Here is a 109,878-nt window from a genome sequence, read left to right on the forward strand (position 1 = left end):
GTGGTGGATCCAGGCTTTCAGACGAGGTACGTAAGCCCAGAAGCGGCCTAGCCAGGAACAGGCAGCTTACAAACAGAAAGCTCTCTCTTCTCTCATGCAAATCTTTCAGCTCCTCTATTTGGGGAAAAAAACGAGGCAAGAGATTTGGCAGTGTTGGAGGTAAATTAATCACCTTCTTCCTTCACCCAGCACCCCTTAACCAGGACTTGCTCCACCTGGGGCTGGAACACCCCATGAACTGAAGCTGGGGCCGGCAGACTGTGAGGCCATGCAGCTGCCAGTTCCTAAGTGAGCTTCCATCTCAGAAAGGCAGATGAGCCTTCAGCTTCTTTTCCAGCACTATGGATGCAGATCTGCATGTTCACAGATAATCAGCTCGGCTGATTTAAATATGCATTTGGTATGCTGTAACTTTCATAACTCCAAAGATGCACTTCACTTTTAACCTATAAACAAATGAGATGCACGTCACAGTTAAGGATATCAAACCAGCAGGGGAAAAATAATTGTGGGCAAGGGTCCAAATACATACTTAAAGTAGTATTCAGCTGCTTGTAGTGCCTGACAAGAAAGATTTAAGCCTGAAAAGGTAATCACGTGCTACAGACACATACAAACAAATTCTACTTGGGCCAGTTATATTTGCACAAGTATTTTTCCTAAAGAAAATTTTAACTTCCTTCACAGAAAACTTTACTTTTTTTAATGGTTAAAATTGACAACAAGCCACCTTATCTCTAAGCCACAGAGTACAAAGGTTCCTTTATGCTGTTTCTGCTCCCTAATGAAATGTTGACCATACAGTTTCTAGAACTTATACTGCTTAAAACAAATAGACCTCTTTTTCTGTTCAGCAATGTGACAGGACAACAAATTCAACCAATACAGAACAGTACAGTAAGATATATCATTATCTGCCCAGGACAGTCAAAGAAGACACCTTTCCTCCTTGGACTGACCACTAAGAAGAGTCTGAGGTCTACCTATAAGGAAGATAAGACTTCTTGCAAAGCCTTGGTAGCAAAATATACAAGCCCATTTCAAGAAGACCTCTCCCAAAATGTTTTTTTTCAGTTTGCTTGTGCTAAGAAATCGTTTCTCTGTTCTTCTAGAGCAGAACAGAGAGAAGACTATTCTGGACTTAAACCCAGGAATTTTCTGTTCTCTGAACTGCTTTATTATGCTTCTATTAGGATGCATACCAAACACTTTACAGGTACTCCACTGTTTTCCTTACATTGTTGTTATCTGAGACCTCAATTTGTTCCTTTTCACAGTCATGTGTCTTCTCAGGTGTAAAACATTCAATGCACTGCATGCATAACAACCACAAAATTAATTAATCCCTTTTGTCAGGAGTGTCTGTACTGGGAATTCCAGAGTATTCCAGGGATTTTAGTTAATATGTATCACCATTATTTGTAGTACAGGAACATCTGTGACTCACACAGCCCAGAGACACTCTCTGCCAGAATGCAATAATTAGAGAGAGTATCAACCCTTGAACAGTCCTTGGCAGGCTAAGAATTCAGGTTTGGAACATGTTTTTCTTCACAACTAGGTGCCCTTCTCTGTTGCATTAGCTCAGAGGGGCTTACCCAAAATTCTGAAGAACTGGGAACTTGCCTCCTGATAACCTTGTCTTGGTAACAAGGGAGGTGTTACCTCTTGGATGGACCAAATTCCTTAAATATCTTAAAACAGAGGGAGGTGTGGTCACAGTCAAGACTGAAGAAGGGGAAGGCAGGACTGCGTCAAGTAAAGCAGTAATAACAGATAACACAAAAGCATGTCACAGCAGCCATTGCTAAAAGAAGGCAATAATAGTATATCCTAGCCTTCAATTCCATGGGGCAAAGGCAGATGTTTAAAGTCACATAATGCATCTAATGAAAGAAGTTTCATTCTTTCAATCCAAGTAACACAATAGCACATCCATCCATCCATCCAAGTCCATTTAATTAACATTTTAGAATACAAGTCAAACTACCTATCCTTAACTTCAGAAAAAAAAATTAAAAGGTATGAAATTATGCATCAGACAATAAACATATCTATCCTCTGGTGCATCTCTTTCAAACTCATGGTAATATCCTCCACGATAGGGAATATCTCAGGTTTCAGCCTCAAAAGCTTTGTAACATATCTCTGCTAGAGACAGCAGCAATAGATAGAATTCAAGTCCTCCAGCTTTTCTTATGACCTTAGTACAGTGAAGAGGAGGAGCTGCACTCTTGCTACAGTGATAGGACCCAGCATGGTCTGGTGGCTTCCTGGCATCCAGGAGCCATGGGGGCTTCCCATGGGAGCAGCAAGGCTGGGCCAGGGTCCCACTGCCCCATCCAGGAGCAGGGCAGCTGCGGTAGGCAGTGGGCAGCTGGGAGCAGCCCCATCCATGGGGATTGGGAACCTGGTGGGGACCAGGATGGGCCAAGGCCAAGCTGGGAAATCAGTCCCAGGACCAGCAGGGCTGAGGGGAGCTGGAGACTGGCTTGCTGTGGCATCCCTGAGGCAGCGGCTGACAGCCCATGAGGTTGACATGGCAGGGTGGAGGTGGCCCTGGGGGAGGCTGGGCAGGGCTGGTAAGCCATGTCAGTGCCATCAGGGCCCTGACAGACAGTTCCAGGTGGTTGCAGGTACTGTGACCTCAGCTACGAACCTCATGAGACCAGGGTATCACCTGTTCACTAACAAGGTGACAGGCCAAAGGGGAAAGCAGGGGTAATGTCTGTAGGCACCTGAGTGGGCTGATACTATTCCTTTAGGAAGAGGTATAGTCTAATATGCTGATCCAGAGCTGACTGACAGCTACAGCACTACTGTATTGTCAAGATCAGATACAAGGATCTTCACCTGGCCTCATAGCCGGTGGATGAAGGGATACCCTGGAGAGTCAAAAATGGGGGAAGAGCTCTCCCAACAGATTAAAGCTACTTTTATTTAAAAGTATGCATGCTTCCACATCAAGATAGCTAATTAGAGTCTTTATTCAGTCTGTAGGATGACTGTTCAAAGTAGTGAAGTGGTGACATACTATTGACCGTGTTAGGAGAAACTATGCATGCTCTTGTCCTGCAGAACAGAGAGCACAGAAGGGTGGCCCTTTGCAATTGTCAGGAAAGCATGTTGAGCCACAGCCTTAGGCAGCTGTCCTCAGCAACAATTTGAGGCCGTCTGGAGTGAGCTAGAAGCACAAGAAAACTGGCATGCCTTCTATGCCTCAAGTTCTTACCAGTGGCACCAGCACTGCGGTAGTTCTCGTTAGCCAGGTTTGCCACAGGTACACAAAGGAAAAGCTGTTCTGAGACCGTTACCTGTGAAATAACATAACTGTCAAGGCTATCTTCCCACAGGTCTCTCACTTTTCCCCTTTTTTTCCAAACCCACAGTAATCCATTTCTAGGCTTTGTAATCCTACCTTGCACCATTCTGTCTTTGGACTTGTAACTAATTCCTTGTCTACTTAAGCTGTCTGTCTACCTTACTCCTTGGTTTTAGGGTAGAGCCTTTTGTATGTTCCTGTATGAAAAACTTTCTCCTGGTCTTGGTTAATCCTGTCAGTAGTTTCCTTGCTGTGACTCACTTGTTTTTTCTCTCTCCAGGAAAGGATATCAGATTTCTAAGGAATGATCCTCCTTTTGTGAGTGCACACTAATTGTCCTTACAAAGAACAGCATCCTTGTTCTTCTCTGTCCAAAAGTAAAGCACTCCCACCTTTTGTTTCTGATCAGCATGATCTGCAGGTTTTCTCTATAACATGCTCCATTTCCTCTGGAATGTACTTGTCTTCCAATGTGTCTTATCTTTTGTTAGCTGTCTAAAGATCATTACCTTTTACCTCTTCAGCTGTAACTGAGTTGACATGATTCAAAAGACAGGAATTGAGTAAAAGGTAGTTCTCCACTGAACATCTGAAGAAAGCCAAAGGCAAGTAAAAGTACAATCAGTTATAGGCAGGCAGGTACTATTGCCCTTGTAGTGAGTATGAACATCCCCCACAACAGATGTGACATGTTTAGTTAAGACAGAAGAAGAGGGAAAGGGACCAACTCATGCTGGCTTGAGAGGGACAGGGGGTCAATTACACATATCTACATACTGCACAGGAAATTTTTATTCATTTGGCTACTGTCGTCTCTAACCCTGTCAGATGTCCTCAGAAAGCTGGGCAGCAATGTGTTGTTACAGTGACATGCAGCACCTTCAGAAAGAACCTTCATGTCTCGTGTGACATACATAATTCCCATCAACCCACATACAGTCCTGTAGTTTGCAGGCTTTATGTAGTCTAGTTTACACTAGGTGAGGACATGACTGAAGTTATCAATAAGGCAGTCTGTTTTACCAGACAAATTACTTCATGATGTCATACCAACAGAAAGAAAAGTGAATATCCTAGGTATTTGGCAAATATCCAGGTACCATCAATTAAACAATACAGCAAGTTTTATATTTGTGTTAACATGATCCTGAGAAAATGGTGTGAGGATTTTGTTATGGTAGATACAACACAAACACAGGACAAAAATATCCAGGCCATATTCTAGAACTAAGGAATAGATCTACTACTGCTAGGAAATAAAAGACAGCAAATTACAAGAATTTAAACTATGGCAATATCATAGTTAATGCAACTGAGAGCAGAGACATGTAACCATAAGCCACCAAGTGAGGTGTCTGTGGGGGCATATATGAAGTAGTAATTTACAGCTGCAACAGATTGTTCCAACCAAAGGCTGGAGAACTTTGTTCTTAAGCACTTCTGACAAGGACATGCCTCCTTCACATGCAGCACACATGCTTAGAAGAGGGCATAGAGCAAGGGAATTATGGTTAGTACTGCTAAATCTGTGCAACTGAAAAAATCCAAGCTGTCAATTTTCAAACTGCTTTGAACTTTTCTTAAGAAATTGTCATCACAAAAATGTTTCTGTGTATTTATATAAAGTTATAGCTTATTCCTATTCAAGAATATAATGCTTTTCCATCAATGTGAAACAAAAAAGGCCCAAACAATAGGCCTCAAACCAAAGTTGACTTCTGAGTGAATTCCCGACCAGCAATCAGCATCTTATCAGCAGAATGAAGCAACCATCATCTTATCAGCGTGAAATGCAACCCTGGGAACAATCCCTAGGAACTATAAGTAAACAATAGGAAGTAACTAAAAATCCCAAATGTAAAGAAAAACAGAAACTCCTCAGATGTGCCTGGATCCTGGCCAGATCCAGACACGCCAGAGTGAGGCATGTCAATCTACCAGCTATCTCCCGTGCATTTTGTATAGACTTGTTTGTTAAACTGTATAAAAGCCAGGCCCTCTCACAGCACAGACGGAGACCTCACCTATGAGCGGACGCCCTGCGTAGGACTTCCCAGTTGCCGGGAAAGGCTCTCTGACCCTTTGCTGTGACAGGGCTCCCCAGCTGATGCACGGGTCAGGGTGATGGTAAAGTAGGAGGGCAATTGGTGATGGATCTTTCTTAATCACTATAGCTAGCTTTATGTAGTAATGACTAGGTGCATTACCTTGCTTGTTCTTTCTGCTGCTTTAAACTAAAGTAAAATAAGCCCATTTCTTTAGCTTGGTGTCTGTGTCCTTTGTGTTAACCCCGTCAATTGGCAAAACAAAATGTTAGTGCTGTAGCAGTTTATAGTTATCATCAGTGGTAACAGTGGGCAGATAAGAATTCTTAACATGATGCATACAAAGAGTCCCTTCAAGACAGTCTTTTCAGTATTAGGCTGATGAGTTTCATACAATTTAATTTTCAGGGAATTTAGTCAGGATTTTAAAGTTCATAGCAGTAGATCTAAACCAGACTCCTTCCTAGATGATAAAATTGTGATATATTTACTAAGCTGCATAGAATAATAGTTACCATTTGCATTTGACTGATGCCATAGGAACACCGGGTACAATACATTACATGGATTGTGCTGATGACATTATCAGTCCATTAAGCTACTACAATACCTCCATTCATTTTTATTTCACAATGCCTTTGTTTTACTCTATATGCTATGTCCATGAATACCATAGTTGCCTGTACGTAAGGTGATCTTCTCAGTCAGAATTTATAATATAACCAGAAAAACACTCTTGGTTGTTTTCAAGACATTCTAATGTGGATGTTATTTTTAGGAGTGCACTGCCATTTCAATAGACATCTGTGAGTTTGGGAAGGATAAGGGGTTGAAGAATAAGTTAATATTGGCAATTACTCTGCTAGAGATGTGTTCTCATATTAAAGATTAGTACATTCTGGACAACAGACAGATAAGAAGAATCTGTTTCGGTATGGTGGTTTAATTGTCAGCTGGTGGTGTGGCAGAAAAATGGTATAATAGTGGAACACAAATAACATGCACAACCATGTTGTCTCAAGAAGTTGCACAAGCCCCTTCATGTTGGTGAAGTTTATATTATCTAAAAGCAACACTGAGAAATTTTAATAAATCAGAACAATAATTTATTAAGTGTGGTTGCTGGTCTATTGAATTTCATTTTGGTATTGGTAGGAATTACTTTGGTGCAGAACTAGGATATCTCTGAAGGCAATGGGTTTAAGTTGCAGGGATCAAAAGGAGTCAGACTGCTCTTTAAGATAAAAAAAGCCATGAGTTAAGGGTGACCCCAGCATAGGCAGCACCCTCCATGACACAGTACAGTCCCACAGGGTCTGTCTGAAGAGGCTACCCAAGCAGGGTCAGGACCAGGTTGGTGATAATATCAGGTCCCATCAAGTCTAGTAGTCATCCGATAAGGCAAAGTAATGGCTCAGGTTCTAGGTGAAGTCAGGAAATCCAAACAATTCAGGATCAAAAGAAGACAGGAATGGAGAAAGGTGCGCATACAGCACAACTCAGGCCAGGATGGGATACTCAGACCTGGATTTAAATGGGACTTCTGGGCCATGGGCAGAGGGTGCATGTGTGATGGTCCCTGGTGAGACCAATTAAAACAATTAAAGCTTATAAGTGCGTTCATGGCCCTGACATAAAGTTGCAATTTGTGCCCTTAAGAAGTCCTGTGGTTGCAGAGTTTTGTATGTTTTCCTCCACACACTTTCTAGGTGATCTTAATGACTCAAGATCAGCTGACGAGATGACATTTATCCTAGAAAGAGAAGGCTAGAAGACATATTAATAGATGATTATTTCACTCCCCTGTCTGTCAAAAATCTCTTCGACCTCTTTTTAAGACCCTCTGACAATGAAAGTTTCACATCACATAGAGGCAATCTATGTCCTACCATTTATAAGGTTTCCCTAATGTTTATGCTGAGTCTTTCCCAATGCATTTTAAACACATTGGTGGCTCTTCTGTCTTCTGCAAAGATAGAAACCAAGTATTCCTCTTCTTTCAGTTGAAGAACTTAGTTCATCCAGCTATATTTGTTAGCCTGATGATACTCATTCTCATCAATTATCTCAGCTATTTCTCAAGTAGAAGCGCTGTGCTCAAACTGAACCCTCCTGGTCAATCCATATTACCAGGGTCTCACTACAATATTGGCCTCTTTCCCAGTATTAAAGCAATCACGACCACATAGAGCTAGCCTGCAAACTGTTATAATTCCATCTTCCCTGAAGAACACCTGCCTGAAAATTGATCATTGTCCAATGCCTGGGTAGATATTTTAATATCAGACAACACCCTGAATTCAACTTCAGTAAATTTCATCCCATCTTTTTATTTAGACCATATCTTCAGTACCTCTAATATGCCAAGTTCATTTTGAAATCTGATGCTTTCCTTCATGTTTCAAGTTATTTATAGTGGAGTATATTTTCTTGTTTCAAGAGGAGGACTGCCAATGTAACATAATACTTCAGACAGAGTAACATTCTGATGTCCTTCATAACTGTGCAATGAGTTACTGGGGTTTTCCATAAAACCTGTTACTATTAATTATGTAACTCCTGACATTTGCAACATGATAAGGTGTGATTGAGATTACTCATTACATTATCTACTCTATTTCTTAAAAGAAAATAAAACTTTATTCTTGTTCAGTAGCTTTGCAAGTACCTAACTATTCTCTAGGATCACAGTGCTTAACAAGCTGCAAAGCTATGTAACGCATATACAGTTAGGCAGGATGCAGGAATGAAAGAGGTTGATGTTATTGTTTATGAGTAAAAAGTAAAAGTGACATATTTGAAGTCATACAGCAGATCACTGGCTATGCTGGAAGGAGAACTGAATTTCACCAAAGCCCACATTGCTTCACCAGGCAGTAAAACATTTAATAGTGTTGACCTGACAAGTAGTACCCAAGCCTTCACTATGGAAACATTTCCATAGTTTGAAGTCATACCAACAAGTCAGCTATCCTGAAATTCAAAAATAATACAAGAGTCTTTTTTTCTGTGCCTTCTGTGCCACCTTCTGCACCTTCTGCAACCTCCTCAAGTTCAACAGAAGACAGAACACATTCAAGGAGAATCTTTCACCAATTTAGCCCTCTCTACTGCCTTTAGAAATTTATATTACATGCTAATAGAAATTTTCACTTTCAGAGAGCATTTCAGATCACTTTTATAAAGAAGAAATACTAAACTTGACCACAAAAAATATAGTCTATATGAGTGCTGCATATTTACTTAGCTTTCTATAGTACATTTATACCATGCAGCACGTAGGAATACTGCATAAATAAGCTTCTCACAGGAAATTCCCAAAAAGTTAAATCAATGTCTCTGGCTGTAGCATAGGAGACCTTAGCCTTTTAATTTGATTTTCCTTATTTATTAGCATTGTATAGCCTGTTTTTCAAGTTATGATGAAAAGCTTTTATTATAGTGAGATACAAGTCCCATTATTGCTATGCTGAATCCTGACTCTGGATTCCAAAGTAAACAATGAAGCAAGACTGGGTATTCTGGCTTGATATTGACATAGATGGGATTTGGCCACTTCTGTCACATTCACTTGCAAGCCCCATGCATGTGTAAAGGAAAAACCTGTAAGGAATGATGGGTTGATTGTTGGCTGATACCAACAGTACTTTCTTTTAACAGTTTTTTGGTTTTCCTCAATAATGAAGAATACTATCTATCCTGTTTTGAATAATATTGCCAGGAGTCTCTAATACATAAAGAATTAAATCCTAAATAAAACATTAACTGGCCAAAGGTGATAATTTTAAGAAAAGGCTTAAACAATTTCTCAAGATCCTAGGATAAAGGTGTTCCACAGAAACCCAATCAGCCCCTCTTCTGCAAAGATAAAGGTAGCTCATTTACCAGAGCATTCCTGTCATTGTAGTTTATCCCCAGACAGCAACTAAGCACTACACAGCTGCTTGCTTACTCCCCTGCCTCCCAGTGGGATGGGGAGGAGAACTGAAAAAAAAGTAAAACTTGTGTGTTGATATAACTAAACTAAACTAAACTAATAACAATAATAGTAAAACAAGCTATTAGGTGCTTGCTGAACTGCACTGTGCAGAGTGGGCATAAAATGCCAGAATTATTCCATGTGTACACAGAATGATGTATTCTGGTCAGTGATGCAGGGGAGTAAGAATCAGCAGGTCAAGGTTTGAAATCCACTGGTAAAGCAGAGGGCCTCCCCTAGATTTCGTATTGGTTAAACAGAAAACTAGTGATCCAGACGTTTTTTAGCCCTACATTAGCATGCCATTCCTCTCAAACTCATCAGCTCCATTGAGAAGTGGAGCACTGAGAAGCCAAGCTTAGGCATCCCGTTTCATTAACAGTGTTAAATGGCTTCCAGGCTGCAGATGCTTGTCTCTCGGTCGGACCAGAGCATCAGGCCATGGAACTGGAGTCTATCTGAGTTGATCTACCTTAAGTTACAGAATTTGGAACTCATGGCTTTGTCTCTCATATCTTTAAAAATGTTTCACAGGGATGCTGTGAGGTTTAATTGTTTGTTTACTTCTGAATGCTTTTCTCATATTCAGAAATAGATGCCCTTGCCCACAGTGCTCAAAACCAGCAGTAAAGTCAACATAATAAACCAGTAATGCTAATCTAACTGTTTTAGACTAATATCCTACTGTGCTTTATTGTGTAGTGTTGTCCTTTTCTAAATTGGAAAGTCTAGGCAGGTACCTAACATGACTTTGCACAAAGACAAACTTTTCCTTAGCTCTAAATGAAGTTCCTGGATACTCAACACATCTGAAAGGTGTGCTCAAGTCAGACATTCAGTATCAATCTGCCTGAGAAGCTGAGTTCTAGCTCTTAGTGCTTTAATTTTCCCAACTGTAAAATAAAAATGTTGAGTTCACTTCGTTATTAATAAATAAATATGAGATGCACTCAGTGACCTTCAGTCTCTAAGGAAGTTTTGATCTACAGTTCTGCATAGATATGTCTGTCCAACAAATTCATAGCAGAGGCTCAGGAACATCAAGAAGCCAAAGAAGAAAAGACTTTATAAACTAGATTCTTGTCTTTGATAGCATCTCAGATGGAACAGGAGTGACTGAAGAGTGGAGTAAAGAGACAACCGAGAGCCAACAGGATTGAACCTTAGGTTTACTGACCACAGGCAACTCATCAATGAGTTCTCCTGACTGGAGAAACAGGATTCATCTAAAAGTGATGCACATTTATTGTAAACTGATCTGTTTAAGCACTATGAGGCTCATTCATGTTGATTCCATTTTCTCCCATGGTATTTCCTGGCTATGTGCATTAGAATTAATAGGTTTGCATAAAGAACAGAGCACACAGACTGCCAAGGGATGTAACAGTGCAGCTGGAATACAAATTTAGGGCTGCCTGAAATATGTGTCACAGGAATACTGGACCTCCTGTAATCTGCATTTAAAAATGTTTTCTCAAGTCATCTGGTTTGTTAAGAGATAGTAAACAACAGCTGTTTTGGCAATGATTTTAAATTCCACTTCAATATATTAATCCAGGATTTAATAGTCCCCAAGTCCTAAATTTCTCTTTGAAGTCTTGCCCACAGAATACAATCCAAACATCTGCTGTGCTCTTGTGGGGTTGAGAAGGGCTAGTGAATTGCAAAAGAGATGCTTTGGAATGGCTGTTTCATCTCTGAGCTTGAATAAAGTATTATTCAACTTTTAAGTACTTCAGAATGCTTGTGAATGATGCTGTCATGGTCATTCTATCAAACACAAAGCTTCCATGTGCAAAGACATCCTGGATAGCCTTCAGAGAGACTTAACAGTATCTGTATGTGCTCTGAAATATTGATATTCTGGGCATTAGAACCATACTCATTCTGAGAAAAGGACTTCTTTATTAGTGAGTGGTCAGTTACAGCGCTTTGCACATAAAATATATTTTTGACCTATTGGTCACTCCTGAGTTTACATTTTTTTTCTTAACATTTCACAAGAGTCCTTATTTCATCTATAGCAAGCATCTGAATAACTCCATGCTTAGGAGTTGAATCAATGGCTACTGAAATCGATGGAAACGCTTCTAGTAGTTTAGAGGCATCTGTATCTAATCTAGCACTCTTACAGCTTTGTCTTTGCTACAGGATGGGGAAAGGTTTTCTTAATCTGAGCAAGGAAGTATTCTTCCTCTGAACTAGCTAAATAAAAGTAAATCCTAATGAAGGAAAAGTGTTTGTAGGTTCCATATCAGTAGGAGAGTGTGGAAAGCCTGATGCTTAATTTGTTAGTTTATGTGAAACCTCTACTTTCACTGATTGTGCATTCAGTAGGCTAATTTAAGGATACTTTTTCTATTTTTTTTTTATTATTCTTTAAGAGAAAGCTAAGAGACTTTAGCCAGCGTCTTCTCTTCCAGATCCACCTTTGCAAGCGGAAGAGGTTATCTGCCCAAGCTGTTTGTCTTCCTTTTGCTGTATGAATTTGCTTTTTCCTTAGATTTATTGGCAAAGGACTTCCTGTGAGCAAAATCAGCTAAACTCGTTTAGACAGGTTCAAGGCAGACAACAAACAATTTGCGTTAGGCTGTGGAAGGATCTTTCTCAATGTTCTATTCCCTGAAGTTCGAGAATAGCTAGTAAAATGGACAGAAACTGAAGGTTGTTTCTTGCCAGCTCATGTTTCCACTTAAAGCAACAGGAGTACAGGCATCAGCAAGTCCATAACAGTCCAAGACTGTAAATGCAACTGAAATGGAGTCCAGAAGGAGAAAAAAATGCACTTACAACAGAATAAAAAATAGTATCTCCATAAGCTGAATTTCTGAAAGTGGAAGAAGTTCAGCTCTCATGCTATATTTTGTTATGTGCATTTTGAAGGTGTAAAGAAATTGGTCTTCTTTCCCACATGCCTTGCTATTATTCCATCATCTAGGCAGTCTATACCACCACAGCAGGATTCCATCGGTCATGAACCTTCACAGTTTTTTTTGTATAGTTCAGTAATTATCCATCTGAATGTATCCACTTGTATCAAGTTCACATATAATTAATGGATCAACTGTCTTAATCCCCCATTTGTTATGGAAGGGAGCAACCACATTTGTTTCAGGATACATAGACCCAGTGTTCTGAAACCTGTGCAAAATTCCCTGAAGAGGAGCTGAAAGGCAGTTTAGTCAATGAAACCACCAAGTTCATGTTTCTCTGATGCCCTGCAAACAGATTAAATACAAAGACAAAATGATACAAAGAAATGCAGAAGAAATTGCCACCCTAGTCTGTTCCCAGCTATCTACTGTTCTGTGCCACGTCAGATGTCAATGCCCTCTCACATCTGCCAAATGAGCCAATTGTGTAATACTCCCCAACCCACACCTGTGAAAATAAACTTGACTATTTCAGATAACTTAAATAACATTGTTAACTCATCTCACATTGCCTCACGTGGGTTAATGAATGAATAATTCACACAAGCAGCTCAGCTGCTAGATCTGAAACCAATCTGTTCCATCAGCATTGGTGAAACAAAAAGAAGTTGTGTCTCCCTTCTAAAACACTGTAATCATGCAGTAAGATCATCACAGAACAAAACTAGGTAGAATTACATTCTCACCAAAGTAAAATTTTCTATGTGAGTAGTCTTTCCTAGGATTTCACTTTGAAACAGTTTGAATGCAGACTTGGCATGGTACCCTGATATTCTATTTGTAAAGCCCTGTTCTGTAACCAAATGAACAATAGATGCTAAGCCTATGAAAAACTCTACAGTAAGCCAGTGAAACTGTGCTCGTAAGAGGCTTCAGGTCAAAGGTAAAACCAGCTTGAATTACATGTACAGAACAAGAACAAAGCTTATTTGTTGTAACTGTGGATTCCAGTCATACAATGGATCATGTAAGGAACAGAGCATCTTGACTACAAAAGGGAAAGATGGAATGCTCAAGGCCATCAGTCTCTTTCAGGGAGTGTATCATCTCTAGCTGAAGCTGCAATGGGATTTTGTTTGTAGATTTTCTTCAGATATACTCCTGGAAGGCATATTGCATCATGTCTACTGTTACAGACTGATGCAGAAGTCTCGGACACAACATGCACGATCAATGTGATCAAGTTAATGCCACTTTATTAAAGGATACACAGCAATTTATACACTAGCACAAAGCGCACACGTTACATTTTGGTTGTTAATAGGTTAAAGCTGCTTGTTCACACGTCTTGCTCTGCTGTACCTACATTCTGTTTCTCCCTCTTGTTTCTTACATTCCATTCTCCTTACCTCTCTGCAACATAGACAGTTTCTCAAAAACCCAATTTCATTATCTCTTTCGACTTTGAATATGTTCATCACAACAGCTGCAGTTGTGAGGCCGTTCGGTCTGGATTGATCACAACATGCCTATTTTCTTCCAGCCACTCCACAAATCCCCCTTTCTGTTTTTGAGCGATCCAGACCCCGTTTTGTGTTTGTGCTAAGAATGTTGCACTGATAGTCCTCTGCAGGGCCCTTTGCAGGAGACTGATGAGACATTGCAATATTAAAAACACAACTATGCCAATCAAGAAAACCACCTTTACAGTTTTGACGACTGAGATTAACCATCCTGATAGTCCCCATCCTTTAAATATTTTCGTCAACCAATCCAGGTTATAACTTTCTGTCAGATGTTTAACTCCATCCTTTAACTGTTGAGTGCTTCTAAAAATGGACTCCAAATGATCAGATAGGTTCATACAACACATCCCTTCAAACTCATCACAACCATGTCCTTGTGCTAAAAGCAAAAATCAATAGCATCTCTATTCTGCAATATAGCATGCCTAACACTATCAACATCAGTTAAAAGACCACTTAAAGCTAAAGAATCAGCATTAGTTTGCTTACTAACCCAGCATCCTAATTTATTTAAAGTAGCTAAAGCATTTGCAATGCCAACTCCTGGTGCCAACATGGAGGCTGCAAAGATTTCACCTGTATTCCAAAATTCAATGTTTTCTAATAACATGAGGTGTCCGAGGCTACACGGACCTCCCTTCAATTTGGATGGAATGCCTCCCCAGGCATGATCTCCGCAGATTAAAAACACACCAGGAGGTAGCGCAAGAGGAACAACAGAGGTTCGTGAAAAATTATGTGCGGTATAATTACCCCATGCAGTAGCATTGCGATGAATGACACTAATTGCATTAACACTGTGGCCTTGGCGAGCAGTATTGTTATAAGAGTGATTAAAAAATACACAAGCATAATCCCTTCCTCAGGTTAATAACTCATTAGTTTTCTGCATCATCCTTCCTGACTTCCCTTTTCCAGGGCCGCACCCATCGACTTGGAACCCATCTGATGCTGGTATCTGTAACAACACAAGCATATCCTCGACCGGTCATTTTTAGTTCCGCAGGTCCTTTCCATTCCCTTGTAGCGGCATCTCTGTATTGAAAAAAAACATTGTTTCCACACTGATTTATACCAGATTTCATACCCAAACTATGTATTACTACTGGTGTTTCATTCCTATCACCTGTGAGTTGAAAGTAATTTAACACATATACCACTTTTGCAAGTCGCTCTGCAGTAGCCAAGACCTCTCCCCCTTTCTGTTTTTGCAAAAGTGCTTTCAAGGTCTGGTGTGCTCTCTCCACTATGGCTGGTCCTGTGGGGGAATGTGGTATACCTGTAATGTGATTTATACCCCAGAGTTGGCAAAAATGGGTAAATTTTTTAGAGATATAGGCTGGACCATGATCAGTTCTAATTTGTGCGGGCACTCCCAGTGCTGTAATTGCAGCATGCATGTGTTTAATTATATGTCGCGCTGTTTCTCCAGATTGTGCCGTTGCCCAGAGTGTGAGAGAAAAGGTATAAATTGAGACATGTACATATTTAAGCCTCCCAAATTCTGGGATATGCATTACATCCATCTGCCAAAGTTGTAGAAGCTGGAGTCCTCAAGGGTTCACCCCCAAACCCAGGCCAATCCTTACCTTTTGGCAGTCAGGACAGGATTGTACAATTCCTCTAGCATCAGCTACAGAAATGTGAAATTGCTTAGACAACACTTTTGCTGACTGGTGGAAAAACTCATGTGACAACCTGGCTTGCTCAAAGGTTTTCATGTCAGGGCCTGTCCAGGCTGGAGTGACAAGCTGATCAGCCCGAGCATTTCCCAACGCAAGACCTCCACATTGTTGCTGACTGCGAATATGCACAATAAAATATTTGTCCTGACGTTGGTTCTAAAGTGTCAGCAATTGTAACAACAGAGTATGTAATACAGGATTTCGTACAGGTTTCACCATGCTGTGTTCTAAACATTGAACTGTACCCACAACATACAATGAATCTGATACTACATTAACAGGTTCTTGATACCAGTGTTGAAATACCCAGACAACAGCTCAGAGTTCTAAAATTTGTAAGGAATCTCCAGATAACCTGGGGAGTATCTTGTGTTCCCAGGCATCCCCTGCTTTCCATGTGACTGCAGCTTTCTGAGATTTGCGTCCTGCATCAGTGAAGACAGTTATCCCTTTAACAGGAACCTTTGATATCATAGGCATATTTTCAAAGTGTTGATGGGATAGTAATGATAATAGCTTGTCTGAAGGATAACTGTTGGTGATAGTTCCCATGAAATCAGTAACTGCTATTTGAAACTCTGCTGAAGCAGTTAATAGCCAGTCCAAATATAACTGAGATACAGGTGCATATATGATTGGAGGTTCAAGGCCTGAGATGTCTAAAATTCACTGTCTCCCTTTAATGATAAGCTGTGAAAACAGTTCAGGACATGTAACAACTGTTTTTCTGGGCTGGAATGGGAGAAATATCCATTCTAAAATACCTAAGTTTGTTTTTTTTTCACTCAACTGGATAATAAGTCCTAGTGGGTGTTCACACTCATCCCCAGAAGGGAAAGGGCCTTATCATCCAGTCGCCCATGAACATGAGATGTTACTATTTTATTGGTGATCACTTGTAACACCTGTTGCTGATCCTCATCCAATTGACGGCACTCCTGAGCTTTTACAGACGTTCCCAGGTGTGGTAGGATTTTTTAGGGATCAGGGTCATGCACTGATCCTACAGGGTTTGGACAATCCAGACTGGGTCTCTGAGCAGAAAACTGCCATGTGATAATCCTGCCCTTGAGGTCACCTGGAAGGGCAAGAATGAGGAAGTCAAGCTGGTGCTTCCTTCCTGTATGAATGCCTGGATACACTAACCACAAAGTAGACTTAGTTTATACACGTGTACTAATGATGCAGACCTATCACAGCACTTCCGGGGGCGTGATAAGTGCCTTTAGCCAATAGATTGTAAAGCATAGAGCATGTGACCATCTGGCTCTGTATATCTTGGGGCTATTTGGGTAAATAAATTGAGTACAACTTCCATTGCATCGGTGTGAGGTCTAACTCTGGTCTTGCCCTCTGTACGAGGTCCCTCCTACACCCTGGAGCAGCATCAATGGCTTCAGATCATCATTCGTAATTCCACAGATATTATGAACCCACCGAATGTCACCCATTAATTTTTGCACATCAGACAGTGTTTCTATTACTGTGTTAATTTTTACTTTCGCTTGCCAATCAGGGTTGGCAAATGGACCTGACCCCAGCAACATCTGGGACTGTACCCCATATAAGGGATCTCCTTGCTGAAGGGGCATAGCCGCCGCAGCTTCACAGGCCACTTGCCAACGTTGCAAAAATTGTAATTGCTGAGATGCTGTTAACATCATCTGTGTAATCATGCGCACGTCATATGGAGTTAGTAAGTTTGCTGTAAAGATATGCTGTATCTCAGAATTAGTATACGGTGACTTCAAACCATACTGGGTAACTGCTAATTTTGCTTCCTTTATCATTTTCCAGTCTAAGGCCTCCCATGCATTGCCCTGTGGAGTTGCTACCACCGGGAATGCCATTGGCCCAAGGTGATTAAATTGCCCCTCAATTATTGCATCCCGAATGACTCCCCGCCATCGATGTGCTGGATTGCTATTACCAGCCGCGCCTCCCACTGCCCCCCCTGGCAGCAGTGGCCCGATCTCTAATGTTTCTGCTTGACCACCCCACCACACACTGCCTCCGAAAAAGGGATTAGCAGGGAGAGGAGGAGGCGGTGGCACTGTAGGAACAGGCTGAGCCAGTTCCTGCATTTTCAGTTCAAGCTGTGTCAATTTTTTCATTAATTTTCTCAGCTGTGGGTCTCCCAAGCCATGACAGTGTTCTTCATGCAGCAATCGGGGTGACAGTGGCGAAGACATGGGTAGAGGCATATTGATTTGTTCTGGCAACTGGTTCCCTGGACTTGGTATCAAGGACTCGGGTGGTGGTGAATTCGTTGGGGGCTTCGGGGGGGTGGGGGGTGAAGGATCTGCTGCAGATGCCTGCTCCCAGTCCTTCCTTCTAGATGAAGGTGACAGCACTGGTGCTGCATGCAGAGCAGCCTTGCTCCCTTTTTCTGGGGCTGCTTTTGGAAATATAGGCCCTGCAAACATCATCGATGTGGCGGATTCTTTAGAACTTTCTGCCTCCGCTGACAGGGCCGCAAAAGCGGAGGTGGTGGCCTGCCATTCTGCTTTCATTTCTTTCAGTTTATAGTATCAGCCTCCCCAGTGTGGAGAATTTCACACTCTCCTTGGAGCCTGAGCTAATGTCCTCCCACAGTGCCGCACCAATCTTGCCCCAAGTTGCTAACTCGGAAGCTGCGGTCACTGAGGGGATTAATCCGCGCTGATGAGCCCATGACAGCAACTTCCTCAGGCTTCCCTCATCATAAGATAATCCTCTCTTAGAGAGTAAATGTTGGAGGAGCTTAACCACTGCCGCTTCATCTTTGCTTAGCGTGGACCCCATCTCCTCCCCAGCCACTCACCTAATCAGGGTGAGATTCCAACAACTGAGCTAGCATCTTCCAGGCACCGGGGCAGTGCCTGCTACAGCTGGCTTCCACACCCTCTGCACCGTCTCTTCTGCTCCAGCAAGCATCGGCGAGAGGGTCCCTGTTCGGGCGCCACTTGACACAGAAGTCTCAGACACAATGTGCATGATCAATGTGATCAAGTTAATGCCACTTTATTAAAGGATACACAGCAATTTATACAATAGCACAAAGCGCACACGTTACGTTTTGGTTGTTAATAGGTTAAAGCTGCTTGTTCACACGCCTTGCTCTGCTGTACCTACATTCTGTTTCTCCCTCTTGTTGTTTCTTACATTCCATTCTCCTTACCTCTCTGCAACATAGACAGTTTCTCAAAAACCCAATTTCATTATCTCTTTTGACTTTGCATATGTCCTTTACAACAGCTGCAGTTGTGAAGCCCCTTGGTCTGGATCACTCACAACATGCCTATTTTCTTCCAGCCACTCCACAACAGACTGGTGCAGTTCCCCTCTTCAGTCAGCAGTTTTCTATGAGCACACCTAATTCTGGTTTTTAAGCTCCTAATTTCCTGTGTCTGGACAGTCACTGTTCATTGTTCTGACTCTGTTAGGCATATTCATGGGTGCAATTTTCTTCCATGATACCTACCAGTATGACTGCTTCAAACACCGAAATAAATGCCAAACCTTTATGCATATGTATACTAATATATACAAAATTAGCAATATTTCTGTTTAATCCTTTATCCTGTGAAGCAAAATAGTAAAAAGTATTATCCATTAGTAAATGTAAGTACTGTGAAGGCACCCCCTCCTCCCAGAGATTTGGCTCTCTGGGCTGAGGACTCAAGAAGGCCTGACCTAACTGTCCCTGTGCAGCACATGCTGGCTACTCCCTAATGGAGGGCAGGTAGGAGCTGAGGGAGACTCCAAAAGCTTACCAGCCACAGACCTGTCTCACAGCCTCTGAGCAAGATGAGTAAGACCTGATCAGCTGTCCTGACTTTGACTGGGGTAGAGTTAATTTTCATCATAGCTCTGTGGTGCTATCCCTTGGATTTGTCACCAAAACAGCACTGATAGCACACCAAAGTTTTAGTTATTGCTGAGCAGTGCTTATACAGTTTTAACAGCGCTTTTCTGTTTCTCACTCCACCCCAGCAGCAAGTTTGCTGGGAGTGCACAAGAAGCTGGGAGGGGACAAAGCCAGGACAGCTGACCCCAACTGCCTGAAGGGATATTCCATACCATATGACATCACACACAGCAATAGAAGCTGGGGGCAGGATGAAGGGGGAACTTCTGGAGTTATGGTGTTTGTCTTCCCAAGTAACCATTATGTGTGATGGCCTGTTTTCCTGGAAATGGCTGTCTGCCCATAGGAAGTAATGAATGAATTCATTTTTGCTTTGCATTCATGCACAGCTTTTGCTTTAAACTGTCTTCATCTCAATCCATGAGTTTTCTCACTTTTACCCTTTTGATTGTCTGCCTCATGCCACTGGAGGGATGTGAGTAAATGGTTCTGTGGGGCTCAGCTGCTTGATAGGGTTAAACCACACCAGAAACTGCAGCCAGAGTGAAAGTGAAGCCAGGAATGCAAGTGAGCAATTCAGAGTTAGGATCAGGCCCTCTGAGGGTAACATGTGATCACCAGGCAGGCCCATAGTGGTGAGGAATGTTCAAGGTCAGTGTGGGATGTCATCCTGTGGGTCAGCGTCTTGGCCCAGATTAGCAGGCCAGTGGCCAGGTATAGATGCAGTAACAGCTGTAGTTCAGGTGAGATCCAAACACAACCACAGCACCTTAGATCAGTTCCCACAGGAACCTGAACACTTCCTGCAGTGCTGTCTGGAAGGGGTGTGTCTGGGAGGGATCTCTCAAAGGTCACCAGAGGGAGGGGACAGTCCTCAACTGTACTAAATTGGCCCTGAGCACAAGTAGCCAAACGTTCAGGAGGAGGGATGGTCTCAGGGCACTTGAAGCAGGTATATTTCATAGCCCCAGTACCCAACAGCTGCTGAGAGAAGAAAAAACCTAATTCAGGACCTGAGAACCTTTCTCCTGCTCTGTCAAAGCAACTTCTGGCTCCTTCCAGTCTTCTTTGGCTCTTTCCTTCTTCTGTCCGATACTATGGTTTATATACTAAAGCTTAAAAGCAGAAGGATGATACAAAAGGGAAGCAGAAGGGAATGCTCTAGCTTATCACGTTAGTGAAAAAGAGGTAACAGTGTGTCTCTTTCGTAAAGAAATTAGGTCAATAGACTCAGAAATTCATCCCAGTTTAGTTGCTTGGTAAGTAAATAGTGTTAGGGTTGTGACTGGTCTTTCAAACAAGAATTAAGGCAGATGTCCAGTAACAATTATTTAATTGATTAAATTGTTGATAACATCACATAAGAACAAACACTCAGAATGCTCTGCGAGTGTTTTCACAGAAACCCCAGCAAGCAGGTGCTGAGCCCACAGGTGCACACAGATCCATTCAAATATCCATGTCCTTCCTACCCCAGCAAGGAGAGGATTCCAGAAGGCTTTCTTCCTGAAGACCTGTTTTCTGAACATCTGCAAAATACTAAGGGGAGAGGCCTCCCAGATAGTATCTTAAGCAGGTGGAACCTACCTTAACCATTACTTACAAGAATATCGCTAGTCTTTCTTCTTGACCCCTACAAAAGTCTGAGCTTCCCCAGCTTTTCTTATTTTTGTCACAATTAGGTTTTATTGCAAGTATGATTTTAGGTCAGTCAACATTCCTGTTCTATCTAAAGTGCCATTTAAAAAAAAAAAAAAAAAAGAGATTGAATATCATGTAAAGTTAAAACCCATTCCTTTACCACTGCTTACACTTAAAAACTCAAATTTTTTTTTTCCTTGACTTTTCTCAGAACCATTTAGCTAATTCTGAAGTCCTTTTCTCCTGAGGAACCACTTTTTCTGGATGTGAAGTAAGAGTTAGTGAGTCAGCAGACAACAAGCTTCCTGAGTGAAGTCAGCAGACCCTATTTCCCCCCTATTCTGTAATATGGTAGGATGTGTCAGGCAAACATTGACAGACTGCTATATATATTTACCAGGACTGCCTCATACTTCATCTTTGACCTTTCCCCCAGTTTCTCTTTTTTTCTTTTTGTACTTTCCTAGTCTTTTGTATCAAAATCAACACTGTTGATTTAAAAAATAAGGAAAGGAAACAGATTCACAAATCAGGGTATCTTCTCCCTCATCCTTTTTTACTTGATCCGCTCTCTGATCAGTGACTACATTTACACAAATATTAAAGGGCAGAACTAGTCAGGTAGCAGAAATACAACAATTTATTTCACTACGTAATTAATGTCAGTGCCTCATTTTTTGCTAAATCCCTTCAGTGGCACCTACTTACTAAGATCTCTTTCTGATAAAGCTGGAAGATTATGGAGCTTCTGACAGAAAACAAACAGCATGGCTTCCTTTATGGGCGTGTAATATTTCTCAGTACAGCTGCAAGTAAGAAAATCAAAGCAAAAAAACTCAGCTTCATGCTACTGTTTCATAAGAACTTTCAAAGTTTGAAACCACTAAGAGTGACATCTGTAAATGTCATTCCAAAGAAAAAATACTAATTTTCCAAAATGACAAAAGTCTTCTCAAAATGTAGTATACACTATTTGGAGCACCAAACATCCTCATGGAAATTATGCTAATAACACTAAGCAATAACTACACTCAGAATGACTTAGTACTGATAATTGATAAAGGATATAAGTACCTAATTAGGAGTGGAAGAGTGTTTTCTGTTAAGCAGCCACTCCACTTCTAATTTTCAGACTTAAAAAATAGATGAAAAACTTGTTGGCAAATTTCTTAACTTCACTCAGTTTTAGATTATACTCCAAATGATTTGTCTAGCATCCCTCAAGGAGCAGGCAGAGATTCCAACAGGTACTGCATGAATCTCCAAATTTGGAGGCCACTCTTCTGTGACAATTATTCTGAGGAAAAAGGTTGTATTTTCTTAGGTTATTGGCAGATAGTGGTTTGTTTAGATATTAATAAAAACATAAAAATAAAGCATTGTGTTGTAAAATGGCTGGTATTCGTAAGATGAGACACCATTTTAAACCATTAAAGTACACATAATTTAATATTTTTGATGCAAAAACTCTGTTCCTCCAGGTGAAACAGCCTCACAGTCTCGTATTTGCTTTTGTAGAGTGACTTAACTTTCATGCTCATTTTCATATCCCTCTTTCAAAAGGCAACCCTTATGAACTTACTCAAATTACTTAAGTCTGTTTGCTTCCAGGCAAACTCAGGTGCACTCTGCATCTGAATAAAAAAATGAGTAGACATGACCTATGGACTGTTACAGTGAATAAGTATACAATTCATAAGCCTACTAATCTTCTTCCTTCTTAGAAACTGTGGCATTAGCAGCTTTTCAGCATCTTTCTTCCATTACTCTTAACCCAGCACTGATCTCCCTAGCTTTTCTCATAAAGCTTTAATCAAAGTACATAAATAACTTCAGTAAATTTATTTTATTGCTCTTTGATGTGGATTATTTTGTGACAATCTTTTAAATGTTTCATAACAGCATCTAAATTTTAGCTCCACCCATGCTGTACTAAAATTCTTTGCATATCCACATATTGCTTATCAGTATTAGTGAAGTGTGGAAACTTTTATAGCTGTATCATGACTAGACCACATTTAATACTCCACAGTGAAATGAACTATTCATAAAATAACTATTCAAAAATCTTGACATTTTTTACAAAACTAATGTTTATTTTTATGTAAGAAGTACAGTATTGTGAATGGTAATCAATTTCAGATTATATCACCTACTTCTTAGAATGATAGGTACCTCATGCAATATGCTCATATATATGCTCTACATGCTCACAACATCTTATGTTAAGTAAATTATTTCTCTGGACTTTTGTGTAAAAGTTCCTTCTGCACAGCTTTATGATTTAAAAAATAATTTAAATTATTTATTTAGGACAACACATTTCCTATTTCTCTTGACTGACATCTTAGATACAGATAACTAATCTGGTAGATTTCAGATACCATTTTGATATCACCTTGCAAATCCTACATGGTTTTGTAACAACATTAAAAATAATATATTTTGGTCATGTGGACTTACTGATACTTTCTCTAATTTTTCAGCAACTATGGAAATAACAAGAAATTTTACTTTTTTTGGTTCATTACAGCTCCCACCATTGTTAATAAAAAGCTTACTGCAAATATCAATTTGAACAAGTCTTTTGAGGAAAAAAAATAATGAAGACAAGGTAGTAAAAATATGCCCAGCCTCTTTTGTAGTATCTATATGTTGATTGAAATGAAAAGTCATTGTGAATACATCATTTGTTTCCTCTTGTGTTATTAAGTTGTATGGCACGTTATCTGCACTTCAAGTACTGCACATTCTAGCCATGCCTATTCTACAAGATATACATAAATAACAGTAAGAAATATAATAGTCAATATGATTTTTGTGACAATACTAATTACTGTGGGTACCTAGTGACTTGGTTTTATCCACCATGCACTCCACTTCATAGAATGACAGAAGCATTGAGGCCGGAAGACACCTTGGGAAGTCTCTATTCCCACTCCATGCTCAGAGCAGGGTCAGCTGTAACAGGTTGCCAAGGACTGTATCCAGCTGATACATCCAGGATGTCCATGTACCAGCAAACCTGGTACAAGCTATACTTGGGCACAGAACCCAGGTGCATCACACCAGCACTGAGTAGAGAGGAAGAATCATCTCCTTCAACTTGCTGGTGATACTCTGCATAGCGTAACTCATGACAACACTGACTTGCTTTGCTTCATGGGCATACTACCGGCTCATGGTCAGCCTGGTGCCTACCTAAACCCCAAGGCTTTTTCTGCCAAGCTGCTCTTCAGCTGGTCAGCCCCCAGCATGTAATGGTGCATGAGGTTATTCCCAGGCACAGTGTGGCACCTCCCTTTGTTGAACTTCATGAGGTTTGTATCAGTCCATTTCTCCAGCCTGTTGAGATTACTATATAACAGCACAGCCTTGATGTACACATTTAAGAGCATTCACCCTGGAGTTCTTAAGTAAATGAACAAGGTCTGAGTTGGCCTGTCCATTGAAAGAGATGGTCCTGCCTTCTCTCTGCCACTGTCTTTTTGTTCCTGTCTCTACCTCTGCACTATCCTGCTCTTTTACACTAGAAAAACAATCTGGACAGCTGCTTGACTGATTAATTGGCAGAATTAATTATCATATTCCTAAATTAAACATTACTGTCAGGTTAAAATTGTCATGACCTATATGAAGATCTGTGTTGACACTAAGGATCAAGGCAGTTGGGACAGAAGCAAGCTGCAGGGAGTAAGAATAGTGATATCCACCTTTTTTTTGTGGCAGTACTAGTCTGATTCAGCTTAGAGCACTCATGGAATTTCAGCAATAATGCCTGCCTTTAAAATTTTAAGATAACAAATTAAACAAGCTCCAAAAAGCCTGTAGATCCAGTTCAGCAAAGCTTTGGGGGATTCAACAGCATAACTCATGCATCAAATGATGTGCAATATTTGGGTCTATATAAAAAAGATAAAATACATTATACACAAGAATGTCAGTACTGTACACAGTTAGATAACAGGGGGAATGATTTCAGTATAATGCAATTATATGTTGATTAGCGGCAAGACTTGAATATATATATATGAAATATACATCAGGAACCTGAGTACAATAACAAGCTTTAATTGCACTGACCAGTCCCGTAATCGTAATTCTCAGTGTTTTTCTTCTGAAACCTCTTTCCTCAGTGAACTAGGGGTTTAGCTGTCTTTGTTCAAGATCTGGTCTAATCAACGCAACTGTGCAACCTTGCTTGAGACTACTGTGAGAACAGCTGTTGGGAGAAAGAGCTGTGTGAAGCATTATTGAGGGCCTGCAGCCATTTACTATCTGTCCATTAGTTCAGGAACTAGATTTAAACTCAGTTCCTTGGTTTTGATCCTTACCTAATCAAGGCATCATATAAGCATCTTCTGCCTGAATTTGTATCTGACTGATTCTGAAACTGCCTTGCAAATAAAATTAATAGAAACATAGAATCACTGAGGTTGGAAAAGACCCTTAAGATCATTGAGTCCAACCGTAAATCTAACAATGCCAAGTCCATCACTAAACCAGGTCCCTAAGTGCCACATCTACAGTGCTTTTAAATACCTTCTGCTGTGGTGCTTCAACCACTTCCCTGGGCAGCCTGTTCCAATGTTTGACAACTCTTTTGGTTAAGAAATTTTTTTCCTAATATCCCATCTAAACCTCCCCTGGCACAACTTGAGGCCATTTTCTCTCATCTTATCACTTGTTACTTGGGAAAAAGAGACCTACATTCCCCTTGCTACAACCTCCTTTCAAGTAATTGTAGAGGGCATAAAGATCTCCTCTGGGCTTCCTTTCCTCCAGGCTAAACACTGCCAGTTCCCTCAGCCACTCCTCACAGGACCTGTGCTCTAGACCCTTCACTAGCTTCGTTGCCCTTCTTTGGACACACTCCAGCACCTTATTGTCTTCCTTGCAGCGTGCGGCCCAAAACTGAACACAGCATTCAGGATGTGGCCTCACCAGTGCCATGTACAGGGGGACAATCACTTCCTTAGTCCTGCTGGCCACACTACTTCTGATACAGGCCATGGTGCTATTGGTTGTCTTGGCTGCCTGGGCATGTTGCCAGCTCATATTCAGCTGGCTGTCATGTTCATTTAAGCTACTGTATTCAGAAATTAATGGGTAGCTGATCCAAGACTAATAAAACAAATTGCAACCCAAGAGTCTTTTTTGTCTTCAAAATTCTAGAAAGAATGCTGTTGTAGATAGCAATGCTTAAAAATTCCTTCACAGACTGAGTAAATTACACAGAATCCACATGGTTGCAGTGGCATCCTTTATATTTTTCTAAGAACAGGTATATATTCCTATCTTTTTTAATTGCAGTTCTAAGGGACCTGGTGTTATGCTATGACATAGCTGGCATGACCAGTAATTCTAGTACATTATCCTTTGGTTAAAGTCTACAGACCATACACAGTATAAAGCCTGTCACTATCACAAGTCCAATTAAAGTTTCACATGAAAGTAACAGTGCAACAGGGTCCCCTCAGAGAGTTGGCCGAGTAACGACAATCACACCGATGCAGCTACTTGTCATCCCCCTTTATTGCCCGAATTGCTTGGTTATATACTTTGCACAGCAAGCACCCGCTGTTTATGCACTCCATACCCCTTGATTATTGGTCATAAGCAACTTATCACACACCCAAAGGGAAACTGTGATAGGCTAGCATCTTGCTGTTTGCTGCATATTTGTGCTTAGCTTAGCCAGATACATAGCTGGGAAAATTCCTCATTTATCTTTACTCAACAGATACAGTTCCTCATAACACAGCCCTTCAAGGTCATTCTCATAACACAGCTGTTGTTAGCAGTCTGATCTCAGGCCTGGATTGTCCAAACCTTGCAACAAAATATCGTGGCCATTCTCTGTCAGAAATTCTTCTACATAACAGTTCTGTTGTGCAATTCCACATACATCAGCATAAAAACTGTGTGTACAGTGAAACGGTTCAAGAAGAAATTATTAAGAAATAAGCATACCATGTTGCATAAGACATATATGAAACCTTTAACTATACTAGCATGAAAAAAGTGCTGCCCAGTTCAGCACATAAATAATCATTGAAGTGAGAAGTCAATTCCCATTATATTAATATTGATATGGATGTGCTGAACAGTAAGATTAACTAACCATACCAATTACAAAATATTTCTGTCTTTCCCTGGGTAGCTATTTCCTTGATCTCTTCTAAGAATCTTTGTTACTCTTACAAAAGACTATGAGATGACCAAATCTAGTCACATGTGACACCCCATTCTTAGAGGACAAGCAATGTCAACCTAAACCACATGAAATTCCTCCTGACTTTTTAAGACTCCTCAAACTGACTAGATTTCACTGTGCCAAGGGGCAGGAAGGGTACCTTTTCTAGAGGGTAAAGAGCCTCCAATGGCCTGAGACAACCAACCAGAACAGTTTCAGTTCAGGAGAAAATACTCCCTGAATCAGACTCCAAAACAGTAAAAACCCGTGGAGGTGCTACTTACCATCTCAGTAAAAACAGCATTAGGCACAACTACAGCAAATGATGGTTTACAATTTCTGTCCCTCAAATACCACACAATGAGTTATTTGACAGATTTTTTTTTTTTTTCTTTTCATAACGTACAGTTTTCTCCTCAGTAAAACCAGTTGGAAGATTTGCTTCTGCCTTGTCAATATCATCTAGCCAATTCAACTATATTTTATGGATTACAGTTTACAGCCTTTTTAAAACAAAAGACATGGATTAAACATATTAAAAGAATGCTGGCTTCTACATTTATATGTCACATATGGAAAGTAGCATGTGTCAGAGCAGAAAGAGAAATTTAGACAATTAAACACAATTTTAAATACCTTGCTATGAATGCCACACACATCACTAAAATATTGCAGAACATTTACAAAAGGCTATAGTATGAAGGGTGGTGGGAGGGAACCACCAAGAATTCTTCAAATTATCCTCATGGAATATGAACAAAATAGAAACTTAAACAGCATCTTTGTCTATGTATAATAACAACAAAAATATTACAGAGTTTCGGAAGGTGTAGCTATAATTTGAAATATTTTCCCCTTTTCTACAAAAATCACACTATTGCTAACACATTTAGCACCCGTTGTGTTTCCTCCCACCACCACATGTAAGAATAAATCCTATAAACCACAAATCATCCCCTTCCTCCCCTGCTTCAATACAGTTGCATATTCTGTGAATTACAAATAAAACTGAGTCATTCACATTTCAAATTACAGCCTGCTATTTTAACTGTATCTGTGTTCAATAACACTCTGCCTACACAAAGCCAATGCAACATCAACAAGACATGACACATTTAAATTAATTTCAAGTGTCCAGACCTCCCAGATCATCAATTTTAGCCTGTTTTCAAAATTAAATATCTACATCAGGAAGGCAGGTAGGTAGATAGGTATTAAGGCCCATGTGATAAGCAGATTTATCTCAACAGATATTTTAGTGCAGCAATCCAGACATACAAAGAATACATAAGATCCAATTCAGTAAAGTGCTTAAACATTCATTTCACTTAAATGATATAGATAAACACAGTGATTTGGGGGATTTTCCTACTGTACCCACATACTTAAATAATGTCTGCCCCTGTGTTATGCTCCTTTTAAAAACCATGATGGTCATAAGGATTCAGTAAGAATTAGCAAAGTATTAAACCACTGTGATACACATTTCATATTCTGTAGAAAATAAAGATTGACAACATCCATAATTAGAGAAGTCTTCACTCTTACAATTTTATTGATGAACATTTGAAAATATTTTCAGGTTTTTAGGTAACACAGAAATTGATTTTAGTGTCTTAAGCTTTCTGAGAGCAGCTGTCGTGGTTTAGGCCTGATTGACAGCCAACCACAATGCAGCACCTCTCTCTCTCTTCCCCTCCGGCAATGAGAAGGGACAGAGAGCCAGGCTTGGGGTTCAAGATAGGACTGGGATGGGGGAAAATCCCCCTTTTATGATCATGCGCAAAAGGCAGACTCGTTAGGGGAAGAAAAAAAAGAACATACATTTATTACAGACACTAACAACACATAACAGAGTAGGACAGTGAGAAGCATTGCCACATCTTGAGAACACCTTCCCCCACCCCTCCCTTCTTAAATACGTTTTTGCAGAGGCGCAGCTGACTGGCTCAATTTCCCAAACAGAAGTGGAGCTGACGTGGAGCTGGGGGAGCTTCAAGAAGCTTCTCACAGGGGGCCGCCCCAATAGCCCCTCCCCTGCCACCAAAAAACTCCACCACTCACTCAACCCAGGACAGCAGCTTATATAAAAAGGCCACAATCTAGCAGGGTAAACTAAAAGCACATCAAGACCAAATAGAAGCAGGAATAACTTGGTTGAAAGAAATTAAATCAACGTCTCAATTTACAGGATTTTTAGCTCCACCAAGTGGTCAGAAACGAAAAGATTTTCCTGTTCACCTATTTGCTAGATAATCACTATTTGAAGGCGTAATTGAAAAGAGTACATCAAAGAAATCATTATTGACATCATTATGTCAAAACAACATTATGAGTAGGATTTACACCAACAGTAACCAAGAAACACAAGCAACTTTACCTTATACAATCAAAGCTAATGGACATTTGCTATCCTTGGAGCTGTATCAACGTCTAGCATGGCAGTTTCCAAAGAACAGGGCATGTCGACTGTTACTGCATCTGTATGTTAAAAAGTAGGAAAGATCCTTAGTGGACAAGGATGGATAGCCCTTGAGGGAACTACAAGAACTTGCATTGGTGAAGATCTGGTCATTATGTTCTGCTTTATTTGCTGTGGCTTTGTTCAATATTGCACCAGTTACTGGTGTAACATACATTATCTGGATAAAAACAAAGTACTTAATGCATGCCACTCAAAGATCTATGTACTAATTCATCAGGTAATTGCAGGTGGCTTTTTTCACCAGGCATGAACTTGAATCACAGACCATCGGGCCAAGTCAGTGACATGCTGTGGACCTTTTTTTAAGTATATATGCACAAATTCTGTATTTACACTAATGCATGTAATGAAAAACCTTTTTCTTGTAAATTTTGAGAAGAACAATGAGAAGGTACCAAGGGCTGCATAAGCTGGATGCTTATACTTTGTCCTTTTTCAAAAAATAATGCTGTTCTCATGTATATAATATCTGTATCCATATGCATTGTATCTTTACTAAGATATATAAAATACCATCAATAGCGGTAGATCTGCATGGAAGACCTTTTAGTATTACAGAAACTTCCATCTTACAATGTATAAGGAGCTTTTCTATTTCTAGAGTTTTTCAAATAGGAAAGCATTATTTTGGAAATATATGTTTTTTAGTGTACAAATAAGTAAGTTTAGACTTCAAGCTACAGTACAGAGCTATTCTGAAATTAATTAAGATTACTATACATGTATTAAATTGTCCATATATGCTTATAATATAAACCACCAAATAGCAGCTTTTGCTGGTGTACAACAGTATCCAGTTATGAACCTGTAAAGTTCTTTGTCAAATATTAATCACTCAATTTTAAATATACTCAAAATAACAAAAATTAGTGTACAATTAAGAGTTTATACTTTCCATGTTTTGGAAGTACCAAAGAATATAGATCAATATAAAGTTTGATTTCTCAACATACGTACATTAAAAAGAACATATGAATACCACTATTCTGTACTAAATAGCTTAGAAGTTACATATCTACAGAATGTCATACAGCATATGACATCAGTCTATGCTCTTAGTTAAATCTACTTATTCAAGGTCTGTTGTGATTGGGTAACACATAAGCAAGGATGACTACCTTAGCAGGCAGCTATGTCTGAATCAATTCATATCAGTGTATTTCACCCAGTGCTAACTATACATTTATTCTTGCTATTACTCTTTTTATTTGTACAATAACATTTGGTTTGGGGAAATTCAAGACAAATCTGTTATCTGTAAGTGTGTGGACTACCTCAGACTGAAACAAAGTCTTTGCAGGGGTTTGCAATGTTTCATGTATAAACCCACATAACAATTAAATGAAGTCTGAAACCATTGTTTTAGAAAATAAATATTTTTGTTTGAGTTCTGAATTTTCCAGTTAGTCAATAGTTATGTATATAACAATACTTTGCAATTTTGATGTGTTTTTTATCCTGATATCTCACAATGTTACCGAACATATTATTTATACAATGTTATGATTAGCATAAAGAGATTAAGGAATTTATACAAGCTAGTTTAAAAACCCAGGGAAAGAAGTAGAAATACAGTAGCTGTGTGTATTTCTTGTGCCTTTCTGCTTATGCTCTGACTACTACATTTTGTTGTTTGTCTGAAAAGATATGAATGAACAGAATGCATCTGGAACATACCTGGACATTTTGCCACCAAATAGCATGGATTTGATCATATACCTAGGCTGTCTCTTATTTATTTGATATGTAACAAAATCAGGAAAGAAGTGGAAAACTGTAGCAAAGATTCAATGAAAAAGCACAAAGAGCCGTCATGCTTCTGAGAAGAGCAAAGAGTAATACATGGAGCAAAGACAACACAAACTTCCAAGGTCATGAGTGAAACCACTACCCTTGGTAAACTGCAGAGAACTCTTTATTTACTTCAGAAAGATAAAAGGCTGAATCACTCCTGACACAATGACATAAACCTTGGGTAAGAAGATATCCTACCTCATTCCTCACTCATTTGATGCCAGAAATATGCTACAAGGTCATTCTTCCCAGCTTTTTCAAACAGGAGGTACAAAACTTGAACAGAGAAGCCTCTGGGAATCCTTCAGTCTTTTGTGTTCAAATGAAAACACCATTAGCTGAGAAAACAAAAAGGGCTAGGTGGTACTCATCTAGCTAACTTTTCCTGTGGAACCCTGAAAGAATCACTTCTGCACTCTAGGACTCTCCAAAAGGATCAAATATTCTATTTCTACATACAAACCAGCCTTTGCCAACTTCCCACCCTTTTCCCTGTAAAGCACTTGGTAAACGAAGAAGGAACTGTGGAAGGAAAATAAAAACCAAATACATACAACCCCATTTGCTGTATTTACATATGCTCTGGAACATGGGACCAAACTCCATTATTTGCACTGAGTGATTATTTTTCCCCTTGAGGGAAGGGTCCCAGGTGGGTTCTCCCAGGATTAAAATTGTAATTTAGTTTCTAAGTCCACTTAGTTTCTAAATTCACTTACCCCAATCGTAAATCATTAAATTTCTTTATAGAAGCCTGAACTGTCTGGATGAGGCAGCTCCACCTGCTGTCCCACACCTGCAACAGTCCTTACCTGCTTCCACAGTAACAAGACCTGCTATGAGTATGCAATTGCTTTTCAGAGGTACTTTCTGAAGGACTCTTTAAGCTGACTGACTAGCTTGGGAAAGGAATGCCTTTGTTGATGCCTTTCTTTTGCTAGAAAAAGCATTTGTGAAGCCACAATAAAACTAAACCTGTGTTAGTATTTTTTTGTTTGGTTGGTTTGGTTTTTTTATTAATATGTTAGTTGCCTGGCTTTATTCACTCCACAAGAACATGAACTGTCTTGCCAGCATAAATGAGGTAAGAGGAGATCAAAGAACTAGGCACGGGGGTGTGATGGAGGCCTCCTCTATTGGCTTCAAGTGTTTTTGGAATCACAACCTGAGTTAATGGGTCTCAGATTGCAATAAGATATCTGTCTCTGCAAACATACTAAACCCAGTCTTCATTAGTATGCTGCCAAAAATCTTAGCATGATAACTGCTTAATAGGAAGCTTTCCCCCTCATACATATCCTTACAGAGTGGGATGGCTGAGGACACATGGCTGTCACTGAGATCAGATAATGAAGGTTAACAGGGAAGAAGTAGCTAAAGGATAGGTAGAGTCAGAGGACAGAAAAGTAGTGAGAAAGCTACAGTCAAGCATCAGAGGCCTGTGGTTAACTCTTAGGGTGAAACCCCCCCACTCTCAGTGAGGAGTAACTGATGCCATGTAGCTCCCTGGGTTCATACTTGAAGACCCTCACAATAGCTCTAGTCCACAGTCACTTCCCCACTCTCTTCTCAGAAAGCATTTTGCAATTCCCTAGTGTAAGGATTGTTGCTTCTCTAATGATTAAGTGAAAACAGCAATATAATGATAATGTTTATGTTTACTTGACTCCACTTCCCTTTTTTTTTTTTTTTTTTTTCAGTTTTCTAGGAGCACACCCATTTCCAACAGTATATGTGAGACTTAACAAGGAACATACTATTATTATTGACAAAACTTTCTGCATCTACATTTTATCTTTCTGTTAAGGAGAGATAAAATAACAAACTGATTTTACTCAGTATTATGCATTTCTAGTCAGTCTTCACAGAACCAATGAAAGGCTAGTTGGGTAGGCTTTACTTTTTAAAATAAATGAGCTAAATGCTGGAAGCTAATTGTAGTTGTTGAAGTGAAGAAAAATCATTAGCTCATATTGCTTTCTTTAGACTACGTAAGAGTAAACAATGCTTCCCACAAAAACAGCCAGAAATATCTACCATTTTGCAGTGGGTTCTATTAGTTATTACTGCATGGTAAGGAACTATGTCTTATTTAACATCTGAGTTTTCATGGCATTATATTCCAGCCATTATTTCTTGTTGTTCCTCTGAATTAAAAAGTCCTATTTACTCTTTGTGAAGGTACTTGTTCAAATTAAGTCAACCCAGATCTTCTGATAAACTGAGCAAGTAATGATGTTTTATCCTCTTTATGAGACATTTCCTTCAGGTATTTTCAATATATTCAGTTAAAATCATAGCATCTCTAATCTAAACTATGTATCTGTTTTCTCTAACACTGCCCTTTTCAGTATAAAATACTAATAGGTATCTTGGCAACACAGTATTCTCAACAATTGATAACCATTTCTGCCTCTGACTATCAATATCTTTTGCTTAATCTGAATCACCATGATACTCTCCTTACCTGTACTGTTAATTTATGTATCTATTACACACATTATATAATGTGATTACAAGTGAAAGTGAAACTAAATCAAGTTCACTTTGCTGTTATCATTGTTTTGCAGAAGTCTAAATGGAACAAAAATAGATATCCATGATGACTATTATGACAAAAACAGTGAAGACTTAAGATAATGAGAATTTCAGGGTCTATGGTACTGAAGTGGTTACAAGAAACCAGTTTTCTTGGAAAGGAAATTAAAAATGAGGTTATGTTACTAAACACAGCAAGTAAGACCGAAGTAAGTATATACAGGTCATCAGTCAAGTTAGATAGGTGACAGAGTAAGTCAGCATAAACTGAACTGATATTTAAAACAAAATTTATGTTCAGAGATATTCTTATTACATTATGATCAATTATCTTAGCAATTACAGGTAGATCAAAAATCACATAAATCATAAATCTGAGTGTACTTAAGGAAATGACTGTCTTTAGTGAGTTTTTGCTCGCATGGGCTGACCAGTCAAGTTCAGCACTCAGCAGCATACACAACATTCCGTTGAGTAGAAAGAAGCAGCTGTTGTGTAACAGCAAATCCAGGAACCTGATAAAAAAGACAAAGCAAAAGCTAACAGCAAAGAACAGACAACAGAGAGTCCTAGCAGAAACAGACATTGGAAGAATCTTGTGCTTATTTAAAACCCCACTTTCTATGGGTTGCCAAAACCAAGAAGTACGATGCTCACTCATTTTTAGCAGGAGTAACCTCTCTTTTACAGCTGCTGAAGACTCACATAAGAAATAATACTTGAGGGAAGCAAAAGCATTTTGAAAACAATTCTAAGGCCTATTACCTTCTAAGCTGGATAAAGAGCGACTCTAATGGAAAGCTTTTAAAGGCAAAAAGAACATGAAGTTTCCAGAAAAACAGAGAAAGCCTAGAAAGATAATTATTTCAAAAAATCCTGCCATGTTTTATGCAGAGATCAAAATAACTTGATTTTTAAAATTAATAATTTCAAAGTATTCCCTAATTTAGGCCAGTATTTTAAACAGCATATGCTAATTAATTAAAGAAGACTGTATAAAGAGAGGGATCCTTCTGCTCCCCTGCTGGTATTTATGAAGACCTTTCCAGCAAGAAGAGCCTGTCTAACTTATGTTTTGATCTTGTAACACAGTGACAACTACAGAAAACTTACAAGACTGGATTGAAGTTCTGACATTTCAAACAAAATGGTGGTTTTCAGATAGATGGATTTGCTGGAGTTGTCAATAACAATTATATTTTTAATTACAGTGAATCAGATACATGTTTTAAGCTGAAGCTATGTATGACAATAACTGTATGTTTATCCTGTCTCTGTATGTCACTGATTAAATGATTAAAGCCAGAAACAGCTTGTGAATCTTCAGTTTCCACCCCATATCATACAGTTTGAGCAAATAAATTGTGAAATCATAACCAGCCATAAAGTAAGATGAAACACTTGGACTTAGAGCTTTGTTTCTTATACAGCTACTCAAAATTAAACAACAATCAGGATCTTCCACATACTACAGTGACAGCATTAATTCAAGAAATTTTTAACAGATCACTATTAGCAGAGCTCCCTGGAACAGCAGGCAACTAGCCTTTTGTTCATTTTCATTATCCACTTTCCGGACAAAACTTCTACTCCCTATGTCAATTCCAAAAGCCAGAGGAGATGGTCTTTGATGTCATGTCCATAATTCATAGGATAATTCATAGGCAACTACAAGATTAAGGAATGAAATCTTCCAGCAGTTTTGAAGAAATTATCAAGTCAGGAATCTGTAAAGGGAAGGTATTTTTATTCCAAATGACTCAAACTAAGCTTATCACAGACTCAATCTGCATAAATCCTTACCTGTGCATGTCAGAGGCACCTAAAGTAAACAAATTATTTGCTCCAGTGAGGCTAAAGGATCAGGCCTTCCTGGAGCTGTTGATTTAGCAATTGGTGACAAAATGAAAGTCAAGACAATTCTTGAAAATTATCAGAATCTACCTTGAACAGGGGGGTTTTGTACTACTCAGATGGAAATTAAACTGAATGATTTGCTATAACGTAAAATTCTCAAATTGTAGGGTTGCAGCATCAGTTACAAGCTGCCTGGCACATTGATGCTACAGAGTATTACTTTTGAACAAAAAAAACTATTGACGCTTAGATTATCTGCTCCTGTTAAAAGATAATAAGGGTAGGATGGATCAGGAAACTCACATTACTCCAGAACAAACTATTCCTTTAGGTGCAAGGATCAGAGCTAACCTCTCTTAGCTGCCTTTCACTTGGACTTGCTGTCTCTTTTGGGCAGATGGAATTTAATGACATGAGCAATACAGTGACTAACTGCTACCAAAGGGATGGTAATCTCATTTTTTATGATAGTTCTGGTGCTCAGTGACTTTTTGGAGTAAATTATTCAATTTACAAATTCAGAAAAAAACCAAACCAAACCAAACCAAACCAAAACATTGATACACCCCTTGATTCTCCTAGTGGGTTAGTGAATTGGATTGGCTTAGTGGAACACCTGATGGTTGTCAGAAATGTTGTGAGGCGATGGAAATCTGGAGCCAGGAGGAAACATACACAGTCCTTGTTTAGAATTGAATAGAGTAGTTCCAGTTGGAGGGGACCTACAATGATCAACTCGTCCAACTGCCTGACCAATTCAGGGCTGACTAAAAGTTGAAGCCTATTATCGAGGGCATTGTCCAAATGGCTCTTAAACACTGTTAGGCACAGGGCATTGACCATCCCAGTAGGATCGTCTCCAAAATTTTTCCAGGTACTATATGGTGATACCAACAGGTCTGTAGTGTCCTTCGTCTTCCCTCATGTACTTATGGTAAATTGAAGTAACATTGGCTAGCTTCCTGTCAGCAGGGGCCTCCTCAGGCCTTTGGAAGATGATTGAGAGGGGTCCTGCTACATCATCTGCTACCTCCTCTGGTACTCTGGAATGAATCCCACCAGGCCCCATGCTGTTAGACATTCAACTGACACAGCTGCTCCCTTACAGCTTCAAAGGAATGTACTCCCAGCCTCCCCAGGGCCCAGGCGTGTCACTCTGAACACCTCTACACTACTACAGCTTCCCATATTACATAAAATGCACCGAGCACTATTCGAGTAACGAGAATCTCATATGAAGTAAGCAGCCTTGTCTTGGCACATGGCTGAAACGACTTGTCGAGACCACTCACTGACTTTTCTTTCTGATACAAACCAACACCTCACAGAAGCCTCAGCCGGGGAACAGGCTGGCGCCTGAGGGGCGGGGACTCCACAATTCCTTAACCCTCACGCCGCCGCCTGCCTAGAGGCCCCCCGCCTGGCCAGCCGCCTCTCCCTCAGGCGCACCCTCCGCCTCCCCGCTGAGGGCCCGGCAGGCAGGCAAGCAGGCACCCGGGCCGCGGAGCTGCGGAGGCGGCCGAGCGCCGGGCTCCACCCTGCCGCAACCCGACAGCTCCCGGCGCTCGTAGCCCGCGGGCTCCCCCTGGCCGCAGAAGCGACTCCGGGCGTTCCACGCCCCCGCTTCCCTTCCCTGCCCCGCCACCGCCTCCTTTCGGGGCGGGCCCTGGACCCGCCTGTAGGCGTTAGCGGGGGAGAAGGGAATATGGTGGCCACTTCCTTCCCGAACAGGAGCGGTGGCGGGTCCGGCGACTCCTGAGGAGGCGGTGGACGCAGGGAGAAGCTCCGGAGCGGGAGCGCCGCGACCGTTGGGGCGCCCGGTGGCGGCTGTCGGCGGGGCGAGCCGGCGACAGGTGAGCGGCGGCGGGAGGCAGGCGGGTGCGTGGGGGCCTGACAGGAGCGGGCGCTGGACCTGGCGCTTCGGCCACCTTCCAGCGTCCTGTCGTTGGGCCACGGCAGGAACCCGGCACTCCAGCGGGGGAACCCTCTCCTCCCTCCCCCGGCTCCTTCCCCCTCCGAGGGGAGAAACTTCCCTCATCGCCGTAAAGGGAGGGAGGTTCAGGGTGTTCCCCTGGCGCCGAGCCGGTCCCTGGGAAGGGCTCCTTCCTTCCCTGCTGCGGCAGAGCTTCCGCGCTGGGGCTAGCCCTTACCCTACACTGCGCAGTGCCGGGAGGGCGGAGACACTTTCTGGGTTTTTTAAAATTTTAATTGTTATCGTGATTATTGTTAAATCCCCTGCTCCCGTCCGCCGCGGCGTTGCCTCGGGGAGGGCTGGGCTCTCCGGGCGGCTCTCGGCCTGCCGCGGCGGGAGGCGGCGCAGGTGGCAGGCGCTGCAGGTGAGTTCACCCTGGCAGCTCCCTCCTTTATTTCTCCATTTTTCCGTCCCTTTCCATGCTGCGGCTCCTCCCCCAGGGCTCGGACGTCAGCGGATTTAACCCTTGCGGGGGACGGAGGCGAGGCGAGCTCCCGGGCAGTGCTGGGGTGGCTCCCGGCGCGTAGCGCTGCGCTTGCAACGAAGTGTGAGTGCTTCTATCTGTCGGTGCTGTCGGGCACCGTTACCTGTGCCGGAATGGAGGTCGTGAGCAGCGCTGTCGTGTAGTGACTGGGAAGGATGTTTGAATAGCAGGGTTCGCTCCCCGCCCAGCAACCCCGTGGTTAAAGGCAGCGTTCCTAATAGTCACGCTGTGTTTTGGAAGCTGGTCGTATCAATAAGATGTTATAAAATTTACAGTTTAGTTATGCAGATTAAAAAAACAAAACAAAACAAAAAAAAACTACCACCAACCAAACAGAAACAAACAAAAAGCCAGAGCTGTAGCTTTTAATCAACCTGTACTATCATCTGAGGGGTATCTCATGTGTCTGCTGCATGACCAGATAAGCTGTAGCAACAGGATCTGGTGATATGCTGGGGCTTTCGTATGTCAAATAGGGAAAAAATATTTACAGAAGCTGTCAGAAGTTTTAGATGTGATATGATCTGATTAACTGTGCTTATTAATGCCAGACACGATCTTCTGAAATGTTTGAGCACAGCTTAACATATTGTTGATGCTGCAATATTGGAAAGGATGCAGAAACTGAATTATATTAAATCAAAATTAAATGCCTGTTTTATACGAATCTTTTTAATGCAGTTTTCTCTTTTTCTGTTAAGATCAAGCATGTTTCAAACATGGACTGTTGTGCTGATTTCAAACATAATGCCTGTGGCTAAACTTTTAAATCTGCATGAGGGCTTACCTTGTAAACAAACAGGGCGTCTGATCTTCTTTCTTTTTTTTTCTGTAAGCTGTGGTATTGTGAATTCTGTAGTATTTTCTTGGGTTATTATGATGTTTCTAGCCAAGCTAAATTCGAGCCTGTACATGGACATGTTAGTAAAAAGAAAATTATTTGATTTTAGTTACTTTTGTTGTTTTTTTTCTTGTGTAGATTAACCACAAAGTTAGTAGAAATTTTTGCATCATTTTTTTTAAGGTAGCATGTTAGAAGTGAATGCAGTAAATGTTGTCTGTGTTCTCAGGGAAAAAAAAATAATGATGGAATGCAAAATACTTCATACCTGTTTGAAAAATGAAAATACTCTTATTTTTGATGTGAAAAGCAGCCATGACCACACTTAAGTGACTAACCAGACTAGCATATATATTTCGGACACTTGGCATAGAGGATGCAAACTAAAAAATAATCAAAACTGTTAGCTTGAGAATGCTTTTATTATAAATCTAACTTCAAGTCTTTTAAAATAATTTTTTTAAATAATTGGCTGATGATCTGCTTTCTACCATTCCAGTGGATATGAAATGCTAATAATGTATTCTGTCTTGAGTAGCCCAATGAAAGAGTTTAGTAGAAATCAAAAATTTAAATATTGTCATGACAACATGACTTCTGACTTTTATGTTAAAATGGTTACTAGCACAAATAGACACTTATTACTGCTAAAATATCAAAAAATTGATTTAAAAAAAATACAAGATGGACATTTTCTTATAATACTTATGGATAAGTATAATGTTATGTTTGGCTATTCTTAGATTAAGGCTGGGGTCACTATAACTCAAGGTAAGTGAGATCATCTTGGATCATGTCTTACATGTTTGTTTTCTTGTTTGAAGATTTTGTGTGGGATTTCTTTCTGATAGACTTTTGTATTTTTTGGAATGAAAACCATGCAATTTGAGCAAAATTTGGATATCCAAATGGTGGTGTAGGTAACATCCCTCAGACTCGGCATGTACAAATACTCATTTGGAGTAGCAGTGTTACATATTTTTGAAATACAGTGTTTGAAATGGTATCTTTTTAAGCTTGGTTCATTCTTAGGTCTGCCTTTTACCAGTGGAGAATTGAATTTGGAATTCAACCTCGATATACTTAAAGGACAAGGAAGTTTCAGTGTTAGCCTTGATGCACGTGTCTTGGTTTGCTTAAAAATACAAGAAACTCGGTAGAATTAAGTAAGAAAGGTATATTGCCCGAGTTGTAAGAGAAAGGTAAGATAGTCTTTTGACTGTTACGTAAGATCAGGTATCTTATTTGTTAAGCTTTCAGATAAATTTCAGTGGCAGCCATAGGCATAGAGCAAAATGTGTAGACTAGTGTGTTTGGTGGTGGTCTCACTGGTTTTATATAGCAGTGTCTCCTTTTCTGATTGACGTAGCTTTCTGACTGAAATAACAATAAAAGGTACCTGTAACCTCTAAATCTGGCATCTTTTTGTTTAAAGGTAGCTTGCACTGTAGAGATCTACTCGGTAGAACTTGGGTTTTTTCCTGTGCTTGCTAGTCATCCCAAGGCATGGATTACCCACATCAGCATGCAGTTCTCTTGAATAATATTCAAGATACTGAAGATCTTGGTGTAGGTGACCTCTAAAATGGTTTGTGGGGATCATGCTCACAGTTAGTAAATTGCTTCCCATGTGCCTTGCCAGATAGTTGTCTGTTACTGCTTATTCAAATCTGTAAAATGAGAATCAGTTTGCTGCACTGTGCAGCATGAGACCTGCTTTCCTCCTGCAGTGCTTCAGACTGTAAACTGAAGTCTTTGGATTTTTTGATCTACTTTTGAGCTTCTGTCCGACTACAGATATCATTCCTCTCTTAAAATTGTTGTTCTCGTTTATTCAGAAATGTGATGCTGCTTCTTTCCCCTTGGATAAAGAAACTAGTGGTGTTGGAAATGCTCCACACGCATGATGATAGAGTGCTTTCTTTCTGCAAGGTTGTAGAGATAAAGGCTCACAACTCTGACCGCAGTGCAGATCGTTATTAGAAGCGAAGTGAGTTGGTTCAAGACTGTTTCTGGACTACAACATAGGTTCTGGTGGAGTGTGGCAGTTCACATTTAGTTATTCTTGTGGCTGCATCTGTTACAAAATATGCGCATAGAGACTTACTTACCTAAAGTTTCAAGAATACAGTTACACTGTTATGCGTTCCTAGCTGGAATAGAGCAGAAGGTTTTGTCTTGGTTAGTATCTCACTCGAGTCCTTTGTTTCTGCTTACAGGCTCTTCAAGGATATGAATGTGGTCCTGATGTTTACTGTTTGTTTTGGCAGACAAGAAATTTGAAAACAGTTTTCAGAATAGCAAAGATTATCACAATGTTCAGTGTTTATGCATGTGACTTTGTTTTCACTTTTTTTTTTGAAAAGCAGCAAATTCAAAGTTGTTGATACAGAGAACAGTAAAAACGTACCCATGATTTATTACCTAAAGGTTGACTTGCATGCCATTAAACATTCCATTTGCTTTGTTTCAGTTAAATGCAGTGAGCCAGTTTTGCTTTATTCTGCTTTAATCTTCACATTTTGTTACACTTCCTTTCCTTTACTCTCAAAAACCTCTCTAAAGAGACTTCGATACTTTTCAAGCATCAACCAAAAGCCTGTGTTTTTCTGTCTAAAAGATGTTAAAAATAGTGTAAATCAGGGATTGACTTGCAAATTAAGTTGTTCAGTTCTGGCAGTAAAAGCTGAGTTTACAATTAGAAGTCTCCAAAGTAGTAGGAGCTTTCTTCTTCTTGAAATTAAAGTGTTTTCCAGTTGTGAATGAATTGCAGCTGTACTACAAAACAGCCATTTTTCACCAGAGAGTCAAAGAACCCTGTGTTTTTGCTTTCTGTCTGAACCTGCACATTTCAGTGATAGCTTTTGCCTGTATAATTAATTACAGTCTTTGATCAGCAATGCTTAAACCAAAGTCTAGCCACTGATGCATTCTACAGTGCTCCTCTTCCCCTTTGCAAGTCTTTCATGTTGAGGCATTGTGTGATTCCTGGTGAAAGCAAGACTTACTTTTTTACCTTTTTATTTTTTTGCCCCCGTTGGGCAACCCAGTGCTGCTGTTCCTGGTTTCACATAACATGGCTCCAGCCTTCTTTGTTATTCTCTAGGGAAGAAACTATACTCTCACCCAGATAAGAAACCTGACATAGGTAGAAGTCTTGCAAGTAAGATATCCTCCAGCCATGTCTATATAATGTGTAAACTATATATTTCTGCTTTAAGAAGGGATAAAATTGTGGTTGAAGTTGGGAGAAAGAGAACCACAACTAGAGAGTAGCTACCTAGGATTAGCATATGAAGAAAAAGAAGTTCAAGCACTTAATTAATGTTTCAGGAAAAGCAAGAAATCAAAATATCTGTAGCTATGTAGCTAAGCCCTGAAACTTCTACAGGATATCCATCTTGGTCTAAGGGAAAGTTATAGAAAGGAAAAATAAGGTAAACTGCTGAGTCACAGCAACAGGTTATTGAGTCAGTTACTCTAATCATTGAATGGGACTATTGCAAATATGAAAACTGGTGTGGCCAGTTCTCAACAGTTGATCACCCAGCTGTCCTTGGAATTAACAGCAGCAGCTCACATAGACTATGGAGTCATTTGTACCTATGCCTTCATTGTTTTCTTGACGTTTGGGTTCTTCTAGTAGCATTTTAAGTAATGAATGAACTTAATGAGAATATAAACTGCTGGGTATCTAGGTCTAAGTGGCAGAAAATTGTTATGTTTGAAAGTAATATAAACTAGAGTACACTGAGGTGTTTGGGGTTTTTTTGAAGGCATAGACAGTACCATTTGCAGGTTTCCTTAAATCATAAAAAATAATTTGTGTGTTTCCCAGAGGAAATACTTTCAAGGATATGGATAGCCTGAGAAATGTTTACTATATGTAAACCATATGTGTCTTGTACCTGTTTAAAACCACCAAAGATGTGACTGAAGAGGGATATTGACAGAAGTTAATTTTAGCCTAGGGAGACCCATCTTTCTCAGCTTCCTTCTTCCCCTGTTATCCACCACTTTTTAGGAAGTAATTCCCAATGAAAGCCTGACTTTAAGGGCCCTTAATCATCATTTGAAGCTCCTCTTCCACTTCCTGTATAAGGAAATCTAGGAAAGCTAACCATATGAGGTTAAGTTTAGTTTTTTGAATAGGTCCCACAAACATCTATGAATAAAATGTGGATTTGGCAAGAGGAGGAAGAGTACAAATCATATTCTTGTAAGTTTACTAAATCGTGAACTACTGTGATGTATAGATGTGGTTTGTTAATGAATGGGAGCAGTATGTGTCTTACTGATCACATCCAGGTTTGTTCTGAGTTCTAAATATTAAGGGATAAGCAGGACATGAAAGAGAAAACTTCCTAACTACATAATCATGTTACTGTTTTTGCAAAGTTGTGATGAAACCACAAAAAACAAGTCTGTGTGTCTCCTGTACAATGTTTACTTGACTTGAAATGAATTCTTGCAGTTAGAATCATCAGTGAAAGACTTAAATTTATTCTGACCTTAAATTTTTGTATAACCCTGAGGATGCATCCTTCCTTGGCTTTTTTTTCTTTTCTTTTATTTTTTTTTTATTTGTTTCCTTTTAGTTATGCCTTAGGATTTAAGTAGTAATTCTCTCTGTATAGGAATGTTTATGTTTAGTGATATGCTTATACTTTATCCATGTAACAAAAGTTTTCCAATACTGATAAACTGTGTGGACAAACTTGAAGTTGTACTGAAGTATAAGGAAATCACAAGTCGGAAAAACAGACTTTGCAAGCGAAAAATTGGTTTTGCTGGTGGTGGTGTACTTATACCAGAATACCTGTATGTCTCTCGAGCAGAATTCTTTTGTGCACTCTTGGCTGTGCTGGCACAGTTCTTAGAGGAATAAATCAAACCTACATTATGCACAATAAAAGAGGGAGTATGCTGTTCAGGATTGTGTAGACCAAGTAGAAAGTTTATCTTTGGAAAAAGGCACAGTATGTGACCCATGCTTTCTTAAAAAGGCAGTGTCATTTCAAACTCTGATGTGTATTCTTCATTGCATTTCTGCTTTGAACTTTTTTTGTAGGCACCTTCTTGTAAGATAATTACATGTGAAAGCCTTAAATTCCTTTGGGTTATGATGACTCATTCACTGTGAATGTAATGACTAATGTGACATTTCAGTTTAGTTTAAAGAAAACAGAACAAATACTCCACAAAGACGTTTACAGCTTTTTGTCTGTCTTCTGTGAGATTCAGATGTGCAGTGCATGCATTGTTAATCTCAAAACCTCTCCTTAGTCTTTTGATCTAACTGATTCTGCTAGGGGAAGAAAAAAAGTATTATTTAATAAGTCACTCCTCTAATTTTAAACTGTTTTCCTAGCTATATTAATAGCCAGATGAGGCGCAAATCTGAGAAGGGAAACTGCTTTGAGCCTCAAGTGCCTAATTGGCTCTTGTACCTTTTTAAAAATCTCATCCTTAACTGGTATGCTTGCTAGATTGAAGATCCAAATTGAAATACTTTTCATTTGAGTTGTCCAGGTTGGTAAGTGCAAAATTATCTTGTATCACTTCATTTACATCCCTACTCTTTTTATCTGGAGTATTGATGCTGCCCCAGACCAGTTAAAAATGATAGAGGAAGAAGGAAAAAAAAACCACAAAAACCAAAAAGAAACAAACAAGAAAGTGTAAAGCATTAAAACTGTGCTGTAGAGGGCTGTGTGATGCCCATTCTTTTGAGCAGGGACTGAAATGCTGGTATCCCACCCCAAAGTGAAATCCTGTGACTACGTAACTGTCTTCCCACCCACCGCTTCCTAGAGCCAGTATGTTAGAAGTGTACATTGGAGCCATATCAGTGTAGGAGAATGAGGACATTTCACCGCTGTATGCTTGGGAGCAGATTGTGAGGGCTGGCATACTGTTTTTTTTTTTAATTTGCAAAGGAAGAAATTGTGAATTTTACCCCACCCTGTGCAGAGAAATGGACATAGGGGTCTCAAACATTTTGTGCATGCCACAGCAACTGACCTTTGGTTAGAGTAACAGGACTCCCCAGATGTGTAAGTTGTGTGGGAACAAATCTTGGGAAAGGGTGACTGTTTGAATTCCAAATAATTTGGAAAAAGCTGAGAGCAGTCCTCTAAGTAAATTGAATTAATCCATTCCTAGATGGTTAAACTGGAAATAGAAATGCTAACAATTGTGAATTATGCCCACAATAGTCATAGCCTTCTTTAGGAAATGATGTTTTTCATTTCTAATATATTACAAAATCAATAAAACCATTATGTATAAAAAAAAATAAATACACCCATGAAGAGTATTTTGAATAGGAAGACAAGTGCATGTGTTAAATTATGACAGAAATGGATGTTACAAATAATAAAGAGTAATAACACTAGCATAAAGGACACAGCAATATCAAACAGTAAATCAATATTACTTTTTGCATTTCTTTCTCTGTGCAAGAGAGACTGTGACTTAATACTTACATTTTCTCTCAGAATCCTACTAAAGGTAAGTTTTAGGCTCTCCAAAGGGGTGTTTCTCCAGATTTTTAGGCAAGTATGTTGGAGGCTACTAGTAAAGTTGGCTGAATTTTTTTAAAAAGATAACCTTTTCTTCCCTTCTCTCTGTTTGTATTGTAAGTAATCAGGTATGCTCTTGGTGATGATGACTCTAAGCACTTTGTTTAATATTTTAAGTCTATATAGTTCATCCCAGGAAATCAAGTTTCCTGTAAGTGAGTTGCCCGAGAACTCCACCAGTGTGTTGAGTAATACAGTATAGATACTTTGAGTGCTAGATGATAATATTATGAGAAGGATCCAAATATGTGTAATATCAAACTTCACATTTACTTGCCATCTGGTCAGTGCTAAGGCTTCATGACAGAGAATACCAAGCTTGCTATCCTTTGACAGCTTTGTTTTTTTTTTTTTTTGGTAGTGTTTGAGGAAAGTATTTATTGATATATTTGTCTAAGTAGTAGTACCTTTCTAATATGTTATCTTTTGTGATTATTTTATTCAGAAATTCATATAATACACAATATCATTCTAATATTCTAATGATCTCACATTTGCCATACATTCAGAGGACTGAAATGTGGGCTTTAATGGATTCAGATACTCCGTTCTCCTGAATATATACATATATATACATATTCAGGAATGTAAGTGAGCTCAGCAAGAAGCAAGGGTTAATAACCAAGGCCTTTTAAGGGGTGGAAACATAAGGCTCTTTACACAACTGCTGAACTCAGAAGAAAATATTTCTTGGTTTCGTGATGAGTTTCTGTGTAAAAATCAGATTCTCTGGTTGTTGCAGAAGTGACTGAAAATTTTAATAGAAAAGTGACAAAGAAAAGTCAGATTTCCCACAGAATGACATAATTTTCTTGTCTGTATTGAGGAAGTTATTAAACTTGTGGACAGAAATTATTTTTACGTTTATTCTGGAGCAAGAGTTGTAGTCATAATGAAGAGTTTGAATCACTTTACATGTATGCTTTTGCAGGTACACAGTCCACTTGACTTATTTGTGAATGCTTTTCCAATTCCTTACTTCTAATATTAAGATAGCTTTACTATCCTTTAGGTGGTTTTGATCCATTTTGTTCTGGCTTTTGGAGCTGTGACTGGACTGGTTGCATGGGGTCCTCTTGTGAATATTCTTTAAAATAAATTAGAAGAGACATGAGAGACAATCGTAGACAGTTACTTCACTTCCTTAGGTTGCTATGATCCATTTCTCTGCTAGCCTTTGTCTAGGAGTGGGAAGAGTAGCTTAGATACTAAGCAAAGAGCTTATCTTTAGAAAGTTTTGCTAAAACATTTGACAATGCAGACCACAATTATTAAAGTTGAGGGCATAAGTTTTCAGGAACCGTACTCCCGGGTAAGCTTTTTACACATGATTTAGGTTTGTAGAAACTTTATTGTGAGGTGACCTGTGAAGTGAGTGATACAGAGGGGTTACTTGGAGGCCCAGCCTACACTCTTCCTGCATTTGCTGCAGCTGTGCTAATGCAAATGCTCATTGCAAAAATGTGCGGTAGATCAAGATTGTGATAAGCTTTGTGCAGCATAAAAAGCAAAAAGACAGTTCCTCCTGTAAGATTCTCACTGTTGCAGCGTAAGATCAAAAGCATGAATATTCTAACTGCTGTCAAGTGTGTGGTTTGGGCTTTTTTAAGCGATCTTGATAAAAGAGAATTTCTTAATGAGGAATTGGCAAAAGGATTAAAAGACAGGCTTCTGAAGTTTTAATAAGCTCCTGCCAAGCTTGAAAAGCAGCATAGAAAGAATGAAAATGCTGACATGAAACCAAGTGATTTGAGGCTGGTGTCATAAACCAACTAGAAATGGGAGTCATCCTGTTGGTAGCCAGGAAAGGTGTTCGGTAGGGTGTGGATAGGCTGTGAGGCTCTGAACGTTTCCATGAAGCAGCCTGTGTTTCATGTGATAAAGCTGTCAGTGGAGAGCTACAGAGAAGAATGAATTCTTCCTGCAAGGAAAATCATGTTCTTCAAAACCAGTGAATGGGTTTGTTCACTCTGGATTTTTGGAGCCTTTAGGAGATGATTTCAAGTGGCATACGGCTGATTGCTTTGTAGGCAGCTAGAAAAAGTGAAGTGAAAGCATGATTCTGTGATCTGGCAAATCTCTGTCACTGGAGATTCTGGCAAAATAATTTCAATGCTAATACTTAACTATTTCAATGATTAGTAAAGAGCATGACAATAAAGAGAATATCTCAAACTCTTACAGCTTACTTTAAGTAACCTCTGAAGTGGATTTGAGACAGAACATCTTTTTTTCTCTCCTTTGACCTCTCAAAACCAAAACATAATCTGCTCTCACCCTAGCCGAAAAAGGACACCAAAAAAAATTGTGAAAAGCAATCTAGGAGATTTGGGTTCACAGAAGGCACTTAACAACTGGACTGTTGTCTCTTTACTTTTTCTTCACTGTTTTATTTTTGTTTCAGGCTACTACATTTGTCTTGGTTCCAACAGAGTTTCCAATTACAGAAAGAGTTCTCTAACAGAGTGTTTCCAGGGCTGCAGATGTTTCACTCATTACATAATATTGAGCATGGCTAAACTTTAAAGCTTGCAACTGGGGCAGTAATTGCATTTTATAAGGTACTTCCCTTGCTCTGAAAACTATTATTATTATTAAATTTTCTCCCTTGAACTATTTCTTTGCAGCTTCTGGAGTAGTTTCTGTCTTCTGTTCTGTGAAAGAACAGTTTGGGTACAACACTGATGAAACAAGATCAAACTGGTTTATTAAATGAGTGTAGCTAGATCGCTTGCTGATTATCGTTCTTCCCTTCTCACATCTTTTCCATTTCTGTTTTCTGTCCTTGGCAATAGAACTTAATTTGCTGGTATCAAACTTTCCTTCATTGACTCCAGCTGTTTCTCCTCTAGACTCTAAAAGTCACTTCAGAATTTGTTTTTTTCATGTCACGTGTCTAACTCCTCCAGTTTTTATACCATTGGGCAACTTGAAATTGAACTGTTGAATATGGTAGAGATAGTCTGGACAGTCCCTCCCGCCCTCCCTCCCTTCTTTCCTTCCTCCCCTCCCTTCCCTCCCTATTGTTAAGCTGAATTCATATTTTAAGGGCAAAATTATTTTAAAATGTTCTCCATTTGTTTCTAAAACAGGTCTAAAAAACTTTTCAGTAACAAAATTGATGCTGAAGTGGTGAACTGTATATGCCTTACAAAACTAGAGAATTATTGCTATGTAATTATCACTTATTACAATACTGGATTTGCAAAAGTCAGTTCATTTTCTCAGCATTCCTTCTTCCTCAGAAGCACACTATTACATACTTCCAAAGCCCACCGTTTTAAATTGAGAAGGAAAACTACATTGGAAGAGTACAGACACCTGTTTCCCATTATATGAATGGTTTGTGAGTGGCTCTCATAAAAATTTCAGTAACAAATCTCCAAAGAGATACCAAATATCTGTCTTAATCAAATTTTGAAGAATTACGTATGTCTTTAGCCATCATAGAAGTTATACTTGAAAGCATGAAAAAATGTTTTCATTTCCCACTTGTAATGTTTTAGCCTTTGGTCTTTGAATTTTTAGTATGTCTGCTAACTTGATGTTAAGATTTTTTTTTTTTTATTTAAAGAATTTATAAAATACAGTTTGTTTTTTCAGCATTAACCGTAGAGCTGTTTGACTTTTCAGGAGCTTAAAGCAGAAGTGATTTTATTCTCAAATATTCACAGTTTGCAGAATTCTGGTGCTCTCAGAACTGCTTTTTGTACAAGTGGGGAAAAAAAAAAAACACAAAGGCAACTGTTTCATCAAATTGTTTTTAGTCTTGGTATCTTTGCTTCCATAGGAATTTCTTACCTGAGGTGATTCAGTGTGATATTTCTGCTCCTTTCCTATTTCCTATTGTAGTGCCCTGATTGATTTGGAAGGCTATAGAAAACTTTCTTGCCAAGCTGATTACATTTATTTTATGCCAGATTTTTGTGTTTGGATGCTGTCAGAAAACAGTCTGGTACACAAACAGCTAGTACCGAGTCAACATTTTTTTCTTCAAATATGTGCAAATTTGAAACAATTTAGCTATCTGACACAAAAAGCTCTCTTAGATTATTTGCAGTACCTGGCATTGATACAACTTGTTTTCTGAATGAAGTTCAATTAACTTATAAAAGCTATCCTAAAGCAGCATTTCATTAGATGTAATTGACAAGCCTTTTATCTTTTACCTTGTCCTTAAGTTAATTTTTCACAATGTTTATAGACCTCTATAAGATAATCAGCTTGTAACCTGTTTCAGTTGTGCAATCATTATGTTCTCAAATGTTTACTTGTTTACTTGAAAACTGCTATGAAGGAATGGTCCTGAATTTGCATATGTGCATGTTCAGACGCAGTCACCAATGACATCCAACCATTCTTGTTCCACAGCTGGTTGTGTTAAGACAGGTAGAGGGGGAGCATTGCAACTCTGTTATTTTTGCAACTCCAGTTTTTCTAATACTCATGTGATTTGGTCAGGTGACTGTAACACTTGTTTCATTTCATAATTTATGACAATGTGGTATGCATTCCAAAAAAGAGACTCTTCAAATGCACATCTCGGAATTGGGTTTTTTCTTCTTACTGACTGTATGTGGCCAATAATCTGTGGACTAAATTTTTTCTGTTTTAATCATGTTCAGTGATAATGGCATGCTTGAGGTAATGTTGCCTTACCTTGTCTTTTGTTGTGGTGTATGGATATATGTGTGTGCATATATTCATGGTATATAGTTACACATGGTAAAGTGTGTTTTGTAGAACTCCTATATAGACATGTCCATGTAACTTCCGTGTTGTTTCTAATGACATCTTAAGTGTTTGATAACCTCCTTGGTTCATCTGAACTCATTCAACATTGTTAAATACTCTAGTTTAGAATGCTCCATTCTGTAGTAATTTTAAATCATCTGTGATGCATACACAAGGTCCGATTTCTCCTGTTCCACATGCACCAAACTGAAGTGCATAAGTGGAGTTGCACACTTATGTGAGTAGAAATAGACTTGCTTAAAAGTGACTATGGTATGGATAAGCATAGTGATGTGAGCAGTAGTAGTGAAGGTATGCTGGAATGGACAAGCAACAGGAGTGCAAGCTCTTTGAGAACCCTGTATGTATACTCCAGTATGTCCTGTTTGTTAAATGGTAATATTGGTGACTGTCTTTGCATATGCTGCTCACATTTAAGCCTGTGTAGGTATACATATGTGCTAGAATCATATCTGTATTTCATGTTTAAAAAAGTCTGAAGTTTTGATTGTCAAATATAGTCCATGATTGTACTGCACGTTGCTTTTCAAAGTGACTTCAAGTATTAGCTTCCATGTCTTGAAATCCAGTTAAACAGAGACAAAATTTGAGTCAGTTAGAACAAAAGCAATCCTTCTGATTTATTGCATACAGTTAACATTGAGAACCACCTTCACTGTGTTCTTTCTGTTGCTATGAATTACAACTAGGAAATAGTTTAAAAACAAACAAACAAACAAAAGCTGAAGAAATCACTGTTACTGACACATTTCCACTAATGTGAAGCTTTAAGAAATAGCATTCATAGTTTAATACTAACCAGTATATCCAAAAGTAGTTTCAGTACTTTAGCATTTGTATTTAGATTTTATTTTTATAAACAGTCCTAGAGACAAAACTCTTTAAGTGTCCAAATCCTTGCTACTGGTCAAACATGCTAAGTTCAGGCTTTAAGGTTCTACCTTTTCCTGTCACAAAAGACTAAACTGTATTGTTCTGATTTTAAGATCACCTGTTTCTGCAAAAAATTGCCCTTTTAAATCAGTGTCATTAGTTTCTTCACACCAACTTTGTCATGCCTTTATCTTTACCACTGTTGTGAAATAACATAAAGACTCTCTTACCAAGGCCTGTAGTGACAGGATAAGGGGCAACAGTTTTCAAATGAGAGAGTTTAGATTGGTCATAAGGAAGATACTTATTATGGTAGTGAGACCCTGGCACAGGTTGCCCAGAGAAGCTGTGGATGCCATCTCCCTGGGAGTGTTCAAGGCTGGGCTGGACAGGGCTTTGAGCAGCCTGGGCTGGTGGAAGGTGTCCCTGCCCATCGCAGGGGGTTTGCAACTAGATGATCTTTAAGGTCCCTTCCAACCCAAACCATTCTGTGATTCTGGTATGTGAAATGTGTGGAGAAAGAAGTGAGACAAACTTAAGGCTTAATGCAATGTAGCTGTGTCTCTTTGCTGTGTATGACAACGATTTAACTTCTTCAAATGTGTCTTCAGAAGCATTTACAAATCATGTTATAATTTCTTTCTGTTTTCAGTTTTAACAAATAGCTGATACTGCTTTATCTTAAGAAGTACACTGTTTTGCTGGTTACTTATTTTAACTGTCCAGCGTGTATGCATGGTATGTAATGCTTTTAAGGTGAATCAGGAACATTTCCGAAGTCACTTATTAAAAGAAATTCTGCACTAGTTGCTGCGGTATAAAATTAAGATTTAATAAGTATCAGTGAAGATTATTTTATACAAAGGGGAAATGATTTGTTCTTCCCATACCTTCACCAGTAATGTTATTTAATCTCAGAACAAGATAAAAGAATGGTCTGTATGAATTGAAAGTCAGATGTCTCCCTTCTCTATCACAGCAAGGAAAGTTTCTTTCTGAATTTTCAGAAAGGTAAACAAATTTTGCCTACCCTTTCTGTCTTCTGATTAGTTCACTGGAAACAATGGAGAAGTTGCGTCTATAATGATGTGGTCATATAACTTACTAAGCTCTGTACTGGGGAATGAGGTGCCTGTGGTAGTCCTTGTGTTTATGAAGTTTTGCATTGGTGCAGTGGTTGAAAAACATAGTAATGTTTCTCTTATTCAGATTGTAGCCAGTAAATTTTCCCAGTGTAGCAGATGACCTCCTGAAACACTGTCTTGTATCCATCCAGTAGAGTCATTATCTTTTAAATTGGTTTAGCAAATCCAGTGTCTTCCCTGATCTTTAGGGCAGTTTATTTTAGGAATAAATCTCAGAGCAGAATGCATATATATTTTTCTTAATTTCTTTACTTCTGATAGTCAAGTATAATTCACTTGCAAAACCAAGCATTTGTGTGGAAGTCCTGAGTGGTGTTTAACATCTACCTTGCTTAAAAATCTTAAATGTTCAGGTTGTTTACAAAATAGATGTTTCATCCACAGTGCACAAAAAAGTGCTGAAGTTATTATTCAGTCTGGAATAAAACTTCCTTCCTATGCAGTCTGTTTACAAAAACATTATCAGTTATGAGGGAAGTATTCCATCTTGTCTAAGCTCTTGAGTCATCTGTGTGTGAATGCTCTAGGCCTCCACACAGCATGTACTTTGTAAGTAGTTGTTCCCACACATTGTGGTTTTTGGGCGCTGTCAGTATCTGAAGGAAGATGCAAGTGAGTTTAATAAATTGCAAATTCATGTGTTAACCATCAATCACTTGCAAAAATACCTTTAAGGTCATTGACCAGCAGTTCACCAGTATTTTCAGTTAAATAGATTTCTGGACTTTAATTATATTGAAAATAGGCTGAAAAAGCTCTTTATGGCTTTATTTTTATTTGTGATTTAGGGTCAAGAATATCTCCGTTCTGAGTGTTCGCGTGGGTAGTGAAGGAAAATATCACTGATTATAAGAAAGGGTTGGTCTTTCTTATAAAGTATCATTAAAAAGCCATCTGCTTTTTCAATGTTATAAGGTAATACCATTACTATACCGGTACTTACTGCAGTGTCTGTTTCTTCAGTTGCATGAAGATTGAGTTTTTTCTGTGAAACTGGCTGCCATCTGTGATGTTAGGCTTTTACTGATCTGATTTATTTTCTTTCTAGTGGACACTTCCTTACAGCAGAATTTTGAAACTAGTGAGATTTTTATAAACAAAGTTAAACTCTAATTCACAGACTTTTGCTATCTAAAAAATAAACTTGAGAAGAACTTTTGACCTTCAATTTCTGTATAGCATGTAGTGAGTTTTCTCTGCAGGTAGTAGAGTGGTCAGAGATGAGGAAATAAGAGACTTTTAAGGCCAACTTGATTTTTCCAATTAAAGTTATGCTAATTGGCCTCCTGAGCCTTATGCTGATTTTTTTTTTTTTTTTTTTTTTTTTTTTTGAGAAGATGTAAGATCAGTGCTCCAGTTGGGAGTGAACTGAAAAAACCCTTGATATCCACACACACTTGACATAAATTTACTTTATTCTTTTGTGCCTTGAGATACCACCATTTGTCCCACTTCAGAAGTTGAAACATTGCTCAAGGATTTGCTTGCACATAAACCTTAAAAACAACTTCCTCTGAACCCACCCTACAGGCGGTTATTCTTACTCTGGAATGAGTGCATATATACAAGTCTCCAAGAATGCGTTCTCCTTAGTAGTGTCTGTTGTAAGTATGGCATATTTATGTAAATTACCAGATTGGTGTATGTGACAAACCATTTCCCTTGGTTGCTTCTGAAAACAGTTTTATAAAGGTTATGTTTCCTTTAAGTCCACTTGCAAAAAACTGCATTTACCTGTACAATTTGTTTCTGGACTTCTGCTGGATTTACAGTCTAATTTTAGAGGATTATTTGACATTTAACATAGTTTTAGGTTTAGGACAGGCCTATACTTAGAATTCCAGACTTTCCCCTTTCAAAGTGAGATAGTATAAATTATGCCATGACTTTTTAGGAATGAAAAACTAATTAATGAAAAGCTCTTCTGCAAAAATTGCCCTCTTTTCTCTACTAGGATGAAAGTTCCTGGAAAGTGGAGGAAAAGGGTTTATTTTTCCATTACTTATTTTTGAGTAGGTCTAAACTAAATTAGAGATTGGTTCAGAAGTGTCCAGGTTTCTTTGATTCAACATGGTAGGCCCACATGGTATTGGGATGGTGTTGTGTAGTAATAGCAGTTTGGTCCTGAAAATAAGATGGCTGCAGAAGTTCTGTTGATAGGCTAAAAAAAGAACAGTACTTCGAGTAGTGTGTTGGATTTATATAGCTACATTGCTTGTAATTTCTGATTTGTTGTTGTATCTGCTCTGCACAACATTATTTGGCAGAATAGTTATGCTGGTGTCTGAAGTATGTTTGAAGTGCTTTCTGAAATACTTGAAAACTTTTCAGGCTATGCTGCCTGCCAGATCACCTTCCTAGTGTAATTTCTAAGAACCTTTTTTCAAAAATTAAGACGGTGGCCTAAACATTTGACAGAGTTAATGGATTTTGCATATCAGAGATTATTTTCAGAACAGATTTTTCTTTCAGTGAATACTGTTTTCAAATAAAACACTGAAATGAAAGGCTGAAATCTTACTTTCTGACTTCCTAAAAAAAAATGAAAGAATTTTTCACATCTTGCACATTTTCTTATAGCAGCTTTCTAACATTTAATAGTATTAGAAAATAAATTAAAATTTCTAGGATATTAAGGTTTTTAGTGTACTAAATTTGCTGGTATTCCTTTCTGCTGCATATGTGTCTTTAGATGAGCAGACAAACACTTTTCTGTAATTCAACACCTGAGAAATTAAGTACTACTCACCAGAGTTAGGTTATGAAGCATTCTAAGCAAATGTTACTGGACTACAAACAGCTGGTGCAGAGGTAAAGCAAATGGTTAAGGAGTTTAAATGGAAAAGTCTTGGGAAAATAGTTGTGGATCTAACAGTGTTAAGATAAATATTTGCTATTACTCTGAGTATGATAGGTAGTTGAAGCAGACTTTCACAAATGAACATGTGTTAGAGAAGTCTTCTGTGTTTTGCAAGTAATGCATTTTTTTTAAATATATGTAAAGAAGAGGAGTCCTCAGCTGTAGCAATCTCTGTAAATGAAGACTGAGAACTTTCAATTAGTGGTCTCAATTTTGGAATCAAAAAGCTTGTAACTGTGATAAAAGCAACATAACTGTGAAATAAAGTACAAATACAGTACTTAACGTTGTCATCTTTACTTCATTGTGGCTGCTTGTAATTTGCTCTCACAAATGTTTATATCTTTGCAAGAACAACTCTTTGTTGTGGTTGAGCTAACTGTAAGAAGAGATTTCAGTCTAGCTATATTGAAAGAAAACTCACAGGTGTTTCAGACAGCAGTCAATAAGCTGAAGCAATTTCTAATAATACAGTATTTTTTTTCATAATTATTCAAAATTCGTAAAAGTGATCTTTAGAATGGAAACCTTTTCCCTAAGGAAATTTCACTGTAAAATCTCTCCTTAAGAAAGGATGATGGCCTATATGAAGTTAATAGTTGAGTTGCTATATTTTTGATAGAACATTATGGAAGAATTGTAAAATTACATTGTTGTGAGAATAGCTGTTGTCTTTTTGAGAGGTCAAAATTAAATGGACTGGGAGAGAGGAGAGCACTTTGCCATATTTCTGGTGTTTAGCAGTGAAAATATTTTTTTTTTCGCTATACGGAACTCTTGACTTAGACTAGTTATACTAAGTGCCTTTAAGTGTTGTCTGTGCAGGCTGGTTTTGTTTTTGTGTTTGTAATTCCTTAAACAGTATTGCTCATGTTCTTAAAATAGAATTCCCAATTTTTGTTTTTAGTTTATTTGACTGAAACCAAAATACCTTTGTAGAAGAAGATTTCTTTCATAGGGTTGGCTTTTTTTCAACAGATCTTGGATTTTCACCACCTAACATAAAGGAAATGGTTTTTATTTTTAGATTTTTTGGGGGTGGGGTGGGGTGGGGGATGGGGGGTGTTTGTTCTGCAAGGGAATGGGGTGTTACAATAAAAATTTCATTTTTTTCCAAATGTTGAGTTTTCCTATTAGTCTTGTGATGTACAGAAACATACTTGTAGCAAACTGACAGAAGATGGTATCTCTTGAAATCATGGTGGAGAAAAGTTGCCATGATTAAACTTATGATAGAAGGTCTGTCAGAATAATGTTTGTTCTTTTGTCTATTAAGAGGAGCAGTGTGCATACTTGTGTGAGGTATCACAAAAATAGTGGAAAATGGCAGTGGATTCATCTTGTTCCCCAACAAATCATATATTTATTTTTTCCTGAAGTTCAGAAGGCAAAGTATCAGATGAACTGAATTCTCTTTCCATTTGTTTTGGTGGCTATCTGCTAACTTATAGTTTAGTGTCTATATTTATAAAGCTGTTGCATTAAGAAGATAACCATGGCTTAATGAAGAGCTATGACTTTAAAGTCTCACGAGAGATCCTGTTGCTTTAAATCTTTCTGAAATTGGAGAATGAATTCTTGAAGAGCTGAATTGTAGTGCTTACTTGAAACCTTACTTATCCTTGTGGAAAATTAAAGGAACTGTTCTGAGAGAATTGGAACATTTTGGAAAACTTACAAAATGTTGTGCTGACATATGGAGCTTGTGTACCAGGTTTCTCAGCTGGATTGTCTGGTGACTCTGACTTTTGCCTGCCACATATTACTTAGTTTCTGTGAAGTAAATCATAGCCATGGTTAAGAGAAAAATATAAAATCATAGATACAAATGCAGGCTCCTGAGCAACGAGTTGCTACACTTTTATTGATCCCCACTGGTAAAAATTTGGGAATGGATTCTCTTCATTTGCATTCCAGCCTTCCCAATCTTAGTATTTATTTTTTCAGGCCCTTCTAAATTTTTCTCTCAATGTTTACCCAGGAAAGCTAAATTTTCACTTTTAAAAGCTTTTGAGGATAACAGTGCAATTGCAGGAACTGCAGCTGTGATTTAAAGATACAGACTCTGTGAGACTTTTGATGTTGTATGTTGTTATTACTGTTTTATTTCCTTTCTGCGTGCTAAAAGTAAATGTGGGTGATGACTTTGATGTTGTGTTGGGAGAACATGATATTGAGCTGTGTGAACATGTAGCAGGTAAAGGCTGGATCATTTAACAAAGGTTTTGTTTTTTAAAAAAACCCCAAACATTTGTATGGTGTAGTCTTGGGTTTGCGTGGCAAGGTTTTGGTAGTGGAGAGCTGCAGGGAGGGATTCTGTGAGAAGCTGCTAGAAGCTTCTAATAGAGTCAGTGCTAGACATTATTTCTGGCCAAAGCTGAGCCCATCTTCGATGGTGGTAGCACCTCTGTGATAACATATTTAAGAAGTGGGGGAGGAAACTGGGCGAGAGCAATTGCAGCTGGAGAGAGGAGTGAGAATATGTGAGAGAAACAGCTCTGCAGACACCAAGGTCAGTGGAGAAGGTGCTTCTGGCACTGGAGCACAGATTCCCCTGTAGCCTGTGGTGGCGACCATGCTGAGGCAGGCTGTGCCTCTGCAGCCTGTGGAGGTTCCTGGTGGAGCAGATGCCCACCTGCAGCCTGTGGAGGACTCCACATCAGAGCAGGTGGGTGCATCCGAAGGAGGCTGTGACCCTTTGGGAGGCTTGTGCTGGAGCAGGCTCAGGGCAGGACCCATGGTCCTGTGGAGAGGGAGGAGCCCGCGCTGTGGCAGGACTTGTGACCCTGCAGGGTACTCACACTGGAGCAGTCTGTTCCCATAGGACTGCACCCCATGGAAAGGATGCACGCTGGAGCAGTTTGTGAAGGATTGTCTCTTATGGGAAGGATTCCACAATTGAGCAAGGGAAAAGCATGAGAAGGAGCATCAGAAACAAAACATTATGAACTGACCACAACCCCCATTACTTGTCCCTCTGTGCCACTGGGTGGGAGGAGGTAGAGAAGAGTGAAGTTGAGCCTGGGAAGAAGGGAGGGCTGCGGGGAAAGTTGTTTTTAGGATTTGTTTTATTTCTCCTTACCCTACTCTGATTTGACTGGCAAGAAATTGTTACTTTTCCCAAGTTGAGTCTGTTTTGCCTGTGACAATAATTGGTGAATGATCTCTCCCTGTCCTTATGTCACCCACAAATCCTTTGTTGTATTCTCTCTCCCCTGTCCCTGTCCAGTTGAGGAGGGGGACTGATAGAGCGGCTGTGGTGGGTACCTGGCATCCAGCCAAGGTCAACCTCCCACAGAGGCCAACCATTTTGATATTTTTATCATCTTGTTCCAGTAATTTGGTTTCACATATATCAAGTGCAAACAATACTTGCCAGATTACAAGACATTCTGGCACAGGATTTTTCTTTATTTTAAGGGGAGCAGGGAGAGGTTGGTTTATTTATTTCTTTATTTATTGTTGTAATTCAGTGAACAAGTCCAAGCATCTAAGAGGCAAACTGAAACATCTTAGACTTCACAGTTTTATGATTAATCCAGTGTGAGTCAGTGCTGCTGCTGAAAGGGTCATACTGCTGCTGCTTTTCAGCTGACGTAGTGAATCGTTGGAGAACTGCTCTGGTTGAACACTAAACGGTCTCTGCCAGGTTAATGTTCAGCCAGAGCAATTCCTTTTTCCAGTTCATTACATAGTTGCATAATCTATAGTTCTGGACAAAAGCGAAGGTGGGAATGAGCAGTGGCAGTATGAGGAAGCATCTTTTAATGAAAGCACTAATTTATATGAGATTAAGTTGAAACCATTACTCCTGCATTTCATGCTGACTCACTTACCTGTAAAGGGCTTTATCACTAATTTCACGTTGTTCATTGCAGTAAAAAGGGTAAACTGCTGCAAGTTCTGTAATTGAAAGTGGTTCAGAAACATCACAAACAGCTATGGCTTTGGGATACTTTTCTTGTTCTTTAGAAGATTTAGTCACTGAACAGCTGACAAATTGAATAAACCTTTTATTGTTCCTATTTTTATGGCATCCATGTATTTTGGGCCTGAAAACTCAGTCATGTGAGTAACTGTCCCATGACTTTACCCTTTTCAGGTGAGCCAAACACTTCAGTGTCTCTTCTCAGGATCTCCGTTTATGGATTGCCCTACAAAAATGTTAGCTAGTGTGTTTAGAGAATGCTGAAGTGATACTGTGAAAAGCATTGTGGAGAAATATTGCAGAAGAGTCTTTTAAAGGGTGTAGGTAGTCTTTGATCAGGTTTGAAAAGGTTTGAAAAGTTGTCATTTCAGTGTTAGAACATAAAAAATTGAGTTAGGTGGAGTATAGAGGTACTACAAGTTTACATTAAATTATTTCCTTTCCCCTACCTACTTTCATCTGATGCTACAGTATCTTGCAGTATGGTGGTCGGTGCCTAAATTGCATAATCTTATGCTAAGATTTCTTAGTAAGCATGCAGGATGAATAACTAATTTTTCTTTCAGCTGAGTACTCAGAACACTTCTGATAACAAGTTTTAGAAGTCTAATAAACTGAGAATGGAAAATACCTTTTCAGTATAATTTCAGTAACAAAGAGCAGTATTAAGAATGGGCGGAGGAGCTGGGTTGTAAGGAACAGGATTATACTGTCTCCTCTGGATCACCTTTTAGCAGAGACCAGTTTTTCTGCAGTTATCAGACTATGACATTCTAAATACAAGAAACTTTTCAATTTTGGTGCACTTACTATTTGGTAATACCCATGGACCACCATAGTCCTTGGTAGGTGGGACCTTGGCAGGTGTAGCAGTCTTGTTTTCAAAGATGAGAACCAGACTTTCATTCTTGGTTAGGTTTCTAGATGGGATCCCTCTAAATCTGGGAATGGAAACATGGGGATCTAAAAAGATGTCCCTAACTCCCTGAAGGGCTATAAAGTAGTCAGGTTTATTGCTTGGCAACTACTGTTTAAATATTTCTCACTCAGCTTTTAAAAAGATATTTCATGAGATCAAGTATTTGAAATTGTACTTGTGATTTTTGATCGTAGTCTGTCAGCTAGTTTTGCTCTTAATAGAAACTGAACATTTCACTGCTTTAAAATCATGTGCTTAGTGAACATTGCTGGCATTGGGAGAACAACTCTTTCCAGATCTACAATGTGCAGCTAAACAGTGATGTGTACTGCCTGATCAGCTGATGAAATGTGGATTTGGATGTGTGATTTTTGTAAATGATTTCCAGATGTTGCAGTTGCAAGCTGAATGTCTCAAGACTACACCGTTAGTTCTAGATTATGAAACAAAATGGATGAAATGTGCAGAAGATAAACCAGTGTACCTGTACTTGAGAATTGTTCTCTCTCTCAAAGAAAGAAAAAAGCACGATTTTGTAGTTGAATTACTTACTAAGTAATGGTAGAAAAATACAGTTGCTTTTAGTTAGGAGTACCTGCATTAATTTATAGCCTTCAAAAAGCTTGCATGGTCTAATAGCTAATACAAAGCAATTTTCTTTGTAGCTGCTGTGTTAGAAGTTTGAGTTTTTTATCTCACTTAAACTTCCTTTTGCTAAAACATGATTGTCATGTTGCTAGAACTGAAATCCAATAACTGACAATACTACCTTTCTGAGCAACAGAAATCAAAGTTTGTTTTGGAATTTCCCTAGAATTTTCATGAAATCTCTATATAGGAATTTTTTTATTTGCAAAAATTTCTTTAAAGGTTTTAAATCTTCATACTTGCTTAAGGAAGGGGTTTAGCTTGAAGGAAGTGTTTGATTTCTCTCTCTTTATTTTCCCCAGGAATTACTGACATAACCATGATAGAAGACAAAGGTCCACGTGTGGCAGACTATTTTGTAGTGGCAGGGCTCACTGATACAGATACTGCAACTCTCCTGGACCAAGAAATAAGCCGACATGAAACAAAGTCAACTGGTCCAAAGGCTCCAATTACTGACATTGCTGTGATAATTAAATCAGCTGGTGAAACTGTCCCAGAGGGATACACCTGTGTTGAAGCCACCCCTACAGCCCTTCAAGCCAACTTAAACTATGGAAGTCTAAAGAGTCCTGAACTTTTTCTTTGCTACAAGAGAGGCCGGGACAAACCACCCCTTACTGACATTGGGTGAGATTTCTATAACAATGCAGTTTCTCCTCCAATAATGATAAAATCTTACTCTTAATAGATGATGATGAAAATAGATGTGAGAAAACATTTCAGAACATACTGTCTTAGAATCTGTATTGCTTATTGTGTGGATGTGTACAGTATTTTCTTTCTGAAATAAGTTGAAAAAAGTGTCAGAGTTGTAGTGAACATGTCTTTTTTAAGTGAACGATGGTGTTTTAACTTGTAAAGATACGATGGAGAGAGAAAGAGATATGGAGCAAATCAAATATGGAAAATGAAGTTCTCTGCTGCAGTTTTATGAAAGGTGAGAAAATGGTACAAAATTAATTTGTAGAAGTGGTATAGTGCAAATCCAGAAATATACTTAATCTTAAAATTATGTTTTCAGAAGACAGAAATTACCACTTTCATGCTTAAGGTATAGGATACCACTTAAAAATGGTAGGACACTTAAACAAAGATCTTAAAACGATCCACCTACCTAGAATTTTGTAGCCTACCTTACCGTCAGATCAGAGTATTTATGAGGTTGCTTACAAGTCCCAGTGTGATTGGCTGCAAACACTGGATTATGTAGTCTCTTGGTAACTCTAATCACACTTGATTTCAAAAAACATGCTTTTTGATGTCTGAGGCGTAAGTTTGTAAAGAGTTGCTACTGCTGTGTTTGAAAACCTTCGATATAGGCAGTGCTTTAAGTTCAATGCTTAATGAATACAGAGGGAAACCTGTCAGGGAAGCTCTGAATTAATTTTATTACTTGTAGGATACTGAGTGTAATGTAAGTCTTCAGGATCAAGATCACAAAATCCCCCAAGATCTTGAGGTGGTGAATATTACAGTCTGTGCTACTAGCATATTGAGGTAATGCTCAGTCTGTAATTTGTGCAGCACTACAGTATTGTCTAAATTGCTCTGTATAGCACTTCTGGTTCTCTGTTTTGGATAAGGACATTGAAATATTGCTTGGGATGTAATGCAGAAGAGAAACTGGATCATGGGTGGGGGAACTGTTACAATGATGGCAAAATAAGGAATGTGTGTGTTTTTTCCGTATTTAGTTACTAAGTACTAAATAGTAAAGTAGAAACTGTACATTTATATGTAAGCTGTAATAAGTTTATCTGATTTAATTTATAAGTTTAAGCATATCAGGCACAATGCATACATACCGTGCTTTTGATCTAGAGTTTGAGTGCAAACTGACAAGTAGAGTCCAGTCAGGAAGAAACTAATAGTGAAGTTTTAGTAATGAAATCAGTTACGTGGCAAGATCTCTGCTCTAAGGATTATAGTTCAAGTTGCACAACTAACCTGGTACATTCTAATTTCAGTTCATCTTGATCATCTAAACTACGTTACAATAGTTTTAAGTGAAACTGATTTTTAAAATCTTTTTTTCCTATGTTTGGGACTGACACTACAAGATGAGATAGCTGTTACAATGGGATTTGACTGCGTAGAATTGCAATATGAAGTTATTCCTTTAATGATATGTTAAACTTCAGTAAGTTTTACCAGAAGGAAGAATTTGTAGAGGGAGTAATGCCTCAAAAGGATTCCTAAACCATCAGTCTTCAATGTGTGCCTTTATGGAAGTGACTCTGCTAGCATATGTTTATTTTCATGTCTCCCACAACTTTAGGAACTTGAATGCCTGAGTAGATTTCATAGGGAATACCTGATAAGCGAATCAGGCAAATAGTTGGCTAAGGGCTTCCCTAACAGAGACACTTTTAAAAACTACTGGTGGAAAACTGTGATATTTGGCAAGTAGTATTTATTCTATATTTTTTTAAAACAGATCTAGTTAGTGTGTCACGCCTAAGAAATCATGGCAGGCTTTTCTTTCTGAGCAATGGTGCGTATGAATGTTTTGCCCCTGCTGTTCCTGCTGTTTTGCAATTATGTGCAAGAGATGGTTAGAGCAATTTTTTGTGTGCGTGTGTGTGAATTTCAGTGTGTTCAACTGAAAGTGGAGTTTGGATAAGAGATGTATGTACAGTCTGAAAGCTGATTTAGGCTGTTTTCTACTCTTAATTAAAGAACCAAGTGTGAAAGACTATTTAATTTTTGAGCCCTAAATAGTCATTAAATCAGCTGACATGCTGAGTGGATTTAGATAGAAGAAGAGTATATCACTTGAAAGGGTCAAATCCATGGTCTGGTGTCAAGGTAGTTTTGGGTATTTTGAAGTCTGAGCATTCAGGTGATTCTTGATAAATGTTTGTGTGTGTATGTCTTTCAGAGCTATTTTTAGGGAAACATTAAAGAAATGCTGTTCAGAGGAAGAGGGAGATGGGGGTATGCTCTACTGATTCTCTGCCATTGTCCTTGTGTTCTCTATTTATGTGTCCTCCATCCTCTTTTCTTCCTATTCTTCCACTGGCTCTTAAATTGAGGTGTCTGTAAGCTGCTGGAGTGACTTCCTGCTGCAGGTGCTCACTTGCATATAGTTAGGCATGTGCTATGCCTCTGGATGTTGCATTTGTTGTGGCTGGTTTTAGTTGGAAGAATAATGCATCGATAGGACAAGAGATCTCTAAGGTCTTTTTACTACATAGAGGTGTAAAATTTAGTATCTTAAGATTATACGTCTATAAATAATTCAGCTGCTAGTTATTGTATTGCTTTCCTAACCAGTATTTTTGCTGATGTTCCAGAAATAGACAAGAACTGAGGTTAGAGGTTTGTTTCTGTCTAGGTGCAGTTAGACTTTAAAACAAGTTTTCACCTCTCTTTGTTTTACTCTTGAGTTAGGAATATCGGAGAGCTTCAGCGCCTGGTTCTTAAATGGAAGATAACTTGACAGAAAAATGCTTTTTAAGAGTAAATGGCTTTGCAATTTCTAACACTTACTGTAGAAAGGACCAAGGAAAGAATATGAAATGTCTTCTGTAAAGGAGAGGTTCTTGTATTATGGAGTAGTGCAAAAGTTAGGTAACTTGCATTGTGTAAGTAAAAAAATACAGATTATTATTTATTTATTTATTTATTTAGCTAGTATGGGAAGCTCTAATTTGGTTAGTGGTTCTGTGTTAAGGACCCATCTCATTCTGAATACCCGGTGTCTGAAAATATCTGCAGGGGTATCGATTGAACAAAATTTTTTTTTTTACTAGAGATGTATTTCAAAAATGAAAGTGAACTTAAATTTCAAGAAGCATAACAGAAACTGGAAGATGTTCTTGACAGCCAGCATATTCCATAGTTCCTTAAATCTCACCAGTGTGCCAACTGCAGTTCGGTGTTTGGAACAGTTTAGGATAATAATGATAAAACTAATTACTTGCATGTTTAGACAATAATAGTGGTAGCAGTAGAAATAAAAGGTAAGTCAGTCTTTTCTCCCTGCTTGACCCAACTCTTCTCAGACCCTCTTACTGCTTAGTATATTTATTTTAGTTCCTTTATTATTCAATACTTATTTTCTCTTAAATGAGAAGGAAGAGTTTTCGTAAAGAGTTATTTACATAAGCACTGTGAGAGGCAGAAACATGGTTGGACCTGGAAGAGAAGTCAATCTGGAGAGCAGCCCCACACAATGCAATTTGCAGCAATCTGCCTATTTTGAAATGGTTTTCCAGAAGCGGAGTTTTCTGTGGTTTAAAGTTTTTAACACAACAGCTGCAAGAAGGTAGCACTTATCTTTTCTAAACACTTATCTGATATGTTGAAGTATATCTTTAAATCAGCAAAACTGGTCATGAGAGAATTTCCATGTACAATGTGAAAACAGCTTTACAAAGAGATAACAAGATTTGTTGGCCTTTCTTACAAAGAAAGGCTCTAACATACAGAGGAAACTGTAGGTTATGTTTTGCTTGAGATGAAGCTTTACTGAAGTTGATATAATAATGCAGCAAATAAGGTATACTTAAGAGAGAAGCCAAAGTATAAGCTCATAGAAGCAGGAAACAAGTCTTACCCTGACCAGTACCAGTTAATTGAAGGCAGCTCAACTGGGAAGTTGAAACAAGTACAAGTACTCTCTCAGGGAGGACTTTGTTTATACAGAGTGTTGTGTTAAATATTTCGTGTGTTTCTGAATGTTTTTGTCTGACTTGTTAAAATCATTGTTTAATTTGTGTGATGCATGAGTGATGGTTTTCTTCTGTTTGCTTGTTTTTTTAAATTCAGTACTATTCATGAGGTCAGGAAATGGTGTGGTTTTAATAATACTTCTGCTGGTATGTATGTAGGGTAAGAGTTGCTTTCATTTTCTTTTTGGTTTTGATGGGAGATGACCCCACTGTTACAGTCTTGAACACTAAGAATACCTCTTAAAAGTATTTGCACAACTGAGAAATTCTTCAGTCTTTAAGTATCTTTCTCAGAATACTTGCAAACCTATTAAATGGAACTGCTGGAATTCTCTTATTAATATGGTCCTTCTTCTCAAAAGCTTTCAGCTGACAAATGTTTCTGGAATAACTTAAAATTCTTGCATTTAATTTGAAATACACAAAATTGAAATAAAATAGAACCAAAACTTCCATTGGAGAATGCTTTGTTAATAATCTTTTCTGATAAATGTAAGGCAGTGATGTGAAGAGCTCATGTGAACTGTTTATGTTTAGCAAAAGTGGCCTGAGACCTGCTGCCATTGTAGTTGCTGGTTATGTGGTTTTGTGTTTTGTTTGTTTGGGGTTTTTTAAGTTTATGAAGTAGATAACCCAATAAAGGAGCAAAATACATGTTATTCCAAAATATTACTTAGTTTATAAGTAATTATAGTAGCATGTACTTTCTCTATACATATCTTGAATGAGTAGGTTTATTAAAACTAATATTGCAACATGGAAATACTGGTATTAGGCTGGTTTTGAACCTGAAATTACACATTGTTTTAAATGTAGCAAAAGTGTGATGATCAAACTCTTTACAACTGAAACCAGTATTGAAAGCAATAATATTGTCTTCTGTGAACTAGCTGAATAAATTTGAACCTGGTAGCTACATCAATGTACTCCCAACTCATGTTATTTCTTTGCTTTATCAAAGTATTTTAGGAGTGTAGTTCACGAATATCCTCGCTATTACTACAAGATACACATTTGTTCTGTGGAATCAGAATAAACAGCAATATTTGCATATTCCAGTTTAAAGATGGACAGTAATATTTAAGTAATTTGGGAAGTTTAGTTATAAATATATATTTGACAATTCTGAGAATTGTTAAAAGTGGAAAAAGACCTTTTTTTTTTTTTAGCTTATACACATGACTTCTTGAAGTTTTCACATATATACATACTAGTACTCTGTCAAACATATTCAATCGAGGGTATTTTGGGGTGGTAGAAGATATAGTGCCTGGTTATATTTTATTTTAAAGTAAAGTTGTGGTGGACTACATGTGGGAGGCTGCAGTCACAGAATACGAAGTTCTAATGTGTTACCTTTATCCTAAATCTTGCCATATATTGTAAAGATAGATGAGAAGTCATTTGAAGGTGTCAGGTACTCTGCACATGCTGCAGAAAATCAAGCAAATGTAACCATTGCTTATTTGAGTGTGGAATGGGAGATGAAGCTTGCCCTGTCATAGCATATGTGTATTAACAATGTGCAGTGATGTATGGTTTGACTTCTACATTTCTTCTCATGGTCACTTCCTAATATCTTTGTTTGGGAAGGACTGGAGTGTGAAGTTTTAGTTCACTTAGCTGCTGTGAAGGATCTTTCTTCTTTTGCTAAGAATATGGTGACCCAAACTAGTGATCTGGCTAAAAAAATCCAGGTACCACGTGAATGTTGATGTACAGCCATATAAGATATATTCTGCTTTCTAGGAGTACAGTCCACTGTAGTTACTATTCCTTCCTTTTCTGCATAATGGAGTATTAGTTTGTCTTCCCACCCCTCTGCCTCTTCCCTTAAGGAATGTTATTCAAACTCTGAATGTAAACCATTAATGGGTTTGGGATTTTTTTCTGTAAAAATAAATCTAGGAAGTGGACTTCTGTCTTCTGTTGTTCTTTTCAAACAGCATCCCTTAAAAAAAAAAAAAAAAAAAGCAAGCTTGCAATGACTTTCCAGACATCTTCATGATGGAAATAATTTCTAAGAATTTGTCAGGTATCATGTGTGCAAGCAATTTAAAGCCTTCTTTGTATTTAATTTTCATTGATAGTGTAACATTCCTACTAATTCTATAACTAAATCCTTCTCAGTGTGTCTTGATTTTATTTTTCGATGACTATGATTTGTTCCCACTGAGATTTCTTACAATATTTAAATATTTCTGAACAGTTTCTTTGCCTCAAATCATGTATGATGAAATACAGTATGTAAAACGCAGATTAGAATGTTGCAGTGATGATACAGGTTGCTAAGAGATGGACAAGTTCTGTGGATCTGTCCAAGTAAGTACATATATATTTGAATGTGCATAATATTTTGTTTCCTTCCTGTTTGCAGAGTTCTATATGAAGGGAAGGAACGCATAATTTCAGGCTGCGAGGTGATTCAAGCTACTCCTTATGGTCGCTGTGCTAACGTTAACAACAGTTCAGCTTCTTCTCAACGGATATTTATCACATATCGAAGGGCTCCTCCAATACGACCTCAAAATTCATTGGCAGTTACAGATATCTGTGTTATTGTTACAAGCAAAGGAGAAACCCCTCCTCATACATTCTGCAAAGTTGATAAGAATTTAAATTGTGGTATGGTGAGTATTTAGAAGCTTGAGCTTCTTTTTCATTTTTAAACCCAACAAACCAAGCCAACGGAGTAGCTCTTTGAACTCTTCTTAGCACTGTTATAATTGTGTTCTATCACTGTATCATAATTCTTTCATTCTATATGCTATGTGTCAAAGTGTTCAGTTTTGTAGGATTTGTTGCTCTGATTTCCTTTCCTGTTAGGAATTACTTCTTCATACTGATTAGTCACTACTTCAGTTTAGGAGTAGCGCAATGGAGTTGTGTTTTTTTTTTTTAATTGTTGTTGGGTTTTTTTTGTTTTGTGTTCCGTTTTTTTGAGTTAGTTATTATTCCTACCCCACACCCCCCTTGGTGATGCTGACACTTGGGGTGAATCACAAATGCTTTTTTCTTGGTTATTAATAATGCCTAATTACTAAGACATGTAAGAACGATAATTACTTTTTACAGTTTCTTCATGTACTTTTTTTTTCAAATCAGTTCACTTTTATTTAGTCTGTTTTGCATTTAGTTTACTCAGGCTGAAATAAGTGATTTTTTTTTTGAATGGTAGAGTGTATTTAGACAAACTGCAAAAACACTATGTAAATAACCAGTTTATGGAAGTATAATAAGAGCTTCAGGTGATGATATTTAGAATTTCACTTCTACTGATGAGGTTCCCATAAGAGTCTCCTTTTAAATAACCACGAAAATCTGAAGCAGCAAATGATCTGCTTCACTTTGACTTGTTCTAACAGAAGAACAGATAAGAGTGGTGTTGTGGTATAACAATTTTATGTAAATCCTCTAATCTCTAAAAAAATGTGAGAAGGTTGAATCCTCGATTTCATGACCTATGTGCACTCAGCAGCCAACCAATCGTTTTATTCTATAACATTTTTTCATTTAAATGTCTGCTTTGTTTGTGAGTGGGAGTATATTCAAATGCTTACACTTAATTTCCCTGCTGCCTGTTGTCATCTTTGCTGGTTCTAAGATGAAATTTATGTCTTCCAGTGGGGTTCCAGTGTATACCTTTGTTACAAGAAGTCTGTGCCAGCCTCTAACTCTTTAGCATATAAAGCTGGTAAGTAATTTTAGAAGCAGACTATCTAAAATTGCTGATAGAAAGATTCAAATGTCTTGTTGAAATAAATAATTTTAAAAGCTTAAGTGCTGTCTGTCAGAATTCAGTTCCTAGAGTATGTTGGTTGAAATCAAGTCCTATGATGCCTTCTTTGCTCTTGTCACTGTCTCCCAGGCAAAAAAAAAAAAAAAAATCAAACCAGAACAAAAACCAAAACAAAACAACCAAAAAAACAAACCAAACCAAAAAAACTTAATAGAAATAGCATTGTTCTGTATTAGTTTAGTTCTTGTCATGACAGGTTTGGTAGTTTAGGAGCTTTAGTGGAAAGCTGAGCAAGGATTTCAGATGTAACAACAGATGTCGTATTTCTTGTGTTGGTGGTGATGGAGAAGGAGTAATTAAAAATTCCATTCAACCTTACTCATATATTTTTATGTCTCACAGCTAATGCAACATCTTTCATTTAATTTGCAAGTTAAATGTGTTTCTTTGCTTCAGTTCCACAGCTATTCACTTGTTTCCTATTTGAGGAGGGTGAAGAATATTCTGAACAATAAATGACAAAAAGTATTTTATTTTGTCTGACTTTTGTAAGTTTTTTAATGCTTTGCTACAGATTGTTATTCTTTTTCTGAAGATGTCCAAAAAAAACCTTTCAAAACATTTTCTACCAAGCACTAAATGCACCAAATTCATTTGAAAGGAATAAGCTACCAAGTAGAAGTGGAAAGCATAGGAAAGGAAGTCCATGTACCATGAAATAAGCTAGATAAACACCAATAGTAAAACAATGCTTGTATGCCTGTTTTCTACCAACAAGAGTTAGATATACTTCTGAAAACTGAATAAACAATTTGTTTAAATTTAACATGTTGACTGACTAGCAGATAATATGGACAGTCAGCTAGTTCATCCTATTTTCAAGGGAGTTACTGCTGATGTTTTTACAGTAGATAAATTATCACTTTCTTCATAGGAATTTCTTTGTAACAAAGTCCATTCTAATGGCACATTTAAATAGCACAGGTAATTCCCAGCTGGTTTAAAGTAAAAGTCTTCACTAGTTTGTACTATGTACTGTTTTTTGAGCTGTTACCAAATGAGAGTGCTTCAGTATTCATACACAATTTTAAAATTATTCTTACTTGTATGACTTAGTCTTACTTTCAGATGGGAGACTTTATAACTGAAGATTACATCTGCAGAAGAAGAAAGTCCAGATAACCAGACTTTGCTGTACATTGTGGAAAATAGATTGCTTGCATTATTCAGGGCTTGCAGAACAAATGTGCTTACTTTTCCTTCTCCCATTCTGAAGGCTTAATTTTCAGATATCCTCAAGAGAACTATGAGTCATTTCCACTGTCAGAATCTGTACCTCTCTTCTGCCTTCCTATGGGAGCTACTATTGAGTGCTGGGACCCTCAAACCAAATATCCACTACCAGTATTCTCAACATTTGTACTGACTTGCTCTTCTGCAGAAAAGGTATGCCTCCAAACTCTGACTAGATTCTGCTTTTAGTTCACATGGCTGCTATGGAGATAAATAGGCATTGTTTCTTCTGTATTTAATAAATACTACAAAATAACTTGCTAAATACTTTCCTTATAAAACTGTATTTCTTAAGTGTTCATATGAGATGGAAGTAAGCCAAACCAGGAAATAGCTGGAAGACCATGCTGTTTTGTCCCATGTAAGCAGAACCATATACTTAAGAAAACCAAAACTCACAGCTCATGGATTTCCGTGTTCTTTCAAGTAAGAAGTTTCTGGGAATGGAAATGTAGGCTACACATTAAAGAAATGTTCATTTACCACGTGTTAGCAATGTTTAAGTTGTTACAGTTTTCCTGTGGTTACCTTAAAAGCCACTTCTGTATGCATGTGTGTAATTGGGCTCTGTAGGTATTTATGTGCGTGAACAGAAGAATAGTTACCAGAAAACACCAGAGTAGGGAAAGGAAAAGTATGTGCCAAGATGTAGCATATGAAAGGCTCTCAAGAACTCTGATGAGCTCCTGGGTCCACTGATCCTGTTCTATTCACATGAAGTGATATATTCAAAACACAAGCCATCTTTGGAATCTGTATAAGGCCACCAAAACACACCAGCATCAGAAATATGTTGCATGACTCAGCTAACGTGAGAAGGCAGTGTCTGCTGTACAAAGACAGAGACTATATGATTATAGGTACACCTGATGAAGCAAGAGAGCCCTTGTTTGGGGTTGGTCTCCCAGCTGTTGGTTCAGCTTGCCAGCTCTGTCTGTGTGTGTTGTGTATGAACTGCACAGGAGAATAAGTGACTGCAATGTGTGATCAGCTTCCTGTGACTAATAAACAGCAGTTTGGCTCTATTAGTGATAATAGCTCAATTTTCACTCTGCCTCAGTCCCCTATCAGGGAAATTTATGTACTTCTCCATATGCAAACAACAAAAAAGTCTTTTTCCAAAATATTAATACTGCTTTTGCAAGGAAGAATGCAGTATATGACAGTATTTTTCTCAGAGAGAATGTATAGTGTGGTATCCATCTTTCCCTGTTTTCCTTTTGCTAAGCTTACCTGAATTCAGTTAATTACGAAACTCTGCCAAGTAGGCAGAGATTATTAGAAAATGTCAGTAGCAGTTTAGCTTAATAAAAATGACATCAAAGCTAAAATAATTTTATTGTTTAGTGTGGTAATGATAGGGGAATTTACTGAACAGAAGCATTTCATGAGGGTTTGTGGGTTTTTTTTGATCATAACAGTTAATGAATAACATTTTGTCACAGCATGCAATTTGGTTCCTTTCCTTTCAATTTACTATGAACACTTTGTTGAGGAAAGTACAGTGAGGAAGAGGAAGAGAGTCACAAAAATCCAAAGCATTTAATTTATAAGGATACTTTGTGTATGTGACAAAAATTAAAAGTAATTTTACAAGTTACCAGCAAAAACACTAGTGTGTGTGCAAACACCAAAGACATAAGAACGCTTTGAAAGTTCTAACTGAATCTCCTGTTAAATACTGGGTATGCTCAACTGTTTTTCTTCATCTCTTAGGTTTATGGTGCTGCTATTCAGTTTTATGAGCCTTATCCCCGGGAGCTGCTAACAGAAAAACAACAGTTGCAGCTGGGTCTCCTGACAGCTGTAGAGAGAAAAGTGGTTACTTCCAAGTCCATCAATTCCAACAAATGCATCTGCCTTCTCTCACACTGGCCTTTCTTTGAAGCGTTTAGAAAATTTCTTATGTTCATCTACAAACTCTCTGTCTCTGGACCTCATCCTCTTCCCATTGAAAAGTATGTAAAAAACTTTTTTCAAGATGATGTCAGAAGGTAGTTACATTAGCTCAAGAAATCGTGCGATTTATACGTGTCACACTTACTTGGGACATTTGCTCCATCCTCTTGATTGTACTGTGTGGCTTATGTTGTACTGATAGAAATTGTTGCTGCTTCTGTTTAATAGTAGTGACTCTTGCAGTTCCCAGAAAGGGAACTGGATTTTACTGTGTCTTTTTTGTTAGAATATGTCAAGCCTGTTTACCTTTCTCTTAACTACATCAAACACAGAAAATGACTGAGCTATATATAATATGCATGCTGACATTTGCAGTCCTTCATTTTAGGTTAATAAATATAAGCTCAGGGACTCTGTGCATTAGCCATGAATAGTTTGTTTCCAACCACAACACAAGCACTCTAACTAGTGCAGGTTGTGTGCATGTATGTGTATTTAAATTCTATAGAGGATGCTTTTCACCGTCCTAGAAGTTTGCTGAAATTCAAGGTTACCTTCAAGACTGTATTAGTCTGGAAGTATACAGTTTCTCTTAGCTATGTTTCATTAGAAACTCTGTAGGAATGGAGCTAGGCTGCCTGGGATTTTAAACGGCTTGCCTAAATGCCACTGTGTTCCTATCTTTTGCATACATATCTGAAGCTGCCAGTATTAATTTTCGTGCGTGAAATGTGACTGAATGGAGCTTCTTTGTTTCAGTTTGCATAATAGGCTCTTAAACTTATCAAAACAGTAAATAAATCTTAACAACTTTTCTAAAGCATGGTATGACAGTAATTCCAAAATGTGATTAAAATTGTTTTCAGTCTCTGATTAGTCTCCGGTGCTGGTTTTCTAACATCTTGTCTTCTTTTCAGGCACATATCCCATTTTATGCACAATATACCTTTCCCTTCACCACAAAGGCCGAGAATTCTAGTGCAGGTAGGCAAACCATTTGCTTTCGTTTTTAGTTACAATAATGGCAAACCCTCTTTCTTGGTTTAGAAAGCCTGGTTTCTCACTTTAGGCTTTTTACTCAGCTTGAATACCCATCTGCTGGAAGGGTGAGGGGAGGAGATGGGTGGGTTGGCCTTCTCTTTCACTGATATAAACCAGGGTTAACTTAGCACCGGAAACTATCTCAGACTTCAGGTGGTGTGTATGACAGCAGCATCCTACTTGCACCTTTGAAATTTCTGCCATATATTATTCTTTCATTTTACAGACACCATTTATATTACTTCATTGGGGGATGTGTGTGTGTTTCTTTCTCTCATTTGTCCACCCACTACTGTGGGTCAAAGGTTAGTTCCCCAGGTCACTGTCTCTTGTGCTTCTCTGTTTAGTCACCTAGCAGCAGTTATGTGTTTAACACTGAAGCACAATTTCCTATAGCTTCTGAGAATAGTTTCAGTGACTAATAAAAGCTCTGTTGACCTACTGAACACAAGTCCCAAAAATTGTCTCTGATTTGCATCTCTTGCATGACATTGTGACTCTGCCAGGTGGTTTATGAGACTATGGTTATACATTTATATTGGAATCTTACAGTGTATTAATTTGGGAGTTGTCCATATCAATCACTTACTGCTTTGTGTTTCAGCTTTCTGCCCATGATGCATTAATATTGTCTCAGCCAGTTTCTACACCATTACCATTAAGGTATCATTATTAATGCTTTAAATATATGCTACTTGAAAAATTCAGAGGCAAATAAGAACAATTCGTAGAAGGAAGCCAAACGTTACTGCAATATTATTAGATCTTATAACAGAAAGCTCAGTACACATTATAATATTATACAGTGTTGTCTTTTTGACATAGACCTGTCCCTTGTGGGAGAATAATATCACTGATTATCCTAAAATAAAGATGAATTGCCAGACTATTGTAGGAACTCTGAAGAAAGAAGCAGCAGGTTGTAAGGGGAAATAATAAAAAAAATGGATTTAAAATCTAATATTTTCAAAACCTGTGTAGTAAGCAGAAACAGACTGTTTGTTATCTTGTTTTTTTCCCTTTTTGTATTCAAGAGAGACACTTATGTCAAGCAGTTATGTGAAGTCAGTCAATGCGCAAGTGTGCAAACGTATTGGAAATTCAAAATTATACCTAAAAATTGGTATTTGTGCTTGAAGGTTGATGGAGTCTCTGTGGATACTACCTGCATCTTCTGGGCTGGAGTGCCCTATGATAGTGACATGGGGTTTTGTTTGGATGATTTTTTTGTTTTGTTTTGTTTTTTTTTTTTTTTTTTTTTTTTTTTAATTTGTTTTTGTTTTTAAGTTTAAAATATTATTCCTTTTTAATTCCCTGCTTCTCCCCCCCCCCTAAATATAATCACACAATATTCTGTACACAGAAGAATCCCACATTTAATCACATCTGTTACACAGCCTCTTAAGTGAAAAATTTCAACCAGCCACCAAGCTGCAAAGTAACATGCAGGCACTTTTCTGAGTACAGATTTTACATCCCCTGTGCTCTTACAGATGCTACTACAATTCCTAAATGTGTACAATATAAACAAATGAAATGGAGTCTACACTGTAGAAACTAAAGGCATGTTGCCATCAGAATGATGGATTGATTTTACTTGACTAGTATTAGAATCTGATAATGTGATTCTAAGATCAAATGGATTCCCTAGTCCATAATTTTTGCCTGACGTCATCATATAAAACTACTGGTGTTATTTTTGCTTGGATTAGTTGTTAACCATTTAGATCTGTTTTACTGTTGCAAAGACAAGATGCCTGTGCATATATGAGAGAGAGTAGCATAAACAACACAAACTCAGCAGCAGAGTGGTATAGCATATGTTTCTTTAGCAATAGAATTTGAACTTGGGTTTCTCTGTGGCAGTACAAGTCACGTGTTGAAGTGATAGATAAGTAGATATTTGATGTGTGGTAATATTAGCTATTCAACTAGTTGGTCTCAAACAGCTGTCCGAAGTTTGACAGTAGTAACTTTTTTTCTTCTGTAACATTCTTATTCTCTTCCCCTTTCCCATCACCCCTTAGTGGAGCAAACTTTAGCACTCTGCTCATGAATCTTGGACCGGAAAACTGTGCCACTCTGTTACTCTTTGTATTACTAGAAGGCAAGATCCTCCTCCATTCTCTTAGACCAGCTGTGTTGACAGGAGTTGCTGAAGCTGTAGTAGCTGTAAGTACAAAGTGTTCTGTACAGCAGTGAGATAAATCGGTTCAAACTCCACAGTTGTTACAGGCTTTTTTAAGTTAAAATGATCGATGCACTAAATGATCATTTTTCCCAGCAGTAGCATTTAGTTAAGGTGTCCTAGCATGTCTTACTATTACAGCTATTAGAACGATCAACATTTTTGCATAGATAACTAAGAGATGTGCTGTAAATAAGTGGTCAAACTTGAAGACTCCTTTCTGATAGTGTTACAAGGCTCTTAGCAATTTCATTTCAACTCAGTGCATGTAACTTGTTGGGTTTTATTGTATAGTATCTGTTGTCTTGTTTTAATGTGTTGATTTCGTTTCATTTTTACTTCAGATGATATTTCCATTTCAGTGGCAATGTCCATATATACCCCTCTGTCCTTTGTCTCTGGCCACCGTACTAAGTGCACCTGTTCCATTTATTGTTGGAGTTGATTCACGATACTTTGATCTGTACGATCCACCACAGGATATTGTGTGCATTGACTTAGACACAAACATGGTGTACATGTAAGTTGTATGGAGTTTTTACATTTATCTGTAGATGGTGATTACTGAAATGCTCAGGAGATAGAACTATTAAACACTGTTTTATCTAATATGGTTAGTATCTTAGTGTCCTCCTAATTTTCTCATTTCTAATGCTTCATAGAAAATGAAAACTTACTAAATCAGGGGTCGAAACTTGGCACTGCCTGTAAAAATGTGATGCAGATGTTTCTATAAATTTAGTAACAATGGTAATGTGTTTTGGTTTGTTTTTCCACTTCTAGTACTGCTTACTAGGGAAGTGGGACAAAAGCTAGAAAAGAAGAAGAAGAGTTTGTTGTTCGGCTTTTTTTTTTCTGTTCCACCATTTCTTAGATTTTCACCTTGACTTAACACTGTTGAAGTTGTTTTGCCTGTGTTCAGTGATTACTGCTATGAACATGAGTGCTTCAAGACCCTTTATGACAGCTTTTGATGCTATCTTACACTTGGGGCACTTTGTGCTAGTGGTAATAAAGAATTTTTTCTCAAATTACAAGGGCCAAATTTTTGGTGAGATCAATCAAGAAAAATTTCGTGTCTTGACTACATTCAACCTATAATATTTTCACTTAATTATTAGGTTTTTAATGCTTTTCTTAAATTTAAGTTGTTGCTTGAACAATTTCTTCACAAATTCTTGAGGAAAGACTAATTCAGAGTAACTCTTCTGTTTTTCTATAATATATCTAAATGAGAGTACAAATAGCTGAACTGACATTTCAGTTGTTTTAGGTGTTTAATTCACTAACTTACTAATTACCTTTCAATTTTAAATGAATTAGATCCTAAATGTAAAGAAGCATCTATAACTAGTTCAAGATGAGGGTGAACATCGCTAAATGAAGTGCACATCTTTTCTCTGTAAAAATACAATTTTAATTCATCTCATGTCACTTTTTAACTCTTGATTTTTGTTTTTACTAAGTTGAGTTATAATTAATCCTTTGATCTGTGGGTCAGTTGAATACTTTCTTGATTTTCATTGTATCAAAAGGACCCTTCCTCTACTGAAGCAAATGTTCCCTTCACGTTACTGAAATGCTTTGTTTTATTAGTAGCATCAAAGTAAATAATAAGCAATGGAGCAAGTTATGTTTATTTTTTTGTTTTTTTTTTTTTTTTCTCCTTCCCCTAGGTCCCCCTTAAAAAAGCACAATGTGTTTTAATCACTGTTTATCAAAGTATTATGTCACCAAAAGAATAGTTACAGTAAGTGTTGTGAAAGGGGAATGTATTGAAGAAACTCAAGGAAGATAACCTGTTTATATGAAGATATTTACATTGAAAAATACCTGAATGTTTTTCTTCATAAGTAGAATGGAAGTTGAAGACTGGGTTACAGAAAAATGAAGGAGATAGAAACAGAGAATTTAGCAGGGAGATAAAGATGTCAGGATTTCATTGGGAGGACTGCTAGAAAGATCAAGTACCAACCTTATTTAGATTGGTAACTGAGCTAGAAATCAACCAGCATCTGACCTTTTATGAGGCACTCAACTGGAAAGATTTTTGCACCTTTTCCTTTATTGTCATATAAGTCCATTTATCTTTCAATAGTCAACTGATCTTTTGCTGCCCATGTTGGATATATCTCATCTGTACCACTTATTTGAGATCCAGAGGAATTTGACATCTGTAATATTTGACTTGGGCATATGTGAGATGTTGGTAACTGCATTATAGAGTTTTTAAAACCTAGAAATGAGGACATTTTTCATTTTTGGAGATGTGTAGGTAAAACCAAATCTTCCTGAAGCGCTTAGTAATGAGGATCATTCAGAATTCTAAAATACTACACTTTTAGTGAGTAAATATTGATGTTCCATTTTGTTTAACTCACATCTGTTTCTGCCCCTATATTTCTGTGGCAATGCTGCCTTTTTTTAGTAAGGTGTAAAAGCATTTAACAACACTGTTGCTAGCTTTGAAAGACTGCATAATAGAAGAATAACATTTGAAAATGTTTTTTACTACATCAGTCTTTCTAGTGTCTTTTTAGAGCAATTTTTCTGCTATCATAATCACAGTAGACTGAAGCTTTATTTACTGCCAAAAACACCAAAGGCCTTTTATTCATTCAGTATCTTCCTTAATGCCTTTTTTTGGATGTCTTCAACTGTATTTGTGAAAGTAACATTGAAAGCTGGTTAAGGAAAGTAGCCTTTTTAGGGCAAAGATTTGAGAGTTTGTTTTATTTTTATAGCAAGATTTTTTTTCCTTACATTTTTGGAACAGTACCACTTACATTGTTTATGGGCATGTCATTATAGTGGGGAAAAAAATGGTCAAAGGCATCTGTAAAGAGGCATTTTTGTTCTTTAACTCCTGAAACTTTGGCTTCCTTCCTAAGACAGTTCTGTGTCGAAGCCAATTGAGCAAGTAATAATTGAACAAACATTTCACGGATGCAGAGTGCAAAGCAAGCAGTGACATCATCAGCTTGGATAATAATAACTGATTAGGTCCTGTGGCCACAAGGTTTGTTGTACTCCCTGTTACAGCATTTCTCGCCCACCTTCTGCCAGAGAGAGGCATAGGAGTTCTCAGGATTTACTCCCTACTCTTTCTGTCTTTATATCTGACTGCTTAAACAAGGTCTGGCATTGTACCCATTCTCCTTCTAACAAAGATTAGCATCCCTTTAGGCCAATTTACTCCATTGCTTAATCAACCACATAATTTTCACACTGTGAATTGAATTCCCAGTTGTCTTAGTCCCTGCTAGCCTGTGGTTGAAGCTGGCACTGAGTTGCCATAGACTTGTTACAGTGCACCATATGACTGTAAAGCTATCAGACTGGTCTTCCAGCATTTTGCAATAACAAGTTCATGTTGTATTCCAAACTGCCTTTATTTGTATGAGTAGCAGTATGGCAGGTTTATGGTAGTACAGACTGCGTAGTAATCATATACAGATTAGTGTGCTTAAATTATATTAGCAAGACTGATAAAAATACTTGAAGGGGAAATCAGGTAAGTGCCACTTCAACTAAAAAGTCTAAATCAAATCTTAATGGAGATCCTCCATACAGACTGGACAAAACTCTACTCATAGCTTTATAGCTGAGGAAATGACATTCTGAGCTATGTCACTGCCATTATTTTATATAGATAGGGACAATGACAAGATTTATTTTCAAAATAATTTCTTCTTTTTAGTTACTATGTTCTGAAAATGAAGCATCTAGGGCTGTGCAAGCTATTCTTTTTTCATATGGTCTGTATTTTATATATCCCATATTCCCTCCCTGGGTTTTAGATCAGACGATAAGAAGAGCACCAACTGGAAGCAGTTTCCTAAGAAGCCATGTAAAAGTCTGCTCAGCACCTTAAAGAAGCTGCACCCACAGCTGGCAGCAGGTGAAATATATAAAATAAAATGGGAAGGGGTAAGAATAGGAACTGCATAAAGCAGGAAAAGTAGTTATTCAAAGAAAATTACTAAATTTTCTGATACACACAAGTCTTACATTATAATTAGTATATAAATGTAAAGACTTCCTTATATGTGGTGTGAATTATTTTTTTAGACTTCTATTTTCTTTGCTGTGACTTCTAAAAATTTGAGCTTTTTTTTTTTTTTTAGCATCTATGTATGTTTAAGTTTTATATTTAAGAAAAATTCTGCTAAAACACATTTGGATCTTGACCTAAAACAATATTCACAGTTCTGATAAAAATAATAAAGGAAATGGGGATGTGAGTAAAATAATGTTGAATATCTCAGCTGTTGTGCAGATACTGCTGAGTATCTCAGTTAAAGACTTTTCTACAAAAATAATCAAGTAGGTAAATTTTGACAAAGTATTTTGTCAAAAGAAAAACTGGCAATCTTCAGCCTAATTACTTGGACAGGTAAGAGCAAAGTTGTAGCGGACATAACAGTTTTCAGGTATTGCTTCTTTCTGACTGTAGATAGGCTCTTTAAGGTAAGCTTGTTCAGACTATATTAGGCTGCATCATTGTGGAGAAGGACACAGTGATACCCTCACAGGTATACAAGATATACCAACTTTATAAATTACAGAAACAGAAAAGTGCTCTAATTAACAGGTAGGTGTTCTTGCCTCAATTTTCTATACTCTTTTCTTTTTGCAGATAGCCTTTACTTAATCTGTTAGAAAACCTCAGATTTTCTTTTGGTTTTATCATAGGGGTATGTCATGCAATCTACCTAATATAGAAATACTTCCTAATTTTTACTTAAGCAGAACTAGTGGTCTTTTTTAGATAGCTACTTTTTCTATTTTGTCAACATAATAAGAAATGTTATAGTATTCATTTATATTTATATATAAATATTTGTATTATGATAGCTGATATTTTTGTAATAATAAAATGCATGGAACTATAGTTTTCAGCAGTCCCTGCTACTGTTTTTTTAAGAATGCAAGAGTAAACTCTGAATGTCATCTACTTGTTTCTACCTTTTGGTGCAGTAAAATGTTAGAATCTTGCTTAGAAAAATAGTTTCGGGTTGTTTCCTTCTAGACATGCAGTCTTCAGAACAGGGAAAACATGGTCCTTTGTGTTTGTGTTGATAGATTACTGAAAGACTACAGTCAGTTGGATATGTGGTAACATTAACTCAACTGAGATCCTTCTCACTGTTTCATGTCCCCAAGGGTTGGATGAGTTAGAAAAACACATAATCAACTCTTGACGTAACCTACCTTGTTATATGGACCAGATCAATTGGAAAATCACAGGGTTTCTGCTGTTTGTCACTTGTGAATATGGGCCAGTAGAAAAAAGAAAAACCCATCTTCTGCATCTTGCAAAAATTACCTGTTTGAATGCACTGAATTTTAATACAGGATTGTATGTGTTGTTCATTGCTAGTTCACCAGAAAACTCAAGAAGGCTCTGCAGTGGAAATGACTCCTATTGAGGCAGATTTCTCCTGGCAGAAAAAGATGATAGAACTTGAGATGGAGATCCAGGAAGCTTTTCTCCGTTTCATGGCATCTATTTTAAAAGGTTACAGAACATTCCTTAAGCCAATCACGCAGGCACCTTCAAATAAAGCAACTGCTGCTGATTCCTTGTTCGATCATCAAGGTGAGGGTGAAGCAAATCAGCTGCTTATAGCATTTGCAGTGTTACAACTTCACGGTTGAGGAGCTGCTTAACTTCAAAAGATCAACTCTTTGTAATATTTAAAATTGCAATTGTATAAAGTTAAACTATGCAAAGTTGATTAGAGCATGGATATATGCACACAGAACTTCAGTTTTGCAATGGCTCTGGAATTAGAAAATCTGTCTTTCAGTATCATGATGCCCTCTCTGTCTGGCATATTCTGTAAGGGCAGCTCTTGGGAATGAAAGAATAATTCTCAATTTGTAAAGAGCAAAAATGACAGAAGCCCAGTAATGAAGAAGGGAGTAGTGTTCTTGATATAGATGGGAAGATGATAGAGAACAGGGCAGAGATCATAAACATAACAAAACAATGGTCAGCAAAGGTCATCTTACTTTATCACCTTGACTTTTCAGATCTGTTCATGAGTTGAATGCTAGATAAAATGTCACAGGTGTTTTGTATGTGATGGTGGTGTTTTAGGGCTGTTTTTTTTTGTTTGGGATTGATTTTTTTTTTTTTTCTAATTACTGGAAGAGAGATTTGAGAAGAGATTTTTAGTCAAAGATTTGGAAAGTCTTAAATATTTTCAGGCCCATCACCTCTTAGGATAACATAATTTTATTTTAGTATTGTTCTAATTGTTAAATACTTCTACTTGTGTACAAGGTCATCATTTTCTTTTTCTTGCGCACAAAGTCAACACAGTGAGCTGGTTACCTGGGGGTGATTGTTTGCTATTGTTAACTATGGTGAAAAGTAATTATTAAAAAAAAAAAGCTGTTATTTGAGTCTTCCAGATACAGGTAGTTATAAGTAGTTGTTTTTACTGATAAAGCCAATACTTTATTTATTAGCACTTTATCTATTCTGTGTTGATGCTTTAGATGTTAATTTCTTAGGGAACTTGTAACTGTTATTCAGTTGTGTGTCTGTTTTTATAACCAGGATTTTTAAAAAGCAGAGACCGTGCCTATACAAAGTTCTACATACATCTCACTAAAACGCAGATATTCAGCCGCTTTATTGAAGAGTGCAGTTTTGTGAGTGACAAGGATACTGGCTTGGCATTTTTTGATGACTGCATAGAAAAGGTGAAAAACATAACAATACTATTAAATTATATGTTTCTTTCCAATTTGTGTTATTGTCCTGGTTTTCAGTTGTAAAGGTAGATACCCTCTGCATCAAATGTTTTGAGGGATTGGAATTCTTGGTGGTTGTTGCTGAGTCATTTTCTTCCTTCATCTTCTTGCATGGTTATCATTTTCTGTATTGATGCAGGAAAATTTCATTAAAGCCCTGTAGGATCTTAAGCTATAAGATAATGTGAAGAATACCAGTAGCTGACACTTTGGCACAATGCCATCCATGTCTTCCCTTTAAATGTTAATCACATTATTTGCCAGTGGTCATTTGCATTGGTGCTCTTTTTCACACAATTTAAACTTAAAACACAAAAACATGACTACTGCTCCACTTGTGGTCAAAACTGATTTATGCAGGTAAGGTCCCCTTTTGTTGCGTGTATTTTATATGAGAAAGATTGCTGTAACCCATTTGTGTTTTTTGAAACAAAGTCTCTTTGGCATGGTTCTGGTCTAGATGGGTTGTTAAGTTTATAGCTTCATCTGTAAAATGCCATGTTTGCAACATAAAAATTAGGAGCTAGGGCATTTTATGTATTTTTTAAAGGTGTGTGTGTATGTATGTTTCTTTCTGGACAGAACCTTCATTTTCATACCAAGGTCTTATAGAATGAGTCTTTGATTCAGTATTGATTCTGAACAAATTAACATTTGTAAACAGACCACAAAATTAGTGTTTACAAGTTTCTTTGCCTTTATTTTTCCTCCTGCTAAGTATGGGGTGTAGGCATCTAGAGTATACTTTTTCTAATCTTGTTAATAATCTGATGCTGCAGGTTATTAATGTGTTCCATAGTTAAATTGTCATATTGCAAATATCTGCAAAACAGCATTTTCTTTCAATTAAACTAAAGGAAAGTGCTTTTATTTGATATATTTAGGATTTTGTATTTAGTAGATAATGTCAACAGATAGAAAGCTTGCTGATCGCCGCATTTTCTTACTTTCTGCAAAGGAAGCATTTGGAAAAGAGGCTAACTGCTTCTGCAGTAATATGAAAATTTAGTGTTTTGTATATAATATTCCAGTAAACGACCCAGCTTTAATAGAAATATTTAGGATTTTTTTTTTAGTTGATATTTTTCTTTTTCTTTTTCCCCAGCTCTTTCCAGATAAAGGAACAGAAAAAGGAGAGAAGGTACTTTGTCCTTCAAAGTGTTTAGAGTTATCTGATCATTAAATAAAAGTGAAACAAAAGACTGTGGACTTGATATTTGAGTAATTAGAACAAACACAATTTATATATTATATATATAATCAAATATAATATATATTAAACATCTTTTTACATATTCTAGCATAGTTAATGTTTAAAAGGACATTTTATCCCAAAGCCAAACTCAGTACTTAGAGTACAAACTGTGTTTTTCAGGTTGATGTAGATTCTGTTGAAGATACGCGGTTAATTGAGCTTGATGAATCACAAAAAAGTGAACACACAGTGTTCATAATGCCACCAGAACCTCCCGCTGATGATGGACAAGAGCGAGTGCCAAAATACAGGTACAAGTTAAACATCCACATACAGTAAAGCTGGAATGCATATAACATCAAGCAGGCCAGATGCTCTGCCTTGGTGCAAGACTTGTCTTAATATAATGTTCAGAAGAATCTTCAAAAAGATGCGAACTGGCTAGATTCTTCTAAGTTTCTGAAGCTCTAGAGGTCAGTGGTTTTTTAGTCTGTGTGTGTCAGTTTGAGGGCGTGTGAATTTTCTGAAGCTCTAGAATTCAGTGTTTTGCGTGTGTGTGTATATGTTTGAGGGCATGTGGATTTTGGTTTTAATTTTTCAGTAACTTCTTGCCAACTTTAGAGTAATACTTTTCTACAGGTATTCAGTGTCTTCCTGTTTTAAGTCATTTATGTGTATTTTGTAGCAACTGCAGTGCACTTTGTTTCACAGTGGAAATGACAGGGAGTGGGTAATGGATCTGCCCAGTAATACTGATCTGTAGCTGGTGAACCAAAAGAACAAAACACCCACTCCAGTTTTCAGACTTGTTTCATTCAGTGTTTTTCAGCCCTGTGCAGGAAGTGTGGAGTTTCAGACATTCTGGGTATGATTTTTTTCTTCCTCTCTCTCCTGGAGGTCACAAAGATTCTGTTTCCAACTGTTGTCCTTGTTAATCATCCCTGTGCTTACCTGACCTTCATGATATGGATAGCAGACTGGTTCTTGTTTCCATTGTCTATGGAGATTTAATGTCCAAGGTATCTCCTGTGATAGCTTTGTGAATAAGACTAAAAGGATCTTGCTATCTTCTATCCCTTTTTTTTTCTTCTTCTTTTCCCCTCCCCCCCAAGTTCTTTATTTTCCAGTTTGTCAGTTCTTTGCACACAAGTTGACTTTGTATGGCTTTCTTGCTATCAGCAGGTACTGAAAAGCTTTTCTTTTCTGTTCTTTTTTTAATCATCTATATAGCTATAAAAACTTCCCACGACTAGATTTCAAGCTCTTTGACAGGCCACAGGAGCTCAGGCTCTCCTTCAGCAGACACCCAGCTGGAAGCAGCATTTCAAATAGTCCAGCACTCATGGCAAAGAGGACAAAACAGGTCAGATGAGTCTTGCTGTAATCACTGTTGGAATACTAAAAGATAAGAAGTTTTTTGGTAAAATTGCCAGTACCTATTTATACTAGAAGTTAATGTTGTTAGAGGTTAGGTCTTTGCAACCATTGAGAACAAACACTTGTGAAAGAAATAAACAGAAGGCAACAAATAAACAAACTAGCATCTGAGAATACCATTTATTGTCAAACCCATTTTTAAGCTTCAGACTGTAATATAAAACAAAAGGAAATTTAAAATAATGCTTGAATGGGAAAGAAAAAAAGAAGGGGGTTAATTCTGATGCTGGTTTTTGCTTGCAGAAAGGAGCTTCAGTTGAATGTCCATTATTATTAAATGCTTACTTTTAAGAAGCCAGTATCTGAGTGAGTAATGGCTTTTAGATTCAGGATGTTACATATTTGTCTGCTTTTTTGTTTTGTTTCACTCTTACAGGAGATAAAAACAGCCCATAAATTAGCCAAGAAGTATTATGTAAGTCCCCCACAGTGGGCTAAGTGTCTCTTCAGTCATAGTTACAGCCTATGGTTTATTTGTCTGCCAGCCTACATCAGAGTTGCACATCCTAAGGTCAAAGCACTGCAGCAGGCATATGATGTTCTGATTAAAATGAGGAAAACTGAAGTGGAACCACTAGATGAGGCAAGTGCAAATATAAAAATGTTACCATAAACATGGAATAGAAGGCAGGGTGCAAATAGTGTGTTTCACTGCCACCACCAGGTTAAGCATATTTACAGTTTAACCTGTTTTAAAGCCACCTTGAAATGATCTAGGGCAACTAGAAATTAATTTCCTTTTTCATTACCAACATAGTGTCAGCTGGGTCAGGTACTCCAACGTAGTGTTGTTGGTCTTTTCCCAGACTATTTCAAGAAGGAAATTTTTGAATATCCCTATTTTTAAAATGCACTTTGAAGGTATTGCAGCCTTACTGAACTGAAGGAGTAATAGGTTTGTATGCAGCACACCATTCTTTCAGTAGTATCCACAGGCACACAGCAGCAAGTTTTCCAGCTTTTTTGTGTAGGCGTTTCCTTCCCTCCTTTATTTTGCAAACAGAAGAGCCAAGTGGGAAAAAAAAATTCAGCATTCTCAACACTGTGACTGCTGATGTTATTTCAGCTTGTGTGATTTCCTGTTTAATTTTTGCTCCCTCTTCTGGCTTTTGAGTGTTATATACTGAGTAGCTGCTCTCACATGACTTCCTTTTGCATGTATAAAGTTGGAATCAGGGAAGAGCTTAAGCTATTTCAGAATCATTGTCACCAGTCCATTTATGCATTTCTGTTTCTTGTCAGGTCTGCTACAGAGTTGTAATGCAGCTCTGTGGACTGTGGGGTCAGCCTGTTCAGGCTGTGAGAGTCCTCTTTGAAATGAAAAATGCTGGAATACAGCCAAATGCCATCACCTATGGTTATTACAATAAGGTAAGAGAATTCTTGATGAGGGATACTGGACCAATGTCTCTCTTTCTGTTGTCACTCCTCCTGTAGCATGTTTTGAAGATTGTTACTTGCAGCTCTTCACATGGATTTGCTGATTCTGTTGGGCAAACAGTCATTTTGAACATACTTACGGTTCACTGGAACTACAGTGTATGGTTTTACACTGTTAAGTTAACCAAAAATTGTGTTGAACCATGCATTTATAGTGTTTTCATTTCCAAGTTTTGGAACCTGTCTAGTGCTTCCATGTCAAACCCATCTGTTCCTAGGTGTATCCGTTAAGGTATCAGGATCCAAGATGGATGAAGGCTGGAACTGGGCTAGTTGAAATAGCCTCCCCCTGTTTTCCTTGATTCCAGGCTCCTGTAATAGGATGATGAAACTTCTTAGTAAAGTGAACTGTGTATATTGATAGGAAAGGAAATGCTACTCTGGTCTTTTGCTGCTACCGAAGTATGTAAATAAGAACAAAACCCACCTTGTTTACTTAAAGAAATCTTGATCCATTGTTCGCTGTTACAGCTATTGTATCCAGAGCTGTGAGATAAAATGGAACCACTCATAAAAGGTCATAAAAACTCAGATATTTGTCCTTCTTCACATAGTTGACAAGAACTGCCTTTTGAGTATGGAAAGAAAAGTTTCTCACTCTACTGTGTTTCTTAGTGTAACATTCTTACTGTGTTTTTATTGCAATGTCTCTTTCTGTAGGCAGTTTTAGAGTCTCCTTGGCCTAGCAGTAACCGCAGTGGCATATTCCTGTGGACAAAGGTACGAAATGTAGTTCGTGGCACAGCACAGTTTAGGCAGTGCTTAAAGAAATCAACGCAGAACCTACAAGTACCTGTGATATCAGGTAATATGTTAGTTGAAATGGATTTATTTCTGCTGAACAGGAGCGTGAAATGCTTTCTGAGGGACTGCAGCTAACATTGTGGCTTTTACAAGTGAAAAATCATTCCTTAAGTGTATAAAGATTGTTATTGCCAACTTGATGCTCGAAACAGTCTTAGAATGTCTTTTGCACACTGAAGTATTAATTGTCTTGAATTCTGTTGCTAGAATTTCATATTCTTATTTTATATGTGCAAGCAAAAGTATTTACTGTTGTCTGAAGAGGTTAGATTTAAAAACCTGAAAAGTTAAATCCTCTCTTACTAACAAGCTCTCGTTCATGTCTTTAGCTCTGCGGAGTACCACAGGTGGAAGTGATGGGGACATGGTGAGCCATGGTAGCGTGGATAGTTCTAATGATGCTAACAGTGAGGAGCACACTCTCTTCGTCAGTGACTTAGTCAGGCTTGATTCCGTTGATAATCACTCTAGCACAGGTACTAGATTCTGCTGGGTTTCACTACTAACAGTCCCCCGAAAGGCTGAATTTTCTAGTCGCCTGTTGATTTTTGTCTCCACAACCACCACTTTCCTCTCTTGTGCCTATAGAGAAGGAAGCATGGAGTTAAACTATTTAAAGAAAAATACTGTTGTTGATTATTACTCGTTTACTGCAGATCATGCTGCCTCTTTAGTTTAGAGTGAACTGTAGTAGAAGTACTGTTATGTTAAAATAAATGTCTTGCTGTGGTCTCATGAACCTTGCTTTTTATGCTAATCTTCAGAAAAGGAATCAAGCTTCTGACATACAAGTCTGTATATTTTATATATTGTTATGTGTTCATAGAAATGATAGTGTGAATAAAATCTTTCTCTGCATTAAAGGAAAGGAGTGAAAGTTGCTGAGGTGATGAGAAGCTAACCCTTTAAAATGTTGCTCCTTGGTGATAATCCAGAAAAGCCTAATTATCATTCCTGGAATTTAGTATATTATGTATGATTACAGTAAACTATGCTTTTAAAGGCCATATTCAAGATTCTTAAGTTGCTTAAGTTCTTGCTTCTTGCTTCCTAAATTGCTGAACTTGGAGAAAAATACAGAAATTATCAGAATCTTGTCATACAGTCTTTGAGACACCGTGAGTGTGGAAAGAGAGGTGATAAGCTGGAAAAAAACTCTGCCTTAAACATGGTGTGCACTCTTCTGGACAAACTGGAGTAAAAAGAGTGTGCAGAAAGTTAATCACTTGAGATGGCAAGACAAAATTAGTGGTTCTTCTTATCTGCTTTAGTACTGATTACATCCTACCTGTGCACAGTCTCAACTAAACTTCCTTTCCTTGTGTACTTCAAAACTTAATTTATACATGGTTCTTGCACACTCTTCCTGTTTTTAATATTGTGAGTCCTTCTGTAAAGAGAACTTTGAGTCTGATTCCTATGCTTCATCTGATATGCCTGCCTAGATGACTGAACTTCCCTTCTCTCTGCTCTTTGTTGCTCTGCTTTTTGCTCTTTGCTGTCTCTTGGGTGCCGCATTTGTCCTTGGCTATCACGGTGTGGGGTGCAGACTTACATGGTGTGAAGCCTTGGATGCACGTGTGCATTATTTCTACCCTTGAATGTTACTTCTTCAGGTAATTCACCCATTTATTGATAGGGTGTTTTCACTTCTGTACAAAGCAGGGATACTAACATTATTGAAATGATAGAAAATAAGGACCGAAGAATGTCAGAACTTACTTTTCTATATAAAAGGTTCTTAATATAGTAGCTAAATGTAATAATTGATGGCTGGTCAGACTTTTAAATTTAACTCTTTTTTATGTGTTTGTTCTTTGTTGGTAAAATAAACATCAGTAATATGTCTTGTAGATAAATTATGTCTTGTCACTCAAGTTTTATGAAGCTTCCTAATACCTCTCACACTCAGTAACCTACTTACACTTTGATCTTTTAAAATATTGTCATGTATTCTGATAGGTTCTCTAAGGCATTCAAATAATCATGTTTAACATGTTGCTGTGGGATATGTTCCATATAGTGTTTTTGTATTTTCGCATATGCAGCAGCACTTCAGATAAAAATAACAAAAAAGAGACTATCTTTCTGAATTGTTTCCTAAGGCAGACTTTTTGCACTACTGTAAACTACTTACTTATTTATTAGGAATGAGTTACAGCTGTAGAGATTAACTGGTATTGTGGAAGATCAGTCTTTTTAAAACATTTAGATTTTTACTTTATTATATTTTACACTTTGCATTATAACACAAAGATGCAGAAAAGTTTATGGTACAGTTCTTTTCTGGGATGTATTCATTGTTAGAAGCTTGCTCAATTGCTGTTACACTTGTCCAAATTTCTTTTGTAGATGCATTTGAGAATTTAGCTTGACCCTCAGTGAAATATTTCATGTTAATGAGAAGGGAATGGAATGGAGGGACATACAGTGCGTTAAAAGTAGTTAGTCACTACAGTGCTCCTGGGGGGAATAACTTTGTATTTAATATAATAATTAGAAAAGTAAATTTGGATTGTATAGCCTAATTATCTCTGTTGTCACCATCACCAAGTAGATCTTTCTGTGCACAGATTAGGTGTTTTGGTAATCTTAAGATGAAGTTTTCTGGTGAAACAAAACGTGAAACATTAATTTCAGTTCTTCTGGTATCATATTGAAAACCAAATTTAAGAAAGAAAAACAGATCAGAGGCATGTGTTTATATTCCTTCAAACAGGTGGTCAGTCAGACCAGGGCTATGGATCCAAAGATGAACTTTCAAGAGATGATGGGGATAGTCTTCATGCAACTGAAACAGAACTGGAGAAAGATATTTCTTCTAAAGCTGAAAACCTAATAGGAGGTTAAGTATGAATGTTTACATTGATGAAGGCTTTTCTTTATACATCTGCTTCATGGATTAGACTACCACAAATACTTAATGTATAAAATTCATAATGTTGCCAAGGTCAAAATATGACTATATGAAATCTGGTGAACTACTGTGCCCTGGATAATAACAGTGGAATACATATAGGTAGAAATTGCCTTTTGTTAGACTAATTTAATATAGATGTAAAAACTGGACAAGTGCTGGGCACACAATGTTTTGTATTCCATTCCTCTGTATATTTGAAAACTTAACCATCTTTTTCGCTGTACCAGTTCACCCAGTAAAAGGTGCTACTTTTTCCTATCATCTATTCCCAGCTGTAGAAAATATGGTCATCTCTTCTCTTCTATACAGATTTTGCCATTATTTTTCCTGTATTTTGTCTCATTGCTGAATCTGTTTTGTATCTATGTTACTAGATCCTTAATGTGAGTTAGGGCTTCTAAAGCTGTACTTAGAGAGATAGCCCTGCATGACAATCTGAGAACTGTTGTTTCTGCTCTACTTAGGTTAATTGAAAAAATACCAAGGGTAGAAATTGACATATGTTTTAACCTTGTGAACAGCTAAGCACTCTCTTAATAATACTGTCTACTGTCATCTGTCCGGCTGTTACTTCCAGGAAGTGCTCAGTACTTAGCAGGACTGATCCTTCATGTTGTAATTACATAAGTAACAGTTTGTTTTCCATAACAGTGCAGATGAAATTAGTTAAATTAACTAAAGTTCACATTCTCTTTCTTATAGAAGTTTGTACTGAGAAATCTGATGAAAAGCAACAACTGAATATAGAAACTCATATTCCAACAGACCCCCCTGCTTGGGGTAACAGTATTGTGAAAGTTCCATCTGGCATTTTTGATAGCAGTGGAAGGAAAAGCAGTGGTGGTGAGTCACTGGATGAAACAGGGCTTGCTGAAGTCCTGATCTTGTTGTACTGTAGTGCTTTGCAGACTTTTTTCATGCTGTGAAAATAAACAAAACTTCTATTTGAGATGCAGATATCTTGCACAACACTTGCTTTCCACCATTATCCTTTGCAGGTGACTTAGAAGAAACCTGTGGATTCTAAGGTTGAAAATCACTGTTGAGTAGATTGAAATAAAGATTTTCTCTGTCCCACACTGAAAGAGTTTTAGTAATGTATTAGAAAACCAAGAGAATTAGAGTGTCTACTCTTGATTTTGTCACCTAAACCTTGCTGTCCTTGGACAAGTCTCTTTATTCCTGTGGCTTACATTGCCAATGTTTAACCTGGGAATAATGCATGTTGTCTTTGTGCCATACAAAATTTATTTATGTATCTGGAGCTTTATGATGAACACTTACGGATACCTAAAAGCCAAATCTTGGGGCTCATGGTTTTTTCCTGGCTTTGTGCCTGTCCTTGACTTAGGCAATGTAGTTCACCTCCAGTGTAGCTTGACAGCAAAAATTAAGCCTCAGGCAAGAAGCTGCCCAGAACCTTTCTGACAATTATGACTGGTGACTAGTCAAGAAGCAGCATCAGTGTGAGACTCAAACATCCTCCAGCAGTGGATATGGTACATCAGGTCCTTTACTGGTATCCTAATGTAGTAGAATTCCTGGGCTTAGGGAGGCTTTTGCCTGGCTAACACAGCTGTCTAGGAAATAAATATTCCCAATTCCCTTGAGGAAATGGGAATATTTATAAGATTAGTTTATATCTTCCAAATGCTAAATTTAATTATCTTTTTCTAAATATGACTGTGTCATAAATGAAGTAGTGCTTCTGTGTTGTGCAGACACGCACAATGATTATTGTTTTTTTTCAGAACTAGAATAAATTGTTGTGTTTGATACATAGATCTGTGAACATAGCTCTGGAAAAAAACAAGTGCAATCTTTACTTAAAATTGTACAGTCTTTTAATTCAGTAATGTAGTATCTACTTTCTAAATGGGTGTTGGCACAGGGAAGGAGGTAGAAGCCATAAAAGGCTTTGACCTCAAGGAGTCAAAGAGTAGATGACTCTTTATCTGCAGGATGCCTTTGCAGCCAGTAAAATAAGTTAATGCCAGTGTAAATTCTTAATGGATAACTGAAGATTGTGGTGCACCCAGTCTTCTCACTAATAAGGAGATAATGAGATTTCGCATGATTTCAGGGAATAGACATTTTTGGTGGCTATGGATACTGCATTAATGCCTTTTCTCTTTTAGAAACTGGTTCTAGCCCACTGTTTGTAACTCAGGATTCAGCTGAAGATGTAGTCTTTGGTGATGTTTCTCCTAAGAAAACAAGTGAAAAAGGACAGAAGAGGCAGAAACTGTTTTCAGAGAGAAGCTGCAGTTTTAGCAGTGAAAGCAGAGCAGGAATGCTGCTGAAAAAAGGCAGCTTGGACTTACATTCTAAAGAAATAGCAATAATGATGGGAGCAGATGCCAAAATCCTAACAGCAGCTTTATGTGGGGACAAAACTTCACCCTGTCATATAAATAAATACCACAGCTTTGAAAGTATCATTGACCAGCAGGTTTCTGGCATAAGTGGCACATGGAGTTGTGTGACTGAGATTGATTGGGAATTGGAGCATAGGTCTTCACCAGTGCTGGAAGAACCTGGGGAAGGACAGGAGCATCTTGAGAATGGAAGAGATGAAAAAGTGACCACAGTGGAAGACATGAACCTTGAAGAGTCAGCTGAGTCCAGAAACCAGAAACCAGAATGCAAAGATGCAACTGCTAAAAGGAATAGCTTTTATGGAGTGGTTAAGCCTGTTGAAAGGGAAGATGTTGAAGTAGGCTTGGACCCTTTATCTTTGCTGGCTACCGGCAGCACGCAACTAAAGCATCCAGAACCTGAGGAAAAGGTGCTGTCACCAGTTGCATCACGTAATTTGGCAGATGAAATAGAGAGCTATATGAATCTGAAGAACCCATTGGGTAGTAAGTTTCCCAGCATGGAACTGCATAAGCCAGATAGGGAAGCAGAAGCCTGTGGAACACTTGGTCACTCCCAAGAAAGGAGGTCAAGCCTGCCTTTGGATCCTGTCCTGCCATCCCCCAAGTCTTATGAAAATCGGAGGAGCCCTTCTGTCTCCAGGTCCAAAACATTCACTGGTCGACCAAAGCAACAAACCCATCCACGAGTTCAAAAGGAGCGGTCTTCATCTTTGACAGGACTGGGTCGTTGTTCTCCACATGGCTCATTAGGATCTGTTGTAACAACTTTATCCAATCTGAAGTTAGACAATATACTCTCTGGACCAAAAATGGATGTTCTGAAATCAGGCATGAAGCAGGCTGCCAATGTGGCCAGTAAGATGTGGGGAGTTGTAACTTCAGCGTATAGTTACTCAGATGATGAGGCAAGTGTTTTTCAGTATGAAAAATTTGGGGAGACAAAATTAGAGGGGTAACTTCTGTGTCCAGAAGATTGCTTCATGAGCTGGTGTTTTTTATTAAGTATTGACTTCTGTTAGCTAATAAAAGTTGTATTTTATGTGTGGTGGAGTTTTCCTCTGTCATTATAAAAACACTTTTTGGACGAAAGCAAATTAAATGGTCTTGATATGGTAAACTTAACTTCAACTCTTTGTTCTCAATGTTCCCCCCATTTATGCTTTTATCTATTTATATTTAAAGAAACTGTACCAAGAAACCCTAGTAAGAACAAAATTATGTCACCTTAAATGATATCATACTGCCCATCTTACTTTAAAAAATCAAAAAAATATTGTGAAAACAAATCACAAACCTAAGTTGTCAGGTTGGTGATGATTAAAGTTGATAGTAAAGGACAGTCTGAGATCTAGTAAATTCACTCAACAGGAATTTGGAAACTAAAGATTATGTAAGCACACTTGATTAACAGAGTTTTTTTCAGAGTAAAACATGTCAAAGTATGATGACACAAATGAGATATGAGATGGAGGAATGAATATTATAACTTCCTCCTTTTCATATACATCTTGTTATTGTGCCTCCAGACATAGTTCTCTCTCTTACAAAGGCTTCTTCTTGATTCAGTTAACTCCTTGGTTTGGTGTTTGGCTTTAAGGATCTTTTGTCTCCCCTCTACAGGCTGTTAAGATAGCTTTTTGCTTCCTTTTTCAAATTCTCCCTCCTTTTCCCAACCTTCATAAAAGGTGGGAAAAGGGAAGATAGCTATCTGGCTTTATTTCTACATGAAACAAATTTAAATTAGGGTACTGATAGGGTCCTTTCTAGTAAATAAAACCCCAATTTTTCTTACTTTTTTTTTTTTTGAAAGCAGGTTTTGCCTGCGACAATGAAAACTCACTGGTTTGCCTTTTTGCCTGAGTTTTTTTCCTTTGACCTAGGTTTTACTGTGTGTCTTTCTGTTGTATTGACCTTAACATGACTTATTTTCCTTTAAATGATCTTTTAATTCTCTCCTCTTTTATTTCTGCAACTTCCCTTTTTTAATATCCTAATTGTTATATTTTGTTGCATCCTGTGTCTTTGTGACTGTATTATTGCTGCATTATTTCAGCTGGTATGTTTCATTCCTATCTTCAATTCTGAAAATTTGGCTTTAACTTGGATCTTTTTTCTGGTAGTTCCTTAATTTTTTGTAATGTCTTCCAAATCACAATCTCTGTATCATTTTTCCTGTCTCTTCTGTAATGAAGATATTTATATCCCTGTCGCTTTGTCACTCAGTTTGATCTTCAGCTAAGTATTTTCACTGCCAAAGCCTACAATTTTTCTAGTATCCTTCTGGTTTGTCCAGTATCTGCCTTTTTTTGAGGTTGTATAGATTTATCTCAACATCTAATAATTTTTTTACATCAGGATTTCATCTTAATCTCCTACCATAATTAATTATTTGTTAGGATAAAGATGGAAGTCAGCTAATGGATCTGGAAGTACTCAAAGATGCTAATTTTCTTCTTGTATTAAAGGAAGAAAACAATCGACCAGACTTCAACTTCCCTGCTGGTTTTGAAGATAATATTTTAGGAGATAATCTGTCATCAAGAACTGGAGTCCCAGGGCTAGTTACGAATGACCTTGCGCAAAGCACTACTAGTCTTGGAAGTAGCAGTAGCAGTGGAGATGCAGGAAGACAGCATTACAGTGCAGGTGAGATTATTTTTTTTTTTGTTTCCCCTGCATAACTTCCTTATAACAAACAGCAAAAACTATAATGTGTGAAATCATTCATAACAGTGGAAGCCATGGTAATCTGAAATTATTTCAAGCCCTTAATACAAGCAAATTTGTACTTTCGTTCTATACTCTTTCAGTAGCAAATAACTAATTTTTCTCTATTTGTTGAATGTTTAAAAAGTTGATACAAAATACAGGGATTTAACTGTAAAAATGCTTCTTCTGTGTATGTGATAGGAAGATTCCTAACTAGTTACAGCCAGGAACACCTGGTCATTCATGTGAAGTCATAATACCTTGAAAGTTCTTAGAATATTAATACAGTAGAGCGGAGCAGTGTTCAAGAACTGCCAATAGCCTCATAACTAAGAGGCAGTTGTTTGTTTGGTTTTGGTTTTGTTTTTTTTTGTGTTTGTTTTGGTTTGGTTTTTTGCTGTTTTTTTTGTTTTTTTGTTTGTTTGTTTGGTTTTTTTCTGGTGAAGGCAGAGGGAGGGGAGCTGCAGGACAGACCAAACCAAAAACAAACAAATAAACAAAACCAGCCCCAAGCACACAAAAAACCCCAGAGCAACACACTTGGCAAATGCATCAGCTTTGCTGTGGAATAGGAAGTATTGGATGCATACTTGATTTGAAGTTTTGAAGGTAAATAATTGATGAACATAGGCCTATTGATAAATTGTCCTCCCGCCCACCCCACCACTGCTTCCCTGCCCCCATTGTAAAACTGGATGCAGTAAATGTAATCACTTCCAGTTCAGATTTGATTCAATTAGATTTGATTCTTATTTTGAGAAAAACATGTGTTGCTGAACCAGGTGGGGGGTTGGTTTAGCTCTCTTTGCAGTATTTTAATGATGCAAATGTTGTAAAGCCACCTGCATCAAAAAAGGAAGAACTATTTTGCGGACTAGACATAAGCTGGCCTTGTCCAGCAAAATCTTGATATCTTCTAGTTCCGGTTAGGTAGAAGGTTTATAAGAACTAACTATAAAGAGTTGCAGCCATCAGCAGGGTACAAAAAAATTTGTTCGCAAACATAAACTTAAGCTGAAGAAGCAGAGGAGCCTGTTTTATGACGAGGAGACTCAGGTAATGATTTTTTTTATAAGAAATGTTGAATGGGCTTGTCAGAGGAAATAACACTGATAGTTTTTCTTCCTAAAACTGATTCAAACTATTTTCTTCTTGTGAATATATTCCAACTCCTTTTCCACGTCTCATGGGCAAAGCTCATAACCCTAGAACCCAGCCTTACCAAAGAAAATTTGTTTTGCTGCAACATTAGTCAGGAAAAACTTAAGCACAGTAATGGCATCTTTGGTATCATGTGTCTTACCTGGTACTATCCTTCTGTTTGCTATTTAGATATGGATGTGTCATTCAAGAAATCTTGAACAACATTTTAGAGTGTATATATATATATATTAAGCAATCTAACTGCTCTGTGCCATTCTTTATTCTTTCTTTGTATTTTCAGATTTTATTCCCTCATGCTTTTTGTTCTTTTACCAGTCTGTGACACATTGCATTAGACAAAAGTAACTTTGAAATGTTAATCACAAAAATTATATTTATCTATATTGTAATTATGTTATTAGTGAAGTTATAGAGCTACATATATCTTTGAAAATCATCTGGCATAATTTTCTGTCTTGGTCGAACAGAAATTATTTTCTTTGGGAAAGGATGAATTATTCTTTTCTTGTATTCAAGACCCAAAAAACTTCCTGTACAGGTGAGGTTTCATTCCCAAGAAGTATGAAAGCTCTAGATTCTGAGAAGTCAGAGCACAGCTCGTCACATAATACTAGTTTATCCAGCATTTTCCAGAACTATGCAATGGAGGTAAGATTAATAAATTCAGATGAAAGATAAAATTTTGCAATATATGCATTAATTACCTATTTAGTTGGATTGTGCTTGGATTTTTCAAAACATTTTTTTTTCCATTTTTAAACTTCAAAGATGCTTGCTACTTTTACCTCAGAGTGTGACAGTAGATTTAAAAAGTATGTTAAATGCTTTTATTTATCTCTCATTTTGAGAAAAGAGATAATTGAGGGAAGGGTTAAAACTTGAAGTGAGACAGAAATGATGGAGAAAACAAGTTTTTTTTTTTTTTTTTCAAGCTTTTCTTTGGTGTTTTTTTCCCTTTATGAAAATTTTGTGTTGCTAGTAAATAATTCTGATGGGTTGACCACAGACAGCATCTAAGCCCTCACCCAGACACTTACTCTCCCCTCATCAGAATAGGAGAGAGAATCGGAAGGGCAAAAGTGAGAATAAAAGCTTGAACATCAAGATGAAGACAGTTTAATAAGTGAATTGGGGAAAATAAAACAAAACAAAACGAGGGAGGGGACAACAAAAACCAAGTGATGTAAAGGCAGTCAGTCAGCACCATGACACCCCAAGCAACAGCTATCTTGGAAAAACTCCCCTCCGCACACCCAGTTTTATTACTGAACGTAACAATATATGGTATCTCTTTGGTCAGCAGAGGCCAGTTGTCCTGGCTGTGTACCCTCCCAACGTCTTGTTCACCCCCAGCCTCCTCACTGGGCTGGGGACAGAATGAGAAGGAAGAGGTCATGATGGTGTGTAAGGCACTGTTCGGCAGTACCCAAAACATTGCTGTGTTACCAACACAGAGTTGGTTAGCAGTCTAAAACACAGCACCATAAAGACTGCTATGAAGAAAACTAACTGTATCCCAGCCAAACCCTCCACAACAATTATTTAGTATACCTCTCTGTTTCAGTTATCGCTTGTAGATGCTTTCATGCTTTAGATATGTACGTAATGGTCACTGCGTTTACCTTGGCCACTTTTCTTTCAGCTGTGGTGTTATTTTGCTATGTCCCATGTAATTTTCTTTTATGTTTGATCTTGGGGAGATTCCTAAATGGCAATCTGATACATGTTAAACTCCTGTGGATACTGAGAAACACATTAAATTTACTATCCTGTGGATACTAAACCTGTAAAGCAAGTTGTTAAAGAGTTCTGAAACAAATTAATTCTTTGCTGTTCTAGGTATTGATGTCAAGCTGCTCTCAATGTAGAGCTTGTGGTGCTTTGGTTTATGATGAAGAAATTATGGCTGGATGGACAGCAGATGATTCAAACTTGAACACTACCTGTCCTTTCTGTAAAAGTACCTTCCTGCCTTTACTTAATGTTGAATTTAAAGACCTACGTGGCTCTGCAAGGTTAGTGGGTTTTATAGATACTCTCTGCCTGTGCACTTGTACATGGTTATATTTTTTCACAAAAGGATCTTAAGTTGTCTCTCCCAGTATTTTTGTCTAGATGTTGGCAAGAATGTCCTTGCCTGTTTGATGGTCATGATTGTATTGAAGGAAATTATAAGTCTTATAAGCTATTAAGTTTCATTGTAAAACAAATAGCAAAGAACTGGTTGTCTTTTACTACTTTTTCTTTTCATATTTTCTTTGTAAGCATAACTGTACAGAACATATAATTCTGGTTTCATTTTATTTAGCTTTTAAAACAAAGCTAATGGATTACAAACATTTTAAAAGCATGTAAAGCAGTTTTAAAATCTGTCAGCAAAGAATTTGTCCCACATTAAATTTACTAACAGCTTTTAGTTAAAGATGCTCCAGCTTATTGTTTCTCCAGTAGTTCTCCAGTTTAAGCTTCTCTGCTTACTATATTTGCCTCTTTTAATTGCACTGTAAGGGCTGGAACTTATTTTAAAGTAACTTAAAATGGATTATCACTGTAGCAGTTGTTGCTGTGGAACAGAAGTTCCATTAGTGTTTTCTAATGCTGAAACTGAACATCTGTAGAGTGTGCACTTGAAAAACCTTAGCAAAGCAAGACATGTTCCTGTTATCTTGCACCTATAATGGTGTATGGTCTTCTAGTCTGTAATGTCACATTACAATGACAACCATTTTCAGTGATCTGTCAACTATCAGTATATTGCTGCTGATTGGGAACCTTGACAAACCAACGTTACTTGTAATGACTTACATCCAGCATAGGATTTCTTATTTTGCAGGTCAAATTGCTGTAGCTGTTCACTTACTCTGCCTATATGAATTACAGTGGAGAGAGTACAATTAAGTTTGTGTCCTGTTGTCAAGCTTTTTAATGTTGTCTTTTCTTATTTTTGCTACTTTTTGAAAGTAAATATAGAAAATAAAAACTTTTTAAATTACTTTATGCTTTCATCTTTGTGTTTCTCTCCCCTCCCATTCATGTTGTAACGTAGCTTTTTCCTGAAGCAAAGTACCTCAGGAGATAGTTTACAGAGTGGTACCCTTCCATTAATCACGGATCCCCTGAAGCAGAAACTGTTGTCCAGTCCAGCTGTTGCTGACTTGATCAGTTTTTCAGATCACCCACAATCCAGCCACACCATAGCTGAAGAAACTAACTCTGCAGCTGAGCAGAAGTAGGTAAAACATGGTTGTTGGTTCTGTCAGAAATTAATCAACACTTCCAGTATTCCTCCTCTAAAGTGAAGGTTGGCTTATGTATGAAATATGGTAAAGTACAGTTGTAACTTGACAATTTTCTGTTTTCTCTCATTCTTTTTTCATGTTTTAACTGTGCTTTTGTCAATTTGAAGTAATCTGGTTCCATTAAATGAGTGGGATTTAGAGATATAACTATAGAAATTAATCTTCAGGTCCATCCACTATTGAGTAATAGGCAAAATTTGTACTCGGTATTATTAAAACACACTCACCTTTTAAAGACACACAGAAATTTAAGCATTATTTCTTCGTTCCTTGTGTTTAGAATGTGGCTTCCTCATATTAAAAGAAGGACACTGCATCATGGGGGGGAAAAAAGTACATTTGATGGAACACTTTTTTGAGAGAAAGCTCTCTGAGCACTCAAATCTTGCACTGAGCACGTGTTCTATGACAAGTAATACTGATGTAAAGCTGAAACTCAGAGGAACAATACCACTTTTGAAACAGTTTGAGGAAAGAAGCAGTAAGGGGGTGTCATGTTGGAAGAGGGAAGAACTGAAATAGTGCTGTTATGGATTGTGACTTTTTTTCTGGGATTTGTTGACATTTTGTTGTAATAGGGGTATTCTGAGTATCCGTGCCTGTGAGCTAATGAGCTAATACCAGTGTCAGGCTATTAAAACTTAAATCCATGTGATAGTAGTTAGTCTTAATACTCTAAAAATTAAAGGTGGTATTGCTTATGTTAATCTCTTAACTTTGATGTCTCATATTTTTAACTAAAGCCAGATTTGGAAGTGAAGGTCACCTTTAATCTCTTCCCTCTCTTTGCAAATTATTTGGAAGCAGACAATTTCTATTTCATATGGTGGGTTTTTTTCTGTATTGCTGAATTGGTTTTTATCCATTGTTATAAGGGGCACAAAATTAATACTCCCAGATCGGAAAATGGCTTGATTGTATGGATTAAATTTGACAGGCCTGTAATAGGAGTTTTCTTAAATTACCTTGCTGGATGAGTTTGACACATTTTTTTTTTTCAGTTATTTTGGCATGCAGTTTAAATGGTTTTCTATAATATTTTGCTCAGCTTATGACATTTAGAGAAAGTAAACATAAAGGGAAGAGGAAGTAAAAAGGAGCATAATGAGAACAAGATAATCTTTGTGTGTTGACAAAACTGTGCTTTCCTACTTTTTTTTTAAGCAAGGTAAGGCTGTACCAGAGCAGTAGTACTGATACAGAACTATAGTGCTTTCAGATTCATATCTTGGGTTATACCTAGCTGCTTTTCTGGATGAATGGTTATACTGTTCTGAGAGGCATTTTGTTTTTCCTATCCTATGGAGCTAACTGGGCAAATAGGATTCCTTATTAATAGGGAAACTTGATTTGGGATGCATACTTGGCAACCTTTCTCTGCTTCCTTCTTGTTGTCATAGGAATGCTGAATAGTTTCATATTAGTGTTTTCTCTTCTAAAATCCCAACAGTGATGTGGCAGAAGAACAGAGTAAAGATCCCAGAACCATGAAGACACCTACCAGTAATCCACCAAGAAGGGGAGTGTCCTTGACTCGGAGTCACAGTGTTGGAGGTCCACTGCAAAACATTGATCTTTCCCAGAGACCGTGTCATGGCATTTCAACAGTTAGTCTTCCAAATAGTTTGCAAGAAGTTGTGGTAAGTCTAGAAGTTGCGCATTCAGTTGACAGCAAAATATTGAATGCAATGAACTTAAAATTACTAATGTTCTACTACTCACGTTCTTGTCCATTTGGGGAATGGGAATGGCCAAGGATGTTTTCATGTTCTTATGACCAAAAAAAATCTCAGTTAAGTTAATCTAAAATTGCTTTTTCAGCACACTGTACAAACAGTGCTGCTCAATTTGAAATGTTCTCTCTAGCAGAATGGCACTAGTCTTTGTCTTTCTAAAACTGGAATTTTGTTTTGAAAAGAACCCAACTTCTACAGCAGACTAAACACAATAATGCAAACAACACACTGTTGCAAGAGTGAAAGTTTGTTCCTTTTTCACACATTCACTTACACTCCTCCTCTGTATTCTGTTAGATTTACCTGTTCAGGGGATGGGAGAAGGTGAGAGGCAGTATTGAGACTTAATACATTATTCTTGCATATGAAACAAAGTGTTTCTCCTCTCTCCTGGTGCTTTTTATTAGTAAGAAACTGTCTTAACATGTGAACTCAGGATTCAGTTCCACAGCTGATGTAATTACTGTCATTTTCTTGCAAACTCCGTCACCACTTGCTTAGTACCAACTTAGCTTGAAACTGCTCAACCGGGCACAAGTTATAACAAATCAGCATTTTCTCTTTTTCACACGATAGAGAGAGCTTAGATGATTATTCTGTAAAGTTAAGAAACACCTTGACAGTTGAAACTGCTGATGATTTTGAAGTTATTGTGTGTTTAGTACTTCCAGAGGCTTCTTCCAGATATCAAAAGAAACTGTACAACAGGGGATTTGCAGGATACATAATCTTGAAGATTATTTCTGGAAGAAAAATCTTTGATTTCATAAAAAGAAACATTTTTTTCTTTTGTGTGTGGTGTTTTGTTTTTAGGACCCTTTAATAAAAAGACCTAACCCTCTCCCTGTATCTGTACCCTACTTGAGCCCTTTGGTACTGCGTAAGGAGCTTGAATCACTGTTGGAAAATGAGGGAGAGCAAGTAATTCATACATCCAAATTCATCAATCAACACCCCATAATTTTCTGGAACCTAGTTTGGTATTTCCAACGGTTGGATCTACCTAGCAACTTACCTGGACTAATTTTAACATCAGAACACTGTAATGATGGAGTGCAGGTAAGTGGCTTCCTCATATTAGAACTGCAGATATTAGAGTAAGCTAAATTTGAGAGTTTTGTTCAAAAAAAGTGAGTAACTTCTGAGTAGCTTGGGTCTAGGTTTCTGCTATTTATAATAGAAGTAGATAGATTTGTTGTCCACAAGAAATCTTGAAGGAAGATGAGTGAAAACAGCATTCAAATTCTAGTCAAGCTGTTACCTTTTAGGAAGCCGGAGAGTAAGATCATTCAAGAGAAGGCTGACATATAGAAGAAAACTAGATGTGTCTATGGAGAAGTCAGAAAGTGCAATACATTGTAATCCATATAGCATGGGTTGCTTACTTCAGTATATAAACCTTATTGGTCAATATTTTTGTTCTTTTCCACTAGTAGTTTTCATATTCAAACTCCACTGAGCTTTATTACTATACAAATAGAACAAAACTCCATAAAATGGATGCTACCTTTTCAGTATTTTGCTTTTCCTGTTTTAAGGAGCAAAATGTTGTTTTGTATCTATATGATTTGTATATGTAAGTACCAAACTTAATATGTACTTTTATATGATGCACTCAAAAGTAGTATTTTCCTATCTACTTGTATGCACTTCAATTGTAAAATTATCTGCCTCAGTTTAAAAAAATAAACAAAACAAAACAAACTCACCTAGAACCAAGAACAATATTCTAAGAAATGTAGCTGAAAACCAATGCTAATGAAATTTAAATCTTACTGGAAAAATAAAATGAACTTGCAGGGAAAACCACAAAATGGGACATAGTATCTTGTAACTACAACTTTAAATTGACTTTAAATTTTTCTCACCCACTAATTCTTACTGCATTAGTGATCCCAGAGGCACTTCATTTTATAAAATAATTACGGAACTATTGTTTTGAGTGCCATATATTTTTAATGGAAATAAATGGTTCATATTTGTATGCAAATACAGTTTTTTTGTGCTTAATGGAAAACACAGACATGCATACCAAATCTTAATCAGGTCAGAAGATACTAAGGTATGGCATGATAAGTAGTACAAATCAAGAAACATGTTTCATGCACAAAAAATATTTTCAGATACATACTCATAAAGATTTTCCTCAGATATCTGTAGAAAATGGAATGGTCTTCATACATTAGGCTAAACTAGAAAAGGCAATTAAATGTTGCAGTATGTGTGACTTTTCTCTGGTTGCGTACACTTTCCTCTAGAAGACATCAAATGTTCCTATTTGTTGGATTCAAGATAAATGAAGTAAACTTTTTTTTTGTTTGCAAAATGAGTTAAAGAGCAGTTTTTTTAAATAATAAGACTGTACTGATGTTTTTAACTCTTTTTCCCTTTGCTCATGTTTTTTAGCTTCCTTTGACATCTCTTGCTCAAGATAGCAAGCTAGTATACATCCATCTTCTGTGGGATAATATCAATCTCCACCAAGAGCCAGGGGAGCCTCTGTATATATCTTGGAGAAATCTCAGTAAGTAAAACAGATGTTACAGGAAGCAGAGGGGAGTAGAGGCTATGGAAATAAACAGTTGTTTTGTAGTGTTTGAAGTGTACACAACCCATCAAGGTGGAAAGTTTTTTAGTGTGTGAAGCATTGCCAATCCCTTAGGTACTTCACATAGTCTCGGTGTCAAGTTATTTATGAAAATATTTTACTGATACTGAAAAGGTATGTTATCTGTTCTTTATGTGTCATACACTTATAAACATGGTGGGAGGTTTTGCTCTAGATGTGCTAAATAAGCTTCACCTGATTTGAATGTTTCACTGCATTATCGCGTTATATCTATGCAGGCATGAAAAAGAAGACTGTATTACAAAAAAATATTTTGTGTTTCTATAAATGAATGAAAGGTCCTATTAATATGTTGTCCTGGGTTGAGTGAGTGGTAGAGGTTTTTTTTTGGTGGCAGGGGAAGGGGCTATAGAGGCGGCTCCCTGTGAGAAGCTTCTCGAAGCTCCCCCAGCTCCAAGTCAGCTCCACTTCTGTTTGGGAAATTGAGCCAATCGGCTGCGCCTCTGCCATAACATATTTAAGAAGGGACGTGGTGACGTGCAGTGGGACTTGTAAGGAGGAGTTGCGGCAGCTGTGTGAACACCAAGGTCAGTGGAGGAACAGAGGAAGAAAGGATGGGGGAGGTGTGCCAGAGCAGAGACCCCCTGTATCCTGTGGTGAGACGGCAGGGCAGCCCCCCCCGCCACCCATGATGATCTGCGGTGGAGCAGACATTGATTTATGGCCTGTGGCTTCCACCTGGATGATGAAGGTGCTGTGCCCGAAGAAGGCTGGGGTCTTGTGGGAAAAGGTAGCCCCGCTGCTGTAATTCAGCGCTGGGAGGATTGAAGCATGTGGGGGTGTCCCACGCCGGAGCAGCTCAGGAAGGGCTACAGCTGTGGGAGAGAATCCAGTCAGAGAAGGTTAGTGACCCACAACGGAGCAGTGTGGGGAACGCTGCGGCCTGTTGGAGGAACTCATGTCAGAAAAAGTTTGTGGAGGACTGTCTCCTGTGAGAGAGGGACCACGATGGAGCAGGGGGAACAAGTTCCAGAAGCTCCCCCCACTGAAGATGGAGGAAGTGGCAGCACTGACTGCACCCCCCCATTCCCTGACCCTGTGCCACTGGGAGGAGGAGGTAGAGATATCGGGAGCAGAGCTGAGCCCGGGAAGAAGGGAGGGGTGGGGGGAAGGTGTTCTCAAGATGTGGCAATGCTTCTCACTGTCCTACTCTGTTAAGTGTTGTTAGTGTCTGTAATAAATGTATGTTCTTTTTTTTTCTTCCCCTAACAAGTCTGCCTTTTGCTCGTGCCCATAAAGGGTGATTTTTTTTCCCCATCCCAGTCCTATCTTGAACACCAAGCCTGGCTCTCTGTCCCTTCTTATTGCTAGAAGAGAAGGGAGAGAGAGTGGCTGCGTGGTGGTTGGCTGCCGACCAGGCTCAAACCATGACATATGTACATTTGGGAGCCTACTTGACTGTCAAAAAGTAAGATCCAAGCAAGCCTTTGTCTACCATAACTTGATTTGGAAGGAAGGAAAAAAACAGGCCCACTAGTTATGAGAACTTCGGGATTTCATTACTTCTGATCAGCAAAAATCCCTTGGTTGACCTAAACTTCTCAGTCTGTGTTTTAACTTTTAAAAACTATGCAGCATGCTAATTTTGGTTCTAAGGAAGACAAAAGGGTTTGTTGAAAAATGTCCTAAAAATAAACTGACTGATCAGAAAATTACATTCAACAGCACAGAATAAGATGTGGCGTTTCCCTCAGCTTCTATGAAAGCACATTGATTTGAGCATAATACTTGAAAAGCATCCCCAAAGCATTCAGATGTGAATGAAGATGCATAAATATATGTATTTATGTAAATAAAGGAGAAAAAGGCCTGTTTAAATGTGGAAGGAAAGTGGTAGTATTGTAGATAGGCTCTACAGCAGTGTTAGTGTTTGGAAAACTGGAAGTGACATTTGTAAACCATCAATTTTCTCAAAACATTAGGTTGGTGTGATTATGCTTACTAGCCTTAGTCTACAGTTCATTTACACATCACATGATTGCTGCCTAATCTGTAGCCTTATTTTTTTGCCAGTAAATGGATTTACTATTCCCTCACAAGTCACTGTTTTCCAAAGAACAGTAGTTCAGTGTTATTCTGGAAGTGGAAATGTAAGCAGCAAATCATGATGGTAAATGTCTTGATACGTTTCTTTCCTGTTTGATGCAACTCTGCAGTATCTATTTCAATGTGTAGCCTGAAGTGATTAATGAATTATAGGTGGCTTTTAAAAAGGGCTTTGATAAGAAAACTTTCTTTGATAAAAAACATGACAGTGTTTTCTTTTGGTTTATTTTTTTCCTTTTGTGTAAAAATAACCTTCATGGAGTCAACTTAGCTTTTGAAACTGAAGTACAGCAATAAATCTGAGCTAACAAACCGTCACAGGCAACATCTGATGCTGGATACTCTTCAGTCTCTTGTATTTATGTCATGTGGGAGCTCTTGCAGATGGACACTTGAGGCATCCTGTCACTTTTGTGGTGGAATAAAGACTATAAACAGACAAAGCTTTTCCACTGTAACAAATTGCTGTAGATTGAGTAGAGGTTATGTATATCTGTGTCACTTTTTGAAATGCCTTCTGCTTATTAAAGTGAAAAAACCCCCAAAACTTTACTGTTTTAATAGTCTGTACTGTTGTATTTCACAGATTCTTCTGAAAAGAGACCCTCCACAGTGGCAGAAGATCAGCAGGCAATGAACACTTTGTTGGAGAACATCAAATTAAGTATTCAACACAATAATGTTGTTAAACCAATCAACCTCCTTCTACAGAAAGTTAAGCCAGATGTGAAACGACAGAGGTAAAGGCGTAGTCTCTTCTTACTTTCTTCCCACTCAAAGTTAAACCAGATCAGACCATTTACACTTGATAATTCCATAAGGACCTCTCGGGAATGTTCAGTTTCATTTGTGTCCACCAAACACTGTCTATATTTGTTTATGCCCATGCTTACAAACAGATGCATTCTGTAACCAGGTGCATAATTTGTCAAGTTCAAATGGATAAATGTAATTATTTAGTCAAAATGGACATTTTACAAATTAATAAGAAAAACACAGATACTGACTATGCAGATTTTGGTGTTGCTTTTGATCTAGCAAATTGGTAGATACAAGTTTGAAGTATCTGTTGCAGTGTCTGGAATATCCTCCAAACTACCTAGTTATAGCTATTGAAATGCTACCAGCCTGGAGTACTGGCTAAGAAAAGTAGATACAGCATGATCCACAAAGGAAGGGAGACATGTAAATAACACTTGTGTGGTACATTTTGCCATCTGCACTACAATTCAAAGAGGGCTCTGTACAAAAGCACAGCCTCTGAAGTAAATTACAGCAGATATGAGATGTGTTTGAAGTCTGTTGTGCTAAGTCATCTTTGCTTCTGTGGTTTGTCATTACTAAACAGAAACAAGAACTAATCTGCCTGGAGAAGAACCTTTATAAGTTCCACAAGAAAAAAAAAAAATTATCTAATTGTTTAGTGATGTCCAATTCTGAGATAGATCATGACATTCTGTAACAAACAATAAAGTATGGGTGATCTGAAATAAACCTGCTACTTGTACTTCACCCCTAGGCAGGAATGAGTTAATAAATAAGTGGTGCTTAATTTTATATTTCTTATTTTTCTGGAGTTCTTATGGCATATTTGGCAGAGGGATTTTTCATTGAAAATGTAATTGCTGGGATTTGGCAACAAATACAACTTCACGCGTTAAGGAAAAATATTCAAGGATGAAATCATGTATATCGGTCACCTTCTTCACAAGCAAGATTAACAGAGCACTTGCAGAAACTACATAATGGAAGATTAGCATCTTCAACATTGACTTTCTAACCTTAGGATAGTCAGTGCTTTCATTGACTTACCCCTCAAAATATTTCCTAGGAGTTTTTACAGAGAAATTCTTTTCCTGTCTCTGGTGTCTCTTGGAAGAGAGAACATTGACATTGGTAAGTAAAAATTACTGTGAAATGCATAGTGCCTCTGTATGAAGTATAGAAATACTTATACGGAAACTAGTGTATAAAGATGACTTTTCATACATGAGTTGAGTTTCTAAGTAACTTTTCCATTGCTGTGTTTTAGTGAAAAGTACTGTGTTGTCACTCTTCAAGTAGGTATTGCTTTTATGAAATTTAATTCAGATGGGGCCGTTAATTTTGACCTTGTTTGAAACCAGTAATAGTTATTTTAAACAAAGTTAATTAGCTTGAGGTTTTAATTTGTCATGTCTGAAACCTTGTTCCCAGTCTTATCTGTCTTTCCCTGACCCACATAGTAGACCTATGGCATCTTGCCACCTGATTGCCCACCCCTTCCTGATCTCTACCTTGACTTCTGTTTGGTACTATGCAAGCAAAGGGACTCCCTTGCGGGATGTGACAGGAGAAATACCCTGGGAACAGGCAGACTGAACTGTGACAGAAATAACGGGCATCCTCTGTGGTGCATTGTGATGCTCCAGCTTGAAGATACTTTTCAGGTTCCCTGAGAGGATGCATTTTGGGAGGGAAATATCAGTGGCTAGTTAATTAATTTGTTATTATATAAAAGTTACTGAAGTATTTTATAGGAACAGTAGTATGCACTGTATAGGGTTTCTTAAATAAATTCAACTATGCTTTTTCTGTTTCAGAGGTCTTTGACAGTGAATACAGACTTGCACATAAAAATCTACCAAAGGATGTTCTTGAAAAGATGCAGAAAATAGATGCTCCACCAAGCTGCAGGGTTGAGTGTTGTAGGAAGTGCTTTGGAGCACCTTTAATATAAAAATGAGGAAGACACACACTAAACTTCAGTGAGACAAAAGTCAAGGTGAACAAACCAGGAGCGTGGTGATATATACACTTTGAATCCCAAAAGATGATAATTGAGCAATTTGTCAAAGCAATTCCATTGAGCTACAACATATATTCTCGTCTTTCATCTCATGAGACACAGTGTAAACTACGTTAAAATGTTTTAAAACTATATTAATAGGGCAAGTTGGTTTCAGTGACTGATCTGCTTTTTTTTTTCCTGTCTATACTTCTCCTTTTCCTTCCTGAAGTCTTTCCCCCACAATATCAAGTTGTGATTAAACAGCAGCCTATAGTTGGTGACTTTAACGGCCACCAATATTTGTGTATTTTAATGAAATACCTTTCCTTCCACAGAATACTTAAGATTCTTCACTATTTCTTTAAAATCACTTTTACCTAAAGAGGGATCTTTTTGTTTGTGTGCAGTATGTACATATGAATGTAAATATTTCAGTCCTTGGATTGGAAGTTGCAGTGCAGTTGCTTTTGTCAGATCAAAAGACCTAAATATGCTACCCTTTGTCTGACCCTTGTCCCAATCAGTATTCTAAATTATTTTTGGCTGACCTTTTCATAATCATAGAATCATAGAATGGTATTGGTTGGAAGGGACCTTAAAGACCATCTAGTTATGACCCCCCTGCCATGTACAGGGACACCTTCCACTCAAAGGTTGCTCAAAGCCCCGTCCAACCTGGCCTTGAACACTTCCAGGGAGGGGGCAGCCACAGATGCTCTGGGCAACCTGTGCCAGGGTCTCACCACCCTCACAGTAATGGATTTCTTCCTTATACCTAATTTAAATCTACACTCTTTCAGTTTAAAACTATTACCCCTCGTCCTATCACTACACTCCTTGGTAAAGAGTCCCTCCCGATCTTTCCTGTAGCCCCCTTTAAGTCCTGGAAGGCCACTAGAAGGTCTCCCTGGAGCCTTCTCTTCTGCAGGCTGAACAACCCC

General features: G+C 37.9%; 1 protein-coding gene across 3 annotated transcripts; it reads left to right on the forward strand.

Moving 5' to 3' along the window:
• Nucleotides 1–37,462: 37,462 nt before the first annotated feature.
• Nucleotides 37,463–109,672, forward strand: DENND4C (DENN domain containing 4C). 3 transcript variants are annotated; one of them, XM_033003836.2, is made up of 33 exons: nucleotides 37,463–37,644; nucleotides 61,103–61,430; nucleotides 67,857–68,109; nucleotides 69,104–69,173; nucleotides 70,495–70,664; nucleotides 72,228–72,469; nucleotides 73,328–73,394; nucleotides 74,056–74,114; nucleotides 75,479–75,623; nucleotides 75,984–76,159; nucleotides 79,440–79,540; nucleotides 81,023–81,241; nucleotides 82,211–82,356; nucleotides 83,513–83,548; nucleotides 83,783–83,913; nucleotides 84,833–84,965; nucleotides 85,416–85,622; nucleotides 86,282–86,410; nucleotides 87,140–87,284; nucleotides 87,613–87,759; nucleotides 90,003–90,128; nucleotides 90,906–91,046; nucleotides 92,342–93,489; nucleotides 95,050–95,230; nucleotides 96,996–97,105; nucleotides 98,297–98,472; nucleotides 99,504–99,686; nucleotides 101,207–101,396; nucleotides 102,306–102,551; nucleotides 103,899–104,016; nucleotides 106,754–106,907; nucleotides 107,999–108,063; nucleotides 108,750–109,672. In XM_033003836.2, exons 2-33 carry the CDS (start codon nucleotides 61,120–61,122, stop codon nucleotides 108,884–108,886), a joined length of 5,862 nt encoding a protein of 1,953 aa, XP_032859727.2. In that variant the 5' UTR covers nucleotides 37,463–37,644; nucleotides 61,103–61,119; the 3' UTR covers nucleotides 108,887–109,672. The 3 variants fall into 3 exon arrangements, with proteins under 3 accessions (XP_032859727.2, XP_032859729.2, XP_032859728.2); XM_033003838.2 differs by lacking the exon at nucleotides 87,613–87,759; XM_033003837.2 differs by lacking the exon at nucleotides 83,513–83,548.
• Nucleotides 109,673–109,878: the final 206 nt, after the last annotated feature.

Source organism: Tyto alba, unplaced genomic scaffold (genome assembly GCF_018691265.1).
Source record: "Tyto alba isolate M040663 unplaced genomic scaffold, T.alba_DEE_v4.0 Super-Scaffold_42, whole genome shotgun sequence".
In the NCBI taxonomy this organism is placed as follows: Eukaryota; Metazoa; Chordata; class Aves; order Strigiformes; family Tytonidae; genus Tyto; species Tyto alba.

Bases quoted from the DNA above. Each gene is read 5' to 3' on its own strand.
- DENND4C (XM_033003836.2), top strand. From the start codon at position 61,120: ATGATAGAAGACAAAGGTCCACGTGTGGCAGACTATTTTGTAGTGGCA. The intron at 72,470-73,327 runs GTATGTAAAAAA...TCTTCTTTTCAG, and splicing joins CATCCTCTTCCCATTGAAAA to GCACATATCCCATTTTATGC. The intron at 99,687-101,206 runs GTAGGTAAAACA...AAATCCCAACAG, and splicing joins AACTCTGCAGCTGAGCAGAA to TGATGTGGCAGAAGAACAGA.